The sequence below is a fragment of the Rana temporaria genome, chromosome 3, assembly GCF_905171775.1.
Source record: "Rana temporaria chromosome 3, aRanTem1.1, whole genome shotgun sequence".
Taxonomy (NCBI): domain Eukaryota; kingdom Metazoa; phylum Chordata; class Amphibia; order Anura; family Ranidae; genus Rana; species Rana temporaria.
Genome location: NC_053491.1, coordinates 92,611,204 through 92,730,771, shown reverse-complemented (window position 1 = coordinate 92,730,771; position 119,568 = coordinate 92,611,204). Strand labels below are relative to the sequence as shown.

Genomic DNA, 119,568 nt, shown 5'->3' with positions numbered 1-119,568 from the left:
CATGCCAAAAGACTGCTCCGTATACTCTTCTATGCAGGGCTTTTTTTCAGGGGGAACTTGGGGGAACTCAGTTCCACCACCTCTGGCTCAGACCCTTTGGTGCCTGCTCACTACAATCACATGTAAACACAGAAGTCTGGTTTCTGTGTTTATAAGTGACAGCTCTGCACTCTGTGTGTAACCCCCCCTGAACTCTGCACTCTGTATGTAATGCAATCCTGGTATTTAATGCCCCTTTAAGACCCTTCTACTGTTTGTGAAATCTGAACAGGGTCGTGGTTGAGTTCCTGCACCTATTTTCTGAGAAAAAAAGCTCTGCTTCTATGTTAAAAAAGCTATTTTACTGTCCGGGAAGGGCACACAGACCTCTCTGAAATCCCTCTGGTTAAAACGTATTAATGATGCTATTGCTATCCCACTGTATAAACTTACTTTTGAACTCCGGAAACGGAACAAAACCTTCCACAAAATTTGGGGTAGATGGTTGGCTAGTCCGCTAACCCTCTCCCAGCACTGATTGTACTACTCTTGCTTGACCATTGATGGGCCGTGCCTCACGGATCTCTAATGTCTGGACCTCCGCTTTTGCTATATCCAGGTATTATACCTGATCCTTTTACCACTGGGCCTACTTTATATTTTGCATTGATGTCAGTTTATTTTTCTATGTTTGAGTGTATTGCCTAACGTTTATGACCAGGTTGTCTGTGTTTTTTTTTTGTATGGTTTTTCTGTTTGTTGGTTTGTCTTAAACCTAATAAAAATATCTTAAAAAAAAAAAAAACCTGTCCTCGGGCCACTAACAGGCTAGGTGTATTACCTTGGGGAGATGCAGACTAGAATACTGCAATCACTGAGCAGCAAATGATATCACCTGTGATGTATTTCAGTTATCTTGCAAACCTGGCCTGTTAGTGGGCCCTGAGGACATGGTTAATGACCACTGGCCTAGGGTGTCAAAAATTCTTGCATTAGGCCTGATCGTTACACACATACCGAAATTCCGTCTAATTCAGGTCAGTACAACAAACGACTGGCTTCTGTCGAACAGTCATGCTGGAAAACCAGCATTCAAACAATGCCAATGGCTGCAAGTGCTGATCTGTGTATGTGTAAACGTATGCACTCCTTTGGATTGAATAAAGGATGATTTTATTAATACTCACCTGGTTGACGACTTTTGTGTGCGGATTGGCGACCGCTTGTCAGGCACAGTAAGTGAAGAGAGCTCTAGCCCATCCTATACTTGCAATTGGGTTGTAGTGCCATTACCCTAAATGATTATAAAAACATTTTATACATACATGTTCTGTACAATGGTGATTTCCTCTTTTGGGCTCCCCCACGGCGCTCTAGGCTTCTCCTGCATGTGCCACCATAGAAAGCTGCTTCCTATGGTGACACACGTGTGGTCTGTCCCAACTAGGGTTGCCACCTCATCCCTTTAAAACAGAACACATATGAATTACACAGGTTCTGTGGCTAATTAAGGTGGTAATTAGACTCATTTGGTGCCTTACCTGCATTAAATCAGCCACAGAACCTGTGTAATTCATATGTGTTCTGTTTTAAAGGGATGAGGTGGCAACCCTAGTCCCAACTGTCCCTGATTTGGAATAAAGCCCCTCTTTCCTCATTTGTCCCTCATTTTGGTCTGATCTATATAGTTGTATATAAAATGCACTTTTTATCTTTCAAAAAGTATTTCCCAGTGTTAAACCTTTCATCCAACTTCTAAGTTTCTGCATTTGTAAGTTTCAAAAGCCAATACAAAGGAATAGTAGTGGTTAAAAAATCTACGGTCCTGCTCTGTTCATGGGTAATTGCCCGGCGAATGCCAGGCACGCACATTGGGTCCCCAGTGACGCGGCGGCAGCGTGCGCCTCCTAGTGGGCCGGGAAGGCGAGGACGTCATATGTCGCCTGCCCAAAACGAGAGCTGCGTCATATGACGGCCAGCGGTAGGTAAGCAGTTAATCAGCCACAGAACCTGTGTCATTAATATGTGTTCGGTTAAAAAGAGATCAGGTGGCAACCCTACCGTGGCCTGGGACTATTCCAGTCAGGCATCAGGAGGTATGCAAATGACTAGAGATGGGCTTGGGCGTGTTCAAAACCCCACGTACCCAATCCCGCCAGGAAACCGACACTGCACAGTGCTAATCACAGGCAGTGAGACATTTCCCTGTTCGCAGCTGTACAAATCAGGAAATGTCTCACTCACTACCCGTGATTAACGCATAGCTCCCAACTAAGGGCTCTTTCAAACGGAGCGGACCGTTTCTGGGTCCGCTCTGTGTGTCCGCCAAAGCTCAGCGGGGATCCCCGCTGAGCTGTCGGCGGATAGGGTGGTCCCCGCACACAGTGCAGGGACCGCCCTGTCTCTGCTCCGCTGTCCCCTATGGGGGATCGGATGCAGATGGACCGTCTGTCCGTCTGCATCCGATCCGTTCCGCCGAACGGAAGAAAAATAGGGTTTCTTCCGTTCGGAAAAGCGGATGACGCGGACGCTAGCAGATGCTCCATCCGCTAACGGACGCGATCCCATAGGGATTCATTACAAGTCCGTTAACGGACTTGTAATGAGCGGACGAACGTAGGGTTGCCACCTCATCCCTTTAAAACAGAACACATATGAATTACACAGGTTCTGTGGCTGATTAAGGTGGTAATTGAACTCAAGTGGAGCCTTATCTAAATTAAATTAGCCTCAGAACCTGTGTAATTCATATGTGTTCTGTTTTAAAGGGATGAGGTGGCAACCCTAGACGAACGGTCCGCTAGTGTGAAAGGACCCTAAGGTTGCCTCCTCATAATTACACAGGTTCTGAGGATAATTTAATGCAGACAAGGAACCAAGTGATTTTAAAGCGGAGTTCCACCCAAAAATGGAACTTCTGCTTTTCGGATCCCACTTTAACTTACCCCCTTATCAGCCACAGAACCTGTGTAATTAATATGTGTTCGGTTTTAAAGGGATGAGGTGGCAATCTTAGGCCTCGGCCTAGTCGTTACTGCTCACCTCCACCATCACGAGTGAACTCTTCTCTGATTCCCTCCCCTGATGCAGTAACTCTGAGTTCAGTGTTTGCAAGCTCGCTCCTGTGATGGTGGAGGTGAGTAGTAATCACTAGGCCTCAATTAGCAACATCCTGGGAGTATTCCAGTCAGGCATCAGGAAATATGTAAATGGCCTACACCTATAGCAAGGGCATTATACAACTTTAGTCAGAACTGCACAGTTTGCTTTTATCTACAGACAGCCTTTACCTGCATAGGCTTCTTTTTTTTGGGTAAATTATTCTTTTAATTTACAAAAATTAGCAACTTTTGTTTCTGAGTTCAAATAATCTCATGAAGTGTCATGTGCAACAGTGCAAGGCGCCTGTATAATTGTATATGATGTGTTGCTTTTCATTAACTTGCAGCATTAATGTTTGCCACTAGAGGGAGTGTCTGGATTTCTTTTGGCTCTCTGTTTCTATTTTTATGACTGCTTCCTTTTCCCACACCCCTGTCAAGAAAATGCCTCGTTTATATTAAATCTTCTGTGAGACTTTTCTTTCTTTCTTTTATTTCTGTGTGTTGTACTTGCAGCAGGCCACCCTCCCAAGCCTCTGCTTCTCCCATCTCCAGGAATTTGTATCCTTGTGGCAGAGAGGCCTAGCCATCCCCCAACAAGGCCCTGCAGGAATCCCCAGCCTGTAGTAGGAAGTAAGGAGAGACAGGCACAAGGCATGGCACAGGCACTGACCCAGGAAGAGGAGCAGGTAATCCTACGCAATGTTTTATGTGTGTGTATGGAATGTGTAAGATGTTGGGGTGCACACATGGAATGTATGAGATGTTGGGGGTGCACACAGAGAATGGTTGCTTCTTATGTAATTCATATGTGACTACAGCTGTGCAGTCAGAATAAAATAATTGAATGTTCCTGGACAGTGAAACATGTTGTCCTAATACACGTATTATGTCCTGGGGACCATAAAGTCATCATGTAACCATACCGTTCACTATGTACCTATAGAAACAACATTCAATGTCACTTTAGAAGAGGAATCGGAATGGATTTCCATTTAACTGTAGGCCGATTGGATCAGATTTAAATTGGACGGGGATGTTTGTGTGACCGGCTATACCGGCTTTTATCAACCTTTTGTAACACAGAGGAACCCTTCAAATAATATTTACTATATTTGCAGCTCCCTATACATTAGAATTGCTGCTTACATTGATGGTCAGTAGGAAAAATCCCCCCCCCCCCCCCGGTTTATAGATCCCTAAAGTGTCAGTGGTTACATATCTGAGCTTCGGGATTGCTCACTGTTCGTAGAACCCCGAGCAACTTCTGCAAGAACCGCCATTGTTCCACGGAACCCTGGTTGTGAAAGGTAGTGCTTAAAGTAATTGTAAAGCTTCTTCAATGTTTTGTTTTGTTTTCTTGGGGGTTTTTTTCAATAAAAATAACAAACCTGTTATACTTAGACCCGGTTCACACTGGGGAGACACGACAGGCGACGAGTCGCGTCCCATTGAATGCAATGGAACCGTTCTAATAGGAGCGACGCAAGTCGCTCCGACTTAGAAAAAGGTTCCTGTACGACTTCGGGGGCGGCTCGGGGCGACCTGCATTGACTTCTATATAGAAGTCGTTTGGCAAATCGCCTCTGAAGTCGTCCGCGGGACGACTTGCAGAGTCGCCCCCGAAGTCGTGCCGCTGCAGTGTGAACCGACTCTTGGGCCCCTTTCACCTTATGTCCGCTTTTTCATCCATCCGTGTGCGGATGAAAAAGGGACATACATTGGTCCCTATGAGATCGCGTGTGTCAGTCGCCTTCCTCCGATTCTGCAGACTGAGGAAAACCCTATTTTTCCTTCCGTCTGCGGATCAAATGAACATCGACAGACGGTCCGTGTTCACCCGATCCCCCCCACAAGGGAGAGCAGAAAAAAGACAGGGCGGTCCCTGCACAGTGTGCGGGGACCGCCCTGTCATCCGACGGCTCAGCGGGGATCAACAGAGTGATCACCGCTGAGCAAACGGAGGTGCATGGGGCAGATCATTACTGATCCGCCCCGTGTGAAAGGGGCCTAAAAGTGATTGTAAAGATTTAAAAAATAAATAAAATAACAAACATGTCATACTTATGTCCACTGAGCAGCTTGTTTTGCACAGAGTGTCCTCGATCCTCGACTTCTGGGGTCCCTCGGTGGCTCTCGCGGCTTCTCCCTGCATCAGATAGGAGAAGCACTCCATAGACACGTATGCCAGACTCGGCGCCCGTGTCATTAGATTTGATTGACAGCAGCGGGAGCCAATGGCTAAGCTGATATGAATCTATCCAATCAAGAGCTGGGACCCCGTGGCGAGAGGGACAGCGTGTCCCCGCCAAGGGAAATACAGGGCTCAGGTAAGTAAAATGGGGGGAGCTAGGGGGCCAGTCACTACCAGGTGTTTTTTCACCTTAATGCATATGATACAACCCCCTGAAGCCCCATACACACAATCAGAAAATCGTTTGGCAAATACTGCTTTCAAATCGATCGTCCGATAATCAGATCATTAGTACAGAGCTTTCGAGAGCTGACCATGACAGTTCATCAGATATCATTCTATCGGAATGCACAGATTATTTTTTTTTTTTTCGTACAATGCCAGATCGTATGATTTATGTTTAATCAGTACAGAAAATGCAATATAAATGCATTACAACACATGACATCACATCATGACTTTTGATTGACAGCAGCAGGAGCCAATCTATCAATCTGTCCAGTGAGGAGAGCGACAGCGGCTGGAGCTGCTGCGCTCGTGCACATTGCTGGATCGGATTGGGCTCAGGTAAGGAGAAGGGGGGGTCTGGGGGGGAGCTGCAGCATAGGTTTTTCACCTTTAAGTGGTTGTAAACCCTGTTACACCACTTGTACCTACAGGTAAGCCTATAATAAGGCTTACCTGTAAGTACTGTAAATATCTCCTAAACCTGCATGGTTTAGGAGATATTTACCATATACAGTTGCGGCGATGTCATCGGCACATGGGCACTGAAGAAATGGCTCAATAGGGCCGTGACTGGCGGCTTCTCACCGTGACGTTATCGCGCCTCAGGGCAATCACAGCACCGGAGCCCGTGAACCCCGGAAATAACTCAGAGATGCATACTAGTTCATTATGCCTTTGTCTTGCATTTTTTTCCTTTTATATGGGTTTACAACCACTTTAATGCATAGAATGCATTAAGGTGAAACATCTTAAGACTTTACATCCACTTTAATTAACAATGTCCACCTAATGTCATTGTTATTAGCCATGTTTGCCTTACATGCTGCTGCATCTCCGCTAATAAAGAAGCAGAGACCCTGGAGAGCTTCTGCTCTCGTGCACACCGCTGGATCGGGATTGGCTCAGGTGAGAATAAAGGGCAGCTGAGGGGGGGGGGGGTGTTGCACACTGAAGATTTTTTACTTTCTATCCATGAAAATAAACAACCTTCAGGCTTTAGAACCCCTTTAAGCAACCTGCGTGACGCCCGTTTTTTGGCTGCACAGGATAAGCACAGGTGGTCCGTGCATCCCTGTGCGGGCAGTCCCATTCATCTCAGTTGGGATGCAGCAGCTGCATTGAGACTGCAACTGATCTCAATGTATTATTCATGTGGGTGCAAGGCCACTAATACACCCTAGGTGCATTCGGGAGTGTGCACTGCCCCCAGATGTCACATTAGAAGTAGTGGCTGTGTCCATGCAACTGCTGCATCCCAATTGACAGCAATGGGACTGTCCGCACAGGCTTGCACAGGGCACCTGAGCATCTCAATGCGGGTAAACACAGCCACCTAAAAAGCCCTGTGTAAACAAGGCCTAAAGCTCAAGCACCATGAGGATTACGCAACTGCAAATAAGGGATGTTTACTATAACATCAGATAGGGCAGCATGACCTACAGAAGCCAGATCATTACAGCTTTTCACTAATTAAAGTGACCCTGTCTCCACATCCTACCCTGCCAACTAAACACAAATTTGCAGTCTGTGCTATGGTGGTCATACACAGTGGATTTCTCTATTAGGAATAATCGATTGATAGATGACAACACAATTGATCAGTTTGTCACACACAGGGAAGTGGTTTTTGATGGACAGTTGGAAACTTTGATCGTAAGTTATTGATCACACCTCTGTTTCCACCACGCAACCTCATAATCCAATCAATCATAATACAATCAAATTAATGGCTAAATCATCTCAGTGATGCAAATCTATGCAAAACGATCGATAATTTTCAGTCCTGGCTGATTGACTGTTTGATCAAATCTGATCTAAACCAAGTCTAAATTGTTTGGAATGGAAGTTTTGTCTTTTTTAGACAGTTTCCAATTGGATTGTTTTGTTTTGAATTGATCGAATAATACAATCAAGTAAAATCAAAGCCTGTATAACCACCATAATAAATGAAGCACAATCTCTACTGCAGCTATTTAGGAGACCTAATCATAAATATCAGTGCTGTTATTTTGACTAAAGTTTCTGCAGTAGATCTCCCAAGATCGGCCGTGAAATCCTGTGCATAGTAAATGTAGCAAGGTCCCGAACCTCTAGAGGCCTAATAGTGACCTCCAGGGTCAGGGAGAGCTGACATCCTTTTTTTGTGGAATGGGTTACTAGGCATGGTGGGTATAATACAAGCTGTAAAAGGGGGGGACTAATGTGCAAAACCACTCTAACCAAGGGCACTAAAAACAGAATATTAAAATACTAAGATAAAATTCAAATTAAAAGCAGCAGCCACTACTAAAAGGTGCTCACACACCGAAGATCATATGAATAAGAGGGGGTGTAGTGGCGCTTGCCAATAGGAAATTAATAAATGGTCAATGTATATATAACTCACATAAACGTAAACGCACATCAACGTAAATGCCTGACCAGTGTATCCAATTTAAACGTGTTCCACTCCTATTTCCTTATATCCCACCATACATCAACAACCATGATGCGAGGGATGGATAACATGAAGATAATGAAATCCAAAATAAGTAAAAGACTAGAAATAATTTTTCAGTCATCAAAAAATAGATACAATAATAAATATAAAATGTGAAGAATACTCCTTAATCGGTGAAAAGTCCAGTGCAAAAATAAATAAATATAATAAATAGTGAAAAGGTAAAATCCAGAATAAACCTATGACTAAGTGGCGTCGATCTGCCACGCAACGCGTCAGAAGGAGGAGAGCCGTCGGTGACGTCATCTCCGCTCGCGGCCGAGAGCGGAGAACTGCTGAGAATGAAATCATAATACCGTCATAATCTGCATGCTGATTACAGCTATTTTAAATGTGAGTGCTATATTATTTTTTATTAAAACGTATTTGCCTACTACACTATGGGGATTCTATTGTGCTTTCATTGAGTGCCTGTTTGGGAGCGATCTGGGAAATCTGAGGTCGGATGATTGGAGCAAGCTGGGCTGACCTGGAGACACAGATCCACAGTTTAACCTGCTGGGCTTCTTTGACATCATTATAGGCTCAATTTAGCCTTATTTGAGGTGAGAGGCTAGGATTACCTTATAATAAGGCTTGATCTGCACAACTACACTAAATGATCGTGCGGTGGATTGCAGCATAATTTTTCAAGCACTATTGCACTTTGGGGAATATTCAATCAAGCACTTGATTACCGGACTTTGTTTTTTGGAGCACCGTGCACTTTGGAAATTATATTGAAGCACTGATATATTATATATTTTTTTGAACACTATTTATTTAGCATGTTATTGTGCACATATAGACTCTTGCAATTATTTATTATTTAAAGTTAATTTATTATTGATTATTTATTCTGGATTTTACCTTTTCACTATTTATTATATTTATTTATTTTTGCACTGGACTTTTCACCTATTAAGGAGTATTCTTCACATTTTATATTTATTATTGTATCTATTTTTTGATGACTGAAAAATTATTTCTAGTCTTTTACTTATTTTGGATTTCATTATCTTCACATTATCCATCCCTCGCATCATGGTTGTTGATGTATGGTGGGATATAAGGAAATAGGAGTGGAACACGTTTAAATTGGATACACTGGTCAGGCATTTACGTTGATGTGCGTTTACGTTTATGTGTGTTATATATACATTGACCATTTATTAATTTCCTATTGGCAAGCGCCACTACACCCCCTCTTCTTCATATGTAATACAAGCTGATGTGATGGGCGCCAGATACTTTTTGAATGCAAAGAGATTTATTGTCTCTTGAACAAGAACTGTGTGAGAGAGGGTTGGGGCCAGGACACCCTTAAGTAGATGCAATGACAATTGGCAGACTCAAAGACTTCTATAGGTAGACAGCTATACAGTGGAATGCCTCCAGCCAGACACCACTTCTGTATAGGTAGGACCGCTGTCTCCTATGGCAACAAATCTTGTAACAGTCACTAACGGTAGTTGTATTTAACTATTGGTAATACCAATAGTTCTCCTCGCACTCTACAGTGTCTCACTGTAGGTCTTCACTCACTGAGCTCCCAGTCTCTCATTAGACTCTCAGACCCAATCGCCACTGGATCCCCTGAGCTCTTCCACTTCCATAACTCGGTATCTTCCTCAAGTGTCACCCCTGCTTCCCTGCTGGGTCCCTTGCTTGGCACTCACAGATACTCCTCAAGCATCACCCCTGCTGACCCGCTAGGTCCCTAGCTTAGCACTCACTGATGCTCCTCAAGCGTCACCTCTGCTTTCCCTGCTTGGTCCCTGGCTTGGCATTTGCTGAAGTTTTCCTACTTCTTCACCATCCCCAGCTGATGAGAAGACTGCTCTTGTACTGTCTCCAGCCTACTCAGTGATCTCCGGTAACAAGGTGGATGGTCCCTTAGTGGCAACAGCTTCCCCTCCTACCTCCAATCACAGCTGGTTCCCCATCTGGCTGAACCGTTACACTCGGTTGAACTGCAGTATCACCCTGCGCTGCTTCTCCTGCTTCTGTATAGGCCCTCAGACAGCCTAGCAGCCAGATGTCCCCTCAGGCTTTCGGCCTAGCAGCCCGAGGCAGCATAACACATGTCCACACAGACAGCCATCCAGATGGCACAGAACCCCGACCACCTGACTCCACCCAAATAAATAGGCTCTCCCAGCAGGCTAAGGGACTAAAGAAACGCCCGCCAATTGGCTGAGAATCTCCATCCATTCATAACCTGGTAACTAAATTTACTAGCAACCCTGCCTAAACACCGGGGTGCTACATAAACATGATAGGTTGGTAAGTGGCGGTTTTTGGTGTTGATTCAGGAAGATTTTAGAATTTTGCTGTAGAAATTATGTGATGTGGGGACAAGGGGTTAACCCTGAAGGTCTCAGGATGCTGCACACATTCCAGCAGTCTGCAAGACTAGGGCAATGTATCTGGGACTGTATTTGCCCTTTTTTTCTGGCTTATTGTTAATACATATAGAAAAGGGAATGATTTTAGCTTTGTCAAGGCCCACTATAGATACTTTGAGAGCATGATGAGAAGTGGCCAGCAGTCCTTACTTTCACCCATGGCACCCAGTTGTTTATACATAGGCCCCCGTGTACTTGTTAATGTTACTTCAGTGTCACGATCAGGCATTGGGCTTGAAGACCAGTAGCAATAGCAGTTGCAGAACAGGTATACAGGCAGTCACTTCTGGCAGATGACACCGGCGCACCTGAGGTGCGGAGTCTAAGTACTAGCTGGTGTTCACCAGAGCTCCTGATGGTGGAGATAGATTTAGCTGCAAGCTAGTACCAGGTCACGGTCCTCAGGTTTGCCCCACCAGGGTGTGAGCAAGCCGGGGTACAGTAGCAGATAAGCAGACAAGAATGAAACAGCAGCGTGGACAGTAAACATGCCAAGGGATCAAACACAGGTGGTTGCAGATTGGGATCAGGCAGTTAAGTAGTCTAGGAACAGGCCGAGGGTCAAACACGGGTGGTTGCAGGTACAAATGGCAGCAGGAACGACAACAGCAAGGCACTGGCAGGGAAGGCACAATAACCTGGCAAAGAGAAAGTGCAGAAACAAGGCTTTTATAGGAAGTTCATGGGAGGAGCAAGTGGTTCAAGGTTCAGCTGCAATAAAGACACCAAGCAGAGTAGTCTAATGGATCATATAGGTTTATCCAGCAGATCAGACAGGGAACTGTCTAGCATCCCAGATAGCTCAGTGGGAAGAGACAATGCCAGACCCAGAAGAGGTCCCAGGTTCAAGCCCAGGTCCTGACATTCAGTGCATATTGCTAGCTATTCATGTATTTATTATATCATATGGGCCTCCTGTGTGTGTGTGTGTTTTTTTTTTTTTTAACTACGTCTGAGGTACCGTATATACTCGAGTATAAGTCAAGTTTTTTAGCAAATTTTTTTGTGCTGAAAATGCCCCCTCGGCTTATACTCGAGTCACCTTTTTGCGCCTGATCTCCCAGACTTTGGGAACCCGGTACCGGCTGGCTGTAGGTCGGCCCCACTCTCCCTCTACAAGTGTGCAAAGTTTGTTGGCCGGGGAGCACCAATTTTTCAAGGCCGGGCACCCTTTCCATTGACCTCCAATGTTAAATGGTAATTTCTCCGGTGATTTTGGGGACCCGGTACCGGCCGGTCGTAGGTCCCCTGGACCCGAAACTTGGCACACATGTAGCCCCATTTCCCCTCTACAAGTGTGCATGACTCCCATGTTAAACGTCAGTCTAGTCATGGGCACAGTGAGGCATGGACACAGTGAGGCATGCACATGGACACAGTGAGGCATGCAGACGGACACCCTAGGCTTATACTTGAGTCAATACATTTTCCCAGTTTTTTGTGGTAAAATTAGGTGGGTCGGCTTATACTCGAGTATATACGGTATGTCAGCACAGATACTCTAGTTTTGGGTTCTGTACAGTTGGCTGGAGCGATACTTTCAGGGTACAGTCATTCAGTATTCACACATCCTAGTAAGGAGAACATTTATACCTGTATATCCCAGTGTGTTGCAACACATGTTTTTGTGCATTGAAGAGCAATGCATTAGTCAGTTTATTCAAAACAAATGGGCTGTCAATGCACAAAAAAAATTCTGCATATTTTTTTCTCAGCACATGGCAATGCCTCTTTGTGTTGTGGTGTGCTGAAACTCAGGTTTGTTACAGTGCATTCCAGATGTGTGTTGAGGTTCAATCAATTAATTTTGCATTATTACACATTGCAAAAAAAACACAGTCCTAAGAATTCATAATTGGTGTCAGTGTCACCCTTTTTTGAATTCTTAGGACTGTGTTTTTTTTGCGATGTGTAATAATGCAAAATTAAATTAGAATGATGTTACACCACTGCACAACTAATGTTGGTGCTTGTGACAGATTCATTAAAAGAGAAGTATGGCCAAAGCTCCATTGCCCATATTTCTCCTGTAGGTCACAAGAGTGCACTTAGTTATGCTCTCTTGCGAATGGGTCATTCACTATTTTGGCTCTGATGAAAAGAGGGTTCACCCTCGAAACGTGTCAGCCAACAGATGCCTCCTGGTCTTACCACTTCCTTTTGTAGACTACAGCAGACCTGAAGAAGATTGGTCCCACTTCCCTAGATATGCGTACATTTTATCTGTGTGTTTCGTATAATAATTGTTGTTCTGTTTTCAAATAAAATGTATTGTGGTAATGCACTAGGTCGGTGCGCCCTTCTTTTGTTGTTGCTTCTTCGTTTTTAGTTCTTAGATCTTAGTGTCCGCTGACATTACAGAGCCAGCCCTGGCTCTGCTGGGATCACAACAATAATGTCAGGATCCACAAGGATGCCTCACTGGCAGCTGGCTCAGCCTCTCAGTGGGCCGCTGGGAGCCTGAGCCAGCCACTCCCACCCCCTCCACAGCCCAGTGCTCCAGTGAGTGTTGGAGGGACAGAACAGTGACAGTCGTTGATTAGAGTGGACCCGAGAACTGAGCAATTAGTGATCTTTGATCACTCAGCTCTCAGTGAAGAGCTGGCTGGGCACAGCTGCATCTTGAATCAATGCTGCAGCCACCAAGGTGAGGAGGTATGTTTAATTTTTTAGGATCCTGCACTTCTTTTTTAAATTTGTCAAAGGAGACATGGTGGGGAGGGCAACACTGAGACCAGGGCTTCCACAGTGGACCTGCCCTACCTCTGCATCTGTCACAGACCCAGCACCCGAGGAGCTGATTTGTTGGGTGGGTGAAGCCTGATGGGGATGGTGAGAGACTAGTCACCATTAGAGCTGCCTCCCATAGATTGAAAACAGACTGCAGAGGGCCGATTCCATAGCCATTAGACTCAATGGTGCCTACTGTGAATCATAAAGGAGATGGAGTTGAAAAATTGATCCCCAAGCAAATGGACAGAAAAAATGGTACGCTGTTCCTTTTAAGTCAGGTGTCAACTAGTGATATACCAATTGTGAGAAAATAAAGTGCTAATACACTGAATATTGTACAATACAATATAACATAAAATTGGGAAATTAAATATTAAAAATGCAATAATGGTAATGAAAAGTCCACTATCATATGCCGATAAATATAGTGCTCAGTGCTCTCAATCCAATGTCACTTTTCAAAGGTGCTCCAGTGCTGCCAAAATGTGCACCTTGGTATAAAAAAGATAGCCTCTTACCAGAAAACCTGGATCTTGATTACAGAGATCAAAACCAGCCCGCAATCAATCTCCACAATGGAAGCTTCAATCTCATAGGGATCTCAACCGTGCTTTAGCCCTGGTTCACACTGGGTACGATTTGGAACGATTTGAGATGCGATTTGACATGTCAAATCGCATCTCAAATCGGCGGCAATTGTCAGCAATGGCACTGTCCTAATCATTGCGACGCCGCATCTGCGATTTCAAAAAGTAGTTCCTGTACTACTTTTTGCGATTTCGGGCCGCGATTTACATAAAATTGCGGCCGAAATCGCGGCAAAATCGCGGCCGCTAAATCGCGGTAAAATCGCGCATTTTACCGCGATTTTGAATTCGCAGCAGTGTGAACCTAGGCTTAAATGAAAGTCACTCACCAGGTGGACATGTATGAAATGCAAACAAGGAGAAGCCACATAGTGTAAAACAGGTAGGTAAATAAAGGAATACACTTATAATCAGGCTGTAAAATCCAAGCAGTATCATAAAATCAAGTTGGTCGCGGTGTCACCCATCACAAGTGCACTCCACCTGGTACTCACTTCACTGAGCACTTAATTCATCGACACGTGGTAGTGGACTTTTCATTACCAATATTACATGTTTTATATTTAATTTCTCATTTCTATGCTAAATTGTATTTCTTATTATTCAGCGTATTAGAACTTTTATCACAATTGGTATATCGCTGGTTGACATCTGACTTAAAGGAACAGCGCACCATTTTTTGTATCCATTTGTCTATTGTTGCCTGGTATTCAGACATTTTGGGGGTTAATACTAAAGGCAAATCCACTTTGCACTTCAAGTGCACTTGGAAGTAAAGTCGCTGTAGATCCGAGAGGTACATGCAAGGAAAATATAGAAAAAAACGCATTTTAGCTTGCACATGATTGGATGATAAAATCAGCAGAACTTCCCCTCAGATCTACAGCGACTGCATTTCTAAGTGCACTTTCAGTACTCTTCTTAAGTATACTTGTAGTGCAGAGTGGATTTGCCTTTAGTAAATCAACCCCTTGGTGTTGCAGCGGTTCATTAATTATAGAGGCTTAGCGCAAAAATATTATTTTTCTTTTTTGATCCCCAAGCAAAACATGACTTATTACTTGGTGGAGCAAGTACTGAGGAAAGATGTTTCTTGTAGATGCCAGCACAGGTGTCCGCACAGGGTGTGACAGGTGTGCCTGGGCACACTCTAATCACCCACGTGTGGCTCAGATTCTCTCTGTTTTGACTCCTGATTTTTCACCAAAGCCCCTAACAGAGCTCCTAAATTTTAAAAAATAAAAATAAATTAAATGTAAAATAATAAAAATCAAAACTACTGACACCATCCATTGACCTACTGACACCAATCTCTGCCCTTGTGACACCGTTGGTATACAGTATATACACATACAACCATATGTTTGAGCTTTGGGGTGCACACCCTAATGCAATAGGCATTTTGGTTCACTCTTCTTTCCAGATCTTCTCGAACTCCTTAAAGGGTCACTAAAGGGAAAAACATTTCTTTTTTGCTGAAATGACTGTTTACAGGGTATAGAGACATAATAGTTAACTGATTCCTTTTAAAAATGATTAAACATAGATCAAAACCAATCATAAAATGTACAATTTAGTTTCATTTTGCTGTTGTTTCCTGGTTCTCTGATGTACAGAGCCAATAGAGGGCAGTGAAGGTTTTGCAAAATGAAACTGGATTGGTGCTGAGGGGTTTTAGACACACAGTAATCACACCTCCTTGATTAGTCACCACAGTGAGAAATATCCCAGTACTGTGGTGATCAGGAAACAGACAACCAGGAAGTGTCCAGAACAGAGAGGAATTACAGCAACATCAAAGCAAAAACGAACAATGAGGACATGAAACCAGTACTGCAGTAAGGTAAAGGAAGCTATTTAGCTAAACAAAAAAAAATTCCTTTAGTGACCCTTTAAGGTTTCTAGACTGTCACTTGGCAACTCAAAGTTTCAGCTCCCTCCATACATTTTCTATAAGTTTAAGGTGTGGAGACTAGCTAGTCTACTCCATAACCTTAATGTGTTTCTTCTTAATGGCTGACAACAATGAAAAGTGTAGATAATACTAATACAAAATATAAACATCAATAAATCATAATGTCCATATAGAAATGCATGTGATGAAACATAAAAAAAATCCAAAAAAAGAAGATAAGTGACTGGAGTGAACAAACAGTTCAATATCATTTCAAACGTCTACTTCTGGGGAGAAGTTTGATGTGCTTGTGAAGAGGACCACCACAAGTGAAAATTGACATTGAATGTGCTGCCACCACCAAACACAATGATCGAGTAGTCTTACCAGATTCAATGGGCTACTAACAAGCAGCCGAATGCTCAGAGAAACTGGAGTAGATTGGACTTCACAGGAACCAGTGTACACGGAACCAGCACAGAGGGAATGCAGCCACTCCAACTCGGCCTCCAAAAAATGCAGGGCTAAACCAGGCATATATAAATTGAAGAAGGAAAAACACCAACATAGCATAAAGACCTTAACCAAATAGTTTTATTGAATAAGTAATGCACTTACATCAATATGGATGGATACAGACACTGTATATATGTGATCACAGAAGAGGATAGAAGAAAGCGTGATAACATGGAGCCAGCACAATACGTCCCAACGTTTCGTCCACTAAGACATCATCCCGAAGACGTCATCCTGTACCCCTGGATGATGTCTTAGACGAAACGTTGGGACGTTTTGTGCTGGCTCCATGTTATCGCGTTTTGTACTATACTCGCATGCTTTTTCTCTCTCCTGATTCAGTAGCATTTAAGAGCTTGCTCCTGTGATGAGGAAGGTGAACGGTAAGAGCTTGGGTCTCTCTTAGCAATGTCCTAGGAGTTTTCCAGTCAGGCTTCATGAGGAGCATAAATGTCCTATACCTACAGCAGGGCTCAAAATTTCAAGTCCTGAGCTACTAGCCAGGCCTCAAGGGTTACTCGCCACCAGTTGCCCCACCCAACCCCTACCATGACACGCCCTCCTAAATTATCTCATTAAATTACACTTAAATGTTTTATGCAGAATGAAGTTATAAAAATACATATTAACAACAACTTTATCTGTGCCCAAAAATGCAGCCACGTGTCCCCAGTGCAGCCTACCTGTGCTGGGTAAGGGAGAGGAGAGCCGCCGCCGCGTTGTTCAAAGCACGTGGCAGAGAACACGGCTATTGAATTGAAAGCTGTTATATTCCCCGCGCTTTGAAAAATGCGGCGGCAGTGACTCTTCTCTCTCTTCCCCTAAGATTACTCTCACACTCGCCAGCCCTCAAAATCCACTCGCAAAATGCGAGCATGTGAGTGGAAATTTTGAGGGCTGCCTACAGTATGGATATTATTCAACTTTAGTCAAAGCTTCACAGTTTGTTTTTATCTTCAGACACCCTTACCTGCATAGGCAGTTTTTTGGTAATACTTGCTGTAACAACTAAAGCAGACCTGGGCAAACTACGGCCCGCGGGCCGTATACGGCCCGGCGGACCTTTTAATCCGGCCCACCCCCGCCGCCGCAACCTACTGTTATCACCGCGGCGGGGAACATAACAGACAGCGTTCGTTTGAACAGCTGTTTTCCCCGCCGCGCATAGACACTCCCCCTTGGACTGATCTGTCCAATCGCGAGCAAGGGGGAGTCACATAGACACTCCCCCTTGCTCGCGATTGGACAGATCCGTCCAAGGGGGAGTGTCTATGGCATAGACACTTCCCCTTGGACGGATCTGTCCAATCGCGAGCAAGGGGGAGTCACATAGACACTCCCCCCTTGCTCGCGATTGGACAGATCCGTCCAAGGGGGAGTGTTTATGCGCAGCGGGGAAAACAGCTGTTCAAACGAACGCTGTCTGTTATGTTCCCCGCCGCGGTGATAACAGTAGGCAGGGCCGGGAGGGGTCACTGTGCCCATCACACGCAGCACATGCAGCCACTTGTGCCAACACATGCAGCCACTTGTGCCAACACACGCAGCCACTTGTGCCAACACACACAGCCACTTCACCACCATAAATTGTCGCCACTGTGCCAATCACACGCAGCCACTGTGCCAATCACACTCAGCCACTGTGCCCATCACACGCAGCCACTTGTGCCAACACATGCAGCCACTTGTGCCAACACATGCAGCCACTTGTGCCAACACACGCAGCCACTTGTGCCAACACACGCAGCCACTTCGCCACCATAAATTGTCGCCACTGTGCCAATCACACGCAGCCACTGTGCCAATCACACGCAGCCACTGTGCCATCACATGCAGCCACTGTGCCAATCACACGCAGCCACTGTTCCCATCAAACGCAGCCACTGTGCCAATCACACGCAGCCACTGTGCCAACACACGCAGTCACTGTGCCATCAATTGTTGCCACTGTGCCCATCACACGCAGCCACTGTGCCATCAATTGTCGCCACTGTGCCCATCAAACGCAACCACTGTGCCATCACACGCAGCCACTGTGCCATCACATGCAGCCACTGTTTAATCAATTGTTATTGATTAAACAGTGGCTGCCTGTCCCCAGCCTCTGTCCCCCTCCTGTGTCATGTCCCCAGCGTCTGTCCCCCTCCTGTGTCATGTCCCCAGCGTCTGTCCCCCTCCTGTGTCATGTCCCCAGCGTCTGTCCCCCTCCTGTGTCATGTCCCCAGCGTCTGTCCCCCTCCTGTGTCATGTCCCCAGCGTCTGTCCCCCTCCTGTGTCATGTCCCCAGCGTCTGTCCCCCTCCTGTGTCATGTCCCCAGCGTCTGTCCCCCTCCTGTGTCATGTCCCCAGCGTCTGTCCCCCTCCTGTGTCATGTCCCCAGCGTCTGTCCCCCTCCTGTGTCATGTCCCCAGCGTCTGTCCCCCTCATGTGTCATGTCCCCAGCCTCTGTCCCCCTCATGTGTCATGTCCCCAGCCTCTGTCCCCCTCCTGTGCCATGTCCCCAGCCTCTGTCCCCCTCCTGTGCCATGTCCCCAGCCTCTGTCCCCCTCATGTGTCATGTCCCCAGCCTCTGTCCCCCTCCTGTGTCATGTCCCCAGCCTCTGTCCCCCTCATGTGTCATGTCCCCAGCCTCTGTCCCCCTCCTGTGTCATGTCCCCAGCCTCTGTCCCCCTCCTGTGTCATGTCCCCAGCCTCTGTCCCCCTCCTGTGCCATGTCCCCAGCCTCTGTCCCCCTCCTGTGCCATGTCCCCAGCCTCTGTCCCCCTCCTGTGTCATGTCCCCAGCCTCTGTCCCCCTCCTGTGTCATGTCCCCAGCCTCTGTCCCCCTCCTGTGTCATGTCCCCAGCCTCTGTCCCCCTCCTGTGTCATGTCCCCAGCCTCTGTCCCCCTCCTGTGTCATGTCCCCAGCCTCTGTCCCCCTCCTGTGTCATGTCCCCAGCCTCTGTCCCCCTCCTGTGTCATGTCCCCAGCCTCTGTCCCCCTCCTGTGTCATGTCCCCAGCCTCTGTCCCCCAGTTTTCCAACAATGATATTTACTGCTTTTTATAAAGAAATACAATTGATTTTATGCAGTATTGAGTTTAGCCTTTTGGCCCGGCCCTCCAAAATATTTTTAGTTTCTCATGTGGCCCCATCGAAAAAATAATTGCCCACCCCTGAACTAAAGCATCGTAGGCACCATAAATAGACAACCCTGTCTGGCTGCCTTTGCAGCTAAAGGGGGGCTTTTGGTAGAAAATGCTGCTTAACTGCCAAGTTTATCTCCGCCAATCGCACTCGTAAAGTTGGCTTAAGATAAGAAGGCACACAGGCTCTTGATTATTCTAGGCATGGTATTCGTATGAGCTTGGTGGGTCTGTGGCAGGAATGATGACTGCAAGTTTCCGTTTTCTGAGAACTGATTTCAACAATTTTATATTTCCTGTAAAAGAATTTGGATTTTTTTCGACTGAACTAAAATAATTAAAAAAGTAAAAAGTATTATTTTAAAATGACCTTGGTATACAAGTGATAGGGTGGCACATGATTGATTTACATGGGTGTTATTTTGGTGAGCAAAATATAAATTGTCAACTTTTAGAGGCTGATGTATAAAAACTGGAGCAAATGAAAATTGTGAACTGTAATTCTGAAATTTGCAGTAGAAAAACAACCCTGGGAAGTGATTGGTCTTTACAGTAAACCATTCCATTTGTCTTTACATTAGTTATGTTTTTGTATACTGTAAATACTGTAGCAATTCTGCAGATCCTTAACATTGAACAGTACTCCTTTCCCTGGCCTCTGATATTTTTACTTACCTTCTTATATTTCGGTCCTTAGGCTACTCGGCGGTTCCTGCAGGAGATGAATTCCTGGACTTCCTTCCACTCCGTTCCTCCTCTCTCCTGGGATGTTGCTGTGAAATTTCTCATGGCTAGAAAATTTGATGTTGTTCGAGCCATAGAACTCTTCCACTCATACAGAGTAAGGGAGACATACATAACAGTCATCAGTGCTTTCCATCTTTCTCTGTATCTCTGTCTTATCAGCTTGCATCTGCTAGATATAATACATTTTCCGGCCATCACAGTTCTCTGAAAAATTTCACCATTAAGTACAGTTTTATGCATGCATAACAAATATAAAGGCCTAATTAATAACCTTGTTGCACTGGTCATTTATTAGACCTTTATATTCCTTCTATACTAATATATGTATGTCTGTATAAAGATTGAAGTGTAGGTAAAGGCAAAACCTTTATTTTTTTGGATAGAGATAACGTTTTTTTTGCCATCTGTGTCCTATTGAGATTTTCCTTCACTTCCTGTCCCATAGCCAGAACCAGTAAGAGAAAATCCCTCCAAAGTGAGGAAATCTAAGTGTGTCACCAGAGCTAGTGTCCCATTGGAAGATTTCCCCACTTTGGCCCTTTCAGACGGGCCGGACCCAGTTTTTCTTAGCAGGAGATCTTTCCGCTGATCCCCTGCTGAGCTGAGCGGAGCTGCCTGATGATAGATGTCCACTCTGCATATGCCCGCTCTAGCTGTATTGGAAGTCAGATGTAAATGGAACGGCTGTCCTTTTACACTTGACTGCCCTCCCATCTGGCCAGATGGAGGGGGAATGGATCCCCTTCTATTTGTTTTTGGTGGATAGGAGGTAGCCGACACAAGTCTGTTTACATGCGACTGCCAATAGAGAAGAATGGATCCGATCAACTCTGCCTAAAAAAAGAACAGGTGGACCCAATCAGACGGCCCTTGTGAAAGAGGCCTATAAGTATTTTGATGCAAAATTTGGGATTTTATTTTACTTTCACTTTCAGTTAAAAACAATCAACAGGACAAATAAAGGGGGGAATCTCAATAGCAGGGGCACAAAAAAACAATACAAACTATCAGGTGTTCTACTTCATCTCCACTCTGTCCAAAAAAAAGTTTTGCTTTTTAGTTACATCTGTAAAAATATTCATGATTCAGTGGGAAAGAGCATATGTACTAGGGTTGTGAATTCCAAAGAGACTTCCCCAGCATGCACTGTAGAACTTTCATTGGTTCAGCGCAAACATTTTCGTGTCACTGTTCATATCATGCCATGTACAAATGACTGTGCTCAGGACTGATTTTTCAATTTAGCATGACAGATCCCTTCTTACAAAATCACATGCATTGCATTTATGCTTGTGTCTACAATTGTGATTTTAATCTCTTGCTGCTGAGAGATTTAACTATTTGCTGGCAGTTACCTGAACAGGCTAAAAACACACAGAGTTCCCCTATCCTCCTGGAACATTTGCAAGGATGAAGAGAGAACACAGTAATCATGGAACAATTATTGTGCCAAAATAGGGGTGTTACACACCAAATGAATAAAAATACAGAATCTTTATTACACTCCTTAAAAAACATTTCTAAAATGTGTCCAGTCGACTACACCATAAGTCATGTCCAGACTATTTTGAAGAATATGCAATCAACATATGAAAGCGTGGTCAATCAATTTGTTTCATGTAGCTTGTATCTTCAGGATCCACACTCGCATGTGTAGCCGATTGGCTCACAACGCATGTACAGACATAATAAACAAGATGAAAGGGGCCATCAACAGAATCCTCCACATAGCCACATAAATATCTGTCAGAATAAATCAGTTACAAATGTGATCAACATAATCCATGCCTAAAGATTTGCATTTGATATACTGCTGCGCAAATATCATGAAATATAAAAAAAAAAAAAATACAAGAATACCCATTTTATTCTCCAGCTCCTCTGCTTACAAAGTGTATATACTGTAAGTGTAGCCTAGTACTAGGCCAAAAGGAGCAAGCCATGACATTATCTGCAGTTTCCTGGATATTAAAGGCGAACAGACAAGCTGGACTTCAATGCGCTTCCGACTCCCTTCAGCAGTGGCAGTGCCCAATGGACTGTGAAGCTGACTGCAGTGGAATTTTGGAGTTGAGGTCCAAGCAGGGAAAATTATTGTGGACCTCTAATACTCAGTGGACAACAGCTCCAAAAAGGAGGCCAGGACGGGGGCAGAGAGGAGCAGTATTTGCCCAGGCTGTCTTTGCATAGTCTTTCTGCAGCGGTAGGCTGAGGTGAACACATCCCCCCCCCCCCCATTAGATCTGCTTGTACCAAGAGCCTTCAGGTGTGCAATCAGAAGAAAGAGAAGTTCGGAAAGCATGGAGACTGTGATCCTATCGCTGTAAGAATACAAATGCAAAGCATAGATGGAGCTAAAGTTAGAGCACCACTTGAGGCACCATCCCCATCACAATACAAGAATTTGGAGATTTTAGTAGCTCTGGCCCATATTCTCTGTAAAAATCCGTGGGCTGCGCTTAAGGCACTTACACTCCGCTGTCCCAACTTACAGGAGCAAGTGTTGTATTCCCCAAACACTTGCTCCGTAAGTTGGGATGGCGGAGTGTAAATGCCCCGGCGTAGCCTGGCGGATCTCCAAGGGGGCGGCTTGTATTCAAATTAAGCGCGCCCCCGATTCTAATGAACTGCGCATGCGCCGGGCTTCAAAAAGCCCAGTGCGCATGCTCCAGTTCTCGGTGGAAAACGTCAATGACGCCGACGTGTGCGTCATTGACGTAAAGTCGTATTCAAGAACGACTTACGGAAACGACGTACCCGACGAAAAAACACGACGCGGACCCGACGCCATCCGTAACATGGCCTACGTGGGACTTGCGGAAATGTAATCCTCATATAGCAGGACTAAATTTCCGCTTACGCAAACGACGGTTACGTGACGCGTTCGGGAATCGGCGTAGAAGGATCATTTGCATACGCAAATGAGTCCTTCATGTAAATGCCATCTAGCGGCGGCCGGCGTCATTACATTTAAGATCCGTGTAAGTGACTTACAGATGGCGGATCTTAAGTGTATCTATGCGAAAATGATTCTAAGAATCAGTCGCATAGATACACAGGCCAAAAAAGGGAGATACGATGGAGTATCCTGAGATACTCCATCGTAACTTCTATGAGAATATGGCCCTCAGTCTTTCAACAAAATTGGTAGCAATTTAATCACTAAGTGTAGCAAATGAGTGCTAAGTAAATGGGTGATCAGTGGAGAAGGGATTTTTTTCCATGATCTTGCAATGCTCCATTCATTTGCTATTGATTTCTACCACATGCTTCTTGTGTAGCTTTGTTCATAGACAATGTTTTACTAGTAGCAGGATCTGCTGTATAGCTCTAGCCTTTTCAGGTGGCAGCAAGTTGTTAAATCTCTTAGCAGCATGAAATTAAAATTGCAAGTGTAACCCTAGCCTTACATCCTTACATTATAAGAGAAAACAGTGCAGCGCAAAACCAAAATTGATTAATAAGTGAAAAACAGTGAAAATCAATAAAGTCCAAAGCGATTGGAAATCCAATCAGGCACTTCCTAGGATTCTTCACCAAGTGAGATTGAACACACCAAAACTTATAAGTGATCCCTCCACCAGTGAAAGATGGGTACTCTCAAATCCTTGCATACCTTTCTTAGAAATATGAACACATTTTTAAAAACAAAAATGTCATTATAAATGTGGTTTTAAATTGTTAAATGAGAAAGCAAGGCATTGCCAGTGTCAACAGAATAATGTTCCATAATGATTAGAAAATTACTACATTTCTTTATGGCTGGTTTTGAAAGATAATATAAGAAGACCATAAATAGTATTATAATTGAAACAGTGGCCATCAACATTCATGATATTTCTCTGGACCCTATAGCCCAAAACTGGGCACAGCACAAAAAAACCCCTTGCTGGGCAGAGAAGGGGGGGGGGGTGGGGGGTTGTGGTTGCAGAAGAGGCATTATCCTGTCTTCCAGATGCTGTCCTCTTCTACCTTTAGCTCTGATCTGGTGGTCAGAGCCTTGTGTCTTTTTTCGTACAGTGCAGGGCTATTAACTGTGTATTGTATGTGGCAAAGACAGGAGTGCCAGAGCAGCTTATAGAGGGGACTGCAGGGGACCACTCCCACAGATTGAGGGAGCCTGCTGGAGCACGGAAAAATGGAAAGTAATAGAGCTTCTTCTGCAACCCCCTAGACCTTACAAGATTTTAACTCTTGCAGTGTTGGGGGTGCAACTGCAAGGGTTAGTTTTTTGTTGTGCCTGGAGTTGGGCTTTAAAAGGGAACTTATGATTTGTCCATGCAAAGAAAAGTGACTAGTTCCTTTTTGTTTTCACAATTCCTTTTGATCTCCTACCACTGGTATGGTGAAATATGTGACTCACTCCCTTCCTTAGCTTTTTACTTGATTGGCCACACCCAGTGCTGTCACGTGGGAACAGGGAGGGATTTCTGAGCTCTGTGTAAGCGCCATGTTGCAACTAGAATGGTATTCAGTGCTTGGGGAGGGAAGCGGAGGAGAAGTAAGAATATGGGGCTTGGGGGCTGTGTGTTTTCTTGCATTTTAGAAATGCACTGCACCAAAAATCACAGTAAAAAACGCACCAAGCTCCGCTCTAAAAAAAGAAAAAAAAAGTTCTGAAGCTTCTTCGGGGCGATTGCCGTGTGTGTAGGGCAGCCCATTCAGGTGGTTGAGCTGCTCTGTGTGATGAGTGAAAATGCTCCAAAACACCCCCCTCCTCGCTAAAAAAATAAATAAAATGCATGTGGAAATGCGAGTTCCCGCTATGCAGAGATATGAGCGTGGCTTGGAAGCTGAGTGTTTCTGTCCACTCCCTCCTATGTACTTGTATAAAGATGGCCATACACTATGCAATCTGATTGTATATTATGTATTTAGTGAGAAGGGGGATTGCATTTCAGTGCAGCTGGGAGTGGGTGGGTGGATGATGCAGGGTGTGTGCTAATGAGGTCAGCTGGTCAAATCCTTCCAGTGTCATGACCTACAATCTGTAAGGACGTAAGACAGAAACAATAGATATTGAAAACATGGATGGAGGACATTAGGGTAAGTGTCTGTAAATTTTATGGAAAGCATTGATATTTTTGCAAAAAAAAAGTACATGAATGCTATATTGGTACATAGGGGAGCTGGAATTTAGAAGAAAAAAAAAGGTGAACTTGGTCTTAAATGAAAAATAGGCTACTGGGCCAACAAATGATAACTAAAGGCAAAACTTGGTAGGGTTTTTATTGCTACCTCTGCCCCCTTTAGGGAAGTTCACCCTCTCTATTTGCTCTGTTTATCGTTATCATTAAAAAGTAAATCCCAAATGTTGTGATTTACCCAGAACAGTAATTGAGGGGAATTCTTCCAATGGGTACACAAGTTCTGGGGGGGCCCAATGGATTCCCTTAAAGGGGTTGTAAAGGTTTGTCTTTTATTCTCTAAATTGGTTCCTTTCAGCTAGTGCATTGTTGGTTAACTTACCTTTTCCTTCAATTTGTTTGAATTTCTCACTTCCTGTTTCTCCTCAGTAAGCTTTCCACCATCATCCGAGCGGTGGAAAGTCATTTAGAACAGCTTACTGAACACCTTACTGAGGAGGAACAGGAAGTGAGAAATTCAGACAAAGAAAAAAACATTTAGGGGTAGATTCACAAAGGAGATACGACGGCATATCTCCAGATACGCCGTCGTATCTCTGAGTCAGGCCGGTCGTATCTATGCGCCTGATTCATAGAATCAGTTACGCATAGATTTCTGTTAGATCCGACTTACGCCGTCGGATCTTAACTGCATATTTACGCTGGCCGCTAGGGGCGTGTACGCTGATTTACGCCTAGAATATGTAAATCAGCTAGATACGCGAATTCACGAACGTACGCCCGGCCGATGCAGTACAGTTATGCCGTTTACGTTAGGCTTTTACCGGTGTAAAGTTACCCCTGCTATATGAGGCGTATATGCCGCGCACCAATGTTAATTATGGCCGTCGTTCCTGCAATGAAATTTTAAAAATTTACGTTGTTTGCGTAAGTCGTCCGTGAATGGGGCTGGACGTCATTTCCGTTCACGTCTAAACCAATGATGTCCTTGCGGCGTACTTTGGAGCAATGCACACTGGGAAATTCCACGGACGGCGCATGCGCCGTTCGTGAAAAACGTCAGTCGGGTCAGGGTTGATTTACATAACACACGCCCACCTCTTCACAATTTGAATTAGGCGGGCTTACGCCGGCCTGTTTACGCTACGCCGCCGCAACTTTCTTTTAAGAATACGGCACTTGCCTGTAAAAGTTGCGGAGGCGTAACGTAAATAGGATACGTTACGCCTGCACAAAGAAATGCCATTCTACGTGAATCTACCCCTTCGAAGGGAAATTTAAGGAAAAGGTAAGTGAACCAACAATGCACTAGCTTAAAGGAACCTATTTAGAAAATAAAAGATGAACCTTTACAACCCCTTTACATTGCAGGGATTTCCACTCATTTCTTGTTTCAGCTATGGGACAGGAGGTGAAAAATGTCTCCAATGGGACACAGATAAACACCGATAATCTATCCATAACGATCTACTTTAAGGAGTGGATGTGTATAGATTAGTTTAGTAATATGACCTTTCCATATTAATCTACAGCCGGTATACTTTTCTCTGACTGTAATTTTTCCACTATGCAATTATAAAAGTATTTAGTTTGTAAATAGAATCTTTATGTTATGGTCCATCCCACAACCTGCTTCATAAAATATATGTTCCATGGCAGTGCCTTTTGATTTACTGCTTCATCAAGTTCTACATCTACTTGCTAGGAGACACGTCAGAGAGAAGGGATCGTGAGGCTGAATCCTCTGCAGGAACCTTTACTGTCTGAACTGCTGAGTGGAAAGTTTACTGTGTTGGTGAGTGATCCTGTACATTTAGTAAAATGTTCTGTGCAATTGACATAAAACCTTGTGAAAGCTTAGTGCAAGCTCTTATTCCATTAATTTATCTGCAAGGGCAGTCAGAATTAGTTTTGGTTCCGAAACAGACATCTCAAATTTTCTGCATGGGTCTGCTACCTGGTATTTCCGAGATTCCATTACATGGAAAATCAACCCATTTTCTGGAAAAGTTTCCTGCAGCCAGTACCTGACCTTTCCTCTTTTATGGAGAGGAGAGAAAGATGACATTACTGTTCATATTCTTCTAAGAGGGTTGAGAGAATATTGCAGCAGATCCTGGCAACGGAATGCTTTTTTGAGGATGGACCGTTATTTTCCTGTCTCCACCCTAAGAATGTCATAAAGTCTGTGTTATAAAATGAACTGGTAACCTGTATAAGTTTATAAAAATAGCCTCAGAGGCTACTATTGCGGTATAAAATATAATTTATTGGACAGCAAATTACAAAAAAACAGCACAAACCCATTGACCAAGTCAGTCAACTAACCCATAGAGGGGGAACCCCAGCCCCCAAACCCCCCGTCCCACTCCAGTGTCCCAAAAGAGGACCCTTACACCTAATTTCCCCTTAAAAAATACTTTTTGTTTTCACAGACATGGATTAGTCTCGTTCCTGTATTCATCATAGAACTGTATACAGTGGGGATCGTTCCAGTATAACTACTTTGTGAAGCAGATAGTTCAAGATCACATGTCCGTGCATCCAGATCTGGACTGTTTATGCAAGCGGGAGACTTTTATTTAAGTTTCATCAGACTGCATTTTTTAGCCTGGTCATGTTTTTTTCTAGGCTATTTGCCCTCTTTGAGGCCCCGTACACACGGCCGAGGAACTCGACGTGCCAAGCACGTCGAGTTCTGGGATGAAGCCGCCGAGGAGCTCGGCGGGCCGCCTTCTCCCATAGAACAACGAGAAAATAGAGAACATGTTCTCTATTTTCTCGACGAGCTCCTCGGCGGCTCCATCGAGCCAAAAGTGTACAGACGACAGAGTTTCTCGGCAGAATCCGGGTTTTGACCGAGTTTCTCTGTGAATTCTGCCGAGAAACTCTGTCGTGTGTACGGGGCCTGAGTGTTTTTGGGTGGTGGTGGAGGGGAGGACTTTTATTTTTAGGAGAGATTAGGTGTTGGGTCCTCTTTTAGGACACTGGAGCTGGGGGTAGGGTTCTCTGGGTAGGGGAGTTGCTTGGGAGAGATGGGGGGGGGGGGGATTGGGGGATGTTTGGAGGATGGGGTTTCCCCTCCATGGGTTAGCTGACTGACTCAGATAATGGGTTTGTGATGTTTTTTGTACTTTTGATGTCCAATAAATTATACTTTATACCGCAATAGTAGCCTTTCTATCCTGGTGGGGTATTTTTATATGCATGGCTTTTTGAATTCACTTCCCCTAATAGGGGTGTGGCACTAAGCAGGTATTTCCACTCCCAGGGCTCTGTTTTGGTGTGTTTTTTTTTTGCAAACTGTATAAGTTAACCACAAAAGAAGTCACTCTTATGTGTATATTATGCCATTAATACTTTTAAACCAGTTGTGTATATTGTGCCAATAATACTTTTAAACCAGTAACTTTGTACATTCTCTTTTATCAGAGTATACGGGCCCCGACTGGAGCTTCCATTGCAATATTTACCGCCAAACTTCACCACCCAGCAAGGAAAAACAGTAAAGAGGCTCAGCACACAGTGCTCCAGGCCCTCTTCTACCTCTTGGATCGTGCTGTGGAGAGGTGAGAGCCAAGTCGATTGAAAAGAGCAGATTTGATCCTGAGAGAGCTAGAATAGTTGAGCTATACATGAGACATATTTAAAAAATGCCAAATATAGGTTAAAGATGAATCCAGCATAAAAAGATTGTCTATCTAACTGCTTTCCATTTTTAAAATGATATTATTGTTATAGAGCAAGTAAGATTACACCTTATGATAGTTAACAATGTAAGCATTGCTTTTTGGCACTTATGGATATTTTAGTGTATTTTGGAAGTGTTATTTTAAGACTTTACTTTTGCCTCCCATATACAGTAATTAGTATTTCCATTTTTACACATTGACAGCTGCTAGGAGCTGAAGGTGTTTGTAAACCCCAACAAAAAAAACTTCTCTTGTTTGCACCCTTTTTGTGTCTAGTAAATATAACTTTAAAAGAATTTTAATATATTTGTTCAATAAGTGCAAAAATACATGTAGTTTCTACCAGAAATCTTGTGAGACTAAAACTTCCTGTGTTCTATGCCTCTGCCTCACTGTTAATGGTGACCTTGTTCTGGATATCCCTGCATACTAAACAAAAATCTCCTTGGGTGACAGTGCTGTCACTCTAGGGCAGAAAGTGTGTTATTGGCAGGGTCACTGGGTAAAAATAAAGGGGAAAAGCCTGATAAAATTAACCACCACATCTAAGGACTGGTAAGCTGCAATATGACATATTTTTTTTTTTTTTTTTTTGAGGTTAGACAACACAGTGGGGACTCTATAAGAGGCCTGGTTTCCTAAAATAAAAATGTAGTGTTTGTAATATTTTATACTTGTAGTGCAACTAAGAGACAACTCCGACTGGGTTTGGTGTTGCCTATGGCCTCATTCACACTAGGCGGACTCCGTTCCTATGGAGTCCGCCTGCTCCCGCCAGCTCAGCGGGAGATCAGTCCGCAGATCTCAGCTGAGCCGATGGATGACAAGCTGCTCCTTTGCTCACTGAGCGGGGAGGGGCTTGTCGGGCACCGCTGTGTCCTATGGAGCGATCTGATGAAAACGGACAGCATGTCCGTTTTCATCAGATCTTACCCGATCCGCATGGACGGATGGGGACGTGGCCCCTATACATCTGTTTTTAGCGGATTGGATAGGGTCGGATGTCAGCGGACATGTCTCCGCTGACATCCGACGCTCTATAGGGATGCATTGAGCGGCCGTTCAGGTCCGTGACAGGCCCGTCGAGTGAATGAGGCCTATAGAAAAACATTTGAGGAGGAAAAAAATGTTTGTACAGGGCATTTTGTAATTTAATATTAACCGCTTGCCGCCAGCCTCACATAGATATACGTTGGCAGAATGACACAGACAGGCAAAGCAACGTATATATACGTTGCTTTAAACCTGCCCCCTAGCGGGCGTGCCAACCGTGGTCTCAGTGACCGTTCCCGTGGGACCCGTGGACTCGATGTCCGCCGGAGTCCCGCGATTGGGTCACGGAACGGAAACAAAACATCTCCCTATTCTGCCTAATGACACAGCACTGATCGTCTGCTCCCTCTCATCGGGAGCAGCGATCCTTGACATGTCACAGTAAGCCACGCCCCTAACAGTTAGAATCACTCGCTAGGACACACTTAACCCTTTCAGTGCCCCCTACTGGTTAACCCCTTCACTGCCAGTCACATTTACACAGTAATCAATGAATTTGTATAGCACTGATCTCTGTATAAATGTGAATGGTCCCAAAATAGCACCAAAAATGTCCGAAGTGCCCGCCATAATGTTGCAGTCACGATAAAAATCTCGGATCGCTGCCATAACAAGTAAAAAATAATAATAATAAAAAAATGACAAAAACCACCCCTATTTTCAACTTTTGTGCAAACCAATCAATATACACTTATTGTGATATTTTTTGTAGGAAAAAAAAAAAGTAGAATATTGGCCTAAACTGCAAAAAAAATTGCTTTAAAAAAAAAAAAGGGGGATATTTATTATAGCAAAAAGTACAAAATATTGCTTTTTTTTGTTTATAGCGCAAAAAAAAACGCAAAGATGAAATATCACCAAAAGAATGCTCTGTTTGTGGGGGTAAAAAGGACATCAATTTTGTTTGGGAGCAACGTCGCACGACCACACAATTGTCAGTTAAAGCGACCCAGTGCCTGAATCGCAAAAAGTGGCCCGGTCATTTGGCAGCCAAATGGTCCAGGGCTGAAGTGGTTTACAAAACTGACCTTTCCAATGTAATCATATATATAAAAAAAAACCTTAGTGTAGATAACACCCTCAAGTACCCAGGATTCCCATTTCTTGCTTGTGTGATTGGCTCCCTGCTTTTCTCAGATTACAAGTCAAAGTTTAGGCATTTCCTACATTATTTTTTTGCATGTGGTTGTATACTGTTTCAGGCTGTTAAAATGTGAATTTTTTTACGTTCCCACGTGGTATGTTTTTGACAGCCCATTAATTTTCCAAATTTCAATGGGCTGTGCTTTTATGACTGCACCCTCGTTTTGCGAGATGTGTGGGGGTATCGTTAAGAATTAAAGTCACCTATGCATTTCTGCATGCAGCAGCATGTTCCCATGCGGGTAAAGGTGTGCATCCATGTGCGTTCCAACACTGCAATTGGTGTGACCTGACCCTAAGGCTGAGTTCACACTTGTGAGATCACAGATATTGCATACGATTTGGACCGCATTGCTGTGGAGATCACATGTGATGTCTGTATGATGAATTCATACAATCTGGCTAAAATCGCATCGCATTCGCACCAAAATGGTGCAGGACCCTTTTTTTGGTCCACACTGGAATCGGATTCTTGCACCAATTCGCACTGCAAACCAATCTGGGGGTGTCGTTAACTTTACATTGACACCCGCAGGAATCGTGCTGGTTCCCGCATCAAACAAGTTAGAACCCAGCTCTGACTTCGGAAACGATTTCAGAGACATCTGTGCGGGTTCTTGCACAGATGTCTATTGAAATCGTCCCCAAAGTTGCCAAAAGTAGTGCAGGAACTACTTTTGGGAATCGGTGCACCAATTTGGACGGTGCTATCGCCGGCAATAGCCGCCGATTTGGTATGCAATTTGACATGTCAAATCAGCCCGATGTGAACGTGGGCTAAAGCTAATCCATTTGTAAAGGAATCCAAACACTGCAGGTGAATATGCAGTACTGTATTGCAGGAGAAGCGAGAACAGACCCTTTCATTCAGAAATCAGTCTGAAAAAATACAAGGTGAAACAATCGCATATTTCCTCACAACTGAATAAATTATTTTGTAACAAAGTTTGCTAAAATCCTTTCAACGTTTATAGATGACCTAGGTCGATGTTTCTCAACAGCTTGGCTGCAGCGTTCCTCTTGCCAGACCTCTACTTGATGGTATATATTTTTATGTGTACAATTTCTGACTTTTCATCCCTCTGAGCTGTGGCTACAGCTACATATGTCACAATCTTTGCAGCTCAACGCTGCTTGATTACATACTTTGTGCCCACCTGGTAGGCAGATTTTACCTCACAGGTTGCTACACTGAAAAGTGCCAGCCCTACTAGGTGGGCACAGGGTTGGTAAAAAGTAGTGCGGCACTGCAGAGACTGTGACAGCTGTCGGCGCCAGGATCAGAAAGACTAGTATTGGGTCCAGGTTGCCAAGTAAGTGCTGCATGCTCTATGCCCTGCATCTGGTGCTTGGTGGTTCCCTGGGGACACATTGTGGAAGGGAACCAATGAGCACTGACCAAAAGTGTAGGAGGGTCATCTAAGTGAAGGTAGCACACTGGGCATCAACATAAGGGGACACTTATGCCGCGTAGACACGATCGTTCAAACTGATGAGAACGGTCTGATGGACCGTTTTCATCGGACCAAACCGATCGTGTGTGGGCCCCAACGGTTATTTATCCATAGGTTAAAAAAAAGCAATCTTGGTTTAAATGTAACCGATGGATACCGAACCGATAGAAAAAAAACGATCGTTTTGTAGGCACGTCCATCGGTTAAAAATCCATGCATGCTCAGAATCAAGTCGACGCATGCTTGGAAGCATTGAACTTATTTTTTTTCAGCACGTCGTTGTGTTTTACGTCACCGCGTTCTGACACGATCGTTTTTTTAACTGATGGTGTGTAGGCACGACTGATCATCAGTCAGCTTCATCGGTTAACCGATGAAAACGGTCCATCAGATCGTTTTCATCGGATGGACCGATCGTGTGTACAGGGCTTTACTCCTGACCACTGCACTCTGCAAGCTGTTAGATCCAGTAAATCCTTAAATTTATTCAACAGCAAACCAGTGTCACCAACAGCCACTGTCACTCAGAATGTGATAAGGTACCTGCTTACCAGTATTCCATGACCCTCTTTCTCAAGAGAAGTCATGTAACACATATAAGATCACTCCAAAGCCATCACTTTATTTCCCAACGTTCTCTTATCACCTGGAATTTCATCACTGAACATACCAACCAAAACTCCACACAGAGGTAACCATGAAAGAATAGAAAAGTGCCTCTATACAGTTAAGTAAAAGACCAATGACATATTTATTACATGGGTAAATACACTCACAATGGTTTAAAAACATGCGCATGTAAAAGAATATCACCATGCTGGAAAGATCTCTGGTTCTGGTAACGTGGTGACCCAGGCACACCAGGTGCCTTATCAAATTCTGGGTGACAGTGGCTGTTGGTGACACTGGTTTGGGGTTCAATTAATTTAAGGAGCTGATTATTGGGACTTTTGTGGACTTTAATATTTTTCTTAGATTTCCTATTTAAATTGGATGCAGATATACGTCTGCAGCATGACACGGGCAGGCAGAAGGTCATACATGTACGTCCCCTTTAAAAAGCGGTTGTGGCGGGCGCGCGCCCACTGCGATCTCCATGAGCGCGCCCGCGGGTCCCGCAGACTCGATCGCCGCTGGCATACCCGCGATCGTCTCACGGAGAGATAGAACGGGAAGATGTTAGTGTAAACACAACATCTCCCCGTTCTGCCTAGTGACACTGTCACTGATCGGGTTCCCTGTCATCGTGAACACGATCAGTGACGTGTCACAGCAAGCCACGCCCCCCTACAGTAATAATCACTCCTTAACCCCTGCAGCGCCACCTAGTGGTTAACCCCTTCACTGCCAGTGTCATTTTCACAGTAACCAGTGCATTTTTATAGCACCGATCGCTGTAAAAATGACAATGGTCCCCAAAAATGTGTCTAAAGTGTCCGATGTGTCCGCCATAATGTCGCAGTCACGATAAAAATCACAGATCGCCACCATTACTAGTAAAAAAAAAGTATTAATAAAAATGCTATAAAACTATCCCCTATTTTGTAGACGCTATAACTTTTGCGCAAAGTTATCAATAAACGCTTATTGTGTTTTTTTTTTACCAAAAATATGTAGAAGAATACGTATCGGCCTAAACTGAGGAAAAAAAGTTTTTTATATCTTTTTTGGGGATATTTATTATCGCAAAAAGTATTGAATTTTTTTCAAAATTATCGCTCTATTTTTGTTTATAGCGCAAAAAATAAAAACCGCAGAGGTGATCAAATACCACCAAAAGAAAGCTCTATTTGTGGGAAAAAAAGGACGTCAATTTTGTTTGGGAGCCACGTTGCAGGACCGCGCAATTGTCAGTTAAAGCGACGCAGTGCCGAATCGCAAAAAGTGGCCTGGTCCTTTAGCAGCTACAAAATGGTCCGGGGCTTAAGTGGTTAATAGATTTATTTTGTCATAGCTCACTGTTTAACTTATTTGGATATAGAGCAACACCTATTTTATATGTACAGATTTTGTAAGTTTGCCAACTTACAAAGAAATTGTAGAGATAGAATATCAACCAAAAATCCAGAAAAAACACGATACAAATGTTATAAATTGAGTTGCAGTTCAGTGAGTAAAATAAGTATTTGATCCCCAAGCAAAACATGACTTAGTACTTGGTGGAGAAACCCTTGGGCCTCATGCTCATGCACACTGGAAGTTTTTGGACGTTTTTAAAGCTGCTGTTTTTGGCTTCAGACATTTTTTTTCTACAGTCAATAAACTGTCCAGCATGTTATCCTATGTGTCCATGCACACATAGGCTGTTATCAACTGTTTTTGACAGGGGCGTTTTTTGGCTGTAAAAAAAAACCCCAAACTAGTGGATTCTGAAAGGAGTTTTTCAACTGTAAAAATGCTCAAACGTCAAACGCTGATAAATGCTCAAAAACATGGCTCACCGTTTTTTTAATCCCATTGATTTAAAAATAAAAACGCTAAAGCGTTGAAAAGCTCACTTTTATAACATCCAGTGTGCATGAGGCCTTATAGGCAAGCACAGAGGTAAGACTTTTCTTGTAGTTGGTGACCAGGTTTGCACACATCTCAGGAGGGATTTTAGTCCACTCTTCTTTTCAGATCTTCTCTAAATCCCTAAGGTTTCTTGGCTGTCGCTTGGCAACTCAAAGTTTCAGCTCCCTCCATACATTTTTTATAAGGTTAAAGTCGGAAGACTGGCTAGACTACTCCATGACCTTCATGTGCTTCTTCTTAAGCCACTTCTTTGTTGCCATGGCGGTATATTTTGGGTCATTGTCATGCTGGAACACTCTTCCATGACCCATATTCAGTGTTCTGGCTGAGGGAAGAAGGTTCTCATCCAAGATTTTACAATACATGGCCCCTGTCGGCCTGTACCTTTAGCAGAAAAAAAACAGCCTTAAAGCATAATGTTTCCACCTCTGTGCTTGACTGTAAGGATGATGTTTTTATGGTCATAGTCAGCATTTTCTTCCTGCAAACACGAGTTGAGTTAATGCCAAAGAGCTCATTTTTGGTCTCATCTGACCACAGCACTTTCTCCCAATCCTTCTCTGAATCATTTAGATGTTCATTGGCAAACTTGAGAAGGGCCTGTACATGTGCCTTCTTAAGGAGGGGGACCTTCTGGGCGCTGTAGGATTTCGATCCATGGCGGCGTATTGTGTTACCAATGGTTTGTTTGGAGACACTGGTCCCAACTGCCTTGAGATCATTCACAAGTTCCTCCTGTGTAGTTCTGGGCTGATCCCTCGCCTTTCTCATGATCATCCTTACCCCATGAGGCGAAATCTTGCATAGAGCTCCAGACTGAGGGCGATTGATGTTTTCTTTTTTTTGTATTTCTTCCATTTGCGAATAATTCCTCCATCAGTTGTCTCCTTCTCACCAAGCTTCTTGCTAATGGTCTTGTAGCCCACTCCAGCCTTGTGCAGGTCTACAATCGTGTCCCTGACATCCTTTAAACTGCTTTTTGGTCTTGCCAATGATGAAGTTTGAATGGAAGAAAGAGATTCTATGGACAGGTGTCTTTTATATACATAACAAGTTGTCATTAGGAGCACCTTAAATTGACAGGACTAATCGGTTTACCACATGAGCATATACTGTTGCCAGTCTGTGGGAGCCAGAATTATTGTTGTTTGGTAGGGGATCAAATACTTATTTTACTCACTGAACTGCAACTCAATTTATAACATTTGTATCATGTGTTTTTTTCTGGATTTTTGGTTGACATTCTGTCTCTATCATTTATAATACACCTATGATAACAATTATAGACCCCTCATTTTTTTGTAAGTGGGCAAACATACAAAATATGCAGGGGGTCATATCATTATTTTCCCCACTATGCTAATTGGGGGGGGGATACTTTCTCTTATGTGATTGCAGCTTTAAATTTTACTTTATTTTTACACATGACAGCTGGTTGATAACTAAGTACAGAGGAACAAACAGTTATTTCTTCAGAATAACAAAAGTTAGAAATCTGCAACAAAGTTTTTTTTTTTTTTTTTTATAATCCCTGCAATGTACATAGATCACCCAGAGGGGAATGTTTTTTTTTCTCAACAAAAGTGGAGTTACGTTTTAAGTCAAATCCATCTAAACACGACCTTCTCCACTGATTGATATGCTGCTTTCCATAAAAGCTACATTTGCAAGCCTGTGATTGCAGACCTTGATGCCACGTACACACGATCGAAAATTCCGACAAGAAAAGTTTGATGTGAGCTTTTGGTCAGAAATTCCGACCGTGTGTAGGCACCATCGTACTTTTTCTGTCAAAATTTCCGACAGAAAAAAATTGAGAGCTGGTTCTCAATTTTTCCGACGGGAAAAGTTCTTGTCGGAAATTCCAATTGTCTGTATGCAATTCCAACACACTTGCTCGGAATCAATTCGACGCATGTTCGGAATCATTGAACATTTTTCTCGGCTTGTTGTAGTGTTGTACGTCACCGCGTTCTTGACGGTCGGAATTTCAGACAACATTTGTGTGACTGTGTGTATGCAACACAAGTTTGAGCCAAAATTCCATTGGAAAAAAATCCACGGTTTTCTTGTCGGAATTTCCGATCGTGTGTTATTCATTATTCTGTATGTAAAAGAATGGGGTTTGCACCCAAATTTACAGCTAGCTTATTGCTGATGTTCATAATGCATTTCTGTGGAATATCTATTGCAGAGAGCAGAACAAGGAGCCAACCATTCCTGGTGGGGATCTTTAACTCATTCGTGAGAAATAGACTTTAAAAAATAAACATGAAATGTTCATTCCGAGCAGAATAATATAATTGTGCAGTAAAGTTCAGCTAATAAAAATAATGAAAAGGGGTTTCATTTTATTCATTATTTTTGTAAGCTGAACTCTACTGCTAAATTATCACAAGAATTTTTTTTTAAATTAAATACATTTTGGCTTCAAACACTTCCAAGCCATGCTAAAATGTTCACGACTAAAAAGCCAAGTAGAGTGTCTGCTATCACTAATAATCTTCTAAAAAGTACTGATAGTTTTTTTGCTACATTTGGGTGTGCATTATTTTGTATTTTGTATGACCTGGTTGTCCATCTCTCACCAGATAACTGCTTGTTGCTGTCAGTTTTTAGATACCCTGAGCACAGAACAGGGGCGTACCTAGAGCATTTGGCACCCGGGGCGGATCCAATATCTGGCACCCCCCCCCCCCACGTTAAAATGTAAAAACACCCCACTGTGCCCCCTGCATACCTCTGCAGCCTTTAATATCTTTTTGTTACTACTGTGTACCCCTCTCCACAACTGCACCTCTGGACCACTTTACATTGCACAGCACCCTGCATCACTGGACCCCTTTACATTAAACAGCCCCCTGCATCACTGGACCCCTTTACATTACACAGCCCCCTGCATCACTGGACCCCTTTAAAATTACACAGTACCCTGCATCACTGGACCCCTTTAAAATTACACAGCACCCTGTATCACTGGACCCCCTTCACCTCTGGACCCTTTTACATTACACAGCACCCTGCACCTCTGGACCTCTTTACATTACACAGCCCCCTGCATCACTGGACCCCTTTAAAATTACACAGTACCCTGCATCACTGCACCCCTTTACATTACACAGCACCCTGCATCACTGGACCCCTTTACATCTCATAGCCCCCTGCACCTCTGGACCCTTTTACATTACACAGCCCCCTGCACCACTGGACCCCTTTACATCACATAGCCCCCTGCACCTCTGGACCCCTTTACACTACACAGCACCCTGCATCACTGGACCCCTTTACATTACACAGCACCCTGCACCTCTGGACCCCTTTACATTACACAGCACCCTGCATCACTGGACCCCTTTACATTACACAGCACCCTGCATCACTGGACCCCTTTACATTACACAGCACCCGGCACCTCTGGACCCCTTTACATTACACAGCACCCTGCATCACTGGACCACTTTACATTACACAGCACCCTGCACCTCTGGACCTCTTTACATTACACAGCCCCCTGCATCACTGGACCCCTTTAAAATTACACAGCACCCTGCATCACTGGACCCCTTTACATCTCACAGCCCCCTCTCACCTCTGGACCCTTTTACATTACACAGCACCCTGCACCTCTGGGCCCCTTTACATTACACAGCACCTCTGGACCCCTTTACATTACACAGCACCCTGCATCACTGGACCCCTTTACATTACGCAGCACCCTGCATCACTGGACCCCTTTACATTACACAGCACCCTGCATCACTGGACCCCTTTACATCTCATAGCACCCTGCATCACTGCACCCCTTTTACATTACACAGCCGCCTGCACCTCTGGACCCCTGCATGTTACACAGACCCCCCTTCAGTGCAGACCAACCCCCCCTCAGTGCAAACCCCCTCGGTGCAACCCCCCAGTGCAAACACCCCCCCCTTAGTACAACCCCCCCCTCAATGCAAACCCCCCTTAGTGAAAACCCCCTCAGTGCAAACACCCCCTTAGTACATCCCCCCCCCACCCCTTCAGTGAAATCCCCCCAGGTGCAAACACCCCCCCTCCCCATTCAGTACCTCAGATCATCGCAGGCAGCGCCACGGCACATGGAAAGAAGGTCCCCTCGGCCCCTCCCCCTCTGTACACACAAACAGAGAGGAGGGGGCTGTGCCTGTGTGCCGACTGCCGACCACAGCTAACAGTCCGTGAGAGGAGGGGATGGATGGTGCTGCGGTGTCACCCCGCAACCCCCCCTCCTCTTGTACCGCGGTGCTCGGTGCTCCGATTCCGCGGCGCTCATCGCTGCAGTCGCGGGGGGGAGCCGCCCCCCCCACATTTTTTTTTTTTTTTTTTATCGGGATGGTGTCACCCGGGGCGGACCGCACCCCCCGCATCTCCCTAGCAACGCCTCTGGCACAGAATCACTCTTGGGCTTATGTATAAAAAGTGCGCAAAGGAAAACATTCTTACATACTACTCCCTTGATTTTTTTAAAACACCTTTTATCCCTATACCCAGAGCATATTCTCATCCATTGTTTTATATTTGGTCAGCCTATAACTATTCAAAGACACTAGGATGGATGTTAATAGCAAGCACATTGCGAAGCAACATCTATTTCTACTTTTTAATTCTAGTTTTTATTCCACTGCTTACTTTACTATCTGTAATAATAGATCTTTAATATTTATTATCTTATCTCTCTATTATTCACAGTTTTCTGGTTTACTGGTGCTTTACTTTCCTCCTAACCTGCTTGATATAATCATTTTCTATTTATTATTCTGTATTTTGGAGTCTGATCTAGAAAAACACAGTGAAACAAAGTAAACCCTGTCATCTGTTTAAAGGAAAAGTACAGCCAAAGTTTGTTTGGCTCTCCTATGGATCACAGAAGTGCAGTTCGTTTAGTACTCCTGTGACCTGTTTTCAGCAGACAAACGACAGCACACAACACACCTCAGAGCTCCAGTTAGCGTGGGGGGGGGGGGGCAGAGAATAGAGCTGGCGACTGAGATTCACCAGCTCTCTTCTCGGGAGCCCTGAGAACTGAGCGATCAGCAGTGTTTGATCGCTCGGTTACAGCCGGCGGGGGACAGATGCAGCATTGTTCTGATGCTGCATCCACCTAGGTAAGTGTGAATCTGCAAGGAAAAAAACATACTTATCTTTGAAGGCCCCTTTCACACATGTGGACCGTTAGTTTCATCGGTTCGGTCATATTTTTTAAAAGAAAAAAACGGATGACGTTTACAGTTTTTCATCAGTTTGTCATCCGTTTTTACATCCTCCAGCCAGAGTCCTTAACCACTATTTGTATTATACAAAAACTGATGTTTGTCCATTTACATCCATTTATCGTCTGATCCCTTTTTTTTAACAGAACAAAAATAGGGCTTAGATCTGTTCCAAAAAACAGATGTTGATGAAAGCGGATATAAATGTATCCATTGACGTAAATTTTCCCATAAAAATGCATTGATGTCCGTTTTTTCATCCGTCAACCAATGGATGAAAAACTGACAAATGGTCCGCATGTGTGAAATGGGTCTAAATCATTTGGGAGGATGTTTATAAATGAGGAGGGCACCCTCAAAGATAGAAATTGATCAGGTCTTCGCAAAAATTGTATTTTAAACCGCAATTCGGTGTTATTACAGTAGAATATAGAAGTGATATATTTATAAAGCCACAAACTTAAAGGGGTTGTAAAGTCAGAAGTTTTTTTTTATATACAATAAAAAGCCTTCTGTGTGCAGCAGCCCCCCTCTGCCCCCTAATACTTACCTGAACCCCCTTTCTGTCCAGTGATGTCCACAAGTCCACCAGCTCTCCCTCCTGATTGGCTGAGACACAGAGGCGGGACCATTGGCTTCCACTGCTGTCAATCAAGGTCAGTTAGCCAATCGGGAGAGAGAGGGGGCAGGGCCGAAATGCAGCTTTGTGTCTGAATGGACACACAGAGATGCAGCTCGGGTCAGGTGCCCCCATAGCAAGCTGCTTGCTGTGGGGGCACTCACAGGAGGGAGGGACCAGAAGCAGCAAAGTGGTACCCGAGAAGAGGAGGATCCGGGCTGCTCTGTGCAAATCCACTGCAACAGGGCAGGTAATTATAACATGTTTGTTATTTTTTTTTTTTTTTAAACAAGACTTTACAATCACTTTAAGGCTAGGTTTACATTATTGCAGATGCGTGAAAATTCCCGACCTTCAAGCAAATGCAATGCTCTTTAATTGATTCTTAATGGCACCCCTACGCATTGCCAAATGTAGTGAGTTTTCACGCACAGCACCATGCAGCTTGATGAGGCACAATTTAAAGAAAAAAAAAGGATCAGGGACTTATTTCCTTGCTTTTCTTTGGGAAGGGCAGCCCAGTTAAATGAATTGACTTCCTACACTCAGAATGCAGGTCACACAGATATGTACAAAGCCTTAAAGTTTAACTCAATCCATAACTATTGTGTTTGGTTGCTGCAAAGCAGAATCACTCAAAGATTTGTGGCCAGGATGAAATTCTGGGAGCTCCAGGTCCCTTTCGCTGCCAGGCCCTGTGCTCCATATTTACACTGAGGTGGCCAGGCCATTTTTGCAATTTTTCCATTGCTTTATTTTTCCCTTACAGCTTTTAGAGTTTGTTAAAGACCTCCCAAACCATATATTTTCTGAAAACACATCAGTAGAATATAAATAAGGTGCTATTGATTTTTAGGGGTCAATGATATTCGCGCAAATGTTTATCAAAACAATATTTTCATAAAAAATACTCTAAAATCATGATTAGCAGATAAAAAAAAAGTACATTTTACACAATTACTACTTAATATAAAAGTTTAGCCTGTATTGAGTTAATAAATAACAAATATTTGTAATTTTTAAATGACACCTTTTTTGAAAAATTGTGAAAACTGAAAGTACGCAAAAATATAAATAACCACATTTCTCAAAAATGTTTCTCAACACGCAGGTTAAGGACCAGGCCCCTTTTTGCGATTCGGCACTACGTCGCTTTAACTGACAATTGCGCGGTTGTGCGACTTGGCTCCCAAACAAAATTGGCGTACTTTTTTTCCCCACAAATAGAGCTTTAGGCTGATACGTATTCTTCTACATATTTTTGGTTAAAAAAATCGCAATAAGCGTTTATTGATTGGTTTGCGCAAAATTTATAGCGTTTACAAAATAAGGGATAGTTTTATGGAATTTTTATTAATAATTTTTTTTTTACTACTAATGGCGTCAATCAGCGATTTTTTTTTTTTTCGTGACTGCAACAATATGACGGACGCATCGGACACTTTTGACACATTTTTGGGACCATTGTCATTTTCACAGCGAAAAGTGCTATAAAAATGCACTTATTACTTTGAAAATGACACTGGCAGTGAAGGGGTTAACCAGGAGGGGTGCTGTAGGGGTTAACTGTTTTCTTACTGTGGGGGGGTGTGGCTGTGCGTGTGACGTCACTGATCATCGTTCCCTAACACAGGGAACAGACGATCATTGACAGCCGCACTAGGAAGAACGGGGAAGGTTTGTTTACACTCACCTCTCCCCGCTCTTCCTCTCTGTGACCCGATCGCGGGACACCGGTGGCAATCGGGTCCACGGGTCCTGCGGTCACGGAGGACAGGACCGGGCTCTCGCGATCCACGGCTGGGCATCTTAAAGGGGACGTACCTGTACGTCCATGTGCCATTCTGCCGACGTAAATAGTCGTGCGGTGGTCCTTAAGCGGTTAAAGACACCCCAAACCATATATTTTCTTAAAGCATAGGACCAGTAGAATAAAAGGAAGTCGCTACAGATTTTTTAAAGCCCCACGATATTTGCGCACATTTATCAAACAACATATTTGCAAACAAATTTCTAAAATCATTATTAGCAGATATAAACACAGAACATTTTACAAAATTCCTGCTAAATTCCTACTAAATATAAAAGCTTAACCTATATTGAGTTAATAAATAACAAATGTTTGTAATTTTTAAATTTACACCTTTTTGCAAAATAGTGAAAACTGAAAGTCTCCAAAAATCTGAAGGTTTTCATTGTTCTCTTACAGCTTTCAGAGTTTGTTAAAGACCTCCCAAACCACATTTTCTGAAAGCATAGGACCAGTAGAATAAAAAGAAGGTGCTACTGATTTTTAAGACCCTACGATATTTGTGCAAATGTTTACCAAAGCAATATTTTCGCAAAAAATTACACTAAAATCAGTATTAGCAGATACAAACACAGTACATTTTACAAAATTCTTAAATATAAATACTAAATACAAAAGCTTATATGTATTAATTTAATAAATAACAAATATTTGTAATTTTTATTTGTAATTTTTAAATTGCGCCTTTTTTGAGAAATAGTGAAAATCGGAAGTACGCAAATGTTTCTTAGAAAATCTGAAGGTTTTTCCTTTTTCACTTGCAGCTTTCAGAATTTGTAAACCATAAATGTTCTGAAAGCACATGGCCAGTAGAATAAAAAGAAGGTGCTACTGATTTTTAAGGCAGTGCGATATTTGCGCAAATATCAGCCGGACTGATAAGTTTTGGGTTTATTTTTTTTTCAAGCATGAGGCTCTAATTGGCTTGAAAAAGGTTGGGCTCGGGGGGCAGAGCATTGCACTCCGAACCCTCCCACTTGTGACAATAGCGAATTAATACACGTTATTGTCTTCCGGCTTCTCTTGGCCAATCAAGATGGATGGGGTTGGCCGGGAGTTGAAGCTGTGGAAGGGTGAGTGGGGGTGAACCTGAGGTGTCTTACTATGTTTGATTTTTTGTTTTGTTTTTTACTTTTTACCTTTTTTCACAGTCATTTTTTTTTTTTGGGGGGGGGGGGGGGGTCTTTGGTGAGATATCAGAGATCTAAACATACCCCCATATCTCTTTATTTGAGACACAGAAAGGGACTGAAGATAGTTTTTCTGTAGAAGTTTTTTCTCTGAGTATCATTTAGAGAAAACGGGATACCCTCATACTACAGGTAGAGACTTGGGCATGCAGCAAAAAAATGGTTATTGAAAGACATAGAAGTGCAGAGGCTCCAAATATTATGGACTATCTCAGTAACCAATGCTTAGCACATCAATATAATTAAAATATAAACCATTTATTGTTACTCAGGTTAAAAGTATTGAACACAGAGAAAAAGTATACTAAATAATTGACAGTTTAACAATTTGTAGCTCATATTAGTAGTTCTCCATATGGATCATTGACCACACTAGTAAGCTCAATTCCTGATGGTATGATATGGGGGTACATGTTTCCCGGCCTACACGCTTCCTCAGGAGAACTGTCTACAATAAAACGCACCAATTTATGACGCAACATAAATAATGAATAATGAAACAAAAGCATAAACCATATGAAATTCCATATGGTTGATGCTTTTGTTTCATTATTTGTTATGTCATAACTATATTGGTGTTTTTTTTTAGCTCTTTTCTCCTCCCTGAGGAAGCGGTGTAGGCCGAAAAACATGTAAAGGCATGGCTTCACATTTTACTCCTATATTCTACCATCTGGAATCAACATAACTGACTAGTGTGGTCAATGATCCATATGGAGAACTATTGTACTATCTACAATTTCTTAAACTGTCAATTATTTTAATATACTTTTTTCTCTGTGTTCAATACTTGTAACCTGAGTAACAATAAATGGTTTATATTTTATCTATATTAATCTGATGCTCTTTGGATCCTGAGATATTCCATAATATTTGGAGCCTTTGTTCTTCCATGTCTTTCAATAATCAATTTTGGAATGCTGGTACCCTCTGTGTTACGTATTAACTATCTTAAAGCACATTAATAATAATGTTAAAAAATATATATTGAAAAACAATTGTTGTGAAATAGCAGGGGGCCAAGACTTTTTATTAACTGCTACATCATGGAATTTGTTAGTTAATAAGTGGGTTCATAGGGCTGTTATATAAAGACCTTCTGAAAACTGCTCTCATCATTAACAATTTTATTAGTCTTTACATGCAACAAAGATCTAATTGCATTGACAAATTAAAGTAGCGCTGTCATTTGCCAACAGTCAATAAATATTATATATTCTCTCTAAATCCCTTCCATTAGCTAGAACTCATGTCACTGGTTATAAAGGGGATATCACGTGATCTTACAATGCACGCCTGTCCAGGAAACCACAAGGCTTGCAGTTGCTGAATTTATCATAAATGAGTCAGTATTTCATCCATTCAACAGTGATTGGTGAGAAAACCACTGTTTAATATGAAGCGACTTATGTAGATGATAAGATGAAAATTGACTAAATGGACAAACATATGCTAGTATGCATGGTAACTGCTAAATTCAATTCAATTCTGTGACCTTAATCTAATGCCGTGTACACACGATAGGTTAGTCTGATGAAAACGGTCTGATGGACCGTTTTCATCAGACCAAACCGATCGTGTGTGGGCCCCATCGGTTATTTATCCATAGGTTAAAAAAATAGGAACTTGTTTTAAAATTATCTGATGGATAAAAAAACCTATAGAAAAAAACGATCCTTCTGTGGGTACGTCCATCGGTTAAAAATCCGCGCATGCTCAGAATCAAGTCGAAGCAATACTTGGAAGCATTGAACTTCTTCTTTTTTTTCAGCACGTCGTTGTGTTTTACGTCACCGCGTTCTGACACGATCGTTTTTTTAACTGATGGTGTGTAGGCACGACTGATCATCAGTCAGCTTCATCGGATAACTGATGGAAAAATCCATCAGACCGTTTTCATCAGACTAACCTATCGTGTGTACAGGGCATAAGACTGCATGGATGTGATCTTGCAGACTCTTTATTCATTAGCCAGTACTTCCAGTCTGTAAACATACGGAGAATAAATGAATTGATATATATTTTACCATAATGCATTTTCTGAATTAAGGTAAAAAGCTTTTTGTTATTCGGATCCCCCCCATATACTTACCTGAGCCAGATCTTGATCCAGTGCTGTGCCTGAGAGCTGTGGCTCTCTCTGCTCTTTATCTCCTCACAGGACAGAAAGACAGCAGCCAGAGCCATTGGCTTCTGCTGCTGTTAATCAAATCCTGTGACGAGGGAGCAGGGGGCGTTGCCGAGCCGCACTTTGTGTGTGTCAATGGACACAGGCAGCGGCACTTGCTATGGGAGCACTCGCCAAAGAGGAGCCAGGAGAATCGGCGGGGGACCCCAGAAAAGGGGGTTTGAGGCTGCTCTGTTTAAATCCATTACACAGAGCAGGTAAGTATGACATGTTTATTCTTAAATAAAAGTAATCTTTAGAATCACTTTAAGCAATTTACAGGTATGTGATACCTATAAGAAATATTACCTTATCACAGAAGTCTACAATATGGTCTTTCAAACATCCAAACTCTAGATTATTGCTATACCCTCCTGGTTCTGTCACAAAGGGAAGCTAACCTGGAATGAGTAACGGACAAAGTTTAAGGGATACCCAGGTGTCCTCAGCCACAGTACAGGCTCTCTATTTGAGATCTGATGGCTTCTAGGCACTCTTTGGACCACTCTTGAGTAAAACTGTGATCTTGAGTTGGAGAGTTTGGGAGAACAATAAAGCCAATTCCTTTGATAAGCCTACCCATATGCTGCATTGTAGTTTATTTTTTATTTTTTTATTGTCCATGTAAGGGCTGTGTCAATGACCTTTTGTTCATGTCAGAAAATGTCTGCATTCCAAGTCTATAGGACTTAGACAGATCAAATTCAGGTCAGTACGACGTCAATTGCAGATTATATGTACATGTCTATAATTTCCAAATGTGCTCAGAAGGGTCTCAAACTGATGCCATCAACACATGCCCTTTAAAAGAGTTGTATGGGATTTTTTTTATCCCATATTCATACATCGGACCAATGCTGCATCTGTCCCCATGCCACCTCTTCACTGAGAACTGAGCCACCAACACCGCTGATGGCTCGGTTTTCTCACCTCTTCAAGCGGAGAGATGCTGCCTGTCAGTCAGCATCTCTCCTGCTCTGTTCCTCCACGCTCATTGGATTGCTGAGCTGAGCTGTGGAGAGGCAGGGAGCGTCCATCTCAGCGGCTCGCCGAGAGGCTGAGACTGCCATCAGTCCAAGCACTTGGACTTCTGAAGTCGGAAAGATGACATGGTACCTGGACTGATCCTGGTGACGTCAGCAGCATGTGGACTTCAGTCTGCTCTCTGCTGAAAAAAGAATTGCACTCCTGTGACCCATAGGAGAAGCCCAGCCGAATGAGCCCAGGCTGGACTTTTCCTTTTTAAGTGATTTCTACTCAATCCACTGCACTTTGTTTCTTGTGTTTTGTCTTCCAGCTGTGTATAGACAGGTCTCACACAGCATAAATACCTTCTGCTGCCTGTACAACTCTATCACACAGACACAACTGATGAATCTCACTCTTTCACCTGCCTAAATACTACATTGGGCTTGGGCTTGGGCTTGGGCTTAGGCTCCGTAATTTAGAATGGAGCTCAAGAGCTGCATTTTAATAAAAAAAAAAAAACGTGATGAGAGTAATATGTCGGCTGTGACCATTAACACCTTTTTCTAGAAAAGCTAATATACTACTAGAAGCATTGGCTTTAATACTTGAGTTACAAAACTGGAACAAGTCTACAAAGTAGGTATTGAAGCATTTCTCTTTTATTTACTGCATGCTTGTCCCAGGTTTTTTGGTGAAAAATAACGCCAGATTTACACAGTAACTGCCATTTTCAGAAAGTCACATATTTCACTTAAAGGAAGTATACATGAAAGCTAACTTCTTTTTCAATTATGTTGCTATTTTATATGCAGACAGGAAGTTGGTGAAAGGTCAGAACTCCTTATTGGCATACTCAGGGCTTTTTTTTCTCAGAGAATAGGGGCAGGAACTCCTCCCTTTCTGAATCACCCCTTGTCTCCACCCCTACCCACCTCCGATCACCGTTCCTTGGTTCCACCCCTACCCTCCTCCTATTACTGCCTTTTTAGAGAATACAGAACCAATTATTTTGTGGTGATCAGTAATTTGTATGGAATTTGTTAATAACAAGTAAAGCAGTAAAGTAGTTCCACCGTAGCCAGTAAAAATAGAGCCCCTTCCAGCAACAATAGATCCCATCTACAAAAATGCACCACCCGAAAAACATTCCCCCAGCAGCAACAGTGGACCCTCAGCATGAACAATAGATCTGCCCACAGCCAGCATTGATACTCTCCAGCAGCCATCAACAATAGACCCTGCCCTTAACAGTCGATCTCCCCTAACAATAACTGAGCCCCCAGCAATATAAGACCCACCCCCAGCAACAGTAGGCCCCCACCAGTAAAAATAGATTCCCCTACAAAAATAGATTACCACCAGCTAGAATAGATCCCTCAGCAGTCAGCATCAATAGACCCTGCAGCACACTCCAGCACCCCTTACCATTACATATAGTCAGTTCTGGAGCTGCCGAAACTGCATTTCCACTGAAAAAAAGCCCTGGGTATACTTGTTCTGGGTTAGAAACTGAGAATGTTTTGAAGCCTTTGGATCAGTATAGCAGCCAGGCAAGGGCAGCCAGTGACAGCCTACATATTTTATCAGTTCAAGCTTCTTGTTGGCAAACTTTAAAAAGCAGTGTTTGGGGGGGGGGGGGGAATACACTTTTTATAATTTAAATTCACAAAAATATAATGCATTACCCAATTTGTTTGTAAAATATAAAAGATGTCACGCCAAGTAAATAGATACCAAACATGCTATGCTTTAAAATGACGCACTCCCGCACAAACAAAGTCAATTTTACTATCTGTAGGCGACGCTTTAAAAGTCTACAGATTATCACTTTAGAAGTACAGAGGAGGTCTAGTGCTAGAATTACTGCCCATGATGCGATGTCCACAGCGATACCTCACATGTGTGGAGCTATTTGCGTGCGTGACCAAAGCGTGCCTTTGCCTTTGTTTGCAAGCACAGGAGGACGGGGGCACTTCCGTTTTTTTTATTAAACTGGAAGTGATAAAATTTCTTCACTTTTGGGTTACCATAGTGGGGACCCCATCAAAGCCGATCCCAGCTTTTTTTGGGTCTCCGATTAGCCGGTGGACGTACTGGCTATTAGCTTGTGGACGGGGGGGCCCAAGCAAGCCGCGGGAGGGGGGAGTGTCCCCTCAGCTGCTTGAAATAACAACCAAGCAGTTGGTTAGCTGCTGCGGTTGTTATTACAAGAGAGCTGACCGTCAGCTCTAAAAAACAGTACCAGGATGATGCCTGCAACTGCAGGCATCACCCTGGTACAACCACTGGAAGTCAAGTGACGTACCAGGTGCGGATTTGGCGGCAAGTGAATACTGTATACCAGTGTTTCTCAACTCCAGTCCTCAAGGCGCCCCAACAGGTCATGTTTTCAGGCTTTCCATTATTTTGCACAGGGGATTTAATCAGTTTCACTGCCTTAGTAATTACCACAGCCATTTCATCTGAGGGAAATCCTGAAAACATGACCTGTTGGTGCGCCTTGAGGACTGGAGTTGAGAAACACTGCTGTATACTATTCTAAGTCTTACAACAGTTCTGATCAATACAATCATCCATTTATCAAGGGTGAATTGAAAAACCTCTCTCTACGTGTTTCACAAACCAACCATGTACTTCATCAGGAATATTGGAGATGGACATCTGAAATATAAATAATAATTAATATACTGCTGCTATTCCATATATTGCTTACATAACACATATATTTTTCCAAGTTTTGTGTGGAAAAGTTCACTTTTGTGCTTTCAACTTTTATTTCTATGCTGTTACACAATTTGTTTTACTTCTATCCCATGTGGAAGTAAAATATATTTTAAATATATTTTAAAAAAACATTCTTAATATATTTTTCTCAAATATATTGCCATATATTTGAAATGCTACAATTTTGGCCAGATTCAATATATTTCAAAAATATATTTCAATATATTTGTGAATATATTTTGGAATGCATTGTGAAATATGTTGCAAATATATTCATAAATATATGTTAAATGTACTTCTGAATGCATTTAGCAATATATTTATGCAACCATAAATATATTGCAATGTGCATTTTGGAATGCATTGTGAATATATTCAGAAATATATTGCTAAATGCATTCAGAAGTACATTTCACATATATTTATGGATATATTCACAATGCATTCCAAAATGCACTTTGCAATATATTTATGGCTGCAAAAATATATTGCTAAATGCATTCAGAAGTACATTTAACATATATTTATGAATATATTTGCAACATATTTCACAATGCATTCCGAAATATATGCACAAATATATTGAAATATATTTTTGAAATATATTGAATCTGGCCAAAATTGTAGCATTTCAAATTATATTAAGAATGTTTTTTTAAAATATATTTTAAATATAAATGTAAATGTACTTCTGAATGCAAAATTTAAAAAAATACATTCCTATTACATTTTGAAATGCTGTGTATTTATATATTGTATTTTATATATTGTAGGCCTATAAAACTAGCAAACATTTGAAAAAAAAAACAATAACACAGTACAATACACACAACTTTATTATCATGTAAATATACAAAAACTTCAACACAGGGAATAGAAAGTGGTAAATGGCATTAATGACATAAAAGTTTGTGGTATTCTGCTGAGGTTCCTGATGTTTCCCTTCAGGTGATATTTCAACGCAGCAATTTTTCTCGTAACAGCGTCACTGATCACAGCTTATGAAGTCCCAGGAAACTTTGCCAAAGTAGAAGCTTTAAAAAGTAAATGGAAAATATTAGACTTATTAGATTTTCCCTGTGAATCAAAAGCCATATAAGACCCTTTTCACACTGCAGCGATGCTAAAGCTCCGGCGGTTTTGCAGTGTTTTTGTAGCACTTTAGGCGTTTTTTTTTTTTAAAGGGAAAAAGTCCAGTTTTAATGCGCTTTTAGGGTGCTTTGGAAGCACTGCCCATTAATTTCAATAGGCAGGTGCGTTTTTGGAGCGGTCCCAACCCGCCCCAGATGCTGCTTGCAGTACTTTTTCTAATGTTGCGCAAGCGCATCGCCCCAGTGTGAAATTACTCATTGCACTGAAAGGGATGCAGTTTCATGAGCTTTTTAGAGGCTATTTCTAGCGCTAAAACGTCTGAAAACTGCCTCAGTGTGAAAGGAGTTTAACAGATGCAGCTGAGTAAATAAAACTAACAAAATTAAGCATGTATAAAAACATCAAAATATTGTAGACTTTTCAAAAATCAGTATAAAAATCAACATCTTGCCTACAACTTGCCTTATTAGTTCAGACTACTACCAGACTGAGCAAGATATCTAATTTTGACACAACAGTCAAATTGGCTTACAGTCTACAAGTCAAAGCTGATGTTTTCATAGGGTCTAACTGTACCCGCTTCTCTCCATCTGTCAGCCGCTTGGAGGCACCGCCTTAAGGCCGGATTCACACTAGTGCGGTGCAAATTTCAGCTCTCTTATCTCTGCAGAGAGATAAGAGAAGTGTTCAGCAGATCCATTGCGTTTTAGCTGCAGATTAGGAGACCTGGGAGAGGGGAAGGTGTATTGAGCTGAATGAGACAAATCCTGAAGAGAAATTAACACATCTGCAAATCAGCTGCGCACCCATACAAGATAATGGGCCTGAATTCGCACCTGAGCAGCACCGCAATGCCTAAAATACGCACACGTTTTTCTGCAATGCATCGCACATATGTGAACCAGCCTCATTGAAAACAATGAATTTAGAAATGTTCTGCGTATTGGATGCGGTTTAAGCCGCACTCAATTCGCATAGGTGTGAATCCGGCCTTAAAGTTACTTTTTAGTGAAGTGGTTGTAAAGACACAAGGGTTTTTACCTTCATGTATTCTATGTATGAAGGTAAAAAAAAAACTTCTGTGCGCAGCAGCCCCCCTATACTTACATGAGTCCCCTCTCGATCCAGCGATGTCCACGAGAGCCTTGTCTCTCCAGGGACTTGCACTGCTGATTGGCTTTCTGTAGCGGTGGGAGCTATTGGCTCCCGGTGCTGTCAATCACAGCCAGTGAGCTAATTAGGAGATGGGGCCAAGGCAAGGCTCAGTGTGTGATTGGACACACAGAGCTCTGGTTCAGGAGCACCGGCATGGGACCTGAGAAGAGAAGGATCTGAGCTGCTCTGTACAAAAACCTTTACACAGAGCAGGTAAATAGGAGTAGGACATGTTTGATATTTAAAAAAAAAGACAACGTTTTAATCTTTCGGTACCAAAAGAAAAACCTACCTGTTTAGGCCTTGAGTACGACACTTGACAAGGAGATGAGTTCAACTCTTCAGACGGGACAGAAGGTGATGCACACGATACACCCACACAGGATGAACTTCCACCATCATTCTTCAGTACTATTAGCTGCGCTCTTGTGGTTTTCAAAGTATCCATTATGCCAGGCAAATCTATGGAAATGCATAAAAACTTTTTAAGTAACATAATGGCCTCACTATAGCCATTCATTTCATGTGTTATAAATTGATGACTTGTGGAAAAATGTACTTTTACATGATTAGAGGGTTTCCTCCAGTCTGCTGCTGACCCCCCCCCCCCCCTAGATCTAAAATATTCCAGGAGGGTTTCACCCAAGGTAAAAGTAAAGATGTTCCACAAAACAAAAATCCTACTTGTGCATATAGTATGTAGTTACCTCAGTGCACTCACTGATACTATAATGAATGTAGTACAGTAAACTCCCAGTTACCCAACGATCCCCATTGGTACTGTTGTTTCTGGTTGCTTGAGAGCTAATAGTAACTCTCAAGCACCCATCTCCCATGGCACCCGGACCCCCTCCCATTTAGCAGCTAAAGGGGGTAGGGCTTGGGGGCAGGGTTTTACCACCCCAAATTCACATGTGAATGAGCCTTAAAAGTGCTATTGCCAAATGCAACTAAGGGCTCATTCACACGTGCGGTATGCAATGCTCCTCTGAGAAATTCTGCAAGGTGGTGAGGAGGCAAAATGTTAACACCCATAATTGCAGTGAAAGGCACGTGATTGCAGCGCGGTAGTACGGCAATTATAGGTTTTAGTCAGGTGTGAGGAGGCAACATTGGAAGACACTGCACCCTGTGATCTTTGACTTCTCCCATGTTGTTCAGGTAGATCTCCACCTCTCTAAGGTTGCCTAACTCTGCCTTAAAATACTGTAGAATGAAAGGGAAAATGATTGGTCAAACAGAAAATAAAGATAAAAAAAAATAAAAATAACAAAAGGCAGCAGTACTGGTGGAATAACACACAATAAATAGATAAAAAATGAATTAAAATAAAACAATTTTACCAATACCAATTCACATTGAAAGATTGGCATCCAGGGGCTGATATGCCAAAAACGGTGCACAATAATTAACAAAAACAAAAAATCAGAGTGCACAGAAAAATTTGTATATAAATTCACAATATGAATGTCCAATTATATATATATATATATAAACAATGGCCCGGATTCAGAGAGCAATTGCGCCTGCGTAACCATAGTTACGCAGCGCAATTGCTTACTTGCTCCGGCGTTACGAATGCTCCTGATTCAGGAACATCGTAACGCCGACTGCAGCCTAAAATCTGCGTGGCATAAGGCTCTTATGCCACACAGATTTTAGGCTGCATTCTTGCGATGACCGCTAGGGGGCGCTCCCATTGTGCTCAGTGTATAGTATGCAAATTGCATACTTACGCCGATTCACAATGTTGCGCGGGCCCTGCGTACGCAAGTTACGGAGTTTCCGCACGGCGTCTAGCGTAAGGCTGCCCCTTCTAATAGTAGGGGCAGCCAATGCTAAAGTATACCCGCCGTTCCCGCGTCGTGAAATTTGAATTTCACGTCGTTTGCGTAAGTGATTCGTGAATGGTGCTGGACGCCATTCACGTTCACTTTGAAGCAAATGACGTCCTTGCGACATCATTTGCCGCAATGCACGTCGGGAAAGTTTCCCAACAGCGCATGCGCTTTACGATCGGCGCGGGAACACGCCTAATTTAAATGATTCCCGCCCCCTGCGGGATCATTTAAATTGCGCGCGCTTACGCCGGGCAATTTTGCCGGCGCGCCCTCGCAATTTACGGAGCTACTGCTTCGTGAATCGAGGGCAGCGGCGCAAATTTGTGGGGGCACAGGGCAAAATCGTTGCCCTGTGCCTCCGTAATTTATGCGCAAATCTTACTGAATCCGGGCCAATGAGAGGTTAATACGCCAAATCGGTGATCCCAAAATTGTATGCCAATAGCACACAATTGGCAAACCAAACCTCAAAAGTTCTTAATGATATCACCACAAAATTTAAACACTGATGACCAAATGAATAATGAAGGATGATGCAGATATGATGATCAGGTACAGTGCCAGTTGAGTGCGGTGATATAAAAAAAAACGGAAGGTGCCCACCATCGTAATTAAGTTGTCCGCTTACCAAAGGCAAGTTGTCTCAGTTGTCGGTTTTCTTCTTCCAAGTGCTTATTCCGGTTTTCCATTCACCAGTTGTCAGTCTTGGTCAGGTGCTTTGACAGCGGCCCATCTGTCAGAATCCCCCCAAAAAAAAAAAAAAAATTAGCTTTCCCCCCCCCCCCCCCCCCCCCCCCCCCACACACACACACACACACACCACAGACACACACACCACTAACCTCTTTCTGCACAATGTATTTGATGGCAGCTGAATGTAAACAGCAGGTAGTGGGGGAACCATAGCCAGACTGCCATTGGCTGTTTCAATTTTAAAATTAGGCTGACTATTGCGCCCCCTTCCCAATGCCTGCTGTCAATCAGCAGAGGAAGACCTGAAGAAGAATGTTCTCCTTCAAATCCTCTCCTTTGCTGATTGACAACAGGCAGTGGGCGGGTGTAATAGCACACTAGCTATTGGCTACTGCAATTTAAAATAGTCAATAGCAACCTGGCTATTGATTCCCCTGCTATCTGCTCTTTTTTCCTGTATTCTGACAGTGGCCAGTGGCTGTTAGAATACAAAAAAAAGGCCTAGGTGTCAACTGACATCAGGCTACTTCTGGGGCAGCTGGATGTAAACAGAATATCAGTACCTCATATTGTCATCGGCCTGAAAGGTGGCCCATAATTGGTATCTGTATGGAAAAATCCATATCTGTTGGCACCTAGTAGCAGGGCAGATAATATGCAAAAGGGGAGGGAGACATGAAACATTGGTAGCACTGTGCCCTGACATTATAATGGGGTATATTTACTAAAGGCAAATCCACTTTGCACTACAAGTGCACTTGGAAGTGCAGTCGCTGTAGATCTGAAGGGGACATGAAAAAAAAAAAAAAGCATTTTTGCTTGTACATGATTGGATGATAAAATCAGCAGAGCTTCCCCTCATTTCAGATCTTCCCCTCAGATCTACAACGACTGCATTTCCAAGTGCACTTGTAGTGCAAAATGGATTTGCCTTCAGTAAATCAACCCCTATGCTGCATGATGAGTGGATATAGAGTGGAAACCATATAATATTATATGCAGCAATGTGCACTGAAAGTATGCTACACAGTTACTGGATATAAGCCACACATATTATATGCAGCAGAGTGACATGCTGTGGAAGAGGAGCTCTATAATATTACATTACTGTTCACATGCTGCATGGTAACTGGGGAGGTGAATGCACACAGAATGATAACTATTCAGCAGGAAATAGACAAATACAACTTAACTCATGCACCAAACTGTCACAATTCTAATATTATTTGATAGAAGACATACCTTTAATCCAGGAGAATCCATCCAGCAGAATACAGAGAGTCTCCACCATGCCATGCTTTCCTTTTCAGACTAGGCCTTACAGGAAGTGAGAGGTGAAGGTTCACCTCTCATGTTCCCACCCAGCTCACTTCCTGTCTTCCTGTATTATGATAGAAGTCTGTCTGTTTGAAGAGTTTTTCCCAGGGCAGGATTTACATATTAGAAGATTGAAGGCACAGAAATCACAGACCCACATCCCAATAAAAGGAATGAAAAAAAAGAAATGAGAAAAATATTTATACATGTAAGTGATGGGAGAGGCATTCTAGATATATATACACTGTATCTTCATTCTGCTATATGTGTGTGTATATATATACTGTATGTATATATATATATATATATATATCAGATATACTCTATGTGTGTGTGTATGTATGTATGTATGTATGTATGTATGTATGTATATATATATATATATATATATATATATATATATATATATATATATATATATATATATATATATATAATTATATACACACACATATACACATATATACTGTGTGTATATACACACACAAGAATGCAGCTCTCATCACTTACATATATATCTTCCAGCCCAGCCTAGTATTGGCACATGACAACAGTGCAGCTTGGGCAGGGATATGACATTTAAAGCGAAGTTCCACCCAAAAGTGGAAGCTCCACTTATTTGCCTCCCCCCCCTACTTTGCCACATTTGCCACCTTTCGGGGGAGGGGAGCAGGTTCCTGTTTTTGACAGGTACCTGTCCCTACTTCCGAGAGATCTCGCTGCGGCAGATGCGTTTCCGATGCTTTTCTGCATGCGTGTTTTTGATGCATTCCAGGGCATGTTTGGTGTGTTTTTAAAGCATTCCAGTGCATTTTCCTCCTTTTTTTCTTAACCTTAGATAAGGACATGTGTGTTCCAGTGCATTCTAGTGCGTTTTTGATGTGCTTTACAGTGTTCCATTACAGTCCAGTGCAGGAAAAATGCAGCATGCTCTACTTTTTTTCTGGAACTGCAAGCACTGGTGTGAATTATGCCATTGAAAACCATATAACCTACTTTCCATGCAGACAAAAAAAAAACGCACTGGACTGCATGTGGTGTGAATTGGCCCCTATAGGGAATGGCAGCAGCAGCACCCAGAGAGCCAATGGAAGCATTGGCTGGGGTACCAACATTGCTGGATTCCAGGACAGGTAAGTGTCCTAATATTAAGTCAGCAGCTGCAGTATGTGTACAGTATGGGGGTTATTTACTAAAGCCAAATCCACTTTGCACTACAAGTGCACTTGTAAGTGCAGGCGCTGTAAATCTGAGGGGTAGATCTGAAATGAGGGGTAGATCTGAAATGAGGGGAAGCTCTGCTGATTTTATCATCCAATCATGTGCAAGCTAAAATGCTGTTTTTTTATTTTCCTTTCTCCCCTCGGATCTACAGCGACTGCACTTCCAAGTGCACTTTCCTTGCAATTTTAAGTGCACTTTGCATTTGTAGTTTGCACTTGTAGTGCAACGTGGATTTGCCTTTAGTAAATAACCCCCATTGTGTAGCTGCTGAGTTTTAATTTTGTGCTGGGGAGAACTTTAATATCCCAATTCCTTTTATTTGGCTGCTGGAATTACCCTTCGGCAGGTACTAAGTCCAAACAATGGACTGGACTTAGTATAAAAATAATATACAGTATATATACTATATTACCAAAAGTATTAGGACACCTGCCTTTACACGCACATGAACTTTAATGGCATCCCAGTCTATAACAGATTCAATTCCTCTGGGAAGGCTGTCCTATGGGAATGTTTGACCATTCTTCCAGAAGCACATTCATCCCAAAGGTGTTCTATCAGGTTGAGGTCAGGACTCTGTGCAGGCCAGTCAAGTTCCTCCACCCCAAACTCGCTCATCTATGTCTTTATGGACCTTGCTTTGTGCACTGGTCCAAATCATTTGGAGGATGGGGGATTATGGTGTGGGGGATGTTTTTCAGGGGTTGGGCTTGGCTCCTTAGTTCCAGTGAAGGGAACTCTTAAAGCGTCAGCATACCAAGACATTTTGGATAATTTCATGCCCCCAACTTTGTGGGAAGAGTTTGGGGACAGCCCCTTCCTGTTCCAACATGACTGCACACCAGTGCACAAAGCAAGGTCCATAAAGACACTGATGAGGGAGTTTGGTAATAATAGTGCAACTACTGATTCATGGATTAAACAGAACATTGATGATTTATATCCGGAGTTTCTCTCGGTACCCTGTAAGCAGACACGACCCTTGTACTGTGGAGGTGGATGTCTGTGAAGGTTCTCATTCATTCAGGTCAATCAATAAATCCAACTAACTGGACTTGCTGTATTTTAAGACGTTTTGCTGGTCCGCCGACAAGCGTTCTCAATTCAGAATGACATTCTTTGGGAATGGAAAGTGGATGCGAGAGGTTTATCTGCTTTGTATTAAATGGATTATGTGCTTAAAATCTTATAAAAAAAAAATAATATTTTATTTGAATCTTTTGGTTTTTATTTTATTTTTTTATTTTAAAAGGAGTAAAACAAACCATTTTAAAATGGGAGTGGCTCTCTTATAAATGTATTCAGAATGTTATCTATGTCATAGTTACAAAAATTTCAGAAAAAATATATGTCGAAATGTCTTTATTAGACTTTAAGGGGCAGATCCACAAGGATCTGCCCCGGTGCATCGTATCTGAGATACGCTACGCCGCCGTACCTTACCTGGCTTTGGTTCGAATCCTTAAAGATTTCGCGCCGTAAGTTACGGCGGCGTAGTGTATCTCAAGCGGCGTAACGGCGCTGAATTCAAATGCGGCGAGTAGGGGGCGTGTTTCATTTAAATGAAGCGCGTCCCCGTGCTAAACGAACTGTGCATGCTCCGTTCCTAAATTTCCCGCCGTGCATTGCGCTAAATGATGTCGCAAGGATGTCATTGTTTTGACGTGGACGTAAATTACGTCCATCCCGATTCACGGACGACTTGCGCAAACGTAAAAAAAAAATTCAAATCAAACGCGGGAACGACGGCCATACTTAACATAGCAGGTTTAACTATACGCCACCAAATAGCAGCTTTAACTATACGCCGAAAAAAGCCGACTAGAGACGACGTAAAAGAATGCGACGGCCGCTCGTACGTTCGTGGATTGTCGGAAATAGCTAATTTGCATACTCGCCGCAGAAAACGACGTGAACGCCACCCAGCGGACGCCGAAGAATTGCATCTTAGATCCGAAGGCGTACGAAGACGTACTCCTGTCGGATCTAACCCAGATGCCGTCGTATCTTGTTTTGAGGATACGACGCAGGAAATTTGAAAGTACGCCGGCGTATCAGTAGATACAGTGAAGAGTGCAAATGAAAGGCCTATTATTGCACTGCCGGCGCTTAGTGTTGCAACAACACCTTTAAAGTGACTGTGTGTCAAGTGGCATATAATTTTACCAAATAAAATGTGAGAGAACACCTCTAAAGAGTGAAAGAGGTGTCGTCTAATAAGCAGCTGTTAAAATAAACAGGGAAACCCCATTTAAAGTAATGGTAGTGAGTATCTTAAAAGTGTGAACAAACAGTTCAAAAGATAAACAGCGCTGGTGAGATGAAATATCAGCTCAAAACTAAAAGAGTAAATAACCCTGTGGATCCAGTTGGTGAAAAGGTAGTGGACTCCTAAGTGTCAGTGCACCTAAACAATTTAAGAGAAAAATACCTCTGTAGCCAAACTCACCCACCAAGGGTGTGAGATTGCCACAGTAGAGCGATGTTGAGGCTCTATAAGTACACCATCTGGTCCTCCAGGTATCAGTACGTCAAACACAGTTCTCAGCAAGGTATCATGAAAGACAAATAAAGAAACAAAAATAGTGCAATATTGCTTAAATGAACCTATCTTGAGAGGGTTAACAACCTTAAGTGAGTGCCCGTACAATAATTCACTGAAAAATAAGCATAGAATACGATCACCGCTGTCACCGCCGTTTAGTATCCTCCAGGGGCCGCGCGCGTGCTGAGCAGAGGCTGTTTATGACAGGCGCTGGATCGAGGTTGGTGGATGGTGGAGCGCGGTGGAACGCAGGCTATGTCCGTATGTAGCGTCGTTGTAGCCACGCCCTGACGCGTTTCGTCACTTCCTGACTTCAACAGAGGGCGTGGCTACCTAACGCATTCACTGTTCCTTTATACTCTGTCAGCAAAGGCTATTGAATCAGTTTAACCGCCCACTGGTCATGATTGGTGCTGCTCCGATCCGGTGGGCGGACTGACCTCAGCCTTGCTGTGTAAAGTCCACAAAGGGTAAAGTGAAAAAAAAACGGCATAGTAGAAAAGAAAGATTACTGCATTTAATAAGGTAAAAAACCTATAAATAAATATAAAAGTTGCTTGTCACCCATAGGTATAGGGAGCATTTGTAAATGCTCACTACAAGCAGAAATGTACATCGGTATTTTTAACAAGTATTTGTTAGAATAGCTAGTAAAAAAGGAAGGGAATGTGTTTGTATAACACGGGTGTCAATACACCCAATCACCGAGTGCTGTGGGCGTGTATACAGATGCTCATCAGACAGCTCGGGATTTGTATTAAATTGGCTATTAAAAAGTATTAGGAGAGGAAGATGGTCTAGAACATTCGATTAGACTTGCTGGTTAGTGCACATTACAGTGCAACATGTCTATGATAATGGAGAGAAAATAAAGATATTTAAAAAAATATATAAATAAAAGATGCACAGCAACGCACAACTTGCCGGTAAAGATGTGCTTATAAATGAAAAATTCCAGGTGACATCATGGAAAATGCACAAATGATACGTGCCAGTATATATATATATATGGTGTACGTCGTACGTTGGTGGACCAAAATATGCTCTTATATACCGATTATATAGCCAAACTTGTGTGGGCATTGCCACACTGACATTAGTAATAGCTACCATATATTTTGTTACTGAAAAGAAGCATCTTTGAGTGGAAGATCAGTTCGGTATATTATGTGGCTTAATGTCAACAAAAGTTTATGGACAAGGACGGTATACAGTCATAATGGTAAGGAGAGCTTAAAAAGAGAGGAGCTGTAAAAAAGAGGGTCGGGAGGCGGATAAAAGTCAAAGGACGGTATAGACTATATATAAATATATAAAAATATAAAATATATATCATAAAAAATATAAAATATAAATATATATCTTAAAAAATAGAGAATAGCCGGTACTGATAATAGAGACTGATAAAACAGGGAACGTAAAACTTGGTAAAACTTGGTAAAAAATAAAGATAAAAAATGGCTAGAAAAAGGGGGGTGGTAAGACTGAAACTGTAATAAAATCAGAGGTCACTGATAAAGCAGTTAATATCCAGGTCCACGTTCAATCCTTTCGGCACAAGAGTGCCTGCCATAAAAATCCATTCAGTTTCACGTTTTGAAAGTTCCCTTATATGGTTACAGCCTCTCCAGGAGGGTTCAACATGTTCGACACCCCAAAATTTCAGACCTGCAGGGTTCTTGTTATGATAAAGTTTAAAATGCAGGGAAACATTATGGTCCTTGTACCCTGATTTGATATTTGCAACATGTTCAGCAATTCTGATTCTCAATTTTCTTTTTGTGCGGCCGATATACAACAACTTGCACGGGCATTCAAGCATATACACAACGTGTGTTGTGTTGCATGTGATAAATGATTTCACTTTAAATTCGATACCGTTAGACGTGGCAGTGAAGGACTCTACAGTACCTCTTGATCTGTCTGCTTCCTTGCATGGGAGACATTTTTTACATGGGAAGAAGGCCTCTTTATCCCATATTGATGGTGGTTTTCTTGGAGGGTCAAGGACTTTTTTGACACAAGTTTGGCTATATAATCGGTATATAAGAGCATATTTTGGTCCACCAACGTACGACGTACACCATATATATATATATACTGGCACGTATCATTTGTGCATTTTCCATGATGTCACCTGGAATTTTTCATTTATAAGCACATCTTTACCGGCAAGTTGTGCGTTGCTGTGCATCTTTTATTTATATATTTTTTTAAATATCTTTATTTTCTCTCCATTATCATAGACATGTTGCACTGTAATGTGCACTAACCAGCAAGTCTAATCGAATGTTCTAGACCATCTTCCTCTCCTAATACTTTTTAATAGCCAATTTAATACAAATCCCGAGCTGTCTGATGAGCATCTGTATACACGCCCACAGCACTCGGTGATTGGGTGTATTGACACCCGTGTTATACAAACACATTCCCTTCCTTTTTTACTAGCTATTCTAACAAATACTTGTTAAAAATACCGATGTACATTTCTGCTTGTAGTGAGCATTTACAAATGCTCCCTATACCTATGGGTGACAAGCAACTTTTATATTTATTTATAGGTTTTTTACCTTATTAAATGCAGTAATCTTTCTTTTCTACTATGCCGTTTTTTTTCACTTTACCCTTTGTGGACTTTACACAGCAAGGCTGAGGTCAGTCCGCCCACCGGATCGGAGCAGCACCAATCATGACCAGTGGGCGGTTAAACTGATTCAATAGCCTTTGCTGACAGAGTATAAAGGAACAGTGAATGCGTTAGGTAGCCACGCCCTCTGTTGAAGTCAGGAAGTGACGAAACGCGTCAGGGCGTGGCTACAACGACGCTACATACGGACATAGCCTGCGTTCCACCGCGCTCCACCATCCACCAACCTCGATCCAGCGCCTGTCATAAACAGCCTCTGCTCAGCACGCGCGCGGCCCCTGGAGGATACTAAACGGCGGTGACAGCGGTGATCGTATTCTATGCTTATTTTTCAGTGAATTATTGTACGGGCACTCACTTAAGGTTGTTAACCCTCTCAAGATAGGTTCATTTAAGCAATATTGCACTATTTTTGTTTCTTTATTTGTCTTTCATGATACCTTGCTGAGAACTGTGTTTGACGTACTGATACCTGGAGGACCAGATGGTGTACTTATAGAGCCTCAACATCGCTCTACTGTGGCAATCTCACACCCTTGGTGGGTGAGTTTGGCTACAGAGGTATTTTTCTCTTAAATTGTTTAGGTGCACTGACACTTAGGAGTCCACTACCTTTTCACCAACTGGATCCACAGGGTTATTTACTCTTTTAGTTTTGAGCTGATATTTCATCTCACCAGCGCTGTTTATCTTTTGAACTGTTTGTTCACACTTTTAAGATACTCACTACCATTACTTTAAATGGGGTTTCCCTGTTTATTTTAACAGCTGCTTATTAGACGACACCTCTTTCACTCTTTAGAGGTGTTCTCTCACATTTTATTTGGTAAAATTATATGCCACTTGACACACAGTCACTTTAAAGGTGTTGTTGCAACACTAAGCGCCGGCAGTGCAATAATAGGCCTTTCATTTGCACTCTTCACTTTATTTCCTTATATATCTATTTATTTATTTATATATTTATTTATTTATTTATATAATTTGCCTGGGCCGCTATGGACGCACTACGCTTCTTGAGTGACAGAAATCTGGATATAAGTACCATTTTCACTGTCAATGAGCAAACCACTGCACAAACGAATTTTAACAGTATTTTGACCACCTTGGGAAACACACTCGAAAAACAGGTTAGAACATGGTGGGATATCTGCACGTTGGAGCAATATCTCAAAGAACGTATTATCATAAGGAGTCTTAGATGGGAGGTAACACCCCAAGATGGCCTTGATGACAAAGATTCCATGCTCGAGTGGCTTGAATTCTTCAATGGTGTAGGCCACAAATTACAAGACCTTATTCTAAAAAGGAAGAAAAGGAAGATGATCAAATTAGAGTCAAAGATTAAAGATCTAGAGACATTATTGGATCCTATTAAGGATTCCCAGCAGGTAACAGACTTTAATATTCGTATTAAAAAACGACTTGAAAAAGTTGATAAAGAAACCCAGAAAACAAAAACCAAGAAATTTCACCGAGACGTGGGAGATTTCAGGACTAACTCCATTTACCTCTGGCAGCAAAACAATACCATAGAAACAGATGAAAATGATGCAAATATTATGGAGACACAACAAGAACAGGCAAATGGTGAGACACAATCTGCCTCAAACACAGGTCCACATTATGCCAATGGGAGAAATACAGCCCCTACTCCCAATAATCAGTCTACACCGATTAGAAATGACGCCAACCAACCAAGGGGTAGAGGTAGACCTCCTGGGCCATCTAATCGTAACCAGAGACCACCACCCATGGAGACCTACCACCAGGTACCCGTACACAATCGATACGAACTACTACGTGACGAGGGGTATGAACAAAGGTACCCATCACCACGTCCTTTTTTAGGAAGAGGCCGGGGATGGCAGAAAAGGGGCAGGGGGTCATCAGGACACAGGGGGAAACCCACTGCGCAACCCCAATACTATACCCAATACAGAGATCCGAACCAAGTTCCAATACACAGAGACCCACAATGGAGGGACCACCCATATCAGGAACAAGAAACCAGTCACCAACCTGGCCCCTGGAGAAGAGATCCAGAGGTTGCAGAGCAGGGAGACGGACCAAGGACCAGCAAAAAAAGAAGGCTGAGGGATCGAGATTAGGAGGCATTTTTAACCTAACCGATATTATTTTAACCGAAAAGGAGACAAACATTTTAAATTTAGGGCTGAAATGTGGACTTAATCGCCCAATAAATAAGTTTGATGTTTTTATTGATGTACACAAGTACACTAGGAAATTAAATATGAAAAAATATTTTCTAAACAAATATCCTAATGTTACTGACAGAACACCTATACCACCTAACGATAGTGGTCTAAGGAATAAGTCACTCTTTAATCCCATGACAGGAGCCAATCAACCACTGGAAGTGTTCAAAGGACTCCTACTCAGAGATTTGGAACAAATTATCCCAAAAAAGAGTGTAAATCCAAGACACATCAGGGATGGGATAGAAGCATTAGAAAAAAGAAAAGATATTGTGATAAGGCCGGCTGATAAGGGAGGAGGCGTAGTCATCTTGAGTAAAGTCTATTACCACCAACAAATGACTAATATGCTCTCGGAATCAAACACATACACTAAACTAACAAAGGATCCCTCTTTACAGTATTCAGAAAACCTACGTGTACTGGTACAGTCAGGATATCGCACAAATGCAATATCCATCAAGGAAAAGAAATACTTGATCCCTAGTAGCAATAGAATTCCGACCATTTACACACTGCCGAAGATACATAAAGACATACAACAACCTCCTGCTAGACCAATAGTAAATGGTATTGGTTCAGTTACATCCCGTGTTGGAGAATTTCTGGATCATTACCTCCAAAAAAGTGTTATCAACACTAAGGCATACTTGAGGGACACTAAAGACCTACTGATACAGTTAGAAGGAATAGATCTAACCGGTCTTAGTGACGTGTATTTGGTCACTGCTGATGTTTCGTCATTGTATACAATTATACAGCATGACGATGCCCTTTTAGCATTAAACTGGGCACTTTCCAAAAGAGACGACATCAGACATAGCCTCAAAGGCTTTTTACGTAATTGCCTTGACTTTTGCCTCAGTCACAATTTCTTCTGGTATAACGACTGTTTTTACCTACAGAATAAGGGAGTTGCTATGGGGGCTAAATTTGCCCCCAGTATAGCAAACCTCTTTATGGCGGAATGGGAGGACAAGACCATTTTTAACACACCGCGTGAGGAGCTTTTATTTTACCGTCGTTATATCGATGACTTATTTTTTATCTGGGCTGGTCCACTTTTAACATTAGAAACCTTCTTAAAAGATCTAAATGCAAATACATGTAATATCCAACTCACCAGCGAGTACAATCAACAGAGTGTGCATTTTCTTGATCTTAATATTTTTAAAGAAGGAAATAAGCTTGGTACTAATGTCTATTTTAAACCGACTGACTGTAACAGTTATCTGCCAATGATAAGCGGCCACCACCCAATGTGGTTAAGGAACATTCCTAAGGGCCAACTGATGAGAGTAAAACGAAAGTGCAGTAACGTTCTAGACTTTAAATCACAGGCCAATCTCTTGAAAGAAAAATTTGTAGAAAAAGGCTACGACAACAATAAGCTTGTTCGGACTATAGACGAACTGGCAATAATACCACGTTCCGACTGCCTATCGACAACTCGAGTACCTGCTAAAAGAAATATTCATGAATGGAGCTTTATATCAGGATTTCACAGTCAGTACAAAGAGGTTGAGATGATCTTTAAAAACCATTGGCACATCCTATTTCTAGACAAAGTTTTAAATACTGTACTTCCAAAGAAACCAGGATTCATATACAGGAAAGCGTCCAATTTTGGTGACAAGATTGTCAAAAAAGTCCTTGACCCTCCAAGAAAACCACCATCAATATGGGATAAAGAGGCCTTCTTCCCATGTAAAAAATGTCTCCCATGCAAGGAAGCAGACAGATCAAGAGGTACTGTAGAGTCCTTCACTGCCACGTCTAACGGTATCGAATTTAAAGTGAAATCATTTATCACATGCAACACAACACACGTTGTGTATATGCTTGAATGCCCGTGCAAGTTGTTGTATATCGGCCGCACAAAAAGAAAATTGAGAATCAGAATTGCTGAACATGTTGCAAATATCAAATCAGGGTACAAGGACCATAATGTTTCCCTGCATTTTAAACTTTATCATAACAAGAACCCTGCAGGTCTGAAATTTTGGGGTGTCGAACATGTTGAACCCTCCTGGAGAGGCTGTAACCATATAAGGGAACTTTCAAAACGTGAAACTGAATGGATTTTTATGGCAGGCACTCTTGTGCCGAAAGGATTGAACGTGGACCTGGATATTAACTGCTTTATCAGTGACCTCTGATTTTATTACAGTTTCAGTCTTACCACCCCCCTTTTTCTAGCCATTTTTTATCTTTATTTTTTACCAAGTTTTACCAAGTTTTACGTTCCCTGTTTTATCAGTCTCTATTATCAGTACCGGCTATTCTCTATTTTTTAAGATATATATTTATATTTTATATTTTTTATGATATATATTTTATATTTTTATATATTTATATATAGTCTATACCGTCCTTTGACTTTTATCCGCCTCCCGACCCTCTTTTTTACAGCTCCTCTCTTTTTAAGCTCTCCTTACCATTATGACTGTATACCGTCCTTGTCCATAAACTTTTGTTGACATTAAGCCACATAATATACCGAACTGATCTTCCACTCAAAGATGCTTCTTTTCAGTAACAAAATATATGGTAGCTATTACTAATGTCAGTGTGGCAATGCCCACACAAGTTTGGCTATATAATCGGTATATAAGAGCATATTTTGGTCCACCAACGTACGACGTACACCATATATATATATATACTGGCACGTATCATTTGTGCATTTTCCATGATGTCACCTGGAATTTTTCATTTATAAGCACATCTTTACCGGCAAGTTGTGCGTTGCTGTGCATCTTTTATTTATATATTTTTTTAAATATCTTTATTTTCTCTCCATTATCATAGACATGTTGCACTGTAATGTGCACTAACCAGCAAGTCTAATCGAATGTTCTAGACCATCTTCCTCTCCTAATACTTTTTAATAGCCAATTTAATACAAATCCCGAGCTGTCTGATGAGCATCTGTATACACGCCCACAGCACTCGGTGATTGGGTGTATTGACACCCGTGTTATACAAACACATTCCCTTCCTTTTTTACTAGCTATTCTAACAAATACTTGTTAAAAATACCGATGTACATTTCTGCTTGTAGTGAGCATTTACAAATGCTCCCTATACCTATGGGTGACAAGCAACTTTTATATTTATTTATAGGTTTTTTACCTTATTAAATGCAGTAATCTTTCTTTTCTACTATGCCGTTTTTTTTCACTTTACCCTTTGTGGACTTTACACAGCAAGGCTGAGGTCAGTCCGCCCACCGGATCGGAGCAGCACCAATCATGACCAGTGGGCGGTTAAACTGATTCAATAGCCTTTGCTGACAGAGTATAAAGGAACAGTGAATGCGTTAGGTAGCCACGCCCTCTGTTGAAGTCAGGAAGTGACGAAACGCGTCAGGGCGTGGCTACAACGACGCTACATACGGACATAGCCTGCGTTCCACCGCGCTCCACCATCCACCAACCTCGATCCAGCGCCTGTCATAAACAGCCTCTGCTCAGCACGCGCGCGGCCCCTGGAGGATACTAAACGGCGGTGACAGCGGTGATCGTATTCTATGCTTATTTTTCAGTGAATTATTGTACGGGCACTCACTTAAGGTTGTTAACCCTCTCAAGATAGGTTCATTTAAGCAATATTGCACTATTTTTGTTTCTTTATTTGTCTTTCATGATACCTTGCTGAGAACTGTGTTTGACGTACTGATACCTGGAGGACCAGATGGTGTACTTATAGAGCCTCAACATCGCTCTACTGTGGCAATCTCACACCCTTGGTGGGTGAGTTTGGCTACAGAGGTATTTTTCTCTTAAATTGTTTAGGTGCACTGACACTTAGGAGTCCACTACCTTTTCACCAACTGGATCCACAGGGTTATTTACTCTTTTAGTTTTGAGCTGATATTTCATCTCACCAGCGCTGTTTATCTTTTGAACTGTTTGTTCACACTTTTAAGATACTCACTACCGTATCAGTAGATACGCCGGCGTACTCGCTTTGTGAATCTGCCCCTAAATATTTTCAGAAAAACATATTTTAAAAATATATTTTCTAATATATATCTTTGGAAAATACATTTAAATTATATTTTTGGAATGCATTTACAAGTATATTTAAAGATATATGTTCAAATGCATTTTTTTTATATGTTCAAAAATATCTGAAACATATATTTACAAACATATATTTTTACATATATGCCTTTGGAAAATATATTAAAATTATATTTTTGGAATACATTTACAAATATATGTAAAAATATATGTTGACATTACTTTTTTTATGTGTTTAAAAAAATCTGAAGAATATATTTTAAAAATATATTTTCCAATATATGTCTTTGGAAAATGCATTTAAATTATATTTTGGAATGCCTTTACAAGTATATTTAAAAATATATGTTTAAATGCATTTTTTTAGATGCTCAAAAATATCTGGCAAATATATTAAAAAAAATATATTTTCAAATATATGCCTATGGAAAATATATTTTAATTTACATTTTTGGAATAGATGTAAAAATATATTTGCGTAGGCCAATATATTGTAAATATATTTAAAATATATAATTTTTTTTAATAAATATATTGGAAATATATTTTTCTTCCATATGGGATTTCCCAACTTGATTTATCAAGACATACTCCAAACAGCACTTAAACAGCCATAAAAATGCATTTAAATTTGTAATCAACGTCTAAGCTGGCGGCCCAGTTGATGCCCCTCCCCCTGTGTGCAGAAAGGGGATGCTAGAGGCAACCTTTCCCTCCAGTTTTTTTTCCTTTTTTTTCCTTTACTCCCAAGAAACTATGGATTAATTTAAATACCTTTCAGAGAAATATAATCTTTTTAAAACCTTTAACCATAACAACTTGATAAAAAAGAATGGTCTTTAGCAGGGAACCTACATTAATAATTATGCTACCAAAATTAGTGTGCACTATAAATTGTCTCCAGCATTGCTCCTGTTTCTTATTGCCGGAGGCTGCCATTTTTTCTGAAGCCGAGAGCCCTTGTGCAGCAGTAAATCATAAAGCAGAACTAAACCCATCAATTTAATTGTTTCAAAAAACGGTTACATTCTTGGAATGCAGGGAATGCTAACTTTCACATTTGCTTGTGTCCTCAGCCAAACTGTCAATCTATCAAATGGCTGGTGAGAGTTCACTGCTCCAAGGTAATTACCTCTCCTAAGGTCAACTGTCTCCACAGTGGAGCAGGGTGCTGGCTCTGTTTGCAACAGAGATAATGGACAAAAATAAATAGCTGGATAGCCGCGCTCCAAATATTCACCTTTGTTGAAAAATTAAAATTAAGGCATCAAAGGTAGGTACAGACTAACTGCACAGCCGCTGACATGTTTCACACCAGACACGGTGCTTAGTCATAGCTATTTATTTTTTGCATTATCAAATGGCTGGTTTCATAACTGATCACATGTGCAGCACCATGGTTGCAGATCACACAGAAGCAGCTTCCTTGGTTGTAAAGGATAGGAGGGTGAGGCAGTGTATAACTGGATTTTAAACAGTATAGACACTTATTTTTAATGATTTACATTTAAAAGGGGCCAGCCTGAAGTCATCTAGCAGGACTTAATTTTCTGACTAAAGTTCCACTTTAACTTCTGAGATTGTGGGAGAAGTGCAAAAAGCCAGAGAAAATGTGATATCGCGAGGGGTAGGTATTGTTTGAGTATTTGAAGGTTCAGACAGATTGACCTATAGAAATGATAAACCCTTGTAATATGTTTTCAGACACACAAACATGTTACCTCCAGTATGCTCTTCTATACATTGGGGAAGGGCAAAAACTGGGCCACCAGCTTGTATGTTGATTACAGATTTTAATGCACATTTGATAGATGTATTAGTGCTGGGGTAAATTTGGATAAAGCAAGTTGGGCAATGTATGTGTGTGCGTAATATATATGCGTTAAATAAGCTATATGCTGAATAATGGCGGTATCTTAGCTACTGTTCATTTTTCAGATATCCACCTTCTATAATCTCCTGATGATGTAGACTGCTGGTCTATAAAATATGTGTAGAGGTATTTCATTCAACCCTTTGTAAGAGGATGATTGTAGTAATTGGTGATTACTGGTTTGTGGTAATTGGTCTGATGGGTAATATGAAGTTCTGTGATTGAACAATTTAAACAGACTATTGTGAAAAAGACAATATATAACATACAGTATATCAAAACTGTAACAATAAGCGATGTGTAGAAGTATGGATATATTTAAGAATTTGTGTCAGGATCATCTATGCTAGAGCTGCAAGATCAATTATTACAAAATCGCAATCTCGATTCAACCCCCCACAAGATCTTAATCCGGCATTTCCACGATTCATTCATGTAACAAGTGCAGATCTGTTCTCTGCTCACTCACAGCTGTCAAATAATAAAAAAAAAACATCTAGCAAATGTTTATCAACATTGCTCAGTGCTGGGAGGTAAAAGGAAACAGTGTAACAAGTTCTTTTAGATCAAAAGAATGAGCTTCGGTCTGTAAATGAGGAAAGTTTACCAATTAAAGACTAGGCATTTTTCTGATACTTGTTGCTTACAAGTTGGAATCAGTATTTTCTGCTCGAAAATTACTTCGGACCCCCAAACATTATATATTTTAGCAGAGATCCTAGAGATTAAAATGGCAGTTGTTGCAATATTTTATGTCACACTGTATTTGCACAGCGATCTTTTAAACACAATTTTTTGGCAAAAGATATAATTCAATGAATTAAAAAAATAAAATAAACAGTAAAGTTAGCCCAATTTTTTTGTATAACCTGAAAGATGATGTTACGCTGAGAATCGTGAGAGAATCTTGATCTTTATTCTAAGCAAAAAATCGTGATTCTCATATTTTTTCCAGAATCATGCAGCTCTAATGTATGCATTTAGAAAGACCAGAGAAATAATTTTGTTGGCTTAATTGTATCCTTAATTGTATTCTCAGAGTAATATGATGTATTCATGGGTACAGATGACTGCAATGTGTTTAAATGCAACTGACAAAATAAAGGAAAAATAACATTCAGTTATTCATGTCAAAGAGGTGGTGTTATATTCACAAGACTGATTGTTTGTTTATATAGTAATCCTAATTCCAATTATTTTGGCCTTTTAGGTCTTCTGAGTCATGGTGTTTATTTCTGTACCAAAATAAGGACACTCGTGAAACCATAAAACGAACAGTATTTTCCGTAGACGTCTTTTTGAAGTCCCCTTTTGTAACCATTGTAGACAATTGAGTTGGTTCTACACTTGGCCTTAAAATGTATAAATAATGACTTCTTTGCTTAGAATACACTTCAATGTGAAAGTGACTGTGCTCAGTGCAGTTTGTGTCCGTTTCCTTTATTTTAATAGTTGCATGTAAATATTACAGTATAGATTTCCATAGTGGTATGGAAATCATGCCCTTTTCCTAGAAGTTTGAAAATGTGATTTATTATTGTTTCAATATCAGAGCAAGCCATGTCTGTTCAGTTCTAGACTAGCATAGTGCACTCTCGCTGCAGTGTCGACACACAGAGAAATGGCCTGGTGTTTATCTATGATATGGGGGGAAGTCAGTACAGCAACTTTGAGCTGGAATTGAGCAAGAAGATCTTGAGCCTTCTGAGGGTGAGTGTAACCTCCATTCATCCATTTGTCCTGCTAAAATCATCAACTCTAGTTCAGGCATTCTGTGTTTCCTTATTTCCAAGGACACCTATAAAATATACCATTTGTGACCCTTAATTGACCATGTACCAGTACATCATAATTTATAGTGACTGTAGAAATTCAGTTCTTTCCTGAAACACAAAGGGAATAATGCATTTCTTACCTAGAAAATAATTAAATTGTCATCTGATTTTTACCTACAAAAGAATGTTCTGCTTGAGGTATCTCTTCAACTTAGGCGGCGTACACACGGTCGAACATGTCCGCTGAAACTGGTCCGCGGACCAGTTTCCGCGGACATGTCCGACCGTGTGTACGGCCTAGCGGACAGGTTTCCAGCGGACAAAAGTTTCTTAGCATGCTTAGAAACTTGTCCGCTGGAAACCTGGAAACCTGTACGTCTAACCAGCGGACCGAAATCCCGCGCATGCGTCGAATTGATTTGACGCATGCGTGGAAGCATTGAACTTCCTGGTTTGCGCACGTCGCCGTGTCACCGTCACCGCCACGTCACCACGTTCTCTGTCCGCGGGGATTTTGGTCTGATAGTGTGTACACACATCAGACCAAAATATCCCAGGAGACATGTCCGATGAAAACGGTCCGCGGACCGATTTCATCGGACATGTCTCCTCGTGTGTACAGGGCCTTAGAGTCTCCCACAGTAGGACGGTCCCTTATTTTTGGCATATTTTCATTGCCCCGTTTTTTGTATTTCATGGTTAAAATACACGTAAGACTATTGTAAACTCTTCTCTGCCCATTGTCCATTCTGATTCCATTTACAAAGCATTATGTAAACTGGTAATGTGAAAGGAAGCTGATGTACCTTCTTATTCACTCTGCAGAATTACATTTTCCTCCACTCTTCCTCCAGTAGGTTTAGGGAGTCTAGTAAACATCAAATTAGCCAGGCCTATTTCTCTAATCATCATTGCCCCCACCCACAGAATTCAATTGTTTTTCTGCCTCGATGTGAGCATATTCCATGTTTTTATGCTAGGGAGCATTTCCAGCTCGTCTAAAGAAAGTCTTCATCGTTTCTCCTCCTGTCTGGTTCAGAGTACCGTATTCAATAATCAGCTTGCTGCTTAAGGAAAAGTTAAGAGAACGGGTAAGTTAATTGTGTGTGTATGCACAGTTTTCCTGTTTTGTTGACAGTTTTACTAGGGACATTTGGCTTTAGAGCTCAAATCTGATACTAAGTTTCAGAATCGACGATGGTGCCAAGATTTCTCTGCTGTAGTTTCCCAGTTCTAGAGGAGCCTCTCTCTCTTTTTTTTTTTTGTCCACTATAGTAAATACATAAATCATGCAACAGAGAGAGGTCATAATGACCATGACAGGTAGGTAGATTTGCAACTCAGGTGCTTAAAGTTTACATCAACCTCTACAAACAATTTGAGAATCTAGTTGGCATCTAACCATAATGATAATATCTTTAACAATGATTTATATGAAAACTTAAATGTAATATGTGTTACGCAATCATCAACAACATGCTTTCTTTCGTCACAATAGGTACACATGGTGAGCATGACTGAACTTCTCCAGCACTTGCCTCCACAGTGTCTCCCTGAGTCTCTAGGTGGACTGCTTCCCTGGGATCCTGGCTCCTGGAATTGCCTGCTTCTGCCTGGCCGTACAGGAAGACCAGATCCCCTGGATGAGGTGGTGCTGGTACTTGGAGACGGACAGAGAGGAAGTGTACATAAACCGGTGCCAGGAAGCATGACCTTGGCTCAGCTGAAGGAACGTGTTAGCACTTTAGGGAGGCATGGAGTGTATGAAGAATATGAAGAGATAAGAAATGAGCAACCAGAGGGAACATTCACAGTATCATTGTAAGTTTGTGAAAAAGTACATGATGATGGGGAAAGGGAAACTGTTTGCCTTATAGAATGTAAGGAACAATGTAATGCATTCTGTGTAGGGCAGGTGAAGATATTCATGCAGGAGGCAGCCTAGCAAAGTTACATTATGAAACTGTCATGAAACAGTATATACATTTGAGAAGATTTTGACTGAAGCTTGCCACACTTTTATTCATTTTACTGCATTTTGGTTTGAGTGCAGTGAAGCTGAATCTATTTGACACTGTTGCCTTGGTTTGCGGTCCAGAAGTCACAGAATGGCAGTCTTTGTGTGTACACCAGTATTTTACTTCACATGTAATAGATGTCCTTGCTATATAGAGAGAGACAAATAATGTCTGCATCAGTAGCAATTAGGCAAGTTTATAATATATCTCTGAGGAAACTCAACAAATACTACCTGATGCATTATTTAAGGATGCTAATGTCAGACACAACAGTACAGATAACAGACAAAGAATATACTATATGTATGTAATCTATAGAGAAGGCAATCAGCGCACCCTAAATAACAAGAGATAAAAACAGCAATCGACAATTCACAAGCTGGACACCAAAGGGAATTTAACATAGCCCTTAATGGCATCCACAACATATATAAGGTGCTGCACAGATAATGGGTATCACAGTATAATTGATAAAACAAATATCAGTCCACAGTCAGAAACCAATGTCCTTGAGTCACAGAGAGAGATGAAGTAGAGAGAGGTCCCTTGTGTGGAGACAAATGAAGTAATCCTTCAATAAGTGAATGAGCCCTCCACCAACACATAAAATTTCACTCTACCCTGGGAATGGGGATGAAATGAATGGATCTCTGCCTTACCAGCGGTCACAGATGCATGTCGTCGTCCATGCAAAAATATAGGACAAATCTGTTTGGTTAAAAACATAACACACTTTATTAAGAAAAAGGCTCACATCTTCCTCCTCTTGGATCATGCAGTGAATAAAGTTACAGCTGGAAGCCAGGAATCCCATCCTTGTGTGTGGCTCCTTCGAATTCACATAGCAGCGGGTGACGTCACACGACGTAGCTCCTTCCCCCCGTTTTATTTGTTTCATCAAATATATGTATGAAATGCCCCAATAAAATCACTGCACACCACATTTGTGTAAATACAAGTGTGCAATGTCTTTAATAATTTTTAATATTTATCAATATTAATAAGCCCCTATCCTATTAAAACACTTAACCACTTCCCGACGGCCGTACGACTATATACGGCCGCAGGGTGGCTCTACTTCTCTGGGAGGCCGTGTTTTTACGGCCGCCCCTTTTCGCGCTCCCGAGCGCGCAGCGGGGAACTGCTGTGCTGGCCGTGTCCCTTGGACACAGCCAGTCACAGATCGCCGTGAACGGCCAATCGGAGCGGCCGTTTCCTAGGCGATCTGTGCGGCCAATGAGAGATGATCTCATATGTTTACATATGAGATCATCTCTCATTCCCGGCTCTCGCAGACAGCGGTGCTGTCAGGGGAGAGAGGAGACGGATCTGTGTCTCTTGTACATAGAGACACAGATCGGTCACCTTCCCCCAGTCACCCCCCTTCCCCCACAGTTAGAACACTAATTAGGATACACATTTAACCCCTTCCTCACCCCCTAGTGTTAACCCCTTCCCTGCCAGTCACATTTATACAGTAATTAGTGCATATTTATAGCACTGATTGCAGTATAAATGTGAATGGTGCCAAAAATGTGTCAAAAGTGTCCGATGTGTCCGCCATAACGTCGCAGTCCCAATAAAAATCGCAGATCGCCGCCATTTCTAGTAAAAAAAAAAAAAAATAATAATAATTCTGTCCCTTATTTTGTAGGCGCTATAACTTTTGCGCAAACCAGTCGCTTATTGCGATTTTTTTTTTTTTTTTACTAAAAATATGTAGAATACGTATTGGCCTAGACTGAGGATAAAAAAAAAACGTAAAAAAAAAAAAATTGAGCTATTTATTATAGCAACAAGTAAAAATATTTTTTTTTTTTTTCAAAATTGTCGCTCTATTTTTGTTTATAGCGCAAAAAATAAAAACCGCAGAGGTGATCAAATACCACCAAAAGAAAGCTCTATTTGTGGGGAAAAAAGGACGTTAATTTTGTTTGGGAGCCACGTCGCACGACCGCGCAATTGTCAGTTAAAGCGACGCAGTGCCGAATCACAAAAAGTCCTCTGGTCAGGAAGGGGTTTAAGTGCCCAGTAAGGAAGTGGTTAAAAACAAGATTAACTAGCACTACTTTAAATTGTAGTATTAATAATGTAAACAATCCTGGTGTGTCATGATTCTTGCTTGAGGTGATTGTAGCTGTATTAGTGCACTTGCGACAGAAACAATTGTGTACTGTCCGTGATATTTTTTTATTTGCACTAACCTAAGCTTTAGGCCCCTTCCACACAGAGACAGATCTGCTTTCAGCGGTCCGCCAGCTCAGCGGGAGATCTCTCCACTGATCTCTGCTGAACTGGCAGATGACAAGTCCCTCTCTGCTCTCTAAGCGGGAAGGGGCTTGTCCAGCGCCGCTGTCTCCTATGGAGAGATCAGGCTAAAAACGGACAGCATGTCCTTTTTTTATCAGATCTCATCCGATCCGCCATGGACGGGTTGGCGACGTATCGCCATCCGTCTGACTTTATCGGATCGGGTCGGATATGACATCCAACGCTCCATAGAGATGTATGGAGTGGCCATTCAGGTCCTCTGACAAAACTGACAGGCGGACCTGAACGGTCCAACCGTGTGAAAGGGGCCTTAGTCGTAGGTCACTTTCTTTAAAGTCTTGATCACCTTAAAGAAGGGGACATACCAAGAAAGTGTGTCCTGAAAAATTGTATGTTAGTGCAAATAAAAACTTTTCACGGACAGTACTCTTGATTTTTGAAGGCATTATTTACATATTGTATGTCGGGTAGGAATGAGGATATTCTGATTCGCCCAATTATCACCTCATGATGAGCACTAGTAGGCAGATGTGCTTGATGGCCTAGTAAAGTTTTATTTGCTGTTATCAATTATCAGCCAATACATTACAGCATTGGACTTCTTTTTTTTTTTTTTTTTTTTTAGTATAAATAAAATATCATGGTTTCATGAAGCCCCTATAGTCGTAATTTTGCATTATATTTTTAACAAACCTTAGCCTCCAATTCACAAAGCTTTTACACAATGATAAGGCTCTTTATTTTAGCCATCTGTATTTTTCAAATCTTATTTAGCTTTTTACAACAAGCCTCCTTATCCCAGTGTGTTATCTTTGTGAATTAAGCCTCTGTTATTCTAATGTGTTTTCTAGTACCATTAGCGGACAATATCCTGTGTTGATAGTCATAGTATATGCCACAACTTATAAGAATGTATTTTGTGCATGGGAATAGCATTGACTTTGCTGGGATAGGATTTGCACCTTGAAGGCAGTATTTGTGGTCACCAGTTTCCATTGAATAAAGCAATATTATAATATATACGGTATGTTTTTCAGTTTGTGACTAACTGCATAACATTTCTTTGACAGTTTTACTGTTTATATGGTATTGTATAACTTTGTATGTCAAAAATCTCTTGTTTTCCATCTTAAGAGCGCCTGTAAATAGAGATCGGAATCGGTATGGAGATGTGCCCTGCCTGGACCAAACACGAGTCAAATTAAAACGAGCAAACTGGCATGATGTAAATATCATACATGTATCATTATTGAAAAAAAAGCTTAGATTTAACATGGTTGTATAAGGGTAATCATAGGGGAAAGAGTTGGCTGGGTCCTTTTTATAGTTGACCTTATGCCTTATTCATATAGACATACTACAGTGTACAGGTGCAGGTAGTCCCATTAATGTCAATTGATGCTTCTCTCAATTTGACATTTGTGCAGATGCACGGCCCCAAACATACACTGTCAGTGTTCATGGTCAGGCATCTGCACAGATGTCAAATCTGGAGAAGCAGATGTGTCTGTGTAGCCACTGCATCCCAATTGACATGAATGGGGGGACAAACTCAGCCCTCGCATAGGTGTACGCTGTAGTACACCCATGTGAACAGGGCATTAGATTACATTCTTTCCACAACCTTCTATATCCAGCAGATTGCAATGCATGTTAAATGCTATGTCATAGTATAGTTTTTTTTTCTTGTTTCATACAGGAAATATAAGCTCATAATTGTATTTGTTAGAAGCAATCCAGCAAGCTGTAGAATTTTTTTTTTTGTCATAGTATTTTAAAACAATGTACACAGATCATGTTAAAGGAATTTTTAGCTTACTGAAAGAGAGACATTTTACACCTCAGTTTAAGCAGTGGTGAAGGGCTTTACCCTCTTATTATTATGCTAATGGACTTCCAAAATCTTCAATGATAGGAAAACTGAAAAACTTTGAGAACTCTGGGTAGTGTCTTATAGGTTGGTGACAGGAAAACAGGTGTCTGAGGGAGATGGGACATCATCTTATGTCTGTTCTAAGATCACTGATGATTAACAACTACCAAAACTCTAGGGTCATACTTTCCAATTCGGGAAGTTATTGGGAGGGGATACCAAGAATAATAATACTCTTAAAGTGCACCTGTGCCCAGACTATGGACATTTAAACAATTTTCATATCCCTAAAAAGCAATAAAAAAAATACTTTGAAACAATGTACCCATGACCACTCCAGCTGCGTTTATTTTAAAATCCATTCATTTTCAAAGATCATAACAAAGACTTTAGAGTTGGTTTCCAACGTTTTATTGACCTGAATGTACTATAACCTATACCCATGCGAGGGACATGTTTAAAAAGAAATAAGCCAAAGCGCCAAAGATAAAAAAATTTTTTAAATATAAAGCTGCAGTGAAAAATTTGCTGTGCAAATGAACAATAGTGCTCAATGTGTCCCCACATGGATGTGCACTCACCCTTCGGTATGGACCAACAATCTCTAGCTTGGTCAAAAAAGCATGTGGGGAGACCCCTGAAGATTCTTTTTGTTGATGGTTCCTGGCATGGATATACCTCATGCAGATAGATATGAAAAAAAATGGCTTCATTGCGCAATACCGTTTAAAAAGTTTATTTTAAAACCATAAAAACATAAGTAATCAAACTCTCATGTAAGGGTGCCTGTAGCCTGGCACCTGGTGTGAATAGCAGGTGATTTATTACGGAAATTGGCCCATAGGCGATAGTGGTCGGCAGCCTTGGTTCTAACTCGCATTCCTTTTGAAAATGGTGGGTGGAAGTGGGTCGTGAAGACGCGACCAAGCCTCAACGAGTTTCAGGTAATCAATGGGCCATCATCAGGAAGCTCTGGATCTTCCAAACTAGAGATTGTTGGTTCATACCGAGGGGTGAGTGCACATCCATGTGGGGACACCTTGTCTGAGAACTGAGGGACATGTTTGCCCATGCAGGGATGCACTGGTGTTCAATGTATCCCCATGCAGGCAGTCTCATTTATGTCAATAGGAACACAACGGCTCCACAGCCACTGATACCAATTAAACTGCCAATGCAGATGGTGTGCGTTCGAGGCCCTGCACCTGCAGAAATGAACCTGCAGCTAAATTATTATTTTTTTGTATGTTGTTTAGAAAGGATTTGCGAAGTAAGCTATACCCTTTTCTTCTAGCGGTCAGACTATATAAATGCAAGTTTTATGGATGGATATCTACAGAAGAATGCATACATTGGGACCCAAGGTAAACGGGAGCATGTATTTCAATAAAAATAACAAGTTGATGAAGGCTAAAGTATAAAGCTGGGTACTTTGGCACAAGTTATCTAGACCTAGGCAATACTCTGACCTTCTTATTCTCCCACATGACCCTCAACCTAAATCAGAGTTTGCCTGCTTTTCTATCGGATAGAGAAGAGATGAGACGTGATATTGTTGACATTCAGTTTGGGATTGACAGAATTAGAGTATAGCAACAGAAATAGAAGTTGGCAAATCCGTCTACTGGAATACACTTCAACAAGATCCTGGAGATCAAGACAATGTTTAAATAAAGACATGTATAAAGATTGCTTAAATTGTATTGTATGTCAATATATGTAGATGTTCTGCAGCATGTCTTAAATTGCATATAGACAGCCTGTAAATAAGCGTTGAGACAAAATAATAACAATGAACCAATTCCCTACTTATCATTCAGTCATTTTTAATGTGTGATGGTGGTAATAGGATATACTTTGGTTTTCAGTGTGGGTGAAGTAGACAGAGGCATTATAAGTCTTGGATTTGTTGAATCTTGCAATGTTGTTTAATGTGGTATTATATCATCACCATAGTATTTTGCATTATTATGTTGATGACTGAAGTGCAGGAGTTGTATTATGTGATGGTGTTGACAGAAGTGCAGGGTTGAAATATGAGACAATAACGGGAGGATGCTAGTTGCTGTGTGTAATAGTGATATTTGGCTTAGTATGAGTGTGTAAATAAAAGTATCTTTTTGTATTGGTGAAAATGTGGAAGGGTTAGAACCTGTCAGGTTTTTTTTTTCTGTCTCTTTCCTTACTAGGATTTTCAGTCTTGCTATTGGGCCTGGTAACCATTATCTCAAGTTTTGAATGTAATGGGAAAATCAAATATTTTCCTTTTGTCACAGATGAGGGGAGATTTTACAGTGGAGACACCTGTTTTTAGGATTGAGCTACCCTTTTTTCTTTTTTTCTGCTGTGTCCTTAAGGCAGGAGGTGAAGAGAAGTCCTCCTCCTGACAAGGGGCAAAGCAGCACAGAAAGGGCTCTTAATCATTAAGTCCCTAGCGGGCATCTATATTAAGAATGAGGTCTGTTTTCTGTGGGCGCCCCCTTTCTCTGTTCCTTTCCAGCCATAGTAGGCTAATATAGGAGGGAGGAGAGGAAAGACTCCTCCTTCTATCAGTGATCGCAGTCCTTGCTTGGGTGATCTTGTATCCACCCACTGCCAACAACCACCACCCCCACCCCCCCTAAACATGACAAATAGAGGGGGTGAATGTCCCTAACTTCCCACAGAGAGCAATAAAAACCTTCTCTACTCTATGCTAAAAATAAATGCTTTTAGTTTTTTACTTAAAAAAAAAAAAAAAAAAAATATGTGCCTGGTGGTTGTCCATAGCTTTGTTTGTGACATTTAGGGTAATCCTTGGACAATAAACTGTAGAACTTTATTCCATCTTTTAAGGAAAAAAAACTATCCTAATGCTTTGTGTTTTTTTTTTTTTTTTTTCAGGACCTATGGAAAACACATTCCAGGATTTCTGGCAAATGGTTTGGGAACAAAATGTATTAGTTATAGTTATGACAACTCGGTGAGTTTATTTTGCCATTATCCGAAAAAAAAGTTGTTTTACGCTCATTTTTATTCATACAGGTACTTTTTATATTCTGTTTTTCTAAAGAGTTGAAGAAGGTGGCCATAGAAAGTGTGGTCAGTACTGGCCTCTTTCACCTGGATCTGAAGCCTCATACGGTGCTGTGACTGTCACAAACAAAGCTATGGACAACCATCAGCACTACAGAAAGACCACTCTAGAGCTCAGAATACACCAGGTAACATAAGCTTATCTTGTCCTTTCCATTATTTGCATCAAATTAGAAATTCTATTTATTATGTGGGTAGTTTACGACTTCATTTCCCTGCAGTTAGAACATTAACGGGGTTGTAAAGGTAATTTTTTTTCCTAAATGGCTTCCTTTACCTTAGTGCAGTCCTCCTTCACATACCTCATCCTTTGATTTTGCTTTTAAATGTCCTTATTTCTTCTGAGAAATCCTCACTTCCTGTTCTTCTGTCTGTAACTACACGCAGTAATGCAAGCCTCTTGAGGGGGCGAGCAGGCAAGTCAGGACACTCTCTACTTTACAGATCGAGCAAGGAGCTGTGTGTTAGTGGGCGTCCTGACACTCCTGCTCGCCCCCTCAAGAGGCTTTCTCCACACCAGGGAGAAAGCCTCGCATTACTGCGTGTAGTTACAGACAGAAGAACAGGAAGTGAGGATTTCTCAGAAGAAATAAGGACATTTAAAAGCAAAATCGAAGGATGAGGTAAGTGAAGGAGGACTGCACTAAGTAAAGGAAGCTATTTAGGGAAATTTTTTACCTTTTTTACCTTTTCAACCCCTTTTAAGCAGGCACACCGAAATAAACAGGAGACGCACAAAAATGTTTATCATGCATTTTTGTTAATTATGCTTGTACCTGCAACATAGAAAATTGTATTCTGCGAGCCTGCCTCACTATCCATAATAATGATCAAAAAAAAATTAACACTTAACACAGTAGTAGTGCCAATTAAACAAATCGTGCATTACTGCATTTGAAGAAGAGTGCAAGCGCCCTCATTCTTTTCACTACAGTTACTTCTTTATTTTGCTCAGTCACATACAAATCTAAAATGGTGCCTGCTTTGTATTATACTGCAAATGGCAGGTACTTCATTTTCATTGCTCATTAAGTGTCAAAGGATTTAGTTATTGTAATAAGATTGTGTTATGCTGCCACCCTCGAGAGGATTTAGACACTGGCAAACAAAAAAACTATTGCCAGCTAGGTACAACCTCTCCTGCATGCCTCAGTTTTTTGCCAAATGGATCAGAAGCTTGGCACAACTTCTGGTGTGACCCAGTCTCTGAGAATTCTGTTTATGAGAAAACCAAGGTTTTTACCTGGTGCTTTCTGATAATTGTTCTTGTTAACACACAGTACAACATGTCGCATACCAAGCACAAGGAAAACCATCCCACAGGATGGGAGCACTTCAACTCTTGATCAACTAAAAATTCCAGGGTGGCCTACAAGTGTCCCTTCTAAGAGCCCTGACACCTACAGTATTGTTGTCCCCTGCTTGAGTCATTCTACATCTCGTAGTCTCTCTTAGATTTGTCAGGGGTGGCCCCCTCTTCTGTTTTATCCAGGAAAGATTTCTCTGAAGCTATACTAGATTTTATGGGTCAACATGCAAATATTGCTGACAGAAGAGGCTTGTAAGCATGATTCTAAACCATTTCCTCCAGGATCTTAGTCTCTGTGCCATCTACTGTGGATGTACTATCTGAAGAAGGGTATTACAGACCCTTATTGGATGTGTTTGTCGCTGAAGGGCCTCAGTCAGATTGAAATAGCTATTAGGCTAAATATACCATACTGGCTCTTTTTGGTGGTGTACAAGTCACATTTAAAATGGAGCAGCCTGTAGCTTCTACTATCGCTGTTTCCAGTCTAGGATCCCTGAAAGGACCATCAAAACTTTCCTGGGACTGCTTTAACCTGTTCTGTGCAAAGACTGGGACACTCCTGACAAATTTGCTGCTCCAATGTCTGCTTAATGAGGATGTTCTTAAGAAGTGAACTTCTTACATTGTGGATCTAGTGAAATCACACATTAAGAAAACACTGAACACACCTGCTTTATTGTTTAAAAATACTTTTTAAACTGGCAAATGTTTAAAAAGTCCATACCGAATACATATTTCTTAATCGTACAGGACACAGGTTCCTTTAAAATCTTGACCATGGATTATATGTAGCCACCTTCAGGTAAGGATAGCAGCAAACAAGGTTGTTGGGACAGCCTATATAACCCCTCCCACTCCCAGCAATCCTTGTTTGTTTGTTTTTTTGCTAGTGTCCTTAGGTGATGGACAACCTCTCTCTACTGAGAGCAGATTGTTGACCTAAATTTCTGAATTCACCAGAAGATTGCAGACTTGTGGTTCTTCGCATGTTGAAACCCTTCTCTACCTGGCTGCATAGACACTGTTGAGGCAATATGATCACAGCTTCCAGATCAGTCACCCCTTGACAGTGGAACCATACCCTGACACATTGCAAGAAACATCTAGAAATAAATTCGGGACCCAAAAAATCTAGGCACTGGACACTGCATGTGTCACTTGCCCATAGTACAGTAGTACATTGCAGTGTAGTTGGGTGCAAAGTGCTCTAAAGGTCCAAAGCAGTGGTGATCCAATTTCCAATCCCTTAAGACCCTTTCCATGAAAGGGGGGTGCCCTTCTACTGCAGTCGAAACAGGGAATCCCACCTGGTGGTCAATCCCCTTGGAAGGTGTCTGTTCCCTGGTGTGGTAAGTCCAGGGCTTTGTCCCTTTTCCTGGGGGCCCCCTTCCTCTCACACCCAGTCCACCCACACCCCCCTCATCCTGCCTGGGGGTAGTCCCTGGACACCACCAGGTCCCTACTTTAAGCAATACTAAGGGAGCATTAAGAGCACATTAGCGTGTGGACCATAGCTATGACACTTTATATATTTTGTTACAGCATGAGCCACTTTAAATAGTCTGTCACCCGCCATAGCAGCATGTGCAACACTTTCCACATTGTGTATTTAGCATTTGCACACAAATCACCCTATGTCCTTTTTTGTTTGCATAGTCCCACCCTCTGTAGAAGGTACACAGTGCCCCCCCCCCCCCCCGGACTAGAATGCCATCTTGTGCACATTGCTTTGCTGAAGACACGCACACCGCAGCTCCATCTGCTGTTCTTTTCCAGCCGCTGCTCTTTCGTAGCTCAGATCTCTGCATCAGCCATCAGCAGGTTATGCAGCAGCCTCACTCATGGGACAGCGGCACCCCTTCTTCTCCATGGCAACAGTCTTTTCACTGACTAAGGTTTTGCAGGGGATCCCCTCGACTTCATGGCAGATATAAGATAGATGTGAAATTGGACTTGGTGGACTGGCCAGCACACACTGTGCACAAGACCATGAGGCGGTTGTTCGAGGTTTGTCTGAAAACTAGGTTCTTGGAACCCAGTCTCCATGCCTCTGAGTCTTCCCTTATCTCCTAGGAGCCGCAAGTCCGTGTTCCCTACTGAGTAATTGTCCAACTAGTCCATCGTGGCATTGTTGTTTCCCAATGAAGATGAGAAGTGGGGGGAAAAGGAGGATGTGGAATGTCCAAGTCAGTCAAAGAATTCCTCCCAGGAGGATGGACTCCAAAACTGAGTCCATCTCTCCAAAACTGAAGGCAAACATTAAGGTTTTGGTGAATGAGGTGCACTCCTGCTTGAAGTTAGAACCATCTCCATCTGTATATTCCTCTGAGTAGGTTTGCACAGAAGTACCCAGTGAAGGAGGCTTACCACAAAAAGTGTCAAGCTGCAGACATGCATGTATAAATTGCACCACATACAATATGTGAGGTAACGCTGTGAACAAGTGAGATCAATAATTCTAGAGTCATAATCAATGGTGGACTCTAAACTGATAACCCATAAAGGCTTTTAAAGCATCCCCAATGGACGATTTTGGGTACCATGTTTTTTTGCAATGTGATGGGCATGTGCAATTTTAAGGCTAAACATGCTACTTGACGTAACCCTATCTTTTATATTTTACCAAAAATTGGGTATTATATTGTGTTTGTCTGTAGTAAAAATGTATCTTGATATATTTTTTTTTAAAATAGCATACATTTGATAAACCAAAAATCACGCAACACAAAATTGCAATTGTCACCATTTTATTCTACAAGCCCTCTGCTTTCAAAAAATCTATAATTGTTTGGGGATTTAAAGTAATTTCTAGCAAAAAGTAGATTTTATCACGTATGAAAATTTGAGAAATTAACAATTACAGTATTTGTGATTGCATTAGTTCCTTACAAAGGAACAAATTTAGGGCCATTTTTCAAACCTCTTTACTGTCCTGAAGCCCAATGGAGCATTTCTCCCATACCAGACTCTCCGGTTCTCAACACCTTCTTATTTTTCAAAAATTCCAGATGGAATTCACCCAGTTTGTCATTGCATCTCTGCAATAGGGGACTATTTTATTTGATCATCCATGGACATTAAGCATGTGTATTTTCGTATGCCTTTTTTTCATCAGCATCTCCTAAGGTTTGTGGTGGGCAAGCAATATGTGCTGTTTGTGGCTATTCATCAAGGTGCTCGCCCCTGTCCTCACACTGTTGCGCTTTCAGGGAATGCCCATTATTGAATATCTGGAGAACCTTCTCTTGAAGAATTGATCCACAGAAGCCCTGGCGGCCAATAGGGAGTGAGCGATGAAGATGCTTCAGAGATTTGGGTGGATTTTTAACCTACAGAAATCTGTGTTGCATGCTTGAGTACATGAATCTTGTCTTGGACACAGCCCAACCCAGGGTATTCCTTTCCCAGGAATGAGTGCTGACCCTTTGAGGTCACATCCAGATCCTTTGCTCTAAAAAGCTTCCTGCAGTCCAAATTTGCTCGAGGGTACTGGGCCTCATGGTATAGGGTGGTGGTGGTAGATCATGAACTTTAGGATCCTGAAGAGTTGACCCGGGGTCTCTGGTGTCCACTGAAAAGAGAAGGAGGCGGGAGAGCCTAACTTATAGTGTATATCAGAGAGGACCAAGAATTCTGACTATAGCTGAAAGGGTACAAAGAATTTTAGTATGGCCAGAACTCCATGTTCCAGCTTGTCTGACATTCATATACCAGACATGGACAGTTGGCAAACAGACTACCTTAGCCAGCAACTCCTGGACTCGGGGGGGAATATTCCCTACACCCAGAAGTGCTTCAGGACCTGGGTCATGGGTGGGAGATGCTGAAAGTAGATTACCTACTGTAGCCTCCAGGTTCATCAACAACAACAACAAAACAAGTTTGTCTGCAAATGCAATGATCCTCTGGTGAAATCAATGGATTCTCTGGTAGTTTTGTGGGGTCAGTACAACCTAAACTCCTATAAGACTACGCCTTCTTCTACACTGCAGAATCCAGATGGAGGGTAATTTGACAAGATCAAGCTTCTGACAGATAACTCTATGCCCTGCCAGACTGACCAGATCTTTAATCTCAAAGTCTGGTTTACAACTCTGCTTTGGAGTTGCAGGCTTTAAAGGCAATCCCAGGTCAGGAAGGAATGGGGTCTCTCTAAGCCAATCGTTCCCACACTTTTAAAAGCAAGGAAGTCTACCTTTCATAAAGTCTACCATCGTACATGGAAAGGTTAGGTAAGGTGCTCTGTTCAAAATTGCAGAGCACTTGGGAAGATGATGGGACAAAGTACTACCTGTACTCTGGCCTTAAAACAATTTGATAATTCTTCTAGGACAAAGTAACACGTTTTCCTATCAAGGTGCACTCTGCCAGGTCTGTGTGCCTTTTGGGCTTTTAGGCATCAGGCAACCTATACACACTTTTTCTACGTTTTACAAGGTGGATGTTCAGGTCTCGTCTGCTACCAGCTTCGGATGTAAGGTCCTTCAGGTAGCTCTTTAAACTGCAGGCTGCACCCAGTTTTATTCTCTTTGTTTGTGGGCCTGGTAATGTTTAGCTTGCTGTTGCCCACTCCTCAGTTGGGCTACTTTAGGACATCCCACTCATACTGGATAAACTGAATCCAGTGTTCCTTAACGAACAATAAAGAAAGCAAGATTTTTGTTTGTGAGCTATTGCTACGTACTGCTTTTCTACAAAACTGAGGTATGCTGGGAGTTGGGAGGGCTATACCTGGCTGAATAAATGCTTGTTTGCCATTGTCCAAATCCTTCTAAAGTTGACAGCATAACCCAATCATATCAGAATAACTGAATTCAGTGTCCCTTAATGAATTTTAAGAATACTGATTTTACAGTAAGCACATACATTTTGTTTGTCTTAACAATTCTTTCTGGTTTTACAGGGTCGGGAGAGAAGGCAAATAAGTCATATGCAGTTTCTAAGCTGGCCAGATTTTGGGGTACCAAGCTCTGCAGCTGCCCTTATCCATTTTCAGGATGCTGTGAAGAAAGAGCAGAGAAGACTGGTGAATGAAATTGGGAACCAGTGGAAAGGGCCATCAGGGGGTCCTCCCATTGTAGTACACTGCAGTGCAGGCATTGGAAGAACAGGTATTGACGTGTGTTGTTAAGGGGGTTGGGAGGTGATGGAGACAACACTCTTTGTAATCCCATGACTGGCAGCCTTCTGCAACTTGGTGCCCTCTTATAGACCAGGGGTCTTGAATTAAAATGTATACAAGTTTGGCAGAGTTTCGAATCTCATATTTGCACTATAACACATCACAGTCCCCCTTTACATCACGCCCCCCTGTTCATCAGTGTCTTTAGCTTACCCTTCACATCCTAGCCCCTTTTGCAACAAAGCCCCCTCTTCACATAAATTCCCCCCTTTACATCAGTGTCCATAGTCCTCCTTTACATCACAGTCCCACAGTGTCCACATTTCCCCCATGATTTTTTTTAGGCAATAAGAACATAATTTTTTAGGAAATATAGGAATATTTATTTTTATCGACTAATGTAGTGTACTGCATATTTACCAACTGTCTTGAACTTGCTGGGACAGTCCTGCTTTTTTGTCGCCCCACGAGGACTGTGTCCCAGGGGAGATCCATAGCATGAGGTTCTGACAGTTCGGGCACTGCCCACTAGTCTTGCCTAACATTGCCTGCTATTTCTATCCTCTGACAACCTGCGTTCTCACCCCGAGCTTGCAATGTCAGTGTACTGCCTACAGAGCCAGTGGTGGTGCGTAGCTTTATGCAGGCCAGAAGGTGGTGGCTTGGGGACTCTTTCAGATCCAGTGACTGATTCACCTGCTGTATGATGATGACCAATGTAGGAGGGGGGAGGAAAATAGCTCTCTAAGACTGAGAACTGAACAATCAAACACTGCTGATCGCTTAGTTCTCAGTGCTCTGTGAGCAGGGAGCTGATGACTGTCAGTCACCTCTGTCTGGGCTGGCCCAGGCTCTCAGAGCCAGGTGCTGGTCCAGTCTCCTGGGTGGATCCCAACCATAAGGTTGTGATCTTTCCCCTGCCTGGACCGGTTCTGTGACATCAGTCAACAGTAGGCTTCAGTCTCCTCTTAACTGAAAACAGGCCGCAGGAGTGCAGAATGAACTGCAGTCCTGTGATCTATAGGAGAAGTACAACCAAACAAGCTTTGACTGTACTTTCCCCTTAAATAGCACCAATGCTCGGTATTCTTTTTGCAGTCACTGACACCGAAGCTGTGAGTTTTTACTGTGATCACTGACACCAATGCCTGTAAAACTATGGCTGTAAAATATGAGTGACACATTATTTGAGCCAAAGTCCTCCCCTCCCAAAGAAAAAATATCTAGGCCCCAGACTGACCATGTGTGGTATCACTGAGCCAGCTTGGGTTACTGCGCATGCGTAGCAAATTTTCAATAAAATATGTATGCCAATTGTATCTCTGCTATGCTCCATGCATCTACCCACCCTCTTCTGTACAAACTCCTCATAGAAGGTGAGAAGAGCAAGATTGGGTGTGGCTGAAAACGAGCCCTAAAAAGCAAGCGGGGCAATGTTGCTTTTCTTATTTACTTTTCCAGCTTAGCTCTGTGTGTAATGCCTTCTAACTTTTGTTTTACACAGGATTCACACAAAAACCTTTCACACCCATGCGATCCAATTCTGGTGCAGACAAAAAAAAGGTCTGAATGCAATGCGGATTCAGCCATACAATTTGTATGGCTGAATTTGCATCGCACAGACATCGAATGTGATCTGCACAGCAGTGCGGTGCGAATCACATGCAATGTCTGACTCTGACATTGCACAAGTGTGAACCCGCACTAAATAAACTGTACAGCTTTAAATTTAATTAGCTAGCTAAACAAATACATAAATAATTGTACTAATGTACAATACCATCTTGATTATAACAAATCTTACTGTATAACAGATTGTTTTAAAGTAAAATTATGTAATAGATCAATGATATGCCTCTTGTAGAACTGCATTCGTTTTAAATAAATGACCCAGCCCTATACTGTATAAAGTACATTCTCCTCCTACAATGGCTTGTTTGGACACACAGCAAAAAAAGTGTTCTTGAATGTTGCCAACTATGCAACTATAGCTCAAAACCCTAGCTTTTTAATGCTACTAAATGTTGTAAAGAACTGGAACACAGTATCTGCAAAACTTTGGACAGAGATTTTGAAACATTGCCCAGTAGGTGCTAACAAAACATCCCAATCAAGAAAGATTTAGGAGATGACAGTGTGAAAATACAGTAATATGTGGGGGGGGGGGGGGGGAGGCTAGGCTAGGACAGTGAAATACATGTTAGAAGTCAATGGAATTGGAAAGAGAAGAGATATTTTCTAGAAAACTGGTTAAATCAAGGAAAGTTTTCATGCAAAAATTTGTATGAAAAAACAAACATTTATTTTTTATTAATCGGATTTTATTTAGAAAAGGGTATGTTTACATCTTCAGTTACCGTATTTGCCGGCGTATAAGACGACTGGGCGTATAAGACGACCCCCTAATTTTCCAGGAAAAATGTTGGTTTTGGGATATACTCGCCATATAAGACTACCCCCTTCCTACTAGTCTTTCTGGAAGCTGAGGGGTAGCCAGAACCTCTGACAGAAACAGGCTTTTTTCAAATCTCACTGTGCCATTACATTGCATGCCTCACTGTGCCATCACTTGCCCCCACTGTGCCATCACTTGCCCTCACTGTGCCATCACTTGCCCCCACTGTGCCATCACTTGCCCCTACTGTGGAAGCTGAGGGGTAGCCAGAACCTCTGACAGAAACAGGCTTTTTTCAAATCTCACTGTGCCATTACATTGCATGCCTCACTGTGCCATTACATTACATGCCCCTACTGTGCCATCACTTGCCCCCACTGTGCCATCACTTACCCCCACTGTGCCATCACTTGCCCCCACTGCGTCAACAGTGCCATCACTCACGTTTTGCTGATTTGTTTCCAGGCCGGTGACAGTCTCCGTGCTGCGAGCGTCCATGATTTGAAAGCCGCGCCTTCTTCTCAGCGTGTCCTGTGATAGGCGGAACACAAATTTTCCCAGCAGCGCCTCTGTTCTGCCTATCACGGACGTCCTCTCGTCCGAGGATGAGGAGGCATCTGTGAAAGGAGGAACACAGAACAGAGGCGCTGCTGGGAAGATTTGTGTTCCGCCTATCACAGGACACGTTGAGAAGGAGTGGCTTTTAAATCATGGACGCTCGCAAGCACGGAGACTGCCACCGACGTATAAGACGACCCCTGACTTTGGATGCATTTTTTTGCATCCAAAAAGTCGTCTTATACGCCGGAAAATACGGTACATAAAATTTAACAGTGCCTAGATATAGCCTATTATTACATCCAGATTACAGATTTTAGAGTATTAAAAGGCAAAGATATACCAAGAATACATGGAAGCCTTCCTTTATAAAGTCAGTAATGGGGGAAATGTTGCCTGAACCTTATAAATATTACTAATAATAGGACTAGAAGATGCAATGGATTCTCGGCTCAGTTGTTTAACCACAATGGAGGATTTTCCCCCTTTTTGACTAGGCAATTTTTTGCTATATGGCACTGCATCGCTTTAACTGACAATTGCGCAGTCGTATGACGTTGTACCCACACAAAATTGATGTCCTTTCTTCCCCACAAATAGAGCTTTCTTTTGGTGGTATTTGATCACCTCTGCGGTTTTTATTATTATTTTTGTGCTATAAACAAAAGAGTGATCATTTTGAAAAACACAATTTCTCTTATCGTCCATGGACGGACACAGCTCCTTAAATCTTGACAAGTGGGTTATGTTCCCTGTTTACAGGAGAGGACTAGGCAGAAACATGTTAAATAGTTAAATACATGTTACATTAACAGAGTTGAACAGCCCCGCCCAGGGGGCGGTCCCTCCAGACATAACCCTCCTCACTGCAGCTTGCAGCCTCAGTTTCGTTCTGCCTAGCAAAGGAGAAGGACGTATGGCTCCCTTTGGGCCCAGCGCCCTGAGGAGAAATTTTATTTTATTTTATTTTACTTTACTTTTTCTTGAAGAATCTTCTTTCAACTGTTGGCTGAGAGACAGGCTGGATAATATAGATCCTTGTAGTCTACTCAGTCCGACCAGCAAGCGTGGGCACACCTTTGCAAAGAGGCTTGGTCTGCCACGCCATACCCCATGACTCCTGGGGTGGCCGGTGAGCTTTGCTCCGAGGTCCACATATGACTGGGCTGTGGTGTTGCCTCACTCACAGTGGACCGGGCCGACAGCTACCTCCATTTCGGTTGTAGTTCTGTCAGGAATGCGTCAGCGAGTCCTCGCTTGGACGGGTAAGTACAGTCCCTCCTGCTTCGGTGGGTTGGTACGGCTGGGCATTCCTGGGGTTCGGGGGTCCCTTCCCCTTCCCTGCTCCTTTCCCTTGCTGCATTGCTAACATTGCCGCTGTCAGGGGGGAGGGGGCCTTCCTGAGGGGACTGTGTTATCTGGCCTGTGTTTTTTCTTTTTTGTATTGGGCTTTCCTGTGAGGTAAAAAGCCCTGTGATGAGCACAGATGTTTATGATTATACTTCAGCAGACGCTGACTGATTGGTGACACCTGTAACGGTTTTGCTTTTTATGCTGTATCTGTCTTATCCTTAAATAAAACAGCCCTAGGAGGCTTTTCCTGTTTAAACACAGGTCCCTGCAAAAGTTACCTCACGGTTCTTTTCCTCTCACAGACAGCACTGGGCAGTCTCCTCCTGAGGGAGTCCCCTGGTTACCCCTGGTCAGCGCAGCAAGTGGGTGAGAGGCCCTGAATAGGGCTCTAGGAGCTTTTGTCTATTTGTATGGACAGGTGTGCATATTATAATACACACTATGTAAATATTGGAGTCAGTATCTGTGTCCTTCCCCACATGCTGGTGGTGGCAGCAGGTGTTAGCACCTGGGATTCCCACAGAGTTTTTATTGTTAGTCCTGGACACAGCTTGTGCCAGGGTGGGGGTGGACTGCGGGCGGGCGGTAAAAGAGTTCCCCCTTCCCCCGTTATCCCCTGGGGAATGCTCTGTTATGGAGCCATGGACCAGGTACCTAGTTAAAAAAAAAAAAAAAGGCAGAATAAGGCATTTATGGGTGCGCTTTTTACTGCTGCAAGGGACTCTCCTAAGCTGCATAGTGCAGCTGGGTTTCCGCCGAGGGCTCGGTCTTTTTTGGATCACACAAATCAGACCGCTGTGTAGGTTTTTTCCTTCTGTGCCCTTCTTTGATAATTTCTGAGATGCGGAATGAGAAAAGCCGCTGAGGGCTTTTGTAGTCCCTCACCGCTGGGCGGGAACCCTTGCTTCTATGGATCTGACTGATAGAAGATCCGAAGTACTGACCCGTTCCATGTTTACCATGCTGGGGTCTGGCTTGCGGGCCTATTGTGGCCACTACACTGGGGTCTCAGTCGACGCTGGCGCCATTTTTTGGGAGGTTTTTCAATTACATTGAAAACTCCCATTGGCGCCCATTTTGTCGTAGCCGCGCTATGGCGCAGCTTACATTGTGCCGGCCATTTTCCTGTGGCCGCGTTCTGAATGCTCGGCGGCCATCCTGGAGTAGTCCTGACCCCTAGTGCTGTATACAACTCAGAGTGAGCATTTTGCACCAGACAGTGGAGGAGCACCGACTCTCTCCTGAGGTTATTAGCCTAGCGGACCAGCTGGTCCAGGGCCTCATATAGGTCTGTGATGCTTCATTGAATGCTGCGCCCTTGTTATCCAGGGCGTCTGTTTCAGAATGGTTTATGCACACAGTGGTGTAGTGCTTAACTCCATTACTTGGCAGCAAAAGAGTCATTGGTTCGAATCCGCACACTGACGCCAATCTGCCTGGAGCTTGCATTGTCGCTCCCTGTGTCTGCGTGGGTTTCCTCCGGGTACTCCGGTTTCCTCCAAAGACATGTGTGCATACACCTACATAATATACATACACACTATATGTGTGTGTATTATTTAGGGGCAACCCTCCCAGGCCGTCAAAGGCCCAGCTGGGGGACTAATCTGTCCCTGGGTGCATAAGCCGATCACGCCGGCACCCAAATCCTGCCAATGTATATAGCCTTCCCTCCCTGTCTCTAGGTGGGAGGGGCGGCTTGCAGGTTCACAATTCAGTGAAACCTCCCTGCTCTCCGACTAGTGGGTCTGCGAGGTGGTCTCTTCGGAGTACTAGATAGGGTTTCCTCCTATCCACAGAACAAAGTTCTGTCCTTGTGTCTTCCTCTCCCGGCCCGTCGGTCTGCCTTGGGCAGTGTGGGATTTGCTAAACTGCGAGGTAATTTTACCTTTCCTGCAGGACGAGAGTTTTGGGGTTTTCTATGGGCCTCAGGCCCTAAATACCTTTGCACGTCGGGTAGTTCCGCATGGAATCCATTTGTTCGGTGGCAGCTGCGCTTCATCCGGGGGATGTCCTGACGTCCTCGGACATCAGGGACGCATACATGCATGTCCCGTTTTGCAAATGTCAGTGTTTTTTTCTGTGCTTCGTGATGAGAGAAGGGTCTGTCAGCCTGTGGCCCTCCCTTTTGATCTGGCGTCAGCACCATGGGTTTTCAGCTAGGAGCTCGCACTTATTTGAATTTTGTTGGGACAGCGAGGCTTTGCCTCATTGGCTACTTGGACGACTTTCTTCTGAGAGCAGCTTCTGTCTCCGACCTAGTGGATGGGTTATTCCCATTCAGACCCTCCGAAGATTCGGGTGGATGTTAAACGTTTAGGCCAGAAAGTGTAGCTCAGTGGCAGCAAGCTTGCCCTCCATGCGTGCGACCCAGGGTTCAAATCATGGGCATGCTAGGTTCCGACTCAGCGTTGGAGTATCTAGCGTTGATCCAGACTCCTCAGTGGCAAAGGTCCTTCTTCCCCTGGAGAAATTGCAGACTCTTCAGTCTGCGGTGAAGGTATTGGCATCACGCAATCAGCCTTCTCCCCGGGCGCCTGCTGGTTCGGGGTCTGTGGGTAGCCTCCTTCAAGGTGGTACTGTATGCCCAGTTCCACACCCCGGTTTTCCAGGTGGTAAAAATCTCTTGTCTCTGAAATCATTAGATTCCTGTGCGCCACCTAGTCAGAGTCTCTCCGAGTTGGTGACAGAGATTCCCGACTCTTCGGTCCGGGAAGTTGTTCCTTCCTTCCAGTGGTCGGTGTTTACGACGGATGCCAGCTCACGGGTTGTGAACCGGGAGGTTCACAAAACTGGGGGGTCCAGTCGGCCCTGAGTCGCTGGACTTGCGTGGACCTATGACCACACCTCCTTGAATGTGTCTGGTCTCGGTAGCTACCCAGGGTTGGGCCTGGCTAGTGCCTGGTGGGAGACCGCCTGGGAATACCAGGTCCTGTCTACTGTTCATTGTCCTACTATTTTAGGCGATCAGGCTATGCTTCTCCTTGTGGTCGACCGATCTGGTTTCAGCCGGACAACGCCACGGCCGTGGCTTCAGTCTACCATCAGGTATGCCGGCAGGCGGACTACTGGAGTCGCCAGATGCTGGACCAGGGCGACTGGTTTTTGTGCTTGGGGTGTTTCGGCTCCCTTGCAGGAGGTGAGCCTCACATGGCATGGATCTCCTGGCAGCTTGTCTCCGCCGCAAGGGTGTCAAAGTTAGTGGCCAGGTCTAGTGATCCTCTACAGACGCGTCAGTCGCGCTGGTGGCCCTGTGTTGTCTGTATCTGTGATTTTTTGCCATTCCTCCATGGTAGTTGCTTCCTCGGCCGCTCCACAGAGTGGATGCTGAGGAGATCCCGATGATTCTAATCGCTCCAGATTGACCTCGGCGTCCTTGGTACGCTGATATCGGGTGCCTGGTAACAGAGGCACCCTGGCGATTGCCAGGTCAGGAGGTTCCTGTCTCAAGGTCCCATACTTCCTCCTGTTGTACAGTCACTGACTTGCTCAACATGGTTATTGGAAGCCAGACTTTAGATGACCATGGTCTGTCTGACTCGGTCATCTCAACAGGGCACCGTAGTCTTCTTCCGGAGGATCTACCGTCGCACCTCTTGGTGCGAAGGGATGGAGTGACGTCCACGGGCGTACTCTCGGTGCCCAGGGTCCTGCTGTTTTTAAAGCTTGGATTGGATCTAAAAATTGCTTAAAGCACCGTTTGGGGGCAGATTTCAGCCTTGGCTGTGTTCTTTTAGTGGCCTTTTTGCGGCCCGTTCCCTGGTGGGTCCCCTTTTTTTGTGTGCAAGGGGTTTGTCATATACTTTCCCCTCTCGGCCCATCTCTTCCCCCATGTGTTTTGACTCTGGTGCTCTCGGTTCTTCAGGAACCTTCCTTTTGGAAACATCAGAGAGATTTTCTCTTGACACTATCTCAGAAGGTGGCCCCTTTAGTGGCCTTTACCTCTGTTAGAGGGGTTTCTGAGTTGGCGGTCTTGTCTTGCAAGCCGCCATGCTTGATCCCCCATAAGGATTAGGTGATGGTGCGCCCGCGACCTTCCCTTCTTCCGAAGGAGGTTTCGGCCTTTCATACTTTAGGCGTGGTACACGCTTTGCGGGTATACCAGCCTACTACGGCTCCATTTCGGAGCTTCTGACTCTCTTTTGTGTCGGTGTCTGGTCCACAAAAGGGCCTGTCGGTCTCGTCGACCACCATTTCTCGGTGGATCAGGCAGGCCGTCATACAGGCCTATGCTCCTAAGGGGCGGGCCCCCCTTTCCGGTCACGGCACTTTCGACCTGGGCAATTGGTGCTTCCTGGGTTTTTTTTTTTTTTTTTTTCGACATCATGCGTCGGTCTCACAGGTGTGCGAGGCGGCGATTTGCTCGTCCGTTCACGCTTTTTCCAGAATTTACATGGTTGCTGTGAGTGCATCTTATGATGTTTTTTTCAGCCGCTAGTTTTTGCCGGCGGCTGTTTAAAGTTGCACCTCCTCCGTTGAGGAGCTCTGCTTGTTTTGGGGTGAAGTTAAAATTGTTTTTACTGATATATTTCCCACCCCTCGTTTTTTGACACTGCTTGGGGACGTCCCACTTGTCAAGATTTAAGGAGCTGTGTCCGTCCATGGACGATAAGAGAAAATAGGATTTTTTGTACTCACCGTAAAATCCTTTTCTCTGAAGTCCATGGACGGACACAGCTCCCACCCCTCCTTTTTAGGTTTGTACTGCTTGTTACGAACTGAGGCTGCAAGCTGCAGTGAGGAGGGTTATGTCTGGAGGGACCGCCCCCTGGGCGGGGCTGTTCAACTCTGTTAATGTAACATGTATTTAACTATTTAACATGTTTCTGCCTAGTCCTCTCCTGTAAACAGGGAACATAACCCACTTGTCAAGATTTAAGGAGCTGTGTCCGTCCATGGACTTCAGAGAAAAGGATTTTACGGTGAGTACAAAAAATCCTATTATTTTGTACTTTTTGCTATAATAAATATCTAAAAGAATAAATAAAACAAACAAAAAAAATATTTCTTCATCAATTTAGACAAATATGCATTCTACATATTTTTGGTTTAAAATAAATCGCAATAAGCGTATATTGATCGATTTGCGCAAAAGTTATAGCGTCTACAAAATAGGGGATAGATTTATGTAATTTTTATTATTTATTATATTTTTGTACTAGTAATGCTGGCGATCTGCGATTTTTATCAGGACTGTGACATTGGGGCGGACAGATCGGACACTTTTGACACTTTTTTGGGATCATTGACATACAGCAATCAGAGCAAAAAATAGGCAATGATTACTGTATAAATGTCACTGACAGGGAATGGGTTAACACTAGGGGGCGATCAAGGGGTTAAATATGTTACCTCACTGTGTGTTCTAACTGTGGGGGGATGGGAGGGACTAAAAGAAGAGACAGATCGTTGTTCCTACATAGTAGGAACACACGATCTGTCTCCTCTCCCCTGACAGAACCGGATTTGAGTGTTTACACACACACACACATCACTGTTCTCGTTCTGTCACGAGCAATCGCAGGTGCCCGGCGGACATCGCGCCCACCGGGCACACGCTGCAGGGCGCGAGCGCGCCTGCAATAGCATCTTAAAGAGCCAACATATACCTACGGCGATTTGCGCAACCGTGCCAGTCTTCCACAGTATAACTGCGGCTGCTGTTTGGCTAGCGGTTAAAGGATAACTTCACCTTTTATATAAATAAATAAATGCAGATCTTTTTTCAGGTATGAAAAATGTTATTTTTTTACACTGGAGCCTGTACAGCATTGCACTTGTAATCAGAAGATCGCAGGTGCAATGCCAGCATTCTGCAGACGCTCAGTACATTGTCTGGCCTTACCTCTGAGTCCGAGGTAGTTACTGAATTGCAGGAAGAATCAAAGAACTATGAGGATGCTCACCAGCACCCTCACAGTTCATGGAGACCTGCAATTTTGTCGGGCGTAGTGGCCGACGGTAATTGATGTTCATTCTCAGAACTCTGTGAATAAATGATGCGGCTGTGTGGGCGGAGCCCCGCACAGTTGTGCTGTTTTTAAGTTGTGACCGCAGGTACAGGGAGAGGATGCAGGTGCTGGAGCGTGTTACACATTCCACCCTAAATATGGGTAACATGTTCCAAAGGTGAACTTAGCCTTCAAACGCTTCATGACGGCACTGACTCAGTTGTATCCACAATATGGCACCAGATTCAGAAAATACAATAGTGGCTATTGAATTGGTAAAGGTAATTTTCTATTTCAAAACCAAAAAAGGGGCAATGAGTGCCCTAATGAACAAACTATTGCACTTATCCCCTGTGCCTGAAAGATAAGGCAAGCTTGATCCAGCAATATACTGTATGGACCAAGAACTATCAAATATACAGGTTCATATTAAAAGAGGCAGAGTAGTCCAAGTTCTCATACTGTTTGCAAGTGTCTGTAATTGGGTACCTTTTTTTTTTTTCCCCCCACTGCTTCATATTTGCTTGTACTGTTGTAACATTTGTCTTAAAGCGGATCTCCACTCTAAAGTGGAGTCCCGCTGATCGGCACCCTCCCCCCCTCCGGTGTCACATTTGACACCTTTCAGGGGGGAGGGGGGTGCAGATACCTGTCTACAGACAGGTATCTGAACCCACTTCCGGCCCTACGATGCGGGAAAAAGACGGGTTTTTCCCTTGCTTCCCGTCCGTCCCCCGTTGTATGCAGCTTCACTTCCTGGTTCCCTCACCGTGGATGGAGGGGGGAGCAGCAGGGTGACGAGCGATCGGCTCGTCATCTGCTGCGATCGGCGCTGGACTCCAGGACAGGTAAGTGTCCTTATATTAAAAGTCAGCAGCTGCAGTATTTGTAGCTGCTGGCTTTTAATATATTTTTTTAGTGGCACATCCGCTTTAAGCACTTATCGCACTCGATGCCTGCCCTCTCATGGTCATGGCCTGCTATTTTGTATTTATTTCCTTTTTTTTTTTTTTGTATGGTTTTCTATTTTTCTTGGTAAAACCTTAATAAACATTTGATTATATAAAAAAAAAAATCAAACATTCAAGAGAGTTACAAGAAAATATATTTCTGTGTCAACTACTACGTAAGAATTTTACTGTGCTGTAAAAGTGAGAACATAGACATGTATACACTCCTATCTAGAAATATATTATAAAGTGAAAAAAATCTTAAAAAAAAAAAGTCACCTTATTCCAAACCCACTTATACATGATAATGTAAACATAAACTGGGTTATATAAAATAAAAATGATTGCATCTTCTCCGCTAGCTACATTTTCCACCTCAGGTGATCATTTATGTTGGCGAGGTTGCTCACAGGTAGGAATTATGTTGTGATGGGGTTCACCGCTCCAGGGAAGTCCTGAGTGGATAAGTCCAGGTGGATGTGGGTGCTGGCAATGCACTAGGCAATAGAAAGTAGCAGAAGATGAATGGACGGCCGCACACCAAGAAACTCTTGAGTTGTCTTTATTGAAGAAACATAAGCAGACACCGCAAATACACAGCAAAAATCATAAAACAGCCGACGCGTTTCACACTTGGTTAGTTGGAATTATGTTGTACTGTGGGGCTGCCCACACATAAAGTTATTGGAATATGATATTCCAATTCCTTTCTAATAGTTTACTATGCTTCTGTATGAATTAACACAGTGAGTAACACTACTTAGCGCAGGTCAGTGACAGTGCCACCTATCAGTGCAGCTCATCGGTGCCACTTGTCAGTGTTAGTGCTGCCTTATCAGTGCCCATAAATGCCACAAATCAGTGGTGCTTATCAGTGCTGCCGATCAGTGCCCATTAGTGCAGCTCATCAGTGCCAATACCTAATTTGTTAATTGAACGATTAAAGAGCTGATGAAAGATTAAAGAGGTAATCTGAAAGATGGGTTTCAAATGTTTTTACAGGAGCGCAGTTTCAGTGCTTGCCATAGGTGCCATTTTCACTAGATACGCCTCTGACTGTATATGATACTGCTAATAACTAATGGTTTATGTTTCATTTCAGGTACTTTCTGCACACTGGATATCTGTTTATCCCAAATAGAGGACGTGGGTTCCCTGAACATCCAACAGACAGTTCGGCGAATGCGGAAACAACGAGCACTAAGCATACAGACTCCAGAGCAGTATTACTTCTGTCATATGGCTATCCTTGAACACTTTGCAAGCTGACATTAAACTGTGCCACTTTCCTCATAAAGGGAGCAACGGCCCATATTAAGGGCTGCAGAAGCCTTTATTCTCTTTGGGTACCACCAAGGCAGTAAGGCATCCAGACAATTGCTTCTATGCAAAGCAATAATATTAAAATACTTGTAATCAGGAATTACTCTGCATTATATTCCAGTGCACATTCTCTTCTTACAGACCACTATAGAAGTATTCAACATTTCGAATCAAGAATGGAATACATATAAATTAACCAATAAACTTACCTTTTATAGAACCATGAAATTGGGTACATGCACTTATACGTGAAAAGTTTAAAATTATTTGAGACATATGTTATATGAAAGGTTTTAGTCTGTTGATAGAAGGCAGCAATTCCAGTTGGATGGATCAGGCATGTGAGCCTGAGGACGTATAAGGGGTTAAAGGTCCAAAATATAGCACAATATAATACAGGTATTTTGAGCTTAATGCCTGTTTTCTGTTTCAGGCATATTACTTTTCTTTAAAGATGACCAAGCAGCTTTTCTCTTATTAAAAAAAGATGACCATGCAGCAATTCGTTTTCACTAGTGGTTGCAGAACATGGAGCAGTGGCTAACAAATATTAACAAGTGATGTTGCCATACTGTATGTTGATCTCAGATTTTTAATATTGCTTGAAAATGTCTATGAAAGCCTGTTCAATTTAAAAGTAATAGGGAGAAGTATTGTCATTATTTAAAATTGCAACTCAAGTGATCCCATTAAGTTGCAGATACAAGTTGTCACTATATATGACCGGGTCATGCCTTTTGACACATATATACAATTTAAAACTGTGCAACTGTATTGGCATATTGTATTTCCCTGAAAAATGGTTCCTTTTATAAGGTTGTTAAAATATTGTGTGTATGCTGCAGGCTTTATAAGGGCTTAGATTGCAGCCAATTAAAATGCTGGTTACTCACCAACCTAAATTACGAAGCAGCACTTACAGTATCATAAGAGTGTGAAGAGAGTTTATGGTCATATATTAAACATTACATCAGAAAAAAAAAATTTTATTTTTCTTCTCTGATTTTTGGAAATGGACACGTAACTGGTTTCTAGTATGGGAAATACTGTATATATAAAGATTCTTTAAAAAGATTTTTCTTTATGCCAACCATTATATATTATCATTTAAGCATGTCTTAGAAGTAGGTTTCCTCTGATTTAGAGCACAAACATATACCACACGTAGGCATTTTTACACATGATCAAAACTAAGGCCCGGATTCAGATACAATTGTCCATCGGCGGGCATAACGTATCGCAGATACGGTACGCCGCCGTACCTTAGGGCGCAAGTTCCGTATGCAGAAAGAACTTGCGCCCTTAGTTATGGCGGCGTAACGTATGTGTGTCGGCGTAAGCCCGCCTAATTCAAATGGGGATGATGTGGGCGTGTTTTATTTAAATTCACTGTGACCCCACGTATTTGACGTATTTTTACGAACGGCGCATGCTCAAAATTACGCCGCAAGTCGTCATTGCTTTAGACGTGAACGTAACTTACGTACAGCCCTATTCGCGAACGACTTACGCAAACAACGTAAAATTTTCAAAACTCGACGCGGGAACGACGTACATACTTAACATTGGCTACGCCTCATATAGCAGGGGTAATTTTACGCTGAAAAAAGCCTAACGTAAACGACGTAAAAAAAATGTGCCGGACGTACGTTTCTGAATCGGCGTATCTACCTAATTAGCATATTCATATTCAGTAACTATATGGAAGAGCCACCTAGCGGCCAGAGTAAATATGCAGCCTAAGATACGACGGTGTAAGACACTTACACCGGTCGGATCTTAGGGAAATATATGCGTAACTGATTCTCTGAATCAGTCGCATAGTTACGACCACGCACACTCAGAGATACGACGGCGTATCCGGAGATACGTCGTCGTATCTCCTTTCTGAATCTGGCCCAGTATCTTTTTTTAAAGTTCTGTTGGCTCTATCTAGGTTAATGTCTGATGCCTTGGGCCAGTGGGATAAAAGGCTAATGACACATGGGGAAGATGCAAACATAGCAAATAGGTAAGAGGGTAAGGGACAAGTTGTCGTCATGTGTACTTGATCTTCTTGTGGGTACTTTCAATATTTGTGCTATACAGAATATACAGTGCTTATTTGTTCTTTTAAGTTATATGTAAATGTATAGTCCTACTTAAAGGCTTTCCTAACCATCAAACATGCGTGCAAAAACTTATGTTACAGCTGAAAGTGTAGGCTGATTATCTAGCATTTGTGGCATGTGCCAGAAGTCCTGCTGTGTTTTTATCTCAATCCAACTTTATCTCACCTTTAAAGTTGGGTTACATCCACAGTTTTACCGCTAGTAAGGTCATGGGGGCTACTTGCTGTTTTTGTAAAACTGAACATCACTGACACCTTCCTTCTGGAAAATAATCTTCGCTTTCCATGCCACCTGCCAAAAATGTTCATCTACACAAATGTGGGCAGGTGTGGTTCATATGCCAGAGCTGTTTGTAACTCCAAGTCTAGCCTGCCAACAATACTATAATGTATTCTTGCTAAAATTCTACTATAAACTACAGTGGACAACTGGGTTGTCATCCTTTTTAAGTGTATATTAATTATACAAGTTTGTGGCTGTTAAAATGTACATATGGTACTGACTGAATTTCATTAACCATGGAACCTCTATGCCTTGGGTGAATAATTGTAATGATCAGTTAGGAAACCATATGGGCAGCACAAAAGCCATAAAGAATTTATTAGGAAAAATAAATAAAAAGATATGCTCGTCCAAATCTTGCCACATTTTCTATAGGGCTTAGCACCAACATTCTCTCTGCATCACAAAAAGTTGCGTTGATGTGAACCTGGGTTTACTTTACACATTTTGTCTCCCTACTGTACAGCAGATGGAATTGCTTGAATGAATGGTCAGATGCCTAAGAGGACTCCCAGGAACCCAAAAACCTGGGTAGTCTGTAATGCAAATCTTTAGCAGCGCCTGTGGTTAAAGGCTTGGTCATGCCCCACACCACATTATCAGTAAGGCCATCCATTAGAATTATGGATCCATAGTGACCGTTGCGGATGGGCCTGCACTCTCAACCATAGGAACTGTTCAAAGATTTGGGGACTTATGGGGTGTTGACCTTTCATGGCTGCTGTAGATTTAGGGTGACAAATTGGAATGTTTAAAGTAAAACACAGGCATTTTTTTATGCCAGTCTTTTATAAACAGTATTGTGTATTATGGACAAACTGCATTGAGTTGTGTAAAGTATTTTTATGCATTTTAGATTGAAGAATATTTACTTTTTTGACAGCTTTTAAAAATGAAGTGTGTCTCTCTCTGCCTGTACAATTAAATGTGCTTTAATTTAGATATATAAAACTGTTGTATGAGATTGTATGAGATTGTTTTCAATGTATAACACCTTCCTTTGTGCAGAAGCAAATATAATTCCAAAACCAGATTTACATAAAAATGAATACAAACCAATAAAATCAACCGAAAAAATCTGTACTTTTTTTTTTTTTCATCTCTTTACCTAACTGGTTACAATGCATAGATAACCTTTTTAGGAATTTTTCTGGGTAGTTTTGTGGTAGGTTCTCGAAGATTAGATTATGTTGTGGCTCTATAATGTTGGGTCCGGGACTTGGACTTGATTCCTTCTGTTAAGCTCCATGCACACTAGACGCTCAAAAAAACGCAAAAAAAGTCTGGAAAAAAATATATTAAGCGTATTTGCAGTGTTTAGGAGCGTTTTGAAACATGTTTCGGAGTGAGATCGTTTTTGTTATGGAGCGAGCGGCCGCCGGTGTCCATAACAACCAGCTGACAGCTAAATGTAAATTAAACAATTTCCAGAAATAAAAAATTGAGAAAAAGACAGTGTGGGGGTACTCCTCCAATCCATACCAGGCCCTTTGGGTCTGGTATGGATTTTAAGCGAACCCCCATGCCAAAAATTAAGAAAAAAACATATCAGACCCTGAGGGGACCCTATGCTTCTTTTCTCAATTTTTATTGCCAGCAATTGTTTTGTTGGCCTACAATAGTGTGCATGGACACATAGGATAACACTATTTGCTTCTAGGGGCAGAAAAAAAAAACGCTTAAAGCAGCTGCTAGTGTGCATGTAGCTTTAGAGTTCAAGGAGAAAGTATAGCCAAAGTTATTTTAGCTATACTTCTATGGAGTGCAGTTAGTTCTGCACTCCTGTGACCCCCCGATTTCAGCCTGTAGCAGGCTGAAGCCCGCTGTTGACTGATGGCACAGAGCCGGTCTAGGCTCTGAAAAGATTCTGACTATATGATCGGATCCACAAGGAACCCTGGATCGGCAGCTGGCTCAGTCTCTCAGTCCCCAGCTTTCTGCTCACCACAGAATGCTGAGAACTGACCGATCAGCAGTGTTTGATCACTCAGTTCTCAAGCAGAGCCAGCGTGGGACAAATGCAGTATCGGATCGAGGCTGCATCCACCTAGTATAGGGGAATACCGGAGTATCATTTTTTTTAAAAGAGAAGTATGGGTTCTTTAAAAAAAAAAATTATATATACATATATATACATACATACACACACTCGCCTAGTTGGATGCAGCATTGGTCCAGTGCTGCAGCTGTCCCCCGCTGCTTTTGAGACTGAGAGATCAAATACAGTTGATCGCTTGGTTCTCAGTCTTCAGCGAGCCGGTGACTGTCGGTCATCCACTCTCTGCTCTGCCCATCCAGCTGCTGGCTCAGTCTCCCAGTGGCTTGTTGAGAGGCTGAACCAGCTTTCAGTCCAGGCATCTGGGTGGATCTCACCTTTAAAGTTGGGATACATCCACAGCTTGGATCAGCTGAGTGATGTCAGCCGACAGCGGGCTTTACAAAAGATAAAAGGAAGGCACGTGGTCTAGTGCATGAATACTTAGAGAGAATTTTATTTAAAACAAAATTGTATAGACTGAAAGTACCACGTCTTCATAAATATAGATACTATTGTGTACCAAGTGAGATTATTGTAATGTATCTATATTTATGAATATGTAATACTTTCAGTCTATACCATTTTGTTTTAAATTCTAAGTATTCATACACTAGACCACGCGCCTTCCTTTTATCTTTTCTACATATCATTTCGGACTTCCCCTAGTCGGCATAGGCAGCGGGATGTGCATGACTAATTTATACAATACCAACAGGTACATACTACCACCGTCATTGAGGCTCACTGCACTAGCAAAGGAGGGAATTTTTTCTGTCTATTCAACAGCGAGCTTTAGCCTGCTCACAGCTGAAACCAGGTCAGAGGAGTACAGAACTGAGTGCACTTCTGTGATCCATAGGGGAAGTAGGGCCAAAAAATGCTTTGGGCATACTTCTCCTTTAATAATTACAGACTGACCAGTAATTATTCATTTTTATTCTCCAGAGTTCAACTGCTGCACCACAGTAACATTATGGGAGTTATTTACGAAAGGCAAATCCACTTTGCACTACAAGTGCAAACTACAAGTGCAAGGTGCACTTGAAATTGCACTAAAAGTGCACTTGGAAGTGCAGTCGCTGTAAATCTGGAAGTGGATCTGAAATGAGGGGAAGCTCTGCTGATTTTATTATCCAATCATGTGCAAAGCTAAAATGCTGTTTTTTACTTTTCTTGCATGTCCCCCTCAGATCTACAGTGACTGCACTTCCAAGTGCACTTTCAGTGCATTTTCAAGTGCACTTTGCACTTTCAGTGCAAAGTGGATTTACCTTTCGTAAATAACCCCCTATGACTATAGACACATTAATTTCTAAGTGTTATAAATACATTTTTTATGAGGTATTTACCATAAACTACTGTATATGCTGCCATCTTCAAGTGAAATGGTAGATGGCACTGGTAAGCAAAGTTGTGAGGACAACACATCCCATTCTCATCAATCCTTTGTTTTTTTCTACTAGTGTCCTTGGCTGATGGATGATCTTCTTTCTGCTGGGAGCAGGTTTCTGGTTTGTAGTTTCAATATTACTGGAAGATTACAAACTATGTTTGGTGATTCACATGAAGAAATCCTTCCCCATGCATTGATGCAACTGCAGCAATATGATTGCACATTTCGGAATGGTAACACCTAGGGTTGTCCCGATACCGATTCCAGTATCGGTATCGGGACCGATACCGAGTATTTGCGGGAGTACTCGTACTCCCGCAAATACCCCCGATACCTAAATAGAATACTTTCCCCGCCGCCGCCGTATATCGTTAATCACCGTGCGGCGAACATTACAGGCACCTTTAGTTTGAATAGCTGTTTTGCCCGCCGCGCCGTGTATAGACACTCCCCCTTGGACGGATCTGTCCAATCCCGAGCAAGGGGGAGTGTCCTTTACACGGCGTGGCAGGGAAAACAGCTATTGAAACGAAAACTGCCTGTAATGTTCGCCGCACAATGATTAACGCGGCGGCATCGGCATCATCATCATCAGGTATGGGGGACATGGCTGCATATACTGTATGGGGGACATGGCTGCATATACTGTATGGGGGACATGGCTGCATATACTGTATGGGGGACATGGCTGCATATACTGTATGGGGGACATGGCTGGATATATGGGGGGACATGGCTGCATATACTGTATGGGGGACATGGCTGCATATATGTGGGGGGACATGGCTGCATTTGGGGACACATTTAAAAAAAAAGTATCGGTATTCGGTATCGGCGAGTACATAAAAAAAAGTATCGGTACTTGTACTCGGTCCTAAAAAAGTGGTATCGGGACAACCCTAGTAACACCTTAGCAGTACCTGAACCTCACCTCAGCCCCCCCCCCCCAGCAACATTGCCTTTGGCACTGAACTCTGCATTAGGCACTCACACTTGGTGCAACATAGTGCTGTTAGCTGCAGGGTGCTTTAAATGTCCAGGACAGTTGCAATGCAATTCAAATCTCAGTTGTTCCAGTCCCTGAAGACCCTTGCCATGCAGCAGAGTGTATGCTGGGAAAGTGGAGTCAGGACACCGGGCCACCGTCATGGGCACAGAATAGTGGTCAGTGGGAATACTTTGGGCCAGGAGTAGTGTGTCACAGGGGTGCCTTTTCAAATACTTTATCACAGCCATGGCCTAGCATGCACTACTTTAAACCGTTTGCCCATGAGAATTGCACAGCAATATAATATGAGCTTACAGACCACAGAATGCCTGAGAAGCACTTCCCTTAAGGAGGTATCAAGATTACTGGATCACCCAGAGACCCCCAAAATCCTTGCAGTTTATCTGGCTGTTGGTGAAACACAGTTCCAAGAAGCCGGTAATAGAGGTATCCCTCCTCGTTCCTCTCCTTTACACTGCTCCTACTCTTCCCATGAAGTGGAACTCTCTTCCTATCCTAACCTACTCCTACACTGAGGGTGCACTGACGGATGCAGAAACTACTATTTAACCACTTCAATACAGGGCATTTCACCCCCTTCCTGCCCAGACCAATTTTCAGCGCTGTTACATTTTGAATGACAATTGCGCGGTCATGCAACACTGTACCCATATGAAATTTTGATCATTTTTTTCCCCACAAATAGAGCTTTCTTTTGGTGCTATTTAATCACCTTGGTTTTAATTTTTTGCGCTATAAACAAAAAAAGAGCGACACAATATTTATTACTTTTTGCTATTATAAATATCCCATACAAAAATTCCTGAGTTTAGGCCGATATGGATTCTTCTACATATTTTTGGTAAAAAAAAAAAAAACAATAAGCGTATATTGATTTGTTTGCGCAAAAGTTAAAGCGTCTAGAAAAAAGGGGATAAATTTATGGCATTTTATTTTCTAGTAATGACAGCGATCTGCGATTTTTATTGTGACTGCGATATTGCGGCGGACACATCGGACACTATTTTGGGACCATTCACATTTATACAGGGATCAGAGCTATAAAAATGCACTCGTTTCTTGCTGCAGAAAGAATGGACACCAGTGGCCAGGCTATGTTGATGGGAACATACAATATAACAAACACAAAGTTGGCATTATTCCAATTTGACTGCAAAAGTAAAAAAATGCATTGGAAATACATTTTAAGAGGGAGTGGTAAAAACAAAGCTCAAACGTTTTTTGTTTTTTTACCATGCCTCAAAATGTAAAAAGGCCTATTTTGTATTGATGATACAAAATAGTAAATTCAGCCCAATTTATAACTGTGTGATAGTTAACCTCCCTGGCGGTATGATTCTTTCTGAAAAAACATGCTGAAAGCGGTACAATTATTTGCAAGGAAATTTGGTGTTTTATACTGTAGGCCTGTAATTTTTAGGAATAACTCACTTAAATCTGACCAAACAAGAATCTAATAGGAATCCCCGGTATGACATTTTTTTAAAAACAAAATTTTAAATTATAATATAATAAATAATTATAAATAATTATAGCAAGTAATAATATAATGATAATCTATAATTGATAATGTAATCAACTCAAAATCACTGAAATTTGCTCAGTTGCAGAATTGTCGCTGTCATTATTTTTTCTTTTTTATGACGAATTTCCCCGCAAATCGCTACCGCACAATTCTGCAAGTGATTATAATTTATTATCGCTGTTTTCTAGCTGATCTAAAACCATTTTTGACATAAAAAGACACTTTTGGTTGCTATGGACAATCTACAGTTTTCAGGCAGAAAGAACAGTTTTTATTATATAAAAGAACATGTAGGGCACTGGGCAGACCACTAGGGACAGGGGAGGTGTGTTTTTTTTACATACAGTACTGTAATCTATAAGATTACAGTATACTGTATGTATAGTGTTTGTTTACTTTTTTGAATTTGGCGCCGATCTCCGCTCCCGTGCGTCGTAACATCGCAGGGAACGGAGATCGGCGGCACAGGAGGACGCTGTGTGAATCGAGCGAGGACCCGCTCGCTCACACAGCGTGGTGACATCGCTGGATCCAGGAGAAGGTAAGCCAGCGCGCGCTGCAGGCTCTGCATATCTACCCCGAGCGTGACTCGGGGTTACCGATTTTGGTAGAAAAAGTCAACCCCGAGTCACGCTCGGGGATACCGCCAGGAGGGTCAATACAAAAAAAAAGTGTAATATAAAAAAGAAAAATTTCACAAACACAGCGTACACATTATGAACCGTAGAACACCTGTAGATATTCTAAAGTTCAGGGGTAATGGCTACAGTGATAGTGCTTCAGGATCACATGCAAAGCTGCTTTTCATAAACCTAAAAAGTCTATTTTGGGAAACAAAAACCGTTTTCAGCAGAAAATATAAATAGCTCAACTGTTTGATCCAGCGCTGTGGGGACGAGAGCAGCAGCTCTCTTCTCCCTCCTCTCTAGGCAGATTGATAGTAGTGGGAGCAATTGGCTCCTGTTACTGTCAATAAAATTCTGTGACAAAGGAGCGGGGGCAGGGCAAAGCCAGCAGGGTTCAGGGATGAGCCTGCACGAGTACCCTCCCTAGCAAATAGCTTGCTGGGGGGGGGGGGGGGTACGCAAAGGCAGGAAGAGCCAGGAGTGCTAAAGGGCAACCCCAGAAGAGAAGAATCAGGGCTGCTCTGTGCAAAACCATTTGATCAGAGCAGGTAAGTATAACATGTTTTTTTTTTTTAAGGATAAAATCACTTTAAACAGTATATGCACTTAGTTTTATGATTTACACAGCTATACCAGCAAAAGGAGCCAGCCTAAAGTGGTCTATCAGGCTTTATCTTATTATTCCGACAGCAATTGTGTGATAGAAGTGTTTTGTCGGATAATCCGACCATCTGTATGCTCCAGCGGACAATTGTGTTCGTGTGTACACAAATCCGTCGGACTAAAATACAAAGTACAAACACGCATGCCCTGACCAATGCTAACCATCAAACAACATTAGCAGAAGTTTCCCAAAGGGTGACGCTAAAGAGCTGAAAAACAACGTTGTTTCGTGTTTGTTGGCTGAAAAAGTTCTGCCATCTGTATGCGAACAAGTTCACGGCCAACGCCCTTCGAACAAAAGTCCGCGGATTTGTCTGATGGAAGTCCGATCGTGTTTATGAGGCTTTAATAATTATAAAGGTTCAAAAAAAATTAAACAAACATGTTATACTTACCCCCACTGTGCAGTTTGTTTTGCACAGAGTGGCCTCAATTGTTTCCTTCTAGGGTCCCATGGCGGCTCTCGTGGCTCCTCCCCGCACTAGCTAACCCCTCTGGGAAGCTCTCTCCCGAGAGGGTTACCTTGCGGGTGCGCTCCCGTGGCATACAATTGGCGTCCAAATCCGCCGATTGTATGACTCGGCCCCGCCTCCTGGCGGCCGCGTCATTGGATTTTATTGACAGCAGCGGGAGGCAATGGCTGCGCTGCTATCAATCTATCCAATGAAGAGCCTAGAAGCCATCTGTTTTTGCCGATCGCAGAGATGACACCGGGACCCGCCCCTCTACTACTGGGGACAAGCCCCTTCCTCCCTGCACGGGGGACGAGCTGTACACACCCCCGTGTGATGTCATAGATCTGTACCGCCCCCTTCTCTCTGTACACACCCCCGTGTGATGTCAAAGATCTGTACCGCCCCCTTTTCTCTGTACACACCCCCTGGATGTCATCTCTGACCCTCCTCCTCCTCCCTGTGCACACCCCATGCAATATCACAGAATCTATATACTGTACTGTACTGTCCTCTCCCCGTGTATAATATACTGTCCTCTCCCCTGTATTCCTCTATATAGGATTATACATTGTGACATATAATATACTGTCCTCCCCCGTGTACTCCTCTATAGGATTATACATTGTGACATATAATATACTGTCCTCCCCCATGTACTCCTCTATATAGGATTATACATTGTGACATATAATATACTGTCCTCCCCTGTGTACTCCTCTATAGGATTATACATTGTGACATATAATATACTGTCCTCCCCCGTGTACTCCTCTATAGGATTATACATTGTGACATATAATATACTGTCCTCCCCTGTGTACTCCTCTATATAGGATTATGCATTGTGACATATAATATACTGTCCTCTCCCATGTACTCCTCTGTATAGGATTATACCAGGGGCGTAACTAGAAATCATAGGGCCCCATAGCAAAATGTTGTATGGGGCCCCCCAGAGCCGCCCTAGTGTCAATGCAGCGTGACCTGTGCCCTATACAGGGTGACCTGTGCCCCATACAGTGTGACTTGTGCCAAATGCAGCGTGACTTGTGCCCAATGCAGCATGACCTGTGCCCAATACAGCGTGACCTGTGCCCAATGCAGCCTGGCCTGCCTGTGCCCAATACAGCCTGGCCTGCCTGTGCCCAATACAGCATGACCTGTGCCCAATACAACATTGCCTGTGCCCAATACGGCATGACCTGTGCCCAATACAGCGTTGCCTGTGCCCAATACAGCCTGGCTGTGCCCAATACAGTCTGAACTGCCTGTGCCCCATACAGCGTGACCTGTGCCCCATACAGCGTTGCCCGTGCCCAATACAGCCTGGCCTGCCTGTGCCCAATACAGCCTGGCCTGTCTGTGCCCAATACAGCGTGACCTGTGCCCAATACAACATTGCCTGTGCCCAATACGGCATGACCTGTGCCCAATACAGTGTTGCCTGTGCCCAATACAGCCTGGCCTGCCTGTGCCCAATACAGTCTGAACTGCCTGTGCCCCATACAGCGTGACCTGTGCCCAATACAGCATTGCCTGTGTCCAATACAGCCTGGCCTGCCTGTGCCCAATACAGCCTCACCTGTGCAGAGGAAGAGGCAAGCCGGTCGGATCAGCAGAGAGCGGGATTGCCCGTTGTAATAGCTTTCATTTGAATTTCCCGTCTTCCCGGGGCTCATCGTCACATAGCCCCACCTCTTAGCCCAACGCCTTTGATGACGTCACATGTCCGACACTGGACCGGCGTTCTGTCGATCAAAGGTGCCGGACCAAGAGGTGGAGCTATGTGACATGAGCCCCAGGAACACTGGAAGTTCTAATGAAAGCTATTACAGCGGGCAATTCCACTCTCTGCTGATACAGACAGCTCGCCTCTTCCTCTCCTCTCTCTTCCCCTGGCTGGGAGACCATGCCGGCGATGCTCTCAGTGCTGGGACAAGGCCATTTGGTGTCCAGGGTGAAGATGGCAAACTGCGCGCCCCCCCCCCCCCGGTTTTTAAGAAATAATCGTGTGTTGGCACAGTGGCTGCATGTGATGGCACAGTGGCTGCGTTTGGTGGCACAGTGGCTGCATGTGATGGGCACAGTGGCGGCAATTGATGGCACAGTGGCGACAATTACTGGCACAGTGGCTGCGTGTGATGGCACAGTGGCTGCGTGTGATGGCACAGTGGCTGCGTGTGCTGGCACAGTGGCTGCGTGTGCTGGCACAGTGGCTGCGTGTGCTGGCACAGTGGCTGCATGTGATGGGCACAGTGGCTGCATGTGACGGCACAGTGGCTGCATGTGATGGGCACAGTGGCTGCATGTGACGGCACAGTGGCTGCATGTGATGGGCACAGTGGCTGCATGTGATGGCACAGTGGCGACAATTGATGGCACAGTGGCGACAATTGATGGCACAGTGGCTGCGTTTGGTGGCACAGTGGCGACAATTGATGGCACAGTGGCTGCGTTAATGGGCACAGTGGCTGTGTGTGATGGGCACAGTGGCTGTGTGTGATGGGCACAGTGGCGACAATTGATGGCACAGTGGCTGCGTTTGATGTGCACAGTGGCTGCATGTGATGGGCACAGTGTCTGCGTTTGATGAGCACAGTGGCTGCATGTGATGGGCACAGTGGCTGCGTTTGGTGGCACATTGAGGCTGCAATTAATGGGGGTTTTTTTTTTAGTCAGAGAAGGCAAGCTCAAAATAACAAACATTTTTTTCTGCCATTTTTTATAATAAAAAAATGGCAGAAAAAAATGTTTTTGTGTTATTTTGAGCTTGCCTTCTCTGACTAAAAAAAAAACCATTATTTGCAGCCTGGTCACCTCAGTCCAACCCCCCTCCCCAATACAGTCATTTAATTATTTTCTTACTTTTTATACAGAGTAGTGTTTTTCTGTTGCAGTCCGGGGTCCAGACAGTAGCACTAGGAACTGTAAGCAGGCGCAGGCTGAGGCTCCTCGTGACTTGTCATTTCCTTGCCGCCGACACAGCTCCCTGCGCACGTCCTCCCTCTCACCTCGCCTCCGGCGTGACGTCACGCGGCGCACGGCGGTGGAATCATACAACTGAATCCTCCATGGGGGGGCGAGGAAACGCACAGGAGGAAAGGAGGAAAGGGAGCCAGTCGGCACACAGTTTGTAAAGTGCCGCACCGCCGCTGCCTGCGATGTGACGCTGTCTATCACTCAGTGACAGTGACACATGATCCAACTGGTCTTGCGGCCGCAGCTGATTGCGCCCCCTCCTGTACAACATGGTAGTACCAGGGGCACTCGTCCCTCCCGCCCCTGCCTTGTACCGGCCCTGGATGCTCTTATCCTCACCGGGCCCCCCTGATCCTTACTCAGCTGCGGGCCCCATAGCGCCCGCGTGGGTAGCTATGGCGGTAGTTCCACCACTGGATTATACATTGTGGTATATAATATACTGTCCTCCCCCGTGTACTCCTCTATAGGATTATACATTGTGATATATAATATACTGTCCTCTCACCTGTACTCCTCTACAGGATTATACATTGTGATATATAATATACTGTCCTCCCCCGTGTACTCCTCTACAGGATTATACATTGTGATATATAATATACTGTCCTCCCCCGTGTACTCCTCTATAGGATTATACATTGTGACATATAATATACTGTCCTCTCCCGTGGTGTACTCCTCTATAGGATTATACATTGTGATATATAATATACTGTCCTCTCCCCTGTACTCCTCTACAGGATTATACATTGTGATATATAATATACTGTCCTCCCCCTGTGTACTCCTCTACAGGATTATACATTGTGATATATAATATACTGTCCTCTCCCGTGTACTCCTCTATATAGGATTATACATTGTGATATATAATATACTGTTCTCTCCTGTGTACTCCTCTATAGTAAGGTGACCAGATTTTTAAAATGAAAACCAGGGAAATTTTTTTTTTACTAGTAATGGCGGCAATAAGTGACTCAATCCGCCTCGCCACTGCTGCACCACCATAGCCGTCTTTACCGCAGGGCAAAACGGGGCCTGTCCACCCTGGCCTGTCCATATACCACCCTGGCTTGCCCATATACCACCCTGGCCTGTCCATGTACCACCCTTGCCTGTCCATATACCACCCTTGCCTGTCCATATACCACCCTGGCCTGTCCACATACCACCCTGGCCTGTCTATATACCACCTTGGCCTGCGTATACACCACCCTGTCTATATACCACCCTGGCCTGTGTATATACCACCCTGTCTATATACCACCCCGGCCTGTCCATATACCACCCCGGCCTGTCCATATACCACCCCGGCCTGTCCATATACCACCCCGGCCTGTCCATATACCACCCCGGCCTGTCCATATACCACCCCGGCCTGTCCATATACCACCCTGGCCTGTCCATATACTATGATGGCCTGCCCATATACCACCCTGGCCTGCCCATATACCACCCTGGCCTGCCCCTATACCACCCTGGCCTGCCCATATACCACCCTGGCCTGTCCCTATACCACCCTGGCCTGCCCATATACCACCTTGGCCGGCGTATACACCACCCTGTGTATATACCACCCTGTCTATATACCACCCTGGCCTGTCTATATACCACCCTGGCCTGTCTATATACCACCCTGGCCTGTCTATATACATTTGACTGTCCATATACTACCCTGGCCTGTCCATATACCACCCTGGCCTGTCCATATACCACCCTGGCCTGTCCATATACTACGGTGGCCTGCCCATATACCACCCTGGCCTGCCCATATACTACCCTGGCCTGTCCCTATACCACCCTGGCCTACCCATATATACCACCCTGGCCTGTCCCATATACCACCCTGGCCTGTCCATATATCACCCTGGCCTGCCCATATACCACCTTGGCCGGCGTATACACCACCCTGTCTATATACCACCCTGGCCTGTCTATATACCACCCTGGCCTGTCTATATACCACCCTGGCCTGTCTATATACCACCCTGGCCTGTCTATATACCTTTGACTGTTATGAGGAAGCAAGCTGTTTATCTGCAGTTCCTGCACCGGCAAACTTGCTGCATTTTTAGATGTTTAGGTCACGCTTTTAAAAACATAGTGCGCGTTTGTGTGTGCAAGAACTGCAGGTAAGTTGCATGGTGCAAAAGCAGAATGGATTTCAAGGCAACTGCATTTTTAAAATGATGCATGCACCTTTTTTTCTGCAGGAAATTAAGGCATGGCATGGGCATTCAAATAAATGGGCTGCTGTGCCTGCACAAATGAGGGCCGCCAAAAAAAATACATGTGAACCAGCCAGGCCCAAAAAAAGCTAGGGGGGGGGGGGGGGGGTTTGCCCAGGGCCCAAACCATTTTAAAGACGGCCCTGCTGATAAGGGAAAGCTGCATGTATTTAACTGTTAAAGGTATTGACAGATGGTATAATATTTACAGACTTGTAAGCCACTACAATATCACATTTTTGTATGCATCACTTCATTCTTTGGAGAATTTTCAAGCCTTACAAGAGTCAGTGATCTTATTATACAGTTATATTTTGTCCATACTGTGGATAGAGCAGGGCTCATTTTGCTACTAGCAGTCAGTGTGTTCACTGTTCACGTATTGTGACTCTTGAGTGTTAGTTTATTGTTAGAAAGGTGTATTGTGTTAGTTTGGTGTTTGTTATAGTGTGTCAGTGTAGTCTGTCAGTGTAGTGCAGTGTTTATGGTACAATATTTTTTATTGTAATGAGCATAACAACTTGACAACCATTCACCCACACAGGGGTACAGCATAGTAAGCATAACAGGAAGGTGTGTGCTGGGAAAGTCCGATTAGGTGACTTTTATAAATACAAATGGGTAGATTCACGTACCCTGGCCTAAAATTAGGACAGCCTAGCCTAGTCTTTTTAGGCTACACCACCGTAAATTATTTAGGCTATGAGTGATTCTCAAACCACTTACCTGTTAATTTTCGGCGGCGTAGCCTAAAATGAGCGGGCGTAAGCGCGCCTAATTCAAATGACTAGGAGGGGGGCGTGTTGTATTGAAATGAGGCTTGACCTCACGTTTTTTGACGTTTTTGTGTACTGCGCCGGGCGACTACATTTCCCAGTGCGCATTGCGGCTAAGTACGCCGTACGGGCCTATTGATTTCGACGCGGACGTAAACAACGTAAATCCAGATTCGCGGACGACTTGCGCAAACGACGCAAAAAATTCGAACCTCGCGGCGGGAACGGCGGCCATACTTAACATTGTTATTCCACCTCATAGGTGGAATAACTTTAGGCGGTGTAACCCTTACGGAAACGGCGTAATGCGACGGTGTAGGCCCGGCGTACGCACGTGAATCGTCGTATCCCCTCATTTACATAATCTACGCCGTCCGCAATGGAAGCGCCACCTAGCGGTAAGCCAAAACATTGGCGCAAGCCGTCCTATCTTAGATATGTTTAAGTGTATCTCTGTTAGAGAATACACTTAAACATAGGTCGGCTTAGATTCAGAGTTAGGTCGGCTTATCTGTAGATAAGCCGGCCTAACTCTTTGTGAATCTACCTATAAATCTCCACTGGGTGACCTATTGGTTAACCAAAGGTCCATATATATCACCAGGGCCTAAGGGCCAGTGTAGTGCAGTGTTTAAGGCCGCGTACACCCGGTCAGACAAAACCGATGAGAATGGTCCGACGGACCGTTTTCATCGGTTCACCTCTGAAGTGGCCGTACGGCCTGATATGTGTACACACCATCAGTTCAAAATCCGATCGGGTCAGAACGCGGTGACGTAAAACACACAACGTGCTTAATAAAATGAAGTTCAATGCTTCCAAGCATGCGTCGACTTGATTCTGAGCATGCGTGGGTTTTGAACCAATGCTTTTCTGTACTAACCATCGGTTTGGTCCGATGGGGCAGCGGTCCATCGGTTCGGTTTTGAAGCATGTTTTAAAATTTTGGACCGAAGGAAAACAGACCGATAGCCTATACACACGGTCGGTTTGGTCCGTTGAAAATGAACTTCGGTTCATTCTCATCGGACCAAACCGACCGTGTGTACGGGGCCTCACAAAGCTTTACACAATATTTGTGTAGAGCGTTAGTTTAGTGTGTGAGGATAGTGTGCCGGCATAGTGTGTTGGTGTAGGGCAGTGTTTAATACAGCTTAACATAACATTTAGTGATGTATACAGTGCTGTATACCCTTTTTTTTGGGTTGCTGCATTTTCTGTTTTTTGTCCCCTGCCTGCTCCGTTTTATTTATTTTTATTATCGGCTGTAGTTTTTCTGACTGCGATGTGGTGTTTCCCACACCAATTTAAAGTACAAACACCACCTTTTCAGTGAATAAAGTGCATTCAATTACACATTTCCCAGTATCTATAAAACTTGGGTAATAATCCCCCCTATCATGTCTGGGAGGCCAACAAGGAGAGGCAGACAATGCCACTAAGAGGAGGCCAGCAGTGACCACAGGCAAAGGTGGACATAGTTTGTCCTCAGGCAGGGAATCTTTAGATTTGTTTAATGATGTTGCTTGTGCTATCCAGCCACAGCATGTAGAGGAGGTGGTGGACTAGCTTACTAAACCATCCTCATCATCCTCTATAACTCGTCAAGCTAGCACTAGTGCGCAGTCCACTGCAGCTGCCATAGTGGCTTATTCAGCCTCCTTGTCCACAGCTACTCCTGCCATAGCCCCAGCATCATGCATGGAAGAGTTATTTAAACACAGCGTCGGCCACTTGCTTCTTGAGGATGCACAGACATTACTTGATTCTGATGTTGGCTCTGAGAGGGGAGAACATTGATAAACAACAAATTGGCAGTCATGTTCCTCCAGCCGCAACACATTGCCAAGTTGGCTCCAGTGATGATGAGGATGGAGGGAATGCTGATGATAAAGGGATTTTTAATACAGCTTACCTGTAAAATCCTTTTCTTGGAGTACATCACGGGACACAGAGCGGCATTCATTACTATATGGGTTATATGGAGTACCTTCAGGTGTAGACACTGGCAATCTCAAACAGGAAATGCCCCTCCCTATATAACCCCCTCCCATAGGAGGAGTACCTCAGTTTTGTAGCAAGCAGTATGCCTCCCAAAATGGTCCTCAAAAAAGAGGGGTGGGAGCTCTGTGTCCCGTGATGTACTCCAAGAAAAGGATTTTACAGGTAAGCTGTATTAAAAATCCCTTTTTCTTTCTCGTACATCACGGGACACAGAGCGGCATTCATTACTATATGGGATGTCCCAAAGCAATGCTTACAATGAGGGGAGGGAGAACATCTCCAAGACAAAAGGATTTAATTTAGAGATATATTCAAATCATAATAAATCCAACTTAGTTGAGAAAAATAATCTTAAATTTTTAAATTTAACTCAAACAAGAGGAGCCCCCGGAATCCGAGGGTCTCAAACTGCAGCCTGCAGCACTGCCTGCCCGAAGGCAGTATCAGTATTCCTTCTTACGTCCAACTTGTAGAATTTTGTAAACGTGTGGACAGAAGACCAGGTTGCCGCCTTGCAAACTTGAGCCATAGAGATCTGGTGATGTGCTGCCCAGGAGGCGCCCATGGCTCTAGTAGAATGAGCCTTTAATGATACTGGAGGAGGCAACCCTTTCAAGCCGTAGGCCTGAGTGATTAATTGCTTAATCCACCTAGAAATGGTGGACTTTGCAGCTGCCTGCCCCTTCTTGGGCCCATCCGGTAATATGAACAGCACATCTGTCTTCCGGATCTCTTTGTAGCTTTAAGATAGGCCTTCATGGCCCTGACAATATCCAAGGTATGCAGCAACCCTTCCTTTCTGGAAGTAGGTTTAGGGAAGAAGGATGGTAATACCAAATCCTGGTTCAAATGAAAACTGGATATGACCTTCGGTAGGAAGGAAGGATGAGGGCGGAGAACGACCCTGTCCTTATGAAAAACAAGATATGGTTCCTTACAGGATAAGGCTGCCAGCTCCGAAACTCTTCTTGCGGAAACTATGGCAACCAAAAATACTAACTTCCTTGTCAGTAGAACCAAAGGAATATCAGCCAACGGCTCAAACGGTTGTTTTTGTAAACTTGACAGAACAAGATTTAAATCCCACGGACAAAGCGGGGATTTAACTGGAGGTCTAATACGTAAGACCCCTTGAAGGAAGGTCTTAACCAGCGAGTGGGTGGCCAGCGGCCGCTGAAACCACACTGACAGAGCAGAAATCTGTCCCTTGATTGTGCTTAATGCCA

General features: G+C 42.9%; 1 protein-coding gene across 1 annotated transcript; it reads left to right on the top strand.

Annotated features, from left to right (window-relative positions):
* Window positions 1-3,468: 3,468 nt before the first annotated feature.
* PTPN9 (protein tyrosine phosphatase non-receptor type 9) lies at window positions 3,469-100,736 on the top strand. Its single transcript, XM_040342984.1, has 13 exons — window positions 3,469-3,769; window positions 19,941-20,084; window positions 26,783-26,872; window positions 28,510-28,646; window positions 71,879-71,984; window positions 73,030-73,140; window positions 73,548-73,870; window positions 77,473-77,563; window positions 79,506-79,575; window positions 81,095-81,173; window positions 81,264-81,414; window positions 87,502-87,709; window positions 100,030-100,736. The coding sequence occupies exons 1-13, from the start codon at window positions 3,737-3,739 to the stop codon at window positions 100,194-100,196; spliced, it is 1,710 nt and encodes a 569-aa protein (XP_040198918.1). The 5' UTR covers window positions 3,469-3,736; the 3' UTR covers window positions 100,197-100,736.
* The last annotated feature ends 18,832 nt before the right edge of the window (window positions 100,737-119,568 follow it).

Excerpts from the sequence above, each read along its gene's own strand:
- PTPN9 (XM_040342984.1), top strand. The coding sequence starts at position 3,737 with ATGGCACAGGCACTGACCCAGGAAGAGGAGCAG. Across the intron at positions 73,871-77,472 it reads GGAACATTCACAGTATCATT|AGCGCCTGTAAATAGAGATC; the intron begins GTAAGTTTGTGA and ends TTCCATCTTAAG. Across the intron at positions 81,415-87,501 it reads TAGAGCTCAGAATACACCAG|GGTCGGGAGAGAAGGCAAAT; the intron begins GTAACATAAGCT and ends CTGGTTTTACAG.